The sequence below is a fragment of the Anolis sagrei genome, chromosome 3 (genome assembly GCF_037176765.1).
Source record: "Anolis sagrei isolate rAnoSag1 chromosome 3, rAnoSag1.mat, whole genome shotgun sequence".
NCBI lineage: Eukaryota > Metazoa > Chordata > Lepidosauria > Squamata > Dactyloidae > Anolis > Anolis sagrei.
Window position 1 is genome coordinate 263,953,971 of NC_090023.1, and position 144,179 is coordinate 264,098,149.

Sequence of the window (144,179 nt, forward strand, 5' to 3'; positions counted from 1 at the left end):
GCTTTGCTTACATATATTCTTCAATAAACTGCTGATTATGCAAAGCTGGTGTGGTGTCTAAGGTCAGATGTGTTCAGCTATAGAAATATCCTTATCCTTATGGCTGGACATAAAACAATGATGCCATTGCCTGGGACCTTCACAGTACACTTGAAGGTTCTAGAGCAGTGGTTCTCAACCTGGGGTCCCCAGATGTTTTTGGCCTACAACTCCCAGAAATCCCAGCCAGTTTACCAGCTGTTAGGATTTCTGGGAGTTGAAGGCCAAAAACATCTGGGGATCCCAGGTTGAAAACCACTGTTCTAGATGATGCGTATATGGGTCCAGCTATAGCAGGGATTGACACATCTTCCTCTTGTGTTTTTGCAATCTTCTGCATCAAATCCTCTCACATCCTTTTTATAGTCCTTTTTATAGTCACAAGGTCTCCAGACTCCCATTTTAAAAAATTGTGTGTTTTTTATTGGACCATTTGTGCCCCAAAACATGAGACAAAAGTTGGCTATTGTAATTACTAATTTTGTATTTTTTAAAAAAAACTGGATCAGTAATGTCAGAACTGTATATTCTTTCTTTCAGTTTATATTTTTCCCCATTACAACTATTAATGGTGGGATCAGACTTCCTTAGACCCCTTCTACACAGCTGTATAAAATTCACATTATTAGCTTTGAACTGGATAATATGGCAGTGTCAACTAAGATAATCTAGTTCAAATCAGATAATGTGGATTTTCTGCTTTGATAACCTGGATTATCTGGCAGTGTAGAAGGGGCCTTAGTGTGTTCATATTGTATTGCGTTATTGTTCAGTGTTTTAGAATGGGGCTTTCATAGTTGCTTTTAACTTTCGTTTAGTTAATTTAGTTTATAGCTGTCTCTTTCCGTGTAATTTTATATAGGTATATTTTCTTCATATGTGTTTTGTGTATGTTTCTTTGTTTCTTTTCTATTTGGGTTGTAAAAGATGAGTCCTGCAGAACGTGAAAGAGGAAGCAGAATGGAATTCCACTTGGGTGGACTTTTATTCTTGCTTCCCTTCACAGGATCTTGGCCTAATATCAAGGGTCATAATGATAAAATACAAGGAGGCCGCAGCAAAACACCTGTATTGTTTTAGATGTAAAAGTACATAAAAATAATGAATGTGATCAATCCTTTGGTTCGGATGTCAATGTTAGAAACCAATGTGCCCCCGCAATGTGTTTTGGCAAATATAACCTACATGTGTGCTGAGTGAGTACTAACCATTGGCATTCTTTGTGGTTCTGAGGAAATGAAATAATCACATCACATGGTTCTAATTATAACTCAAGGTGCAATCTTATCATCAGTTGAAATGAGTTCAGACCACGTCCAAGATCATTAGATCTTATTAATATGATTATTTTAAAATTAATTATTATTTACCAATAGGGTTGCCAATCCAAGGGCATGCCCAAGAGGATCCAGTTTTTGTGGGTCATCTCCAAGTGGGAGACAAGGATGCAAATCCTCTAGTTTAAGAGGACTATGTGCAAATCTCCAACTCAGGACAGCAGAAGCTTGCCACAATTCCCAAGTCTTAATTGATTGGTTGCTGCAACTTGGAAAAACTCTCCAGCTCAGATGGAGTGGGGTGGGTGGGTCTGTGTAGTTAGCTTCCTCATAATTTTAGTGCCAGGGTTTACCCTCATCTTCTTAGGAAGACATCATTGCTATGCTAAGTTCTACTTTTACAAAAAAAAAAGTACATTCTCTTTACATACATTTGTTTGTTGTTCATGTTTCTGTTCCATTCATAGTTGGAGGAAGGGGCTTACCAATTTTTTTTTTTGAGGGACAATAAACCATAGATATGGATTGCATAAGGCAGACTCATCGGTTTTCTCTACGTGCCTATATTCTTTTCATCATTTTGATAAATAGGGATGCCACTTTAGGTTTAGACCAAGCCCTGAGACCAAAACTGAAGGTCTCTGGTGATATAATTGTTATGCAATAATAATCATCATGATGAGGATAATGATGATGATGATGATGATGATGATGATAAACTAACATGAGGTCAACATGAGGTCAACCCCAAAATTAAAACAAAATACAGTACAAGTACAGCAAAATAAAATACAAAAAGCAAAAATACCATCAAAATAAATACATAACACAACAAAATAAAATAAAACAGTTCCAAAAAGACATGACAGAAAAATGGAACTGGAAGTGGGTGGGCCAAGTGTACTAGAAGTAAAATAGATAGAATTGATAAAACCCTGGATGAGATAGGTAGAATGTGTTTCTAAGGGGGGAACTCAAAGGGCTGAACAGGATTAAACTTTCAATTAAGGGAGGGGGGAAAGTGCATCATGAGGATGGAGCTGTAAATGTTTGTTTTTTTCCAAATAATCTTTATTGAGGTTTTCTTAAAATATGCATATAGGTAAAAGTGATAAAAGAGAAGAGGGGGGAAAGAGAAAAAGAAAAAAGAAAAACAAGAGAAAAAGAAAAGATAAAGAAAAAATAAAATAAAATAGGAGTATCTCGACCTCCTGATGTCTTCTGAGAATCTTCTGTTCACTCTTGTTCTGGAAAAAATAAAACTCTTTATTTTCTTTCTGTTCTCTTAATCTTTCCCTTCTTTTATTGAGTTTCCATCTTCATTTCTCTTCTTCAATTTAAATCAATGTCTCTTTTTTTTTCTTCCTTAAGTATTTGGTGACATCTTTCCAGTCTGTTTCTTTTCTTCCAATTTCTTTATTTTTCAATAATAGAAAGGTAAGTCTATCTAAATTGCTGATATCTAACATCTTTATTATCCAATCGTCTTCTTCTGGTGTTTCTGTTTGTCTCCATTTTTAGCATAACACATCCTTGCGGCTGTTAGTGCTAAAAATAATATTTTGTCTTTGTCTTTTTCCAAATTTTTGTTGTACATTCCTAGCAAGAACAGCTCTGGTTTCATTGGTATTTTTATTTTTAACATATTTTGAATTTCCTTTTGTATCTTCTTCCAGTAATCTTTCGCTTTATCACAGGTCCACCACATGTGGAAATAGGAGCCTTCTTTCTTCTTACATTTCCAACAAGTCGAGCTTGTATTATTATATATTTTTCCTAGTTTTTTGGGGGTCAGATACCACCTTAATGACATTTTAACCCAATTTTCCCTAAGATCGGAGGCGTATGTGTATTTTAATCTCTTTTTCCAAACTTCCTTCCATTCTGTTTGTCTGATATTTCTTCTTAAATTTTAGTTCCATCTTCTCATGTAATTTTTTCTTCTTTAGATTCTAAGTGTCATTCTAATAGTTTTTAATATAATTTTGTTATTAATTTCTTATCTAGTTCCAAAACTTTATCCCAAAATTCTTTGCCCTTTGAAAACCCTAATCCTTTATCTAATTTATATTTCTCTTTGATTTGCCAATATTGTAACCATGATTTTTTTTATCAATGGTATTTAATTCATGTTGTTCTTTTAGTACTAATTCTCCTTATTGATTTTTCAGAATTTCTTTATATTTTGGCCATTTGTTCCACCCCATACATTTCCTTTGACTTGCCTCTAGTGGTGATATCCATGATGGTGTTTTTGTATAAAATTTCCTTTTATATTTTTCCCATACTTTTAGAATTGCAGATCTCACGAAGTGATTTCCATTTTTTTCCCTTTTTCTTTCCCTTTGTACCAAATTTAAAGATGCCACCCTCCCCTAAGATCTATTCCTTCTAAGGTCAATAATTTCTTCTTTTTTAACAGTGCCCAGTCTCTTGCCCAAACTAATGTGCTTGACTCATAATATAATTTTAGGTCTGGGACTGCTAGTCCTCCTTTATCTTTTTGTTCTATTCTTGGCTTTTTATTGTTCCAGATAAATTTCGTTATATCCCTATTCCATTCTTTAAATAATTTCATATTTCTTATTATGGGAAGATTTTGAAAAATAAATATCATTTTCAGTAATATCTTCATTTTAATTGTTGCTACCCTCCCTAATAATGATAAATTTTTATTTTTCCAATTTTCCATATCTTTTTTGATTTCTTTCCACTTGTTGAGATAGTTGTTTTGTAACAAATGTAAGTTCTTAGCTGTCAGATTAATTCCTAGATATTTTAATTTTGTTACTATTTGTACATTCCATTTTCCCTATTTCTTCTTGTTCTTTCTTATCTATATTTTTGTTATTGCTTTTGTTTTTTCTAGATTAATTTTGAATCCTGCCACTTCTCCAAAACTTTTTATTTCTCCTAGCCATTTGTCTAATTTATTTTTGGGTTTTCTATTATACATATTATGTCGTCCGCAAAGGCTTTATACTTAAAGTCTTGTCCCTATATTCTCGCCCCTACTAGATCTTTTTCCTCTCTTATTTTTCTCAACAACACTTCCAATGTTAATATAAATATTAGGGGGGATAGGGGACACCCCTGTCTTGTTCCTTTCTCTATTTTTATTTTTTCTGTTTCCTGTCCGTTTACTATAACTTTTGCCTTCTGATTTTCATATATCGCTTCCAACGCATTTTGAAAATAAAAACCCATATCTATTTCTCTAATTAAACATTTGAAAAAGTTCCAATTAACATTGTCAAATGCTTTTTCAGCGTCTACTGCCATAAACATTACTCTTTTTTTGATAGCTGTAAATGTTTCTTATCCTGAAGGAAGGAGAATCAAAATGCCCCTGAACACTGTTTCAGGGCCATGTTTTTTGTGTTTGTGATCATCCACTGAAATTTAGTTTGCAGCTTGCCCTCTGTGCCAGTGATGTGTCTTTCAAGGTATATTTTGGGATGGTTTTTTTATCTGACTTGATTCTCCTTTGCTGGAACAGTTGGCAATACACTTTTGATGACAGTCAGAGAAAGACCACAAGTAAAGCCATGAATGCTTTCTGCTTTATTATTATTTACTTTTATTCCGTTGTTCTCCCATGAATGGAACTCAAAGTGGCTAACAAAATAGAAAACAACTACTTAATACAGAAAACCATAATCCAATCCTCAATGCACAAGACAGACATGAATGCACCTGCATCCACCATGTCATGTGACCCCAGAGAAAGGACTTCAACAAGCAGATGGACAAAGATAAACAGTAAAAACTGCTAAACTGTGCGATTCAAGGAGCTGTCAGAGCAACCACACAAGTGGCAATAAATAAAAGGATAAGCAACCTTAATACATTATTTGAGTAAACAAGGGTGAGAATTAGATTCTAGAGTCTACAAACATGACATATGCCTTGTGTTTTACTTTGGGTCTTCAATATATAACTTTCACACTTTCCATGTTTGCAGCTCCCATCACAACAATCTACATATTAGAAGTAAAATGCCCAGAGGTTTCTTTGTTCCTCTTCTCTCCACTTTTGTCATGATGCAATGCTTTGGTAATGTATGTCCAAAAGGAAATGCTAAGTGTGATTCCATAGACAGGGATACTAAAAGAGAAAGTAGTTAATGATGGATGGAAATGAGATGCTGAAGACACAATTGCAAACCGTGCCAGCAAGGAGAAAAAATAGAACTGTAAAACAACCAGAATGGGTATCCAAAGAACTGTTAACTGAAGTAAGATTTAAAAGAGACATGCATAAAAAATGGAAAATGGAAAAAAAACCCCAAAGAGGAATTCAAACAATTAACCAACCAAGGTTTGTAAGGCTAAGTTGCAAAATAAGCTCAGGCTTGCCAGAGAGATTAAAAACATGGCAGTGTACACCGCATGCTCTCCCCTTTTGCAACAGAGCCCCGCCAGAAGTGAATATACATCATGTAATGGACTCTGTAGCAAAAGGGGAGATCAAGTGGTGTACAACAGCAAATAAGCCCGAATGATGAAGCTGTTAGTAGATCACAAACTAAACATGATTTAGCAGTATGATGTGGCAACTAAAAGAGCCAGTGTAATTCTAGGCTGTATCAATAGGAGCATAGTGTCTAGATCAAGGAAAGTAATACTACAATTCTGTTCTGCTTTGCTCAGACCTTAACTAGAATCATATTCTATAACTCACAGCTGAGTATGATTGTCTTCCAAGTGTATAATCTTAGCGGAGGGTCCATAGGTGACTGTAGAAATGTATTCTGGATTCACTAGTTCTTTCACAGTGAGGACATTGATTTCCAGATGGAAGGTGCTCCCAACAAGGGTTGGCTTGATGCACCTTCCTCTTGACACATTTATCCTTTTTGCCCTCCATTCAGGCCTCTTTGAATTCCACAGCACTGTTGACTTCCAGTTTGAACGCTCGAAGCCATGGACTTCCCTGTTCTCTGTGTTTATGCCACAGTTTTTAAGTTTAGCTTTAAGCCAACCTTTAAATCTGATAGTAGAGTAACTGTTGGATTTTGGTGAGGCATTCAGACAATGTGGCCAGTCCAGCAAAGTTGATGGCAGAGAACTATTGCTTTAATGCCAGTGGCCATTGCATCTTCCAGAATGCTGACATTTGTCCACCTGTCTTCTCAAGGGATTTGCAGGATTTTTTGGAGGCAAAAAAGAAGTAGACACACAGACTCCAGTATTAGTTTTATAATTGCTATAATGATTACACAGACAAAAGGGAAACATCACATTTACTCAGCATTCACTCACATGCATTCAACATTCATACTCTCCATCCTTTCCCTAGTCTGACCTACTGCTGGAGAAGAGGGGCAGGTAGACAAACACTGCATTCCCCACAGATCTGACACATAGTCGAATAGAAAAAGGTCTACTTATGTAACAAATTTTTGGTTATCCATTATTTGTTTGTTTAGAAAACCTCTGTTATTCAGCTCAGACATGTTGGAGTTTCATCAGTTATGGAACAGATTGGTTGTTTAACTTCTTTCTTAATGTAACATTGTATATGACTATGTAAACATGTAGTGTTTACAACCAGAGTTATTAGGTCAGTTCAGCAGTTTTCCAGGTTCCATTTTTAGGATGGTGTCTTCAGCCTTCCCAGTCTTTAATATGTCCCAGTGAGAAGGGTTAAATATAACTGCCTTAAATAAATAAATAAATAAATAAAGGTATATTCTCTCTTTTTGTGTTTTGTCTTTGTTTCTTTTACACTTTATTTTTTAAAAAAATGGCAGAAAGAAGTAATGACATTTCTTCCAGTCTCCATTTAGTTGGGAACGTTGTCAAGGAAGGGGTTCTTGAGAAAAATTGATTCAGTTGCCAATCTGTTATTGAAACCCCAGGACCCCAAAGAGAACCCTAAAACCTGATACCACAGGAAGATCTTGATAGCAGATGACCTTCCACCCAGAAACCTAATTTGAGCTAACCTTTATAGATAACATTTAATCAAAACATAAAATTTTCACAAGCACTCACCAGGAGGAAACCTAATCTCCCCTTCAGGCAGTAGGCATAATCCCTTAATAATACCTCCACATACAAAACAATGGAGTCAAAGCAAAGGTCACAGAAGTTGCCTAACACCTCACCTCCTGGGCATCCATTTAGAATCATAGAATATTAGAGTTGGAAGAGACCACATGGGCCATCTAGTCCAACCCCCTGCCATGCAGGAAAAGCACAATCAAAGTATTTCATGTTGGCTAATACCAATTGTTATCCCTTGCACATTGTTTCAACAGCGCAGACCATTATCCTTATCCAGGCTGGGTAAACTATCATCATTAGCACCTATTACCGCAAACCTACTCTCATTCATTCCTTTCTCACACCCATGAGAGATGGAACAAGTAACAGCCACAAAACCTCAAACTGAGCAATGGCAATTTATGAAAACCCTGAGAACAATATTGTGGGCACCACAATTCAAGAGAGATATTGACAAGCTGGAATGTGTCCAGAGGAGGGCGACTAAAATGATCAAGGGTCTGGAGAACAAGCCCTATGAGGAGTGGCTTAAGGAGCTGGGCATGTTTAGCCTGAAGTCTATGTGAAGGCTGAGAGGAGACATGATAGCCATGGATAAATATGTGAGAGTAAGTCACAGGGAGGAGGGAGCAAGCTTGTTTTCTGCTTCCCTGGAGACTAGGACGCAATGGAACAATGGCTTCAAACTACAAGAGAGGAGACTCCATCTGAACATGAGGAAGAACTTCCTGACTGTGAGAGGCATTCAGCAGTGGAACTCTCTGCCCCGGAGTGTGGTGGAGGCTCCTTCTTTGGAAGCTTTTAAACAGGGGCTGGATGGCCATCTGTCAGGGGTGATTTGAGTGCAATGTTCCTGCTTCTTGGCAGGGGGTTGGTCTGGATGGCCCATGAGGTCTCTTCCAACTCTTTGATTCTATGATTCTATGATTAACAATCAGCAACAATGGCAGACAGCACATCACAGTCAACCAATCTTCAGATCTTAGCCAGCCACAATCTAGACCAATCAGCAACTAGGGTTGCAAAATCCTTTGTTTCTAATTGATGCCAGAATGCTATAAATATTTCTGTATGTTTGCATTGAGTTATGTTGGTTTTTGGAGAGCAGACTCTTTTGACATACACTTTAGCCAAAGTGAATAAATGCTTCTCTTCTTTGCCTTCATCTAGTGTGTGTCTTATTCAGTCCTTTGAGATCTTGACACAATGGGCCCCCAATCCGTGATTTTACCTGAGCTGAAATTACTCAACACATCCCCGAAATAAAGTGACACTGCCAGCCATTTCTTAGCTGACTTCAGTGATTACATAGCTCTGTTATGGGGCACAAGAGGATAATGAGTCCTGCAGAGGGGAGAAGGAAGGCAAAATGGACTTCCACTTGGGTGGAATCATTTGCTCTGCCACCCTGCACAGGATCTTGGCCTAGTATAATAAATTACTCATAATGAAAATATACAAGGAGGGCAGAGCAAAACACCTATATTGATTTACATGTAAGAATAAAGGAAAGCAATATGACTGATAAATACTTTGGTTCTGATGTAATGTGCAACACAGAAGTGTTTTGGCAAACATAACCTACATGTGCCCAGTGTAAGTACTAACAGCTGGCACCTTTTATTGTTCTGAGGAAATGGAGTAATCACATCATGACGGTTCTAATTATAACTAAACATGCAAGCTTATCACATGAAATGGGTTCAGATAGTTCATCTACCTCTTAGCTGGGAGCAAGCAGACCAGATTAAATGCTCCCTATCCTTGTTTCACCCCGATTTGGAAACACTCCCTGTAGAAAAGATTTTTTTTTGTTTAAATTTCCAAACAGGTGAAAATGTTGTGGGTAGGTGTGGGGTGTGTGTTCGTTTGCATATCAAGCTCTTACCCTCTGTGGTTGGTAATTAATTGGCCCCCAGCTACAACTTACTATCAACTCCCACACTTTATCACTGTCCCCTGTCTTACAGAACTGGCATTCTAAATGACATTGATCTTCTAGCACTAATTTATTATCGGCTCTTGCATTTCCACCAGCCCTTATCTTGAAGCTATATTGCACAAGCTCCTACCCACAAGTCCAGTATTTATTACTGCTTCAGGCTATTGATTGTTTTATGTTGTTGTTTGATGTTATTATGATGTTTTATTTTATTCCATTGTGTTTTAATCTATATCTGTTATGGCTTGTCCCCATGTAAGCCGCCCCAAGTCCTTTTGGGGAAATTGTGGTGGGGTACAAAACTAAAGTTGTTGTTGTTGTTGTTATTGTTGTTGTTATTGCATAACAATACTATCACAAGAGACCTTCAGTTTTGATCTCAGGGATTGGTCTGAACCTAATGTGGCATCCCTCTTTACCGATATGATGAAACAAATATAGGCACATAGACAAAACTGATTATGAGCCTGCCTCATGCAATCCATTTCTAAGGTTTGTTGTCCCTCAGAGAAAAAAAATTGGTCAGCCCCTTCCTCCAACTATGAATAGAACAGAGACATGAACAACAAACAAATGTATGTAAAGAGAATATACTTATTTCTTTTTTTTCTTTTTGCTGGTGGAAAGTAAAATTGTATTACCTTCACTCTATTTGCTCTTACTTTGCTTGTTTATGAAAAACACTGGAAGATGTCAGAACTCCATATGTTTTGTCAAAGGCTTTCATGGCTGGAATCACTGGGTTGTTGTAGGTTTTTTCGGGCTATATGGCCATGGTCTAGAGGCATTCTCTCCTGACGTTTCACCTGCATCTATGGCAGGCATCCTCAGAGGTTGGGAGGTCTGTTGGAAACTAGGAAAATTGGATTTATATCTGTGGAATGTTCAGGGTGGAAGAAAGAACTCTTGTCTGTTGGAACTGGGTGAGGAATGTTGAAACATTAAGGAGAGAATGCCTCTAGACCATGGCCATATAACCTGAAAAACCTACAACAACCCAACTCTATATGTTGTCATTTGTTGCAATTTAGGAACAAGACAATTAAAACTAAAAACAAAATTAAACAGAGTTTTAAGGGTGCTTCCAGACAGTGTCAAAATGTGGGACAAATAAGTGGGGCAAAAAAATTGCAGGAGCTGACAGCAAATCCAAACACAGATCTGTCAGTCCCTGTTAATGCTCCTCCACCATCTTGACACCTTCACTTGTTGTGGATTTTAGAAACCTGTACGATGGATGGAGATATCTAGTGGAAGTTTACTTTTTAAAAGTTTTCAAAAAGGAAGAGTTTATATAACAAGAAGGCAATGGGTTGGTGTGAGTTTTGCGGGCTGTATGGCTATGTTCCAGAAGCATTCTCTCCTGACGTTTCACCTGCATCCATGACAGATGTCCTCAGGGGTTGTGAGGTCTGTTGGAAACTAGGAAAATGGGGTATATATCTGCGGAATGTCCAGGGAGGGCAAAAGGACTCTTGTCTGTTGGAGGTAGCTGTGAATATTTCAATTGGCCACCTTGATTAGCATTTAATGGCCCAACAGTTTTAAGGGCTGACTTATTCAAGGCAATGGCTTATTCATTAGCACCATCTACTGTTCTCATAGATTATATTTTTGAGTATTATTTTGATTCCATGAACTGAGAAAATACAGTTATATTAGTTTATGCCAGATTGAAAGTAGTATTCCTGGATTATGAATCGTGATTTCACAATAAATCAATTTGTACCCACTCCCTTGGAGTCTGTGACTTTATGAAACCATGCAAACTGGGTGGAGTGTTTGTTCTATAGAAGATAATCTATGGTTTCACCCACATTGCTGTTGCAGCATCTTCCTAACCCCATCTACATTGCCATATAATGCAGATAGGGGCCTTGAATTCTTCATCCTTCTGTCCCTTTTATCTTCGGGTTATTTCAATGGTTTTTTGTTCCAGGTTGTCTGTATTCTCCCATCTGTATGTTTGATTCCACCCAACATCTGGGTTCTTATGAAAACATCAGCAGACATTGATATATACTGTGGTCTGGACACAGCTCCTACTACAGCTGAGAAACATGGGATGTTTCAGGGTGTTCTGCTCTTCTCTAAATGTATGAGTGCTGTGCCTTTCAGATCTAGGGGAATTTCCATGGCAAAGTGAGAATATGAAAACAGATCTCCCATGACAGAGAAATAGACCAACCCACAACACACAATACTACTTTAGCTCCACTACATCCATACATAGCAAAAATTCTTTAGACTGAAAACTGTGTGGAAAGAAGCACAACAAAATGAGACAAAATATCTTTATGACTGAGTTATATCACAGGTGTGCTTCAGATTCTAAGCACAGGAAAGAAATTTAGAAAATGAAATGGAATGTGGATTTGTTTTAAATTTACAGCAATAAAGTATATGCTGTTGTAATTATTTTTGTATGTCCTATGATGAACTACAGCGAGGAAGAGCACACACTTTATAAGGATGGGGTGGTGTTATGAATCCTACTTCAGGATCTTCATTGAGTTCTTTGACTCCTGGAGGCAACTGGAAATGGAAGGCCCTCAGCAGGTTGACCAAGAAGATGAAGAACTCCATCCTTGCCAGATGCTCCCCCAAACACACCCGAGCCCCTGCAGGGGAAACAAAGGCAAAAAGTGAGTATCTATCCCATTAAGCAAACAGGGATGGATTGAAAACTGGACTATGGATTGGTAAACCATGGTCTACTCCACCCTCTTAAAATAACCCATCAGATTCAAATTACAAAAGAAGCATTGGAAATAACTTTTTGTTTGAAAATGTGAACTAAATTGGAATGGACCACATTGAAAGTTGGTGAACTCCTCATCACTGGGCAATTGCAAACAAAGGTTGCAAGGGCGTCTTTCAGGAGTGTATGCCTTGCAATCATTTCTACCTCTTTCTTTTGTTTTCTTCCTGGATTGAATAAGAAATAAGTGCTTTAAATGGAAATAAATAAACAGTTTTCATTAAGAAGAGAACAGCAGAAACATTTTGGTATTACTACCTACCAGAAAGAAAATAGTGAGGAACAAAAGTGGGAAGGGTAACTTTTCATAATTATCAAAGAAAAAGAAAGCAAACTGAAATGGTAGAATAACCTCTTCAGCCATACCAACATCAATCACCCATGTCTTTCCATTTTTTTTCCTATTGCCTCTCATGGATTTCATTAGGAGTTATTGGCAGAAAATCCCTGGTCTCCCACAACTGCACATTGTGTATCAGTTTATAGTTCTTAATTGCACCATAATTACAACAAATATGTTGTTGCCTTGATGGATATGTGGCTCCAGAGCAGCAACTGCACTGACTCATGAAGGTCGGAGGCTGAAGCAGATCTTATCATGGAAACTCCTCAGAAGAAAACACCAATAAATCACAAGCTGCTATGAACTACTTTTACCTGCACCAAATGCCAGATACTCTTCTCTAGCAACAAAATATCCATCCTGGTCCAAAAAATGTTTTGGATTGAACTCTTTAGGAGACTCCCAGTGCTTAGAATCAAGAAGAGCAGAGCGTACATCTGGAATAATGGTTGTCCCCTGAAAGACAGAAACAAATATCAGACAAACAAGCACATATGTGTCTCTCTTAGAAATTAAGATTTCATGAGAATGGGCTGTCTGATCACTTATCTTAACCCAACTAAGGTTTGTTTTTGTTTTGTTTCTTGCAATCGCTAATATCCTTCATCATGCATGGATAGCAAATACCCATCTAATTATAAGATTGTTGTTCAACACCACACTTCAAATAAAGACTGAGATTGTGCACCCACATGCCTACTCTCCCAATATGCCTGCTTGACGCCTTAATGTGCAATAAATAGCACAAAATTATGGATGACTCTAAACCTGGTCACCCCTTTGAAGCTTCCAGCTTATTGTCTTAAAGAGATAACTCTTTGTGAACAATAAAACTTATTTTGAGTTATCTACAATGTTTTGGGTCTTTGAGAGTTCCAGTTTCCTAAAGGAGGGCAAGAAGCAATCCCCTGGGGGAAAGATGTCATGTCCATGGCTCTTTCACTAAGAGTTATAGCCCCCAGGCGCGACGGCACACCACTGTGTGCGTGCAGAGCACGTGGTTAACACCCACATGTGCAGAAATGCTTTATGAGGCCTATTTTGGAAAATCCCACTATTTTGCTTAACCCTATTTAAGGCTTCAAAGGGCATTGTTATTCACTCTTGGATACCACATTTTTAGTTGCCTTCAATCCACATTGAGTGATCAATTTAGATGAGCCCCAAATCCAGTGTCCAAACCACTACTCCATGCTGGCTATGTCTTATGTGGGTAAATCTCTCAAAATCTTCAATAAGGCATCCTTGTCATTGGGAAATAGACATGCATATCTACATCCTACCTTAGGGATGAGAAAACCTCTTATCTTCACATCTGTGGCAGTTTGTCTTGGGACTCCAAATAGGGAGGGATATTTTGAACGCAGGATCTCATGAAGCACAGCATTTGTATATGGGAGCTTCTTTAGATCTTGATAGCAGAAAAAAGAGGAACTCAAAACATCTTCTATTTCCTTGTAGACTTTATCTGTAGGAAAATATGGAAATAAAAGGAGGCCAGTGAGGATGGGGGCATCCTGGTCAGTCTCTCTTGGTAGGAAGTTCCATGTTCTGGGAGTAGCTACATAAAAGGCCCTCATGTTCCTATCAAATGTGCTTGAGCGTGTGGGTGGGACAGAGAGAAGGCCCTCCTGAGTTTATCATAAATATCTACCAATTTATAGAAAGAATAGAAATCGGACTGATTTTCTTTCTTCTTTGATTTAGCACATTGTTAAAAAGATGGGGCCGCAATGGTGCAGTGGGTTGAACTTGCTGACCGAAAGGTCGATGGTTCAAATCAGCAGAGCGGAATGAGCTCCCTTTGTTAGCCCCAGCTTCTGCCAGCCAAGCAGTTCGAAAACATGCAAATGTGAATAGATCAATATGTACTGCTTCAGCGGGAAAGTAACACTGCTCCATGCAGTCATGCTGGCCGCATAATTTAGGAGGCATCTACAGAAAATGCCGACTTCAGCATAAAAATGGAGATGAGCACCTGCCCCCAGAGTCAGACTTCAGTAGACTTAATGTAAAGGGGAAACCTTTACCTTTACTTAAAAAGTTACTGCTGACACAGCAGGATTTTGTTCTTGCTGCACAGAGATCTCTCTTACCTTGAATATCTGGATGATTTGCCAGAAGGAGGATTGCCCATTTCAGAGAAATTGTAGTTGCTTCTGTTCCAGCAAAAAACAAGTCACGGATATCCTGAACCAGGTTCTCTTCATCATATGTTGAAGTAGGGTCATTCCTCCTCTGATGGTGACAATATGAAAGATGAAGTATGAGTTATTATTAACTACAAAGCTTCTCTTCAAGGCTGCCTTTGTTATGTGTGTGCATGTGCCTTCAAGTTGCCTATTGATTTATGGCAACCTCATGAATTTCACAGGATTTTAAAAGGCAAGGAGTACTGAAAGGTGGTTTGGCTAATTTCTTCCTCTGAAATAAGGAACAAGAGTGAAAAAAGAGAGATGATGACTGGAGGCAGTCCGTGATACTACAGCTTGGGGCTCTGATTTGTGTAGTGTTAAGAAAGAGAAAGAATGATAGTGTTAAGTTATAGTGATACACAGTGATACGTTTTGTCTATACAATACTAACTTACTAAGAGATTAAATTGTTTTTTTTAGATTTCTTAGACAATAATTAAAATTAGAGGAGGAAGGAGAGAAAGAGAGAAGACTCAGAGGAGACATGATAACCATGTATAAATATGTTAGAGGAAGCCACAGGGAGGAGGGAGCAAGCTTGTTTTCTGCTACCCTGGAGACTAGGGTGCAATGGAACAATGGCTTCAAAATACAAGAGAGGAGATTCCATCTGAACATGAGGAAGAACTTCCTGACTGTGAGAGCCGTTCAGCAGTGGAACTCTCTGCCCCGGAGTGTGGTGGAGGCTCCTTCTTTGGAAGCTTTTAAACAGAGGCTGGATGGCCATCTGTCAGGGGTGATTTGAATGCAATATTGCTGCTTCTTGGCAGGGGGTTGGACTGGATGGCCCATGAGGCCTCTTCCAACTCTATGATTCTATGATTCTGTTGAGGTCACCTTCCCTTCTCTCCTATGAGTTCATGTAGCTCACTGTTTGCCTCTCCCTCCCCTCTCTTTCCCCTGCATGCACACATGCCTCTCTTCCCTTCACCCAAACCTCCTTCCTTTAGATGCTTGGGGTCACAAAAGAATGTCTCAGGTAAAACAGGGTTGCATATTGAAAAAAGAAAGGTTAAGAAGCCCTGATCCGTATCACAGAATTGCTATAAGGACAACATAATATTTTTAAAAATCATAAGATAATTAAGTATCCTTTACATTTAATGTGGGTAATATATGGGAAAGGTGTTTAAAAAATATAGTATAGATGACAACTGGAGGGCAAAAGAATCCTCTGGAAGCATGGCCGGTTGCCTCCCTGGGCCCCCTCTCCCAGTGATATTCACAGCTGTGCCATTTCCCACCACAAAAGTGGAGGACGGACTGTGTTCAGAAAGAGCAGGGAATCATAGTATCATTGAGTTGAAAGAAACCATATGGGACATCTAATCCAACCCCCTGCCATATGCAGGAAAAAGCACAAAGAGGAGAGAATGTAATTTCAGTTGGCTCTCCATATCCATAGAATCTTTTTTTTTGCTATTAATTTATATTGATAGAAAAGAGAAAAAAACATAATACAACTGTAATAAAGTTGGCAAACACATTATAAAGTTATACATTTTTGTTTTAAAAAACAAACCCTACCAATCTATTTTAAACTTACCAAAAATTACACCCAACAAAACAAAAATAGAAAAAATAAATATATGGACATAAATACTTAGCATATATACTAAAACTAGATGAACTAACAAAAATACAGATTAATCTGTAGATCTCTCACTCTTTTTGCTGTTTTTTTATTTGAACTAGTCCACTCCTTTTAAGAAACATTGTATAGTCACGCTTCTACCTTTAATAACATACTACTACAAACTCATACATCCCAAAATAGTGGTTCTCCCCAAATGTTGGAAAATATTATTCAGTAAATTCCCAAGCTCTCCTAAATTACAAATAATAATAATAAACAACAACAACAACAACACTTTATTTATATTCCGCCCTTCTCACTCCAAAGGTGACTTAGGGTGGATCACAATACACATACACGGCAAACATTCATGGCGGATCAAAATACACATACATGCAACAGAAGGACGTGTGTTGTTTTGACTCAATCCAGCTGTTTTGGTGCTGTGGGCTCGAGTCCAGCCACAGGGGGTGCTGTTGCTTCATCCTCTATTCCTTCTCTATCAGACTAATCAATTTCTCAATCTCGGTAAGTTGGCAAATGTTTGTTAGGCATTATCAAAGACTTTTCTGTGTGACAGATGGATTGTCATCCGGAAGCGGTTCATCCCGAAGGTCCTCCTCTTCTTATTCTCTTCACTTTTTATGTATACCACTGTTTCCACAAGCAGGCCCCCGCAAAATAGCTCAGTCATGAATTTGCTATCTTACAAATTTAGCCACTGCTTTTCTTTGAACGTTTTTGTATGTGACCTCAAAGCAGACCTGTTAATAAATCTTGTCAACCTATTTGCTGAAGCTTCATGAAGGGTTTTCTCCAACCTTGCTGCCTGTTTCTGAATTCTGAATTTTGGTTTCACCAAGTTCTGGTTTGCCTGAATTGTCTCCCAGGCAGCTTTACCAAAGTGATACAGTGGAACCTCAACTTAAGAGCATCCCAACTTAAGAGTGTTTTGTGTTAAGAGGCATCACTTGGCCCGGGTTTTGCTTTCACTTATGAACAGCATCTTGAGTTAAAAGCTAGCCCTAGAGGAAACACTAGCACCAGAGGGAGCACTAGCAAACGCCTTAGCAAGCTATCAGAGGAAAAAACTGGATCTTCACAAAAAAAAAATCCCCTCTTCTTCCCTATCTGAAAGAAGGCCACCACTAGAACAAAATATGTCAGAACAGGTGATGAGTTCCTTCCCTATGAGCTTATCAGAGGAGAACTGTGCAGTCAACCATCTTTGCCAGGCAGGCCCGTAGCCAGGATTTCGTTTCGGGGGGGGGGGGGGGGGGCTAAAAAAATTTCAGGGGGGGTTTCGGGGGGGCTGAGTTTCGGGGGGGGGGCTGAGTCTGAGTGAAAGAGGGTCTAGCCTAGCAAACCTTTTGTATCATTACCCCAATACCCCCATGCATATGGGATATATTGAGTATGGTGATCAAATCATGATATTAATAAACATAACAGTTTAAATAATGCACCAGTAAGGCCTTTTCGCGAACCACCATGAGAATTTCGGGGGGGGGGGGCTGAAGCCCCCCAAGCCCTCCCCCAGCTACATGCCTGTTGCCAGGTCTCCATATCCACAGATTCTGCATCCATGAATTCAGCCATCCACAGCTTGAAAATAATAAAGAACATCTAAAAAGCAGATCCTGATTTTACCTATACACACATACAGAATGGAATTTGGAAATTCACAGATTTTGGTATCCATGGGGATCCTGTAATCATACCACAGCCGATACCAAGGTGCCATTGCATTTCTTGAAATTGATATAATTGGATACAAAGCAGCTACTTACTTTCTCTGTTTCAAGCAGGTAGAAATCGATGAAATCCCGTGGCTCCTGAAATGACTTTTGCTCCTTATGTTTCTCTATTTCTTTCTTTACTAATGAAAATACCGTCTCCATGGCACGAAATGCCTCGTTGTGAGGCCCTGGAAGATGCCTCATGAGCCATGGGAACATTTCATATAGCTACAACAAAGACAAAAGCAAAAGCCTACCATTACTAGAGCAGAGGCAATACAATTCAGTCCATCAGCTAAAGCATCTTCGAAACACACAAGTTGCTTCAGGGTAAGAAAATTTATTGGCTATATAGGGGCTGCATAGGTCAGTGGTGGTAAAATATGTTCGCTGCCACTCAAGCCATTACTCAAATCTTGTCCCTCTCTAATTGACAGCAGTGTCAGAGGAATCCCTCTGTCCTCTTTCCTCTCCAATCTCCCTGGTGTGCTGGATTTCACCATTCCAGGTGCGGAGGATTGTCAGGTGCCATTTTGGTGTCTTTCAAGCACTGCTAAGGACAGTTAAGGGAGGCAAGGCAAATGCCATCTCAGTTTATCTGTTTTCAAAGTGGAAGTGGTTCAGTTGATTAGCTGGTGCAAAAGCCACTGGATAATCCAGATCTTCTGGATTATCCAGAGACTTCAAGTAGTGTGGGTCAAGGCCAGGTGAGCTTGGTGCATCTGGTTCCCTTGTAAGGAAAACCACAGTTCAAGGTATGTCCTAAGACTCGGGAAGGCAGTTACGGAAGAACTATACAAGATCCTGAATTTTTATGAGATTATATAATTGAACAACAAGGTTAGGATTGTCCATACCAGTTTCTAATTTCTAGGTTTCTTTGTGAACGTTGCTTCATATCATGTCAATAATGTAGTTTTGTCATTCTTAGATTAGATAATGCAGCTTATGATTTTTCCTTGACCAAATCCTACACTCAAAACACTATTGTAATTGTTATTTCAAATGTTCCTAGTTACTTAGAAGTGTTGGAAAAATCTATCTGGTTGAATGGAAATGAAAGAAAAAATACTTACGAAATAAAAGAGACTTCCTATAAATTTTAAACAATGTGTAATGGCATCAATCAGTTTCTTGAAAGTTTCATCTTCAAGGGAAAACCGGTATCCAAAAGTCATGGCACATATCACATTGGAGACTGAATTCATGATGGGCAATGCAGGATCAAATGGCTGCCCTGCAAATCAAATTCTATTAATGTCGGGCAAACGCTTAATACCCTGAATTAAATTTTCCATTGAAGGAAGGATCAATTGGGATTTTGTTCACTTATGTTTATATTAGAAATCAACAAACATATGACAAATTCTACATCAAAGAACAATAGAGACCACATAAACTCTATTGTTCTTTGACACATGGTAGCATCATTTCCTAATATAGGAGTCCCTGGTGGTGCAATGAATTAAACCCTTGTGCCAGCAGGACTGAAGATTGAGAGGTCAGAGGTTCAAATCTGGAGAGAGTGCGGATGAGCTCGCTCTGCCAGCTCCAGCTCCCCGTGCGGGGACATGAGAGAAGCATCCCACAAGAATGGTAAAATATCAAAACATCCGAGCATCCCCTGGGCAACGTCCTTGCAGACGGCCAGTTCTCTCACACTAGAAGTGACTTGCAGTTTTTCTAGTTGCCCCTGACATGAAAAAAATCTCCTAATATGACTTACCTTTTTCACATGCAAAAACCTCTACAAGCTGTCGAGATTCCTCTTCTATTTGGCCCTCCATGCTTTTTTTCCCCACTCCCAGTTTCCGCAGCGTAACTAGGCCAAACCGCCTCTGCTGCTCCCAGGTGTGTCCATTTGAAAATGCAATACCTGAGGGTGGAAGGAATCAATATGCAATTATTACAAAATTCAGGTCAAATAAGGCTAGGCTGCCACCCTAGAATACCCAAACTACTACTACACACACACACACACCCCACACACATGCAGCCTTGAACCATCATCTCCACCAATGTATATTTTTCCCAAAACAACTGTAATGAGATAATACAGAATGTGAATTGGATATATTTGATGTCCTAGATAATTTGAGAAATAGCTTTGATCTTTTGGGATGCTGAGAAAGCTTTCGATAATAGGTAGTGGTTAGTAATGTTGGAATTTTGTTAAAAGACAACTTTTAGTAAGTACTTCGCAGAGTCAGATGATATACAATATGCAAAAACAACCCCTCATATTTTAATTAAAAATAAAATAATCAGTGTTTTTTAAATTCCTTCTTTCTCATAGCCTGGAAGGAGTTTGCTCCTCTCTTCCCAACTCCAGTAGCATCCAGGAAAAGAGAGATAATAAAGGCAGAGGATTTTCTTCCAGGATCTTTTACCACAGACCCCTGTTTCTGGGAAACTCAGAGGCCAGAGTCCCCTACAGCAGCTATGTCCCTTGCCTCCTCTCCCCCTACAAACTCAATGGAGCCTGTGGAGGAGCAGGGGGAGAAAATAAAGGCAAGCTGTTTCTTGAGATTGGAGAGCAAAGGCAGGTTGCGTTGTTGTTGGGTTTTTTTGGGGGGGGGAGGGGTTGGGGGAACCTAGAATTTCTTTTTCTAAGATTTATGTACCCAGACAGGAAGGTCTGACACATGACCTCATCAAACAGTGGTGTAAAGCGGTTCCTATATCATTTTACAATGGAACCTGCCAACTCCCATTCCATGACTACTTCTTGTGGGACTCCATTGTAAAACAATAGAGGATCCGGTGCATGCCGCTGTGGTAAAAACATGGGAAGCTTCCCGTGTTCAATTGGAGTCAACAAGGGGAAGCCAGATGCTTCCCGCAGCAGATGCTTCCCCCTGTGGGATGAGGTGGGGGAAAGCCAGACTAAAGTTTCCCCATTCAGCTTCCAAAGGGAAAGTGTTTTACAGCCACTCATCTGACTTAAAAAGTCTACATACAAATTTGTAAGTACAAAGTAAAGTGTAGATCTCATATTCAACATGAAGAAATTTTCTTATCTCAGTTTGCAACACCAACATGGCATGGCATGCAACACCAACGTAGCATGGTATGGCCTAGCTGTGACTGTGCTATGGATTTATCTTTGCTTTATTTCCTGCTTAGTGCTTTTGACTTGTATGTTTGCCATTGCCTTCTTCTGGGGTTCCAAGACTGTTTCAGAATGCAGCCTCATAATCCAGTTTAATGCAGTTAAATCTGCATTATATGAGTCTACACTGACCATATAAGGCAGTTCAAATTGCATTATATAACAGTGTAGATGATGATGATGATGATGATGATGATTATTATTATTTCAAACATCTGTACCCCTCCTTTTCAACCCTCGAAGGGGGACTCAAGGTGGCTTACAATTGGCAAGAATTCAATGCCAACAGAACACAACATCACAAAATAACACAAGTTAAACATTGATTAAAACATTACATTATAAAATATCCATGGGACCTGTGACTATCTCAAGGTAACTCAATGAGTTTCTGTGGCTGAATGGGGATGTGAACCCTGGTCTCCAGAGTCATAGTTCAATGCTCAAAAGCTATACCACTGAAAGACACAATATAGTTGCTATTTTCATAAGTGACTTTCTGAGTGTAATTTCCAACCAACAACAACTTTCCCCAAAGGATCATTTGTCCTCATATTGTTTCTCTGGAGAAAGATCTAGTACAGCATTTCACAACTTACCTTTTCCTTTTCCTACAGTTACAAGAAACGGAGTCTGTGGCCGCTCTGATAATTCTTCCGAATGATCGATCAACACTTCTTTCACAGCTTCGAATCCAGACAAAAACACAACTGGCATATGTCCCATCCACAAAGTAAAAATGTCTCCATGTTGTTCTGCCAGCTGCCGTTTGGATCAATGCAAGAAGAAAAAGAACAGTTACAATCAAATGAAGCAATGATTTCAGGCCAATATAGTGATAGTAACCATATTCAGATCCATCACTTCCGATGTTCCTGGCTGGAAGAAGTCAGATCAGCTCCTACCCTGGTGTCATTCAGAAAAGGTGCGAAGACTTTCTTGTTTGAAATAGCTTTTAACTAAGCACTTTATGATCATTTGGGGAATTTTAAACTGTTTTTAACTTTGCTGTTTATAATATGGATGATGCTATGGAACATTCTTGAAACTTTTATTATTTGTTTTTAGTTCTGGTTTTATGTTATGATGTATGTATATATATGTGTGTGTGTGTGTGTGTTAAATAATATTTATTTAATATATAGCTTTCTTATACATAAAAATGATGTATATTTTAAGATGATGTGAGCCACCTTAAGTGCACCTGGAGAAAGGCTGCACAGAAATCTGCTAAATAAATAAATAGTATCTCCCCCGCTCCCTATTTCTGTTTAGATTTTGTTGAAAACTGGCCTTCTCCCATTCTCTTTAGTCTCATGAAACCATCTCTACTTCTACTTACATCATAAACGTAGTGCCTTCAGTTGGGGTTGATCACATAGCGTCACTACTCTTTTGCAATGCATCTGTGGCAGGCTTTTTGAAAAGTGTTTCTTTTTATCAACACTAAAATTGTACTACAATTTCCTCAGCAAAAGCTCAGTTGTGCTTTTCTGCCAATCCCCATTGAGTGGTCATTAGATGTGCTTTGGGTCATTTCCTAAAATTGGCAAAGTTATTTTTAGAAACCTTATCAAGTCATTTTCTTCACAAGTGTACCTGAAGAAGTAGTATGATGCCCATGAAAAGCCATCCATATATATAAGTCAAAACATGTCTCTCTGTCTGGACCAAACATGGCACGCATATACATCACAACCAACTTTAAGTGTTGGTGTGGTTTGAGGGAAGTGGCAGAGAATGATGAAAGTTATAATTCATCCATAATCAAGAGTACAGTTGTAGGGGCTCAGCTTGTGATTGTCTCTTTGCCTCAGGCTTCTAAGGAGAATGATCACGAGTCTGCAGAGGTTCCAATGTCTGAGTTAAATGATCAGGTTTCTGCTGACTCTCAGGGGTTTGTGAATGGAGTTGATGGTCAAGAGAGTACAGTTAGCCAGAGTGAACCTGAGGATTTTGGAATAGTTAGTTCACAAGGCAAAGATGCTTCAGTGTAGGCAGAGAAAGAGGCCGAAGTTGAACAGTCAAGGCCAAATAGTGATAGTGAAAGGAATGTACCCTTCTATTCTTGATTACATCCTACTCCTCACCTACATTCCTAATTTTATCACATGTGGTGTTTATGAAATAATTTTTGTTAATGAAGTTTTTTCACCCTGGTTCCTTTCATGTCATCAGTTACACTGAACATTGAAGACTATATGTAGCTGAGGAAGAGAAGACATCTCACTGCATGCACAAAAGTACTCTGTTCCTTTTACATTTATGCACTGTTGGTACCACTGGGGAAATCTTTGGAACAAAAATGAGAACTGAGAAAAGTTACATTTTGGACTTAGTGATAACACACAATGTCTCTACTGCCTACAAGATTCTGAGAGTTATAATAATAATAATGATAATAATACTAATAATAATTATTTATTTATTTATTTATTTACTTTGCTTATATACCGCTGTATCTCAAGCCCGAAGGCGACTCACGGCGGTTCACAAACAGTAAAAACAGTAGAAACAGCAGTGGTTCCATACAACATATAACAATTGACTTAACACATTATCCATAAATTACCAATAAGCAATTACAATGCACAATTATTACAAAAAACAACCGTACCCAATCTTCTCATCATCCAAGCGTAGTCCAGGTTCGTCGTCCATTGTTCCATTCCTATGTTCCATTACCAGATTGCACTAAATTACTCAAACGCCTGCACAAACATCCAGGTCTTCACCTTTTTGCGGAATACCATTAGAGATGGTGCTAGTCTAATGTCCGTAGGAAGGGCGTTCCACAGCCGAGGAGCCACCACCGAGAAGGCCCTATCTCTCGTCCCTGCCAGCCGAGCTTGAGAAGCAGGCGGGATCGAGAGCAGGGTCTCCCCGGAAGATCTCAAAGTCCTGGTGGGTTCATAGGCAGAGATGCGGTCGGATAGGTAGCTAGGGCCGGAACCGTTTAGGGCTTTAAAGGCCAACGCCAGCACTTTGAATTCAGCCCGGTAGCAGATTGGTAGCCAGTGGAGTTGGCGCAACAGGGGGGTTGTATGCTCCCTGTGCTCCGCTCCTGTTAAAACCATGGCTGCCGAGCGTTGGACTAGTAATAATCATCATCATCATCTTTATTTATACCCCACCACCATCTCCCCCAACGGGGACTCAGGGCGGCTTACATGAGGCCAAGCCCAGACAACAAATTACAATAAAATAAGATACAAATTACAATACAATAAACAACATCACAATAAAGTACAAAACATATGAATACAATAAACAATATTTTAAAAAGCAGTAAACCAAACATAATGACAGTGAGCGGGCCGCATGCACATAAAATAATTTAAAAACTCAGGCTGAGATAAAGGAGCAGAATTATTTGTGAGTGAGATATCTCCAATAAGCAATTATTTGTGAATGAGATATCTCCAATAAGCAATAAAGGCAATTTATGACCAGCAGGAGGCCAAATTGTAATAAATAACCAAGAAGCAAAAAGCTTCAAAACAAAGAAAGGAACAAGAAAAGCATGTCCTCTATCCCCCTTATTATTCATAATGACTTTGGAAATTTTACTAAACAGTATAAGAAAAGACAAATAATTAATTGGCACTAAGATTAGAAAATAATCATATAAAATACGAGCATTTGCAGATGATTTCATAAGTATGATAGAAGAACCATTGGAAAATATACAAAAATTGATTTTAAAAATTGAAGAATTTGGTAATTTATCAGGCTTACAAATCAACAAGAAGAAAACAGTGATCTTGGCAAAGAATGTTGCAAAGAGACAAGAAGAACTTAAATAACAGGATTGAAAATCACAAATAAAATAAAATATCTAGGAATAACTATTATGGCAAAAATCCCAACTTTTGAAAAATAACTATGAAGAAAAATGGAAAGAAATAAAAAAAGAGAATTGACCCATGTGTTTTTGTTTCACTGGAAGTCTTATTGCTCGCACAAAAAGTTATTTTCATTGTACATTCATGCACTGTTTATACTACTGGGGAAATCCTTGGAACAAAAGGCAGACCTACAAAAAGTAATTTTTTGAGCTATAGCTACAACATGGCATGCCCACATTCTAAATCTATATTTTGAGAAAGCAATATTTCCATGTTAGCAAAAAGGGATAGACAAACTTGAATATTATTACAATAACAAAACAGGATTTTTAAAATCAAATAATACATAATAAATAAAACTTTATATCTCACCAACTCCTGAGGGACTCGGGGTGACTCACAAAGCACTCGATGGTGCAAACGCACAAAATACAACAATTTCATGAACAATAACACAAAAGCAATGACAACAACACAACATCATAAAAGCCCCATTGGTTAAAATCAATAAAATGCAACAGTAGCTGTAGATATAAAACAACTGCAATCAATATCAATCATTTTCCTATATATGTTTTATAACTCAGTTCTTTTGTCCACAACCACCACTGAAAAAAAAATCACAATGTTCTTCATAAATTTTATTCAAATTAATATTATTGCTTATTGATTTAGAAAAAAGTACCTTTATTGGTGTATCTAAATTATATCCAATTCCAAAGTTAAATTTCCATATGCTTCCAATGAGAGGAAGCGCAAGAGGCCCAGGTGGAAAATGTCGGCGTGACCACTGCTGTTTCAGAAAATAGAGAATCAGAAGAATCACAAGCAGAATAATCAAAAATATCTGGATCCCCTCCATTCTCTTGCCTTCTTTCTCTATGATGATTTCCAACCAACTATAGGAGAAGTTGAAAGATCTTGGTACAATGTTCTTTCCTACTAACTATACACACACACACACACGGTATTTAAAAAACAAACAAGTCATCTTCTGATGACCTTTGGGCATATGTCATAACAAGCCATTGCAGTTTGCAATATGTTTAATTGATTATGATATGCCATGAGTGGCTCATACTTATTAGAAGAAAGGCAGCCTGAACATAGGACGAATTTGTGCAACATATGTACAGATAAAAAAATCAAATTGAGTAAGCATGAATATGAGAACTCCCATGTTTAATGAGACTATGGGCCTTAACACATGACAGAGTCCAACTGGCATTCAAGCAGGACTTCATGCAATAGGAATACCATGTGCATCTTCTTGTCAGTTTCTCTCCTCTCTGCGTTTAACTCAGGGAGTAAACGGTTTCTCTGTGTATGTGCCTTCACACTGTGTGTTCAGTTGTGGCAACTTCATTGGCTCCATAGAGTTTCTTTAGGCAAGGAATACTAGAGGCAGTTCATTGGCAGTCTCCCCTTCCCAAAACTAGCCAGACTAACCATGCTTAGCTTCCAAGATCAAACAGGATCTGGTGCCTTTGGGATATTGAGGACTCTCTGCCCTGGAGTGTGGTGGAGGCTCCTTCTTTGGAAGCTTTTAAATAGGGGCTGGATGGCCATCTGTCAGGGGTGCTTTGAATGCAATATTCCTGCTTCTTGGCAGGGGGTTGGACTAGATGGCCCATGAGGTCTCTTCCAACTCTAACTCTATGATTCTATGATTCCTTCACAGTTCCTGTATGGTCCCTGAACTAGAGACTACAAAAGTCATCAGCATGATTAAACAAGAAAAGTGCCAAAACAGCAAGAAATTTCCTTTGGGAGCTTGACACACTGGGCCCCCAAACCCATAATTTTAATGGAGCTGAAATCACTCAACACATCCCTGAAATAAAGAGACACAGCCAGGCATTTCTTGGCTGAATGCAGTCATTACATAGCTTTGTCATGGGGCAGCAGAGTATGACGAGTCCAGCAGAGCGGAGAAGGAAGACAAAATGGACCTCTACTTGGAAGGAATCTTTTGCTCTGCCATCCTGCACTGGTTCTTGGCCTAGTATCATTACGCATCATAAAAATATATAAGGAAGGACAGAGCAAAACACCTATATTGGTTTAAACACAACAGTAAATGAAAATAATACGTCTAATAAATACTTTGGTTCTGATGTTACTCTAAGACCCGTCGCAAACTAGGTTCCTGCGGGAGAAAACCTTGCTAGCACGTCCCTGACGTCACGAGACTCCGCCTCTCTCTCTGCCCCTTTCTCCGCCCCTTTCTCCATGCACGAGTGGTTTTTCCTTTGCTAGGACAGCATTGCCAGCGTACTCTCTCAGTTGGCAGAATTCAACTGAGAGAAAATGCGGGCAATGCTGCCCTAGCAAAGGAAAAACCACGCTGGCAAAGAGAAAGGGGCAGAGAAAGGGGCGGGGAGAGAGGCGCAGGCTCATGACGTCAGGGACGTGCTAGCAAGGTTTTCTCCCGCAGGAACCTAGTTTGCGGCGGCTCTTAGAAACGAATGTGCAACCACAAAGTGTTTTGACAAACATAACCTACATGTGTCCAGTAACACCGTTTATTGTTCTGAGGTAATGCAATGATCACATCATGTACTTCTTATTATAACTAAACACGCAAGCTTATAATCACATGAAATGAGTTCAGATAGTTCATCTACCTCTTAGCTGGGAACAAGCGGACCAGATTAAATGCTCCCCACCCTTGTTTCACGCCGATTTGGAAACACTCCCTGTAGAAAAAAAAATATCTAAATTTTCAAACAGGTGAAAATGCTGTGGGTAGGTGTGTGTTCATGTTTGTTTGAGTATCAAGCTCTTACCTTTGTGGTTCATCATCATCATCATCATCATCATCATTTAATTACTTATTAATCACCCTCCATCCAAGATGCTCCAGGCGATTTACAAGCTAAAATTGTAAAGGATAAAAATACATACATACAGATATTGATAAAATTAACAAAGATCAAAAGCTCTAGTAAAAAGCCAAGTCTTAAGTGCTAGGGTAAAAGGCCCCAACTACGCATGGCTCTCATGTAGGGCGGCAAGGAATTCCACAAGGCAACACTGGTGTTATATAGCATTTCATGGGTGTTCTTGTGAGTAGCCTAGCTGCCACATTCTGAACAATACGGAGCTTTCGGGTCGTAGACATTGGAAGACCAACATAAAGGGCGTTGCAATAGTCCAGGCTAGATGTGACCGTGGCATGGATGACTGTTGCCAGAGCCTCATCAGATAGGTAGGGTGTCAATTGCCTTGCTTGTCGTAGGTGGAAAAAGGCCTGTTTGCTGGCAGCAGCGACCTGAGCTTCCATTGTCAGCTGCGAATCCAAAACGACACCCAAGCTCTTAACGGTAGGCGAAGGAGATAGGGCAGCACCATTGAAGGTGGGTAGCAAATGGGTTAGACCAATCGAGTGGCCATGCCAGAGAATCTCAGTCTTCACCGGGTTCACCTTCAGTCTACTAGCACATAGCCAGTTGGTAATTAATTGGCCCCAACTACAATTTACAATTAGCTTAATTAGTTGGTAATTAATTGTCCCCCAACTACAATTTACAATTAGCTCCCACACTTGATCATGGTCCCCTGCCCTACAGAACTGGCATTCTAAATGACATTGACCTTCTGGCCCTAATTTATTATTGGCTCTTGCATTTTTCCACCAGCCCCTATCTTGAAACTATATTGCACAAGCTCCTACCACCCAAGTTCAGTATTTATCACTGCTTCAAGCTATTGGTTGTTTTATGTTGCTGTTTGATGTTATTATAATGTTTTATTTTATTCCATTGTGTTTTTAATCTATGTCTGTTATGGCTTGTCCCCATGTAAGCCGCCCCAAGACCTTTCAGGGAGATGGAGGCGGGGTACAAAAATAAAGTTGTTGTTGTTGTTATTGCATAACAATGATATCAGTAGATCTTATTAATAAAAATCAGGACATGAATATTTTCAAATTATTTCTTATCAATAGGCTTGCCAATCCAAAGGCCTGGCTCAGAACATCAACTCTTTGTGGGACATCTCACAAAAAAAATCCTGTTTTCTTTGATTTGATTGCCATAAGCAGAGGCACTGGGGGCAGGACTAGGTGAGCTGGGTGGAAGACTGAGAGAACACAGCATTCTTAGAAATGCAATTTGGGAGGCAAGCCCCCCCCCCCCCCCGAAGCTAAGAATACAAAAGGCCCTGCCCTAAATTACATTTCCCAGAACACAGTGCTCAGTAGGCTTGTGCATAGATTTGGAATGTTTGGTTCCCTTCAGCCAATCTGGCTTGTTTGGCTTGGCCAGATGGCCATAACAGCAAGGGCCCAGCCATTACATTTTCCCGTCCATAACAGGACCACATGGCAGGCAATCACGGCTCCTCCTCCCCTATTTGGCTTCACAGTTGCATCCTGGCCTCAGTGTATTTTTTGGCTTGGCTTTTGGCTTGGCCTCTCTCTTGAAAGCTTTTAGATTTTGCTTTATTTTCTTAATTATTTTTATTTAGTGGGACTGACTGGGAGTTGGGAATGTGTGGGACGGGTGAATGGGGTGCGCGCGTGTACATTTGGGGGCTTGGAGAGCCTCCCCTTTAGCTTCTTTTGATCCTCCCCTCCTCTCCTTCAGAAAATACTTCTAAAAAGTAATATTTATTATTATTAATAGTAATCCCAGCCTCAGTCTCAGAAAACTACTACCACCTAGTTATCTTTCCTCTAGAGTAGAAAGTAGAAACAGCTTTAAGGAAGCATTAAACCCAAAGCAGAAATGCATGAAGGAGGAAGAGGCAACACTCCAGGCAGGGCCTGCAGTGCAAATCAAGAGAAAAGAAAGAAAGAGCTTTTTAAAGGAAGTCCAGGGTAGGATAGTTCCAGGTCATCGCTCTTCCTCCAGCAGCACCTGGAACTTGTCCCAGATGGTAGACCTAGGCCTCCCAGGCACAAGGAGTTAGGTGCAGCCTCATCACCTGCACATCCCTCATTCCACCCACTGCCACTGTGGACACACACCAACATGCAGAAGACCTTTGAGGAGACTCCATCTGAAAATCCCCCTCAGACTCCTCTTCCAAATACTGAAGAAGTTCCTCAATTGTCTGGAGGGACAAATCGAGCTCTGCATCCACCTTAGCCTTTAACTATTCATGGGTACTACCATCCCAGATTGAGGGGCTCCCAGTTGTGTCATTACCTCAACAGCAGCAGTAGCAGCACCAAGAGAGGTGCAGTTTATTTTTATTGGGGTAGCAGGATCAAAAACAATACCTCTTACTCTCTCTCCCCCTCTCACTCTGAAACCTTGGTGGCCACTGGAGCCAGGACACACACACCCCATGCCTCATTATGTATATATAATAATATTTTATGTATTTGTATGTGTGCTTGTCTGCACTAGCTAGCTCATGTGTGGTGCTTATGTGGGTTTTCAAATGCACAAGCCAGAAAAAATAGCAAGGAAAATCAGGAAACAAACACACAGAACAAGACACAGAGCTACAAACATGAAGAAAGGGCTTTTTGTTATTTTTTATACTTGGGGAAATAGGACAACTGCACAAAATACACACACTAATCTCAGAAGGATTTAAGAACTGGGAGGAATGTAAGGGCTGTTGAGGAAGAAGTATGGGAATTTGGAAAAATAAAAATTTGAGGTTGGATAATTTCAACAGAGGAAGGTTATAGATTGGATATGAAGAGATGGAAAGAAACAGAAATATCAAAAAGCTACTACACAAAATAAGGAACACAGAATTAAGGCCTGAAGCCTCTGAGGATGAAAACAAGGCTTTTCTGTTTGAGCTTGGTGCTTCTGTGGGGTGAAAGTGAAAGTGTTTGTCGAGATGATTAGAATGTTTGGGGTAGATCTACTGTCAGGGAAACAGGCAGTGATTCTCATGAGAATCGGTCAGGGATTCACTCTGAAAGGAATGTGGGGAAGAAAGGCGGGATACCAATAACCCAGCGTTTACAGCTCAGAAGGGATAGTATGAAACAGACAAATTTGTTGTTCTCAGAGACTGAAAGATAAACAAAGTAAACCCAGGTGTTAGAAAGATTGATGTCATGGGCAAGAGGAAGTAGTCTTAAGGAATTGGAGTCAATGTTTGGCAGGGAGATCAATGTTGGATTTCCATGGGTCAAGTTGCCTGTCTTGGGAGCTTTGAGTTAAGAGTTCTGTTCTTGGGTCTGTATCTTGTTTACCTGTTTAGGTTCCATGCCTTCTGTTTGGATTGCAAATTATGTTTCAAGTTTCAAGCCTCTGGGATTGTCGTCAAGTTCAAGTATCAGGACTTTGGATTATGGTCATGTTTGTAGCTTTTGGATATTAGGCCTGGGTAACAACGGAAACATTTGTTTCTAAAATCGATTCGTTTTTTGGGGTTTTTTGCGTTTCGATATTTAAAAGAATTCCGAAATTTTCCTTTTAAAAAGTTTGATATTTACGAAATTTCGTTAATATTAACGAATCAATTCGTTAAAGTGGCGGACGCGGTTGCGCAACGTGAAAATAATAGTTTTAAATAATAGTTTTAACCTCGGAGAAGGAAAGAGGGGGGAAAGAGAGAGAGAGAAGAGGGGTGAAATCTCTATTCTGGTTTGACAATGCTTCTCAATAATAATAATAATAATAACAAATCACTTTCTGCCTTCGTGCATGTAAGGCACAGTGAAAGCACTACTGAAAGATGGCCATCCATTCTTAATAATAATAATAGTAATAATAATAATAATAAATATAATAGTTTTAACCTGGAGAAGGAAAGAGGGGGGAAAGAGAGAGAGAGAGGAGGGGTGAAATCTCTATTCTGGTTTGACAATGCTTCTCAATAATAATAATAATAATAATAATAATAATAATAATAATAACAATAAACCACTTTCTGCCTTCGTGCATGTAAGGCACAGTGAAAGCACTACTGAAAGATGGCCATCCATTCTTAATAATAATAATAATAAATATAATAGTTTTAACCTGGAGAAGGAAAGAGGGGGGAAAGAGAGAGAGAGAGGAGGGGTGAAATCTCTATTCCGGTTTGACAATGCTTCTCAATAATAATAATAATAATAATAATAATAACAAACCACTTTCTGCCTTCGTGCATGTAAGGCACAGTGAAAGCACTACTGAAAGATGGCCATCCATTCTTAATAATAATAATAATAATAATAATAATAATAATAAATATAATAGTTTTAACCTGGAGAAGGAAAGAGGGGGGAAAGAGAGAGAGAGAGGAGGGGTGAAATCTCTATTCTGGTTTGACAATGCTTCTCAATAATAATAATAATAATAATAATAATAACAAACCACTTTCTGCCTTCGTGCATGTAAGGCACAGTGAAAGCACTACTGAAAGATGGCCATCCATTCTTAATAAATAAATAAATAATAATAATAATAATAATAATAATAATAATAATAATAGTTTTAACCTCGGAGAAGGAAAGAGGGGGGAAAGAGAGAGAGAGAGAGGAGGTGGGAAATCTCTATTCTGCTTTGACAATGCTTCTCAATAATAATAATAATAATAATAATAATAATAATAATAATAACAGACCCCCTTCTGCCTTCATGCATGTAAGGCACAGTGAAAGCACTACTGAAAGATGGCCATCCATTCTTAATAATAATAATAATAATAGTTTTAACCTCGGAGAAGGAAAGAGGGGGGGGGAGAGAGAGAGAGAGAGAGAGGAGGGGGAAAATCTTTATTCTGGTTTGACAATGCTTCTCAATAATAATAATAATAATAATAATAATAACAGTTTTAACCCCTGCCCAGGAAGACAGGAGGTTAGGCAGGCAACAGCCAGGTCTCTGAGTGCTGCACTGCTGTGTCTCTTTGCCCAATGCACGCAGGCCAGAGTGAGGAACGAGGTGAGGTGACGACAGGAGGAGAGGAGAATTTGATCCACTTAAGCAGAGGCCAGGGACCCGGAAGTGGGGTAAATGCCGACCGCTTGCAACCAGGGAGAGGGGAGGGAAACAACTATAAAACTTGCACCAGACATACGGAAATAATAACGAAACAATTACAAAACAATTACGAAATAGCTTTAAAAATTCATTTCGTTTTGTAGTTGCTCCTGAATGGTTTGTTATCGCTTCGTTATCAAGAAAAATAATGAATTATTAACTAATTACGAAATTAACGAACGAAACCGCCAGGCCCTATTGCCTTCATCTAGTGTGTGTCTTATTCAGTCCTTTGGGATCTTGATAAGCTGGGTACCCAAACCTGTGATTTTACCTGAGCTGAAATTACTCAACACATCCTGAAACTACCAGGCATTTCTTAGTTGACTTCAGTGATTACATAGCTGTTATGGGGCACAAGAGGATAACGAGTCCTGCAGAGGGGAGAAGGAAGACAAAATGGACTTCCACTTGGGTGGAATCATTTGCTCTGCCACCCTGCACAGGATCTTGGCCTAGTATAATTAATTACTCATAATGAAAATATACAAGGAGGGCAGAGCAAAACACCTATATTGATTTACATGTAAGAATAAAGGAAAGCAATATGTCTGATAAATACTTTGGTTCTGATGTAATGTGCAACACAGAAGTGTTTTGACAAACATAACCTACATGTGCCCAGTGTAAGTACTAACAGCTGGCACCTTTTATTGTTCTGAGGAAATGGAGTAATCACTAGGGCTGGGCGGTTTCGTTTCGTTAATTCGTAATTCGTTAATAATTCGTTAATTTTTTCAATTACAAAACGATAACGAACCATTCTGGAGCAATTATTAAAAAAACCGAATTTTCAAAAACGTTTTGTAAATGCTTCATATTTTGATATTGTATTCGTTTCGTTATTGTTTTGAGGTCGTTTTATTATTATTTCCGCATGTCTGGGCCAGTTTTATGGTTTAATTAGTGAAAAAAAATTATAATATCACACCAACAGTCAACAACAGAGGGAGAGGGAAGCTTCAGAAGGTTTTGGAGGTTTTTTAGCGTATTTCGCGGTTGCGTCCGCCATTAACGAATCGATTCGTTATTGTTTCGGAAATCGATTCGTTAATTTTTTACCATTTACGAAATTTCGTAAATATCGAACTTTTTAAAAGGAAAATTTTGTAATTATTTTAAATATCGAAACAAAAAAAACCCCAAATACAAATCGATTTTAGAAACAAATTTTTCCGTTGTTACCCAGGCCTAGTAATCACATCTAATTATAACTAAACATGCAAGCTTATCATATGAAATGGGTTCAGATAGTTCATCTACTTCTTAGCTGGGAGCAAGCAGACCAGATTAAATGCTTCCCACCCAACCAGAAAAAAAAACCCAAATACTCTTGCTTTGTTTCCTTGTTTCACCCCGATTTGGAAACACTCCCTGTAGAAAGGATTTTTTTGTGTGTAAATTTCCAAACAGGTGTAAATGTTTTGGGTGGGTGTGGGGTGTGTGTTCATTTGAATATCAAGCTCTTACCCTCTGTGGTTGGTAATTAATTGGCCCCCAGCTACAACTTACTATCAACTCCCACACTTTATCACTGTTCCCTGTCTTACAGAACTGGCATTCTAAATGACATTGATCTTCTAGCACTAATTTATTATCGGCTCTTGCATTTCCACCAGCCCTTATCTTGAAGCTATATTGCACAAGCTCCTACCCCCCAAGTCCAGTATTTATCACTGCTTCAGGCTATTGATTGTTTTATGTTGTTGTTTGATGTTATTATGATGTTTTATTTTATTCCATTGTGTTTTAATCTATATCTGTTATGGCTTGTCCCCGTGTAAGCTGCCCCAAGTCCTTTTGGGGAAATTGTGGTGGGGTACAAAACTAAAGTTGTTATTGTTGTTGTTATTGTTGTTGTTATTGCATAACAATACTATCACAAGAGACCTTCAGTTTTGATCTCAGGGATTGGTCTGAACCTAATGTGGCATCCCTCTTTACCGATATGATGAAACAAATATAGGCACATAGACAAAACTGATTATGAGCCTGCCTCATGCAATCCATTTCTATGGTTTGTTGTCCCTCAGAAAAAAAAATTGGTCAGCCCCTTCCTCCAACTATGAATAGAACAGAAACATGAACAACAAACAAATGTGTGTAAAGAGAATATACTTTTTTCTTTTTTTCTTTTTTCTTTTTGCTGGTGGAAAGTAAAATTGTATTACCTTCACTCTATTTGCTCTTACTTTGCTATTTATGAAAAACACTGAAAGATGTCAGAACTCCATATGTTTTGTCAAAGGCTTTCATGGCCGGAATCACTGGGTTGTTGTAGGTTTTTTCGGGCTATATGGCCATGGTCTAGAGGCATTCTCTCCTTACGTTTCACCTTCATCTATGGCAGGCATCCTCGGAGGTTGGGAGATCTGTTGAAAACTAGGAAAATTGGATTTATATCTGTGGAATGTTCAGGGTGGAAGAAAGAACTCTTGTCTGTTGGAACTGGGTGAGGAATGTTGAAACATTAAGGAGAGAATGCCTCTAGACCATGGCCATATAGCCTGAAAAACCTACAACAACCCAACTCTATATGTTGTCATTTGTTGCAATTTAGGAACAAGACAATTAAAACTAAAAACAAAATTAATCAGAGTTTTAAGGGTGCTTCCAGACAGTGTCAAAATGCGGGACAAATAAGTGGGGCAAAAAAAATTGCAGGAGCTGACAGCAAATCCAAATACAGATCTGTCAGTCCCTGTTAATGCTCTTCCACCATCTTGACACCTTCACTTGTTGTGGATTTTAGAAACCCGTACAATGGATGGGGATATCTAGTGGAAGTTTACTTTTTTAAAGTTTTCAAAAATGAGGAGTTTATATAACAAGAAGGCAATGGGATGGTGTGAGTTTTGCGGGCTGTATGGCTATGTTCCAGAAGCATTCTCTCCTGACGTTTCACCTGCATCTATGACAGACATGCTCAGGGGTTGCAAGGTCTGTTGAAAACTAGGAAAATGGGGTATATATCTGTGGAATGTCCAGGGAGGGAGAAATGGCTCTTGTCTGTTGGAGGTAGCTGTGAATGTTTCAGTTGGCCACCTTGATTAGCATGTAATGGCCAAGCAGTTTTAAGGGCTGTCTTATTCAAGGCAATGGCTTATTCATTAGCACCACCTAGTGTTCTCATAGCTTATATTTTTTAGTATTATGTTTATTCCAAGAACTGAGAAAATACAGCTATATTAATTTATGCCAGATTGAAAGTAGTATTCCTGGATTATGAATCGTGATTTCACAATAAATCAATTTGTACCCACTCCCTTGGAGTCTATGACTTTATGAAGCCATGCAAACTGGGTGGAGTGTTTGTTTTATAGAAGATAATCTATTGCTTCACCGACATTGCTGCTGCAGCATCTTTCTAACCCCAACTATATTGCCATATAATGCAGATGGGGGCCTTGAATTCTACATCCTTCTGTCCCTTTTATCTTCGGGTTACTTCAATCGTTTTTTGTTCCAGATTGTCTGTATTCTCCCACCTGTATGTTTGATTCCACCCAACATCTGGATTCTTATGAAACCATCAGCAGACACTGATACATACTGTGGTCTGGAAACAGCTCCTACTACAGCTGAGAAACATGGGATGTTTCAGGGTGTTCTGCCACTTCTCTAAATGTATGGGTGCTGCGCCTTTCAGATCCAGGGGAACACCTAGGGATTTCCATGGCAAAGTGAGGATATGAAAACTGATCTCCCATGACAGAGAAATAGATCAACCCACAACACACAATACTACTTTAGCTCCACTACATCCATACATAGCAAAAATTCTTTAGACTGAAACATGTGTGGAAAGAAGCAAAACAGAATGAGACAAAATCTCTTTATGACTGAGTTATATCACAGGTGTGCTTCAGATTCTAGGACAGGAAAGAAATTTAGAAATGAAATGGAATGTGGATTTGTTTAAAATTTACAGCAATAAAGTATATGCTGTTGTAATTATTTTTGTATGTTTTATGATGAACTACAGCGAGGAACAGCACACAATTTATAAGGGTGGGGTGGTGTTATGAATCCTACTTCAGGATCTTCATTGAGTTCTTTGACTCCTGGAGGCAGCTGGAAACGGAAGGCCCTCAGCAGGTTGACCAAGACGATGAAGATCTCCATCCTTGCCAGATGCTCCCCCAAACACACCCGAGCCCCTGAAGGGGAAACAAAGGCAAAAAGTGAGTATCTATCCCATTCAGCAAACAGGGATGGATTGAAAACTGGACTATGGATTGGTAAACCATGGTCTACTCCACCCTCTTAAAATAACCCATCAGATTCAAATTACAAGAGAAGCATTGGAAAGAACTTTTTGTTTGAAAATGTGAACTAAATTGGAATGGACCACATTGAAAGTTGGTGAACTCCTCATCACCGGGCAATTGCAAATAAAGGTTGCAAGGGCGTCTTTCAGGAGTGTATGCCTTGCAATCCCTTCTACCTCTTTCTTTTGTTTTCTCCCTGGATTGAATAAGAAATAAGTGCTTTAAATGGAAATAAATAAACAGTTTACATTAAGAAGAGAACAGCAGAAACATTTGGGTATTACTACCTACCAGAGAGAAAATAGTGAGGAACAAAAGCTTTCATAACTATCAAAGAAAAAAAGCAAATTGAAATGGTAGAATAACCTCTTCAGCCATACCAACATCAATCACCCATGTCTTTCCATTTTTTTTCTATTGCCTCTCATGGATTTCATTAGGAGTTATTGGCAGAAAATCCCTGGTCTCCCATAACTGCACATTGTGTATCAGTTTTTAGTTCTTAATTGCATCATAATTGCAACAAATATTTTGTTGCCTTGATGAATATATGGCTCCAGAGCAGCAACTGCACTGAATCATGAAGGACAGAGGCTGAAGCAGATCTTATCATGGAAACTCCTCAGAAGAAAACACCAATAAATCACAAGCTGCTATGAACTTTTACCTGCACCAAATGCCAGATACTCTTCTCTAGCAACAAAATATCCATCCTGGTCCAAAAAATGTTTTGGATTGAACTCTTTAGGAGACTCCCAGTGCTTAGAATCAAGAAGAGCAGAGCGTACATCTGGAATAATGGTTGTCCCCTGAAAGGCAGAAACAAATATCAGACAAACGAGCACATACATATCTCTCTTAGAAATTAAGATTTTGTGGGAATGGGTTGTCTGATCACTTATCTAGATGTTATACCCATCTAATTATAAGATGGTTGTTCAACACCACACTTCAAGTAAAGACTGACATTGTGCACCCACATGTCTACTCTCCCAATATGCCTGCTTGATGCCTTACTGTGCAATAAATAACACAAAATTATGGATGACTCTAACCCTGGTCTGCAGAGTGTTGTGGCCCATCTACAAGGACATTGTTATACGAGATGAAAGGGGAACATCCACATGCGAAGAAACCAGATCACAGGTCAAATTCAGGAAGCGGGTTGAGGCCTGGGCAGTCAACTTGAATATTTGTGGCTCCACAGCTATGGAGGATTTGGGTCCACCCCCCCCCCATGCCTGCTATTCCACTGTGATGGCGCAAGTGGCACCACCTATGTGTAGAACTGTTAGTTGCAAGATTTAAACTGTTGTATCATGCTTAATCCTGCCTTTTTACCCTGCCTATGTATAGTTGGATTGATTGGTTATTCATAGCTGTCAATCAGTGTTGTTTGCACCAGTTGAATTGCTTTCTCAGATCAATTGTTTGGCTCTGCCTCTTCCTGGAGGAGGGAGTGCTTCCCTTTTTTATTCCACCATCATTTTTTCTACCAGATGGATGTGAGTAAGAGACTTGGCTCTAAAAGCCACTGATTAAGTTACCTCTCAGCACCAATTCTGAGGTTCTTACCCTGAGACTTATGCTTCATGTTCAGATCAACCTGAACGACGTTGGGAAGTCTCAAGTGCCTTCAAATCAGTTCTTTTGGCACCAGAGGAAGGCCCTGCATCTTCAAACATAGGCCATTTGGACTGGGGTTGTGATTATTCCGCTATTCACAGCCATTGAGGAAAGAGGAAACTTGGAAAAGCTTCTCAGCTGCAAACTCTTTGGTCCCAAGACAAACAGAAACTATGATGTATATTTTCCTTCACCCCTTTGAAACTTCCAACTTATTGCCTTAAAGAGATGACTCTTTGTGAACAATAAAACTTATTTTGAGTTATCTACAATGTTTTGGGTCTTTGAGAGTTTCAGTTTCCTAAAGGAGGGCAAAAAGCAATCCCCTGGGGGAAAGATGTCACATCCATGCCTCTTTCACTAAAAGCTATAGCCCCCAGGCGTGACGGCACACCACTGTGTGCATGCAGAGCACGTGGTTTACACCTACATGTGCAGAAATGCTTTATGAGGCCTATTTTGGAAAATCTCACTATTTTGTTTAACCAATTTAAGGCTTCAAAGGGTATTGTTATTCAGTCTTGGATACCACATTTTTAGTTGCCTTCAATCCACATTGAGTGATCAATTTAGATGAGCCCCAAATCCAGTGTCCAAACCACTACTCCATGCTGGCTATGTCCTATGTGGGTAAATCTCTCAAAATCTTCAATAAGGCATCCTTGTCATTGGGAAATAGACATGCATATCTACATCCTACCTTAGGGATGAGAAAACCTCTTATCTTCACATCTGTGGCAGTTTGTCTTGGGACTCCAAATAGGGAGGGATATTTTGAACGCATGATCTCATGAAGCACAGCATTTGTATATGGGAGCTTCTTTAGATCTTGATAGCAGAAAAAAGAGGAACTCAAAACATCTTCTATTTCCTTGTAGACTTTATCTGTAGGAAAATATGGAAATAGAAGGAAGCCAGTGAGGATGGGGGCATCCTGGTTAGTCTCTCTTGGTAGGAAGTTCCACATTTTGGGGGTAGCTACATAAAAGGCCCTCATGTTCCTTTCAAATGTGCTTGAGTGTGTGGGTGGGGCAGAGAGAAGGCCCTCCTGAGTTGATCATAAATATCTATCAATTTATAGAAAGAATAGAAATCGGATCTAATTTTCTTTCTTCTTTGATTTAGCACATTGTTAAAAAGATGGGACCACAGTGGTGCAGTGGGTTGAACTTGCTGACTGAAAGGTTGATGGTTCAAATCAGCAGAGCAGGATGAGCTCCCTTTGTTAGCCCCAGCTTCTGCCAGCCAAGCAGTTTGAAAACATGCAATTGTGAACAGATCAATATGTACTGCTCCAGCGGGAAGGTAACGGTGCTCCATGCAGTCATGCTGTCCGCATAATTTAGGAGGCATCTATGGACAATGCTGGCTCTTCGGCATAGAAATGGAGATGAGCACCTACCCCCAAAGTCAGACTTCAGTAGACTTAATGTAAAGGGGAAACCTTTACCTTTACTTAAAAAGTTACTGCTGACACAGCAGGATTTTGTTCTTGCTGCACAGAGATCTCTCTTACCTTGAATATCTGGATGATTTGCCAGAACGAGGATTGCCCATTTCAGAGAAATTGTAGTTGTTTCTGTTCCAGCAAAAAACAAGTCACTGATATTCTGAATCAGATTCTCTTCGTCATATGTTGAAGTAGGGTCATTCCTCCTCTGATGGTGACAATATGAAAGATGAAGTATGAGTTATTATTAACTACAAAGCTTCTCTTCAAAGCTGTCTTTGTATGTGTGTGCATGTGCCTTCAAGTTGCCTATTGATTTATGGCAACCTCATGAATTTCACAGGATTTTTTAAGGCAAGGAGTACTGAAAGGTGGTTTTGCTAATTTCTTCCTCTGAAATAAGGAACAAGAGTGAAAAAAGAGAGAGGATGACTGGAGGCAGTCCGTGATGCTACAGCTTGGGGCTCTGATTGAATCTGTGGATAGAACTAATCAAAGACTGGATGGTATCATGAACAACTCAAAAGAGTTGTTACCAATTTGGAATATCTAATTTATAAATTGGATCAATTGAAGCTAATTCAAAGGGAGGTTATGAAGGAATTGAATGAAATTGAGATATGGGTTGATTAAATTGAAGACACATAGGACCAGCATAAAAAAAAGGGATCAATTGCAACAACAACAGCTTCCAACAAAAGTATGATCATGGCCCTAGATATAAATTCTGCATTACCTATCTAACCCACATGTAAGAAACTTTGGACAATAGATGGAACGTCCCTACCTGGGTATCACATTTCCAGCATTTATTGTGAGCTTTCTTATACATTAATCCTAATTTCTGCAGTGCTATATACTAGGCCTGGGTAACAACGGAAAAAATTGTTTCTAAAATCGATTTGTATTTGGGGGTTTTTTTTTGTTTCAATATTTAAAATAATTACAAAATTTTCCTTTTAAAAAGTTCGATATTTACGAAATTTCGTAAATGGTAAAAAAATTAACGAATCGATTTCCGAAACAATAACGAATCGATTCGTTAATGGCGGACGCGACCGCGAAATACGCTAAAAAACCTCCAAAACCTTCTGAAGCTTCCCTCTCCCTCTGTTGTTGACTGTTGGTGTGATATTATAATTTTTTTTCAATAATTAAACCATAAAACTGGCCCAGACATGCGGAAATAATAACGAAACGACCTCAAAACAATAACGAAACGAATACAATATCGAAATACGAAGCATTTACAAAACGTTTTTGAAAATTCGTTTTTTTTAATAATTGCTCCAGAATCGTTCATTATCGTTTTGTAATTGAAAAAATTAACGAATTATTAACGAATTCCGAATTAACGAAACGAAACCGCCCAGCCCTAATATTCACAGCTGTGCCATTTCCCACCACGAAAGTGGAGGACGGACTGTGTTCAGACAGAGCAGGGAATCATAGTATCATTGAGTTGAAAGAGACCATATGGGACATCTAATCCAACCCCCTGCCATATGCAGGAAAAAACACAAAGAGGAGAGAATGTAATTTCAGTTGGCTCTCCATATCCATAGAATCTTTTTTTTTTTTGCTATTAATTTATATTGATAGAAAAGAGAAAAAACATAATACAACTATAATAAAGTTAGCAAACACATTATAAAGTTATACATTTCTGCTAAAAGAAACCAAACCCTACCAATCTATTTTAAACTATTACCAAAAATTACACCCAACAAAACAAAAATAGAAAAAATAAAACACGCAAATATACAGACATACATACTTAGCATATATACTAAAACTAGCTGAACTAACAAAAATGCAGATCAGCCTGCACATCTCTTACTCTTTCTGCTGTTTTTTTTTATTTGAACTAGTCCACTCCCTTTAAGAAATATTGTATGGTCACACTTCTACCTTTAATAACATGCTACTACAAACTCATACATCCTAAAATAGTGGTTCTCCCCAAATGTTGGAAAATATTATTCAGTAAATCCCTAAGCTCTCCTAAATTACAAATAATAATAAACAACAACAACAACAACAACAACAACAACACTTTATTTATATTCCACCCTTCTCACTCCAAAGGTGACAGAGTGGATCACAATACACATACACGGCAAACTTTCAGGGCGGATCACAATACACATACATGCAACAGAAGGACCTATGTTGTTTTGACTCAATCCAGCTGTTTTGGTGCCATGGGCTCGAGTCCAGCCACAGGGGGTGCTGTTGCTTCACCCTCTATTCCGTCTCTATCAGAGTAATCAATTTCTCAATTTCGGTAAGTTGGCAAATCTTTGTTAGGCGTTATCAAAGACTTTTCTGTGTGACAGATGGATTGTCATCTGGAAGCGGTTCATGCTGAAGGTCCACCTCTTCTTATTCTCTTCACTTTTTATGTATATCACTGTTTCCACAAGCAGGCCCCCGCAAAATAGCTCAGTCATTAATTTGCTATCTTACAAAGTTAGCCACTGCTTTTCTTCAAACGTTTTTCTATGTGACCTCAAGGCAGACCTGTTGATATATCTTGTCAACCTTCTTGCTGAAGCTTCATGAAGGGTTTTCTCCAGCCTTGCTGCCTGTTTCTGAATTCTGAATTTTGGTTTCACCAAGTTCTGTTTTGCCTGAATTGTCTCCCAGGCAGCTTTACCAAAGTGATACAGTGGAACCTCGACTTAAGAGCATCCCAACTTAAGAGTGTTTTGTGTTAAGAGGCATCACTTGGCTTGGGTTTCGCTTTCACTTATGAACAGCATCTTGAGTTAAAAGCTAGCCCTAGAGGAAACACTAGCATCAGAGGGAGCACTAGGAAATGCCTTAGCAAGCTATCAGAGGAAGAAACTGGATCTTCACCAAAAAAATCCCCACTTCTTCCCTATCTGAAAGAATGCCACCACTAGACCAAGATATCTCAGAACAGGTGATGAGTTCCTTCCCTATGAGCTTATCAGAGGAGAACTGTGCAGTCAACCATCTTTGCCAGGTCTCCATATCCACAGATTCTGTATCCATGAATTCAGCCATCCACAGCTTGAAAACAATAAAGGACATCTAAAAAGCAGATCTTGTGTGTGTGTGTGTGTGTGTGTGTATATATATATATATATATATATATATATATATATATATATATATATATCCACACACACCCATACACAGAATGGAATTTGGACATTCACAGATTTTGTTATCCATGGGAATCCTGTAATCATACCACAGCCGATACCAAGGTCCCATTGCATTTCTTGGAATTGATATAATTGGATACAAAGCAGCTACTTACTTTCTCCATTTCAAGCAGGTAGAAATCAATGAAATCCCGTGGCTCCTGAAAAGACTTTTGCTCCTTATGTTTCTCTATTTCTTTCTTTACTAATGAAAATACCGTCTCCATGGCACGAAATCCCTCATTGTGAGGCCCTGGAAGATGCTTCATGAGCCACGGGAACATTTCATATAGCTACAAAGACAAAAGGAAAAGCCTACTGTTACTAGAGCAGAGGCAATACAATTCAGTCCATCAACTAAAGCATCTTCAACACACACAAGTTGCTTCAGGGTAAGAACATTTCTTGGCTATATAGGGGCTGCATAGGTCAGTGGTGGTAAAACATGTTTGTTGCCACTCAAACCATTACTCAAATCTTGCCCCTCTCTAATTGACCTTAGCAGTGTCAGAGGAATCCATCTGTCCTCTTTCCTCTCCAATCTCCCTGGTGTGCTGGATTTCACCATTCCAGGTGCTGAGAATTGTCAAATACCATTTTGGTGTCTTTCAAGCACTGCTAAGGACAGTTAACGGAGGCAAGACAGAAGCCATCTCAGTTTACCTGTTTTCAAAGTGGAAGTGGTTCAGTTGATTAGCTGGTGCAAAAGCCATTGGATAATCCAGATCTTCTGGGTTATCCAGAGATTTCAGGTAGTGTGGGTAAAAGCCATGTTAATGCCAGGTGAGCTCGGTGCATCCTATAATGACCATGAAGCTGATGTGGTTCCCTTGTAGGGAAAACAGCAGTTCAAGGTATGCCCCAAGACTTGGGAAGGCAGCTATGGAAGAACTATACAAAAGGTTGTTGTAGGTTTTTTCAGGCTATATGGCCATGTTCTAGAGGCATTCTCTCCTGACGTTTCGCCTGCATCTATGGCAAGCTACCTCTGAGGATGCTTGCCATAGATGCAGGTGAAATGTCAGGAGAGAATGCCTCTAGAACAGGGGTCCTCAAACTTTTTCAACAAAGGGCCAGGTCACAGTCCCTCTAACTGTTGGAGGGCCGAATTATAAATTGAAAAAAACATGAATAAATTTCTATGCATACTGCACATATATTATTTGTAGTGCAAAAAAACACTTTAAAACAATACAATAATTAAAATGAAGAACAATTTTAACAAATATAAACTCCTTAGTATTTCAATGGGAAGTGTGGGCCTGCTTTTGGCTGATGGGACAGGATTGTTGTAGTTGTTGTTGTGTGCTTTCAAGTCGTTTCAGACTTGGGTTGACCCTGAGTTTGGGCTGGGTAAATGACCTTGGAGGGCCGTATCTGGCCCCTGGGCCTTTGTTTGAGGACCTTTAGTCTAGAACATGGCCATATAGCCTGAAAAGACCTACAACAACCCAGTGATTCCGGCCATGAAAACCTTTGACAATAAACTATACAAGATCTTGAATTTTTATGAGATTATGTAATTGAACAACAAGGTTAGGATTGGCCATACCAGTTTCTAATTTCTAGGTTTCTTTGTGAAAGCTGAACAGTGAAGAAAGGCGATAGGAACAAAATCAACTCATTGGAAATGGGTTACTAGAAGAGAGTTCTACAGACACCATTGACTGTAAAAAAGACAAATAAATCAATCCTCAAGCAAATCTAATTTTCTTTAGAAGCCATTTCAACAATTTAAAGTAGTCTCCTGGTTTCAATACCTACAACTAAAGGAGTGCTATAACAAGGACATAGATTTAGGCTTTGTGAAGAAGGAGAATTTCTGGGATGCAATAATACAAAAGGACAGAAAAAAACATAACTGATACATATACTAAATTATTAGAATGGGCCACTGAAGTTGACCTAGTGAAGGAATGAATGATCAAATGGGCCACAAACTTAGGCAGACCAATAAATTTATTTATTTATTTATTTATTTACGACATTTATATGCCGCCCTTCTCACCCCGAAGGGGACTCAGAGCGGCTTACAAGTTACATATACATACAATATAATATATTATTAGCATAGTACAATATCAGTTTTAAATATTGCTATATTATACTATACCAATTATATTGTAATATTATTAGTAATATTACATGTAATATAAATATATAATTTTATTTTTCCAACCTACATTCCTCCCCTTTCCCTCTCCCCTATCTCCCCTTAGTCACCATCCCATCATCCTGAAGCCATTTAGACTCAACAGACTGTTGTTGTCTAATATTGTTTCATATCATATCAATAATGTAGTTTTGTCATTCTTAGGTTCGATAATGCAGCTTATGATTTTTCCTTGACCAAATCCAACATTCAAAACACTATTGTAATTGTTATTTCAAATGTTCCTAGGGACTTAGAAGTGTTGGAAAATATATCTGGTTGAATGGAAATGAAAGGAAAAAAATACTTACGAAATAAAAGAGACTTCCTGTAAATTTTAAACAATGTGTAATGGCATCAATCAGTTTCTTGAAAGTTTCATCTTCAAGGGGAAACCGGTATCCAAAAGTCATGGCACATATCACATTGGAGACTGAATTCATGATGGGCAATGCAGGATCAAATGGCTGCCCTGCAAATCAAATTCTATTAATGTCAGGCAAACGCTTAATACCCTGAATTAAATTTTCCATTGGAGGAAGGATCTTTTTGGATTTTGTCCACTTATGTTTATATTAGAAATCAACAAACACATGACAAATTCTACATCAAAGAACAATAGAAGTCACATAAACTTCTGATGGTTGACACATGGTAGAATCATTTCCTAATATAGGAGTTCCTGGTGTTGCAATGGGTTAAACCCTTGTGCCAGAAGGACTGAAGACCGACAAGTCAGAGTTCGAATCTGGGGAGAGTGCGGATGAGCTTGCTCCATCAGCTCCAGCTCCCCATGCGGGGACATGAGAGAAGCATCCCACAAGAATGGTAAAATATCAAAACATCCAAGCGTAACCTGGGCAACATCCTTACAGACGACCAATTTTCTCACACTAGAAGTGACTTGCCGTTTTTCAAGTCGCTCCTGACATGAAATAAAACTCCTAATATGACTTACCTTTTTCACGTGCAAAAACCTCTACAAGCTGTTGAGACTCCTCTTCTATTTGGGCCTCCATGCTTTTTTTCCCCACGCCCAGTTTCCTCAGTGTAACTAGGCCAAACCGCCTCTGCTGCTCCCAGGTGTGTCCATTTGAAAATGCAATACCTAAGGGTGGAAGGAATGAATATGCAATTATTACAAAATTCAGGTCAAATAAGGCTAGGCTGCCACCCTAGAATACCCAAACTTTACATACACATGCAGCCATGGACCATCACCTTCACCGATGTATATTTTTCCCAAAACAACTGTAATGAGATAATACAGAATGTGTATTGGGTATATTTGATGTCCTAGATAATTTGAGAAATAGTTAGCTTTGATCTTTTGGGATGCTGAGAAAGCTTTTGATAATATGAAGTGGTTATCCATGTTGGAAGTTTATGAAAAGACAATTTTTAGTAAGTACTTCACAGAGTCAAATGATATATAATATTTAAAAAACCCTCAAATTTTAATTAATAATGAAATAATCAGGGTTTTTTATTCCTTCCTCCATCAGGTGTTTGCATGTGAGGGTGGAAGGAAACAATATGCAATATTACTTACAAAATTCAGGTGAAATATGAATAGGTTGCTATCCTACATGCCAATTATCCAGATATTAAAAATCTCAAATCCTCAAATCTCAAATATAATTTTACATTGTTTGCTGTATTTTTATGTTTTATGTAATTTATTATGTTATTGTTTGTGTTTCTGACTTCTTTTATTGTATTGTGTTGTAGGGCTTGGCCTCATGTAAGTCGTCCTGAGTCCCCATCGGGGAGATGGTAGCGAGGTATAAATAAAGATGATGATGATGATTATTATTATTATTATTATTATTATTATTAAAACCAGAGTTTATCAATCAAGATCTCCACAACCACTATTTTGAAGGCAGAAGGTGGATGGGGGCAAAAGGTTTTGGTTTCCCACCATGCTCAAAAGCTACACCACTGAAAGACACAGTATAGTTGCTATTTTCACAAGTGACTTTCAATCAATGACAACTTTCCCCAAAGGACCATTTGTCCTCATATTGTTTCTCTGGAGAGAGATCTAGTGCAGCATTTCACAACTTACCCTTTCCTTTTCCTACATTTATAATAATCGGAGTCTGTGGCCGCTCTGAGAATTCTTCCGAATGATCAATCAATACTTCTTTCACAGCTTCAAAGCCAGACAAAAACACAACTGGCATATGTCCCATCCATAAAGTAAAAATGTCTCCATATTGTTCTGCCCACTGCCGTTTGGATCAACGCAAGAAAAAAAGAACAGTTACAATCAAATGAAGCAATATTTCAGGCTAATATAGCAATAGTAACCATATTCAGCTCCATCGCTTCTGATGTTTCTGGATTGAAGAAATCAGATCAGCTTCTATCCTGGTGTCATTCAGAAAATGTGTGAAGGCTTCCCTATTTGAAAAAGCCTTTAACTAAGCACTTTATGGTCATTCGAAGAATTTACAACTGATTTTAACTTAGTTGTTTATAATATGGATGATGCTATGGAGCATTATTGAAACTTTTATCATTTGTTTTTAGCTTTGGTTTTATGTTATGATGTGTATTTTGAGTCCACCTGGAGAAAGGCTGCATAGAGATCTCCTAAATAAATAGTATCACCCCCATTTCCTATTTCAGTTTAGATTTTAGTTGAGAGCTGAACTTCTACCATTCTCTAAAGAAAATATCTCTCTCAAACTACTTACATAATAAATGTAGTGCCTTCAGTTGAGGCTGGTCACATAATGTCACTGCTCTTTTGCAATGCCTCTATGGCAGACTTTTTGAAAAGTGTTTCTTTTTATCAACATTAAAATTGTACTACAATTTCCTCAGCAAAAGCTCAGTTGTGCTTTTCTGCCAGTGACCATTGAGTGGTCATTAGATGTGCTTTGGGTCATTTCCTAAAATTGACAAAGTTACTTTTAGAAACCTTATCAAGTCATTTTCTTCACTAGTGCACCTGAAGAAGTAGCATGATGCCCATGAAAAGCCATCTATATATATAAGTCGAAACATGTCTCTCTGTCTGGACCAAACATGGCACGCATATACATCACAACCAACTTTAAGTGTTGGTGGGGTTTGTGGGGAAATGGCAGAGAATGATGGAAATTGTAGTTCATCCATAATCAAGAGTGGCGGGGACGAGAGTGGCGGGGACGAGAGATAGGGCCTTCTTGGTGGTGGCTCCTCAGCTGTGGAACACCCTTCCCGTGGACATCAGGCTAGCCCCCTCCCTGTTGATATTCCGCAGGAAGTTAAAGACCTGGCTGTTTAAGAAGGCATTTGATCAAGAAGTGCAACGACTGGTAATTTGACCATAGGAATGGAACAACGGAAATGATATCGGATTTTGGGTTTGACGATGAGACGACTCGGAATGGCTTTTATAGTAATGTTGATGTTTTGATAAGATGTTTTTCTGATAATGATGAATTGTGGATTATTTTACACTATGTGTTATAATTTGCACTTGTTTTTCCATGTTGTACACCGCAATGAGTCGCCCTTGGGCTGAGAATTGCGGTATATAAGCGCAGTAAATAAATAAAATAAATAAATACTCTTACTCTAGCTCACAATGGATCTGGACCAGACTTGGCACACATTTATCCATCATAATCAAATTTAAATACTGGCAGGGCTTGGGGGCCATAAAAGAAGATGATGGGAGTTGCAGTACCACATCCAGAGAGCACTGTGAACCCCACTCACAATAGATCTGAACAAAACCTGGAACATGTTTCCGTCATAACCAACTTTAAATACTTATAGAGTTTGTGGGGCAATGACAGAGGGAATTATGCATTTTCGAATGGGATCAATGACTTTTTCTAATGTTCATCCTTACCAAATACCTAACCCCGACACCACTAGGTCACTAAGCTAGTGCAAAAATAAATGTGTTTGTCTGAAAGGTGCTGCTGGATTTCTTCACCCCTGCAACCCATATTTTCTATTAATGCTGGAATAGACTGCCACAACCATATCTTTATGGTTTCCTAAGCATGAGCAGTGTGCATTTCCACTATATACAAAATACTTTGTTGAGCTTTAAATCCCAATGCTTGTACATTCCATGGGATTTTTTTGCCATCCACCTTACCATTCTGTTCTTGATAACATCCTACCCCTCATCTACATTCCTATTTTTTATCACATGTGGTGTTTATGAAATAATTTTTGTTAATGAAGTTTTTTCACCCTGATTCCTTTCATGTCATCAGTTGTACTGAACACTGAAGACTGTGTGGAGATGAGGAAAAGAAGACATCTTATTGCATGCACAGAAGTATTCTGTTCCTTTTACATTTATGCACTATTGGTACCACTGGGGGAATCTTTGAAACAAAAGGCACAGCTGGGAAAAGTTACATTTTGGACTGTAGCGATAACGCACAATGTCTATACTGCCTAGAAGATTCTGAGAGTTATATCTCAAGTAAGCAAAAAGGTCAAATTGTAATAAACAATAAAGAAGCAAAAAGCTACAAAATAAAGGAACAAGACAAGGATGTCCTCTATCCCCCTTATTATTCATAATAACTATGGAAATTTTACTAAACTGTATAAGAGAAGACAAAGAATTAATTGGCAACTAAGATTAGAAAATCATATAAAATAAGAGCATTTGCAAATGATTTAATATGTATGATAGAAGAACCATTGGAAAATAAACAAAAATGGATTTTAAAAATTGAAGAATTTGGTAATTTATCAGGCTTAAAAATCAACAAGAAGAAAACAGTGATCTTGGCAAAAAAATATTACAAAGAAGAGACAAGAAGAACTTAAAGAAATAACAGGAATGAAAATCACAAATAAAGTAAAATATCTAGGAATAAATGTTATGGCAAAATTTCCCAACTTTTGAAATATAATTATGAAGAAAAATGGAAAGAAATAAAAGATCTAAAGAATTTACCTATGTGTTTTTGTTTCACTGAAAGTTTCATGGCTTGCATAAAAAGTATTATTTTCATTGTACATTCATGTACTGTTTATACTACTGGGAAAATCCTTGGACCAAAAAGCAGACCTACAAAAAGTAATTTTTTTGAGCCATAGCTACAACACAGCATGCCCATATTGTCTAAGACATTCTAAGAGCTATATTTTGAGAAAGCAATATTTCCATGTTAGCAAAAAGGGATAGACAAACTTGAATATTATTACAACAACAAAACATATTAATAATAAGATTTTTTATCAAATACATAATAAATAAACTTTGTTTATATCTCATCATCTCCCGAGGGACTCGGGGTTACTCACAAAGCACTCAAAGGTGCAAACGCACAAAATACTACTTCATAAACAATAACACAAAAGCAATGACAACAACACAACATCATAAAAAACCCATTGGTTAAAATCAATAAAATGCAACAGTAGCTGTAGATATAAAACAACTGCAATCAATATCAAACATTTACCTATATACGTTTTATAACTCATAGTTCTTTTGTGCACAGCCACCATTGAAAAAAATTCACAATGTTCTTCATAAATTTTATTCAAATTAATACTATTGCTGAATAATTTAGAAAAAAGTACCTTTATTGGTGTGTCTAAATTATATCCAATTCCAAAGTTAAATTTCCATATGCTTCCAATGAGAGGAAGCGCAAGAGGCCCAGGCGGAAAATGTCGGCGTGACCACTGCTGTTTCAGAAAGTAGAGAATCAGAAGAATCACAAGCAGAACAATCAAAAATATCTGGATCCCTTCCATTCTCTTGCTTTCTTTCTCTATGATGATTTCCAACCAACTATAGGAGAAGTTGAAAGATCTTGGTGCAATGTTCTTTCCTACTAACGATATATATATATATACACACACACACACACAGTATTTAAAAAAACAAGCAAGTAATCTTCTGATGACCTTTGGGCATCTGTCATAACAAGCCATTGCAGTTTGCAATATGTTTAATTGATTATGATATGCCATGAGTGGCTCATACTAATTAGAAGAAAGGCAGCCTGAACATAGGACCAATTTGTGCAACATATGTACAGAAAAAATATATCAAATTGAATAAGCATTCAATACATCCGTATATGAGAACTCCCATGTTTAATGAGACTATGGGGCTTAAAACATGACAGAGTCCAACTAGCATTCAAGCAGGACTTCATGCAATAGGAATACCATGTGCATCTTCTTGTCAGTTTCTCTCCCTCCTGCATTTAACTCGGGGAGTAAATGGTTTCTCTGTGTATGTGCCTTCATGCTGTGTGTTCAGTTGTGGCAACTTCATTGGCTCCATAGAGTTTTTTAGGCAAGGAATACTAGAGGTGGTTTTGCCACTTCCTTTCTCTCAAATTCATTGGCAGTCTCCCCTTCCCAAAACTAGCCAGGGCTAACCATGCTTAGCTTCCAAGATCAAACAGGATCTGGTGCCTTTGGGATATTGAGGACTCTCTGCCCCGGAGTGTGGTGGAGGCCCCTTCTTTGGAAGCTTTTAAATAGGGGCTGGATGGCCATCTGTCAGGGGTACTTTGAATGTAATATTCCTGCTTCTTGGCAGGGGGTTGGACTGGATGGCCCATGAGGTCTCTTCCAACTCTATAATTCTATGATTCTATGATTCCTTCACAGTTCCTATATGGTCCCTGAACTAGAGACTACAAAAGTCATCAGCATGATTAAACAAGAAAAGTGCCAAAACAGCAAGAAATTTCCTTTGGGAGCTTGACACACTGGGCCCCCAAACCCATAATTTTAATGGAGCTGAAATCACTCAACACATCCCTGAAATAAAGAGACACAGCCAGGCATTTCTTGGCTGAATGCAGTCATTACATAGCTTTGTCATGGGGCACCAGAGTATGACGAGTCCAGCAGAGCGGAGAAGGAAGACAAAATGGACCTCTACTTGGAAGGAATCTTTTGCTCTGCCATCCTGCACTGGTTCTTGGCCTAGTATCATTACGCATCATAAAAATATATAAGGAAGGACAGAGCAAAACACCTATATTGGTTTAGACACAACAATAAATGAAAATAATACGTCGAATAAATACTTTGGTTCGGATGTTACTCTTAGAAACGAATGTGCAACCACAAAGTGTTTTGACAAACATAACCTACATGTGCCCAGTAAGATCTGAGGTAATGAAATTATCACATCATGTACTTCTTATTATAACTAAACACGCAAGCTTATAATCACATGAAATGAGTTCAGATATTTCATCTACCTCTTAGCTGGGAACAAGCAGACCAGATTAAATGCTCCCTACCCTTGTTTCACGCCGATTTGGAAACACTCCCTGTAGAATTTTTTTTTAATCTAAATTTCCGAACAGGTAAAAATGTTGTGGGTAGGTGTGTGTTCATGTTTGTTTGAGTATCAAGCTCTTACCCTATGTTGTTGGTAATTAATTGGCCCCCAACTGCAATTTACAATTAGCTCCCACACTTTATCACAGTCATTCTAAATGACATTGACCTTCTGGCCCTAATTTATTATTGGCTCTTGCATTTTTCCACCAGCCCCTATCTTGAAACTATATTGCACAAGCTCCTACCATCCAAGTTCAGTATTTATTACTGCTCCAGGCTATTGGTTGTTTTATGTTGCTGTTTGATGTTATTATAATGTTTTATTTTATTCCATTGTGTTTTTAATCTGCCATAGGTCAAGTTTTGCAATGTATGGCCTACTTGAAGACAGCCTACTTTGTCCCCCCTGCCAAAGTTATCGTTTGATCCTTTGTCGTTACACCTGCACATCCCTCATTCCACCCACTGCCACTGTGGACACACACCAACGTGCAGAAGACCTTTGAGAAGACTCCATCTGAAAATCCCACTCAGACTCCTCTTCCAACTACTGAAGAAGTTCCTCAATTGTCTGGAGGGACAAATCGAGCTCTGCCTCCTCCTTAGCCTCTAACCGTCCATGGGTACTACCATCCCAGATTGAGAGGCTCCCAGTTGTGCCATTACTTCAACAGCAGCAGTTGCAGCACCAAGAGAGGTGCAGTTTATTTTTATTGGGGTAGCAGGATCAGAAACAATGCCTCTTACTCTCCCTCCCCCTCTCACTCTGAAACTTTGGTGGCCACTGGAGCCAGGACACACACCCCCCATGCCTCATTATGTATATATATATAATAATATTTTATGTATTTGTATGTGTGCTTGTTTGCACTAGCTAGCTCATGTGTGGTGCTTATGTGTGTTTTCAAATGCACAAGCCAGAAAAAAAGCAAGGAAAATCAGTAAACAAACACACAGAACAAGACACAGAGCTACAACATGTTATTTTTTATACTTGAGGAAATAGGACAACTGCACACAATACATACATTAATCTCAGAAGGATTTAAGAACTGGGAGGAAGGTAAGGGCTGTTGAGGAAGAGGTATGGAAATTTAGAAAAATATAAATTTGGGGTTGGATAATTTCAACAGAGGAAGGTTATAGATTGGATATGAAGAGATGGAAGGAAACAGAAATATCAAAAAGCTACTACACAAAATGAGGAACGCAGTATTAAGGCCTGAAGCCTCTATGGATGAGAACAGGGCTTTTCTGTTTGAGCCTGGTGTTTCCGTGGGGTAAAAGTGAAAGTGTTTTTCAAGATGATTAGAATGTTTTGGCTAGATCTATTGTCAGGGAAACAGGCAGTGATTCTCATGAGAATCAGTCAGGGATTCACTCTGAAAAGGAATGTGGGGAAGAAAGGAGGGTTACCGATAACCCAGCGTTTACAGCTCAGAAGGGATAGTATGAAACAGACAAATTTGTTGTTCTCAGAGACTGAAAGATAAACAAAGTAAACCCAGGTGTTAGAAAGATTGATGTCATGGGCAAGAGGAAGTAGTCTTAAGGAATTGGAGTCAATGTTTGGCAGGGATATCAATGTTGGATTTCCATGGGTCAAGTTGCCTGTCTTGGGAGCTTTGAGTTAAGAGTTCTGTTCTTGGGTCTGTATTTTGTTTACCTGTTTAGGTTCCATGCCTTCTGTTTGGATTACAAATCATATTTCAAGTTTCAAGCCTCTGGGATTATAGTCAAGTTCAAGTATCAGGACTTTGGATTGTGGTCATGTTTGTAGCTTTTGGATATAATTCTAGTTTAAGTGCAACAAACCTTGGATTATAGTTTCTTGCTTTTGCCTCTGGTGATGTTTGTAATTCATATTCAGAGTTGGTCATTGCTTTTTGTTAAGCTCCTGAAAATCTAACTTTGAAATTGCTTTTGCATACTGGATTTTGCTGGTATTTTAGTGAATGTTCAGTCTGCTTATTTTGAACACTATTTCAAACTGTTTTTATATTAGATACTCTTTTCTTAATAAGCTTATTATTGTTGATCTATGTAGTGTTTGGGAGAGGTGGCTGGGTTGAAAAACACACATCTTTCTCTCTCCTCCTAGTTCCACTAAAAGACAGATGCTTCAGGGAGGAGACTAGCTTTGCAGAAAGTGTATGATTGGCTTTCTTCTTGGCTCTTCTCCTGATTGGCTGACAAGGGAAAAAAATACCACATGCAGCTGCCATTGTCAATCACCTCAGCCCCTCAGCCCATCCCACCCCAGTCAATAATGGAGTATGTTACACTGGAAATAAAACAAAGATTGAAACATTTTTGTCACAAACCAATTAGTAATTCAGAGATTTGTATCAATGAATCACACACATTTCTGACTTAAGAAACAGTGCTGCCAAGCTTTGCACACTGCTATGACATAATGCAGAGGGGGCTTTCATCCTTCTGTCCTTAATGCCTATTTTGTTAAAGTTTTCTCAAATAAACAACATTGTTCTTTGTTCACAATCACTGCCTCAGTGTGCCTCTGTCTGAGAAGTTCCAAAGCACTTTATAGAAGTCAAAGTCTAATGGTGGCAGTGTGTATTTTAAAAGTAATCTCTTCAGTGTTACTTCAGAGTACAAAGCCTGAGTGCAAATCCAGCACATCCTAGCCTGAAGATACCTCAAGTCAAGCCAAGGGCTTAACATTTCTTTTAAGTATGGTGGTAGCCAGTGTTCTTTTAAAACATTTTTTGACTAGAAGACTGTTTTAGCTATTCAGCTTTTGATTTTTAATTAAAGAAGCCACATTCCATTACAAGTGGTTGGGATTTTGTTAATAATCCATTACAAGTGGTGTCAGCTGGTGGGATTAGCTAATAACTAATCCCCTATCCATTATAATTGGTGGTACAGCTTGTGGGATTTTTCAACAAATAATCCCCCTAATTCCTTTACAACTAGCTTTTCAGAAAGCCGTGTGATTTGGTCTTCCTTTTCTGGTTGGCTGACAAGGGGGGAAAAAAACAGCATGCTGCTGCCTGGCCCTCTCCAACACCAGCCCCACTTCCTCCCAACCCAGACAATTATGAATAATGAAGTATGTTACAATGAAAAAAAGCTTTGAAACAGCAAATCTTTATTAACCTCTCTGAATGTTTTGGAGGCTTGTGTTTCAATTCATGAATGCTTTGGAGGAGATTTTTCCTATTAGTAACTCAGAGATTCATATTTACGAATCATCCAAATCTCCAAATTACGAAAAGGAGGTCCAAACCTTTGTTTGCCCCTAATGGTTTCCCAAGATCACCCAGGGGTTTCTATGGCAAAGCGAGGATTTGAAAACAGATCTCCCAAAGGTTGCAGACCATCCTGCAACACACTATGCTACATTAGCACCACTACATCCATACATAGCAAGAATTCTTTAAACTGAACTGTTCATGGACAAAGCAAAAACAGAATTAGACAGAATCTCTTTATGACTAAGTTATATCACAGGTATGCTTCAGGTCCTAAGCATAGGAAAGAAATATGAGGAAATGAAATGAGGCATGGATTTAGTTTAAAATTACAGCAATAAAGTATATGCCCTTGTATATTTTATTATGAACTACTGCGAGGGACTGCACACACTTTATAAGGATGGGGTGGCGTTGACAGTGCTACTGCAGGTTCTTCATTGAGCTCTTTGACTCCTGGAGGCAGCTGGAAACGGAAGGCTCTCAGCAGGTTGACAAAGAAGATAAAGATCTCCATCCTTGCCAGATGCTCCCCGAAACACACCCGAGCCCCTGCAGGGGAAACAAAGATAGAAAGTGAGTATCTATTCCATGCAGTAAACAGGGATGGATCTGAAAATTGGACTATGAATTGGTAAGCCATAGTCTATTCCATCTTCTTAAAGTAACCCATCAGATATAACTTACAAGAGAAGCTATTCTGCCTAAGCATTGGAAAGAATTTGTTATTTGAAAATGCGGACTAAATTGGAATAGAATGTGTTGAAGTTTGGTTAACTTTCCATTATTACAAAAAGGTTGAAAGGGCATCTTTCAGGAGTGCTTTCATTGTGTATCCTTTGCAATCATTTCTCTCTCTTTGATATGTTTTCTCCCAGGCATGAATAAGATAGAGATGTATTTTTTTTAAAAAAATCATCAAAGAAACAGTTTTAATTAAGAAGAAAGCAGCAGAGACTTTTCAGTATTACTACCTAGTAGCAAGAAAATAGTGAGGAACAAAAGCGAGAATGGCAACTAATGTGGAAGCTAAGGACACATACAGCCACGTCACTGGTAAACATTTTTTCCTAAAAGCATTTTTATAATGTTATGAACCACCAAAGAAAAACAAAGCAAAGTGAAATGGTAGAATAACCTCTTCACCCATACCTACATCCATCATCCATGTCTTTCTCTCCATTTTCCCCTCTCATGAATGTTAGTATGATTTATTGGCAGAAAATCCCTGATCTCCCATAACTGCACCCAGTGGGGCAATGGGTTAAACCCCTGTGCTGGCATGACTGAAGACCGACAGGTCGGAGGTTCGAATCCGGGGAGAGCGCAGATAAGCTCCCTCTGACAGCTCCAGCTCCCCATGTGGGGACATGAGAAAAGCCTCCCACAAGGATGGTAAAGCATCAAATTATCCGAGCACCACCTGGGCAATGTCCTTGCAGGTGGCCAATGTTCTCATACCAGAAGTGACTTGCAGTTTCTCAAGTTGCTTTTGACATGAAAAAAGCCCATTGTGTCTTGGTTTATGGTTCTTAATTGCACCATAATTGCAACAAATGTTTTGCTGCCTTGATGAATATGTGCTACAGACCTCACAAGGGGCAGATCTTATCATGGAAACTCCCCAGAAGGCACACTAATAAATCACAAGCTACTTTGAACTACCTTTACCTGCACCAAATGCCAGAAACGCTTCGTTAGCAACAAAATGTCCATCCTGGTCCAAAAAATGTTTTGGATTGAACTCTTTAGGAGACTCCCAGTACTTTGGATCAAGAAGAGCAGAGCGTACATTTGGCACAATAGATGTCCCCTGAAAACCAGAAAGAAATGTCAGACAAACAGGCACATACACATCTCTCTTAGAAATTAAGATTTCATGGGAATTGAATGGGCTGTCTGATTGCTTATCTTAACCCAACTAAGATCCAGGTATGTGATCTCCCAATATGCCCACTTGATGTTCCACTGTGCACTAAATAATGCAAAGTGGCTGCATCTGATATCCCAGTGAATTAAGTAATGCACCGAAGCAATTGACAAACAGTTCCATCTAAGCACATCCAAGAATGTGCAAATCCTAGCAGAACTCCTTCTTGGTTAAATGTAATTACATTAAAATAATTCATTCAATTGTTGAATAGTAACTCAGCACATAGGTAAAGTCAAAGCACTTCTACACAGGCCCCCAAACAAGGAGGAACTGGGTTTTTTAAAAAACCAGTTTCTCCCAGCTTTCTGTCCTCACTCCCAATCCAAACCCTTGGCTTTCCCTCAGAGAGTGGCAAGATCCCATCTCCGGTCAACCAAAGGATTATCTGGGATGGCATCCAGCCTCCCTCCAGTCCTCATTTCCCATCAAAAATTTACCCGAGGGGCCTGGAGGCAGTGCAGACCCCTCTAGAGAGTTCCCCAAACATGTAAAAATGATATCCAAAAGGGAGAGAAATCCCTCCCCCCCCCCACTTCCTGATGAGTCATTTTTGCACACCCGGAGTACTATTGGGGGGGGGGGCACCCTAATTGTCTTTGTGCTCCAGGAGCCCTAAGAACTGGGATTGTTGTGGAGATTGGCCCCTAGATCTTTCCAAGTGTTTTATTAATCTGAAGAAAACTGGGAAGTCCCAGTTTTGTCTGGATTAATTGAGTTTACCTGAGCGTGTAGGAGCCGCGGTGACACAATGGGTTAAACCCTTGTGCCAGCTGAGCTGCTGACCTGAAGGTCAGTGGTTTGAATGTGTGAGATGGGGTGAGCTCCCATCTATCAGCCTCAGACTTGACTACTGTAACGCCCTCTACATTGGCCTTCCTTTGTCAGTGATCCGGAAACTGAAGCTGGTGCAAAATGCGGTAGCTCGTCTTGATGTGCCAGTAGAGGGAGGGGGAGGAAAATAGCTCCCCTTCCCTGCTCTCCTGGCACATCATTTCTACATTCCCGGAAGAGCTCCGGCTACAGTCTATTGGAGGCCGGGTAAGTTTTCCTTACTTTTCAAAGGGGTTTGGGGGCTTTGGGGGAGGGTGGTAGGGCCTCCAGATGTTCTCGCAGGCCAGTTCTGTGAGAGCATCTGGACGCCCACCTCCGAAAGCGCACGTGGATGGTTCTGGGATAAAGGCCTCTCTGGAACAGCCCCTAGTCTACTATTACTCAATACCATGACACGTGCATGGCATTGAGCAATAGTATCAATCCAATGATGTCCTACCTACTGAAATAAATGCAAACTCCAAAATCACATATTTTTTTCATTAGGTCTCATTATGGTGTTTTGTCTTTATATCAGAAAATAAAATGTATATGTGAATGTTAATGTGATCAAGACATTCTAGTTATTTAAAAACTTTTAAAATCTATTTTGTCTGAGTGGTAGCGTGAGGAGTTGATTAAACCTGATAGTCCATGATGTATCATTTTTTTTGTCTCAGTGGTCCATGGTCTCTTAAATGTTTGGAACCACTTATGTAGATGAACCTCAAATCCAATGTTTTATGTGGGTAAATCTTTCAAAATCTTCAGTCAACATTAAGTGATTAGCATAGATATTCATACATGTGCCCCTAATCCAATGTTCAAACCACTACTCCAAGCTATCTCTGACCTATGTGATTACATCTCCCAAAATCTGTATCCTGTACCTTAGGGATGAGAAAACCTCTCATCTTCACATCTTTGGAAGTTTGTCTTGGGAGCCCAAATAAGAGGGGATATTTTAAACGCAAAATCTCATGAAGCACAGCGTTTGTATAAGGGAGCTTCTTTAGGTCTTGGTAGCTGAAGGAAGAGGAGCACAACACATCTTCTATTTCCTTATAGGCTTTATCTGTGTAAAAAGATGGAAATAGATGCAAGTTTTGTTATGGGTACTAAAGTTTATTTCAGAATTTCTTTTTTTGTCTTGTTGCTGATTCAACAGATTCTACTCAGCCTTTTTTTCTGATCAAATAATAGACTGAAAGCACTCTCACTCAAGAAAAGGAGCATCACAAAAGTTGGATGTTCTTATGGGGGCCCTATACTGATTGAAATTGATATTTTATTGCCGTTGTTTATTCATTCTGTCACTTCTGACTCTTCGTGACTTCATGGACACCAGAGCTCTCTGTCTGCCGTTGCCACCCCCAGCTCCTTCAAGTCAATCCAGTCACTTCAAGGATACCATCCATCTAAATGTGTCCCAATTGTTCTATTTGCATATTTAAATTTCTAATTTGTTATTTTTGAGTTGTTTTATAAGTATGGTATGATTTTATGTGTTTTGTTGTGTTTTTCCTGGCATTGAATGTTTGCCAACTCTTGTTGTAAACCACCCTGAGTCCCTTCCAGGAGATTGGGTGGGATATAAATAAAGATTATTATTATTATTATTATTATTATTATTATTATTATTATTGTCATTGTCATTATTGATTTAGCGCATTGTTTAAAAGTTACTACTGACACAGCAGGATGTTGTTCTTAATACACACAGATCTCTCTTACCTTGAATATCTGGATAATTTGCCAAAAGGAGGATTGCCCATTTCAAAGACGTTGCAGATGTTTCGGTTCCAGCAACAAAAAAATCATGAATAATCTGAGCCAGGTTCTCTTCATCATATGTAGAGGTAGGATCATTTTTCCTCTGATGGTGACAATATAAAATATGAAGTATGACTTATGATTGATTACAAGGCTTCTCTTCAAGACTGTCTTTCTATGTGCGTGCATGTACCTTCACATTTCCTATTGATTTATAGCACCCCCAAGAATTTTGAAGGATTTAAGGCAAGGAACACTCAGAAGTGGGTTTTGCCAATTTTGTCCTCTGAAATATGGACTGCAGCACCTGGTAGTCATTCATGGGCTCTATCCAAGTAGGAACCAGGACTGACGCTGCTTAGTTTCCAAGATCAGATGAGATCTGTTGCGTTTAGAGTATTTAGGTCCTATTCCTGTAGCACTATATTCTACTTGTGAAACGGGTTTTGTAAGTGTGTGAATTTGGATGCTGTTTCTTGGAAGGACTGGGGTGTTGATAACAACAACAACAACAACAACAACAACTTTATTCTTGTGTCCCGCCACCATCTCCCCAAAGGGACTAATTGATCCAGGAGATGTGTCTATAGAGGTCTGCTGTCTGGTCTGGGATTTAATGAGAATGTCATAGGACTAGGGCTTTCCCTTAACTGGGGGTTGTTCCTTTGTGACATCCACTTCAAGGGCACAGGCAGCTGAAAGTCAGTCCTGCTTTTAATTTCTGCTTATTGGCATGGTGTGCGGGGGGAGGGGGGGCTTCTTTGGAAGCTTTTAAACAGAGGCTGGATGGCCATCTGTCAGGGTTAATTTGAATGCAATATTCCTGCTTCTTGGAAGGGAGTTGGACTGGATGGCCCATGAGGTCTCTTCCAACTCTTTGATTCTATGATTTCATGATCTACTTCTTATCTGTATGTCCTGGATAATTCATGAAATCCAGGAGAGGATTTACTGGTGTTACTTCTTTATCTAACAGACATCTCGTTTCTTCTGACAACCTTCTCGTGACATGGCAAGAGGCATGGGTTGTGGCTGTTCGTTTGATTCCAGCAAGCATTTCCACAAGTGTTCATAGACCTCATCAATGTAACGCGAAAAGCAAAAAACTGTCAAAGCTACTACTGTTGATGCTGCATCAGCGTCTAGTAGTTGTCGTGGGGGTTTTCCGTTCAACAGTTGTCCAACTTAATGCTATTCTAGCTGAGATGAACTTTCAATCGAAGCATCCCATAGTCGCTTCCAGTCACGAAAGATGGTACTACTGCTATATCTGTTCTGTAATAATGATTGCAGAGAAAGTGATCAAGTTCGTGGTCATGAATGATGGAGAGACAAATAAAATGTTTTTCGAATAATATTAACGGTATGAATTCCCCCCAAAAACGGAAGAGAGTATGGAGGAGTCTGAAGAAACAGAATTTTGATGTAATAATGTTACAGGAAACGCACATCTGTGATAAACATGTGGCACACCTTCCGAATAAAAAATTAGGAAAGGAATATTATTCGGCCTACGAAAAAAAGAAAAGAGGAGTGGTTACGTATGTAAAGGACTCAATAGATTCAGAATTGGCATTTAGAGATACAGAAGGGAGATGTGTGGCAGTGAAAATAATAATTGGAGATTCCAAAATATTGGTTTGTAATATATATGCTCCCAATGGACCGAAGAGAAAATTTGCTGAATTCTTAAATACTAAGTTAAAAAAAACAGAATTTGATGAACTGATTTTGGCAGGAGACTTTAATGGGGTCGTCGATTGTCAGATAGATAAAAGTTTGAAGAAAAAGAAGTTTAAGGGAGGGAAACTCCCCCAGAAATTCATGGACTTACAAAAAGACTTCGATCTTGAAGATGCATGGAGAATTAGAAATAAAGATAAAAGAGACTTTACCTTCTTCTCGAATAGACATCAATCCTGGTCAAGAATTGATATGGTTTGGATTACTAAGAATCTCTCTACTAAAGTGAAAGAGATTAATATTCTGCCACGAGACTTATCAGATCACTGCCCTCTGGAAATTGTCGTAAATCAAAAAAATTATTATAGAAAATGGAGATTAAATGAGAACTTAATAAAAACGGAAGATGACAAAGAATATTTCAAGAAGTTAATTCAGGACTACCTACAAACAAATAGACTAGATTCAATGGAGCCACGAGTGGTTTGGGATGCCTTTAAGGCAGTCATGAGAGGGCACTTTATTCAACAAGGAGCAAGAAGGAATAGAGAGAGAAATAAAAGAATAAACGAGTTGAGGGCAGAAATAGCAGTAAAAGAAATGGAGTTAAAGAAAAACCCATCTAAACGAACAGAGAAACAATTGGCGACACTGAAACAGGAAAAAAATTACGTGGAGCTGGAATTCCAATCAAGACAGATGAAATTTCTAAAGCAACAGGCTTTTGAAAATGCTAACAAACCGGGTAAATGGTTGGCAAACCAGGTTAGAAAAAAGAGGCAAATCAACCATATTGCTAAAATAAGTACCAAGGACAAGGACTTGAAAACGGACAAAGAAATTTTGGAGGAGTTTCGGACTTTTTATACACAACTATATACAAAGGAGGATATAAAGAAAGAGGATATTATGGAATATATTGGACAAATGAAACTGGATAAAATAACAGATGAAGATAGAGAAGAACTGAACAAAGAAATAACAGAAGAGGAAATAGAGAAAGCCATTAGTAAAATGAATGCAGATAAAGCTCCGGGACCGGATGGGTTTACGGCAGGATTTTATAAAACGTTTAAACAGCAGTTGATACCTATTTTTAAAGTTATAGCGAATGAAGCTTTAAAATCCCGAAAGGTCCCAGACTCCTGGAAGGAGGCAGAAATAACTGTGATACATAAAGAAGGATCACCGGAGAATGATATTAAAAATTATAGGCCGATCTCCTTGTTAAATACGGATTATAAACTGTTTGCAAATATCATGGCCACAAGATTAAAATTTTTTTTAAGTAAGTGGATTGGAGAAGAACAAACAGGTTTTCTTCCAAATAGACATATGAAAGAAAATATACGCAACGTTCTAGATCTTTTGGAATATTATGAGACTAATCATCAAAAAGAATTTGCCCTTTTGTCAATAGACGCCGAGAAAGCATTTGATAATTTGAATTGGGATTTCTTCAAGATTTTGATACAAGAGTTAGATATGGGAGAGAAATTTAATAATGCAATTAATGCTATTTATGAATTTCAAAAAGCTAAGGTTAAAGTGAATGGGCAAGTGACTCAAGAATTTGAAATTACGAAAGGCACGAGACAAGGTTGTCCACTCTCCCCATTAATTTTTGTTATGGCAGTGGAGATCCTGATGAAGAAAATCAGAGAAGATGAAAAGATCAAAGGAGCAAAAATTGGTAAATTTGAATATAAAATACGAGCGTTTGCAGATGATTTAATAGGTACAATTGAAAACCCGGAGAAAAATTTACAAAGTTGGATAAACAAAATAGAAGATTTTGGAAAGGTGGCAGGTTTTAAGATGAACATGAAGAAAACTAAACTTTTATTTAAGAATGTGAATAAGGAGAAACAAATAAAGATTCAACAACAGGTTGGAATTGAAGGTGTCAAGAAAATTAGATATCTAGGAGTCTGGATCACAGCCAGAAATGGACAACTTTTAAAGAATAACTATGAATTAGTATGGAAGAAGGTCCAAAGGGATTTGCAGAACTGGGACCGGCTGAAACTATCTCTCCTGGGTAGAATATCCTTGATAAAAATGAATGTATTACCAAAACTTATGTTCTTGTTCCAGAATATACCGATAATAAGAAGTCAAACTCTGTTCAAACAGTGGAAGAAAGATTTAATGAAATTTGTTTGGAAAGGAAAAAGACCAAGAATTAATTATATGAATTTAATAGATAAGAAAACAAGAGGAGGATTGGGATTTCCCGATCTGAAGACCTATCATGAGGCCTGCGCACTGTCCTGGATTAGGGATTGGATGACTTTAGACAAAGAGAAGTGCCTAAATTTAGAAGGTCATGACTTAAGAGTGGGATGGCACGCGTATATATGGTATAATAGAGAGATGAAGGAGAAAAATTTCGGCAACCATTTCGTGCGAGCCTCCCTATTACGGACATGGATGAGGTATAAAGCTCTTTTCTATAAAACAACACCATTATGGATTTCAGCAATGGAGGCGCATCAAAGAAGACTACTAGGATGGAGGACATGGCCAAGATACAAGGATATATTGGTGAAGGGGACAATAGAGATGAAACCATTTGAACAATTAAAGACTTTATTTAGCAATATAACTTGGTTAAATTACCTACAAATTAAAGACTATTTTAAACAAGATCAAAAAACAGGTTTTGATTGGAACGAGAATATATGGGATAGAATACTAAAAACACAAAGGAAAACGGTTACAATATTATACAATAAATTGCTCCAGTGGATGACAGAAACAGAACAGGTGAAAACCTCTATGATTAAATGGGCGGAAAATATAAGAAGGCCCATCCACTTTGGGGAATGGGAAAGGATGTGGAATAAAAAATTGAAATACACATATGCTATGGACTTAAAAGAAAATTGGTATAAAATGTTTTATAGGTGGTATTTGACTCCGAGTAGACTGAGCCATATGTATCAAAATGTATCAGATAAGTGCTGGAAATGTAGTGAGCAAGTAGGCACCTTTTACCACATGTGGTGGACATGTAAAGAAACAACAAAGTTCTGGTCTATTATTCATGAGGAGTTACAAAAAATATTAAAGAAAAGCTTTAAGAAGAAACCTGAATATTATCTTCTGGGATTTACAGATGATGACTGTAAACTGGATGAGAATGAAGATAAATTATTTACCTATTGCACAACGGCGGCTAGGATGGTTTTTGCCAAATACTGGAAGAATGGCGAGGTTCCGAGTATTGAAGACTGGTGGAAGAAAATTAAAGAAATAAGAGACATGGACGAACTAACTTTTTTGTTGAGAAGAAATGAAGGAAGAGTTTTGAGGAGGACAGATTGGTCCCTGATATATGATTATGAAAAGAAAGCTGAAAAAACAATGGGATGAGAATAGATATTAAGGTGAAGAAATATCTTGAAAAGATCCTGAGGTTGGAGTGGAAGTCATTTTAGAATAGTTTGAGTAGTTGTATTGTATGTATTAGATGGTAGTTAGATATGGTGGGTTTTTGTGTTTTTTTGTGTGTACCTCTTCCTTTCCTACTGTTCTATCTTCTTGTTTTTTGTTCCCCCTCTTTCCTTGTGTGGATTGTGAAAAACTTAATAAAAATCATTTCAAAAAAAAAAAAAAAAAAAAAAAAGTTCGTGGTCATGAAGTCCATCTGGGCTCACATGCGGCCATCTTCAAGCTGGCGGCTTCTTGAAGCAGCTCTTGCTGTGCCAAAAAGGAAGATTACACAGAAATTAGCAGGTTGTTCTCCAGAGTTGTTCCTCTGCTTGTCACTGAATGGTCCTGTGCACACTTCTCCTTATTTTTGAGGGCCCATACGTGCATTGAAGTCACTCACCAAAAACTTGTAGTGGCTTCAACAAGCTTTTACAGCATAGAATCATAGAATCATAGAGTTGGAAGAGACCTCATGGGCCATCAAGTCCAACCCCTTTCTGCCAAGAAGCAGGAATATTGCATTCAAAGCACCCCTGACAGATGGCCATCCAGCCTCTGTTTAAAAGCCTCCAAAGAAGGAGCCTCCACCACACTCTGGGGCAGAGAGTTCCACTGCTGAATGGCTCTCACAGTGAGGAAGTTCTTCCTAATGTTCAGGTGGAATCTCCTTTCTTATAGTTTGAAGCCATTGTTCCTGTCTTGTTCTCCAGACCCTTGATCCTTTTAGTCGCCCTCTTCTGGACACATTCCAGTTTGTCAATATCTCTCTTCAATTTTGTTGCCCAGAATTGGACACAATATTCCAGGTGTGGTCTAACCAAGGCAGAATAGAGCATGGGGAGCATGACTTCCCTAGATCTAGACACTATGCTCCTATTGATGCAGGCCAAAATCCCATTGGCTTTTTTGGCTGCCACATGACATTGTTGGCTCATGTTTAATTTGCTGTCCACGAGGACTCCAAGATCTTTTTCACATGTACTGCTCTTGAGCCAGGCGTCCCCCATTCTGTATCTTTGCATTTCATTTTTCCTCATCAACTTGTCGTAGAAATCTGCATGTTCCTACTCGTTGGCATCTAAGGTTGGTGTATACTTGGAACAGACAGCCAACCTGTGACATTGGGGGACATTGAGAATTCCAAAGAAGCTAGATGGTGTGAGCAGATGTACATCAATGAAACAATGCTTGAATTGTGGGGCCATTACAAAACCTACTTCACTAGATATTGAGTTGGCCATTTGTCTCCTTAGGTATATGCTGGTACCATCGTTCCATACGCATTGCAAGGGATATTTCCTTTATGTTTCAATCAGTCCAATTATGTACTTAATTATATGCCTTCTTCCACTAGTAGATGGAGCTGTATTAATAACAATATAAATAAATCTTTCTTTATATCCTGCTTTCCTCCCTCATGGGACACAAAGCAGCTTACAACATATTAAAATCATGTAAAAAACAATCCATATACATTGATAATAAGTAGAAAACATCATAAATTAAGCAGTTTAAAAACACAATAATATACATTCACATTCTTGTGGCATCATGTAAGATTGTATTGGGCAATCAGCAATTCTACGTGCAAATCCATTCTTTTTGTTAGTGTTCTTGGTGCACTTTGTTAATTTTGATGGTATAAAAAAGGATGCCCTGAGATTGGATCACCTCTCTCTATATATGGCACCAATGCCAGCATTCTGATTAGCAATGAAAAAATGTGGAGTACTGAGACAGAGATTAATGTTGTATGGAGCCAGGAAAAAAACAAGAAAGAAAAAGCAAAAGGGAAAAATAAAAAAATAAAAAAGAAGAAAATAAGAGCTCTGGGTGAAGGGCCGGTTCTACCCAGAGCACCCTCTGTGTTAGCCGGATTGACCATTGTCACCCTTATGCCATGATGAGGCCATGGATAGGATACCAAGGCCCCATTGCAATTCTTGGAATGGATATAATTGGACACAAAGCAGATACTTACTTTCTCTATTTCAAGCAGGTAGAAATCAATTAAATCCCGTGGATCCTGAAAGGACTTTTGCTCCTTATGCTTCTGTGTTTCTTTCTTTGCTAATGAAAGCAGCATCTCGGTGACATGAGATGCCTTTTTGTGAGGCCCTGGAAGATGCTTCATGAGCCATGGGAATAGTTCATATAGCTTCAGAAAGACAAAAGCAAGGGCCTATCATTAGTAGGGCAGAGGCAAGGAAACACAGTCCATCAGCTAAAGCAGCTTTGACACAAACAAGTTGCTTTAGGATAAGAAAATTATTGGATGTAAACAAGAAATGGAGAGCTGGGTGCTTGTTCCCTTTCACCATGAATTTTTTTGCTTTAGTTAGGATGCCACTGCATATTCTCCACTGTTTCATTTGGCAGGGACACTTCTAATAAACTCTCTGTTCTTTCACTTTTTTCAGCTGCTTTCAAAATACCCCCACCACCTTTCTCTCTTCCTCCTATTTTACTTCTATGGCTCTAATTTAAACTGACCCTTTTCTCAAGCCTGATCTGGATGCTGGATAAGGTCCAAAAGAAACATATAAAAAGATTCTCTCAGCCACTGTAGAGCTGGGAGAGAGCTCTTACCCTCCAGTGGTTTCATGTATGGTTTGGTTAGGATATCAGCATTTAGCATAAGTAGCCTGCAAACTGACTTTAGCCCTTGTAACTTTATGTGTGATAACGTAACTCATAAAAGAAAAACACATGAGTCTTCAGCTTTAAGTAGAAAAGAAATAAAGTTGTATTCACTGCATACAAAACAAAACAGAAGAATTGCTCTCACCAGAAACATAACATAAAACAATATCTTCCGCGAGTCCTCTTCATTCCATGTTGATAAGCAGACTTGTAACAAGAACAATATACAGTCCCTCTTACTCAGTTGTCTGTAGAGCGACCTTGACTTGCTGCCTTCAGCTCTGGACGCTTGCAGTAACTTCTCCCAGCATCAGACAAACAAAGGTTTTCAGCTCAAACCGAGCCCCAAGCAAAGCATACAAACGCAGTGCTCTAACACTGAGAACACAACACTCCAACATGGAGAATGCAAAACTCCAACATAGAGAATGCAATACTCAAAGTATAAACACACAGTGACTTACTATATACATGAGATAGCATACACTCAATTATCCCATCAATTAACTGTGTCAGCTGCAACTGAAACAGCTCTGATCCTTTCCAAAACTTTGGGAAAGTACGTTGCAAACTTTTAGTAGCAACATAGGCTGCCATCATGGTGATCTCCAGCTGTGACACAGCATTTACCTTTTCCTTATCACTTGTCTTGACATCAGATGTGGCAACAGAATACCTCCCTACAACAGGACCCCCTACCATCCCAGAGGCTGCATAGAGCTGCATAGGTAAGTGATGGTAAAACACTCTCCCACTACTCAAATCTTGCCCTTCTCTAATTGACCTTAGCAGTGCCTGGAGAACACCAAAATCATACAATAAGAGAGTTGGAAGAGACCATATGGGCCATCAATTCCAAGCCCCTGCCATGCAGGAAAAGCACAATGAAAGTACTCTTGATAGATAGCCATCCAGCCTCTGTTTAAAAGCTTCTGGGGCTTTAAAAGCTTCCACCACATTCTGAAGCAAGAGTTCTGCTGTTGAATAGCTCAACCAGTCAGGAAGTTACATCTAATGTTCAGGTGAAATCTCCTTTGGAACTCATTGCTCTGAACCCATCCCCCTATTACTTCATCTACTCCATATTCCTCGGGTTGAAAAGTGATTTCTTTTTGTGAAAGACTTGAGGCAAAGAAAGGGGTTGAGTAGTTCTGCCTTTTCCCTATCCTCTGTCAGCATTCCACCATCTTCTCCATGCAGAGGTCCTACAACTTCCCAACTTCCTTTTTTATTTTTACAGACATAACCAAACAACCCCCTTTTAGTGTTTTTAATCTCTCTGTCATGCCCCAGATCATTTTGTGCCTTATGGACCTTTCCACTACATATGTTGGTTGTTTGAATTCCTCTTTGGTGATTGAATTGTGAAATTGCATAAGAATAAACAACAAGAGTGCTCAACATTCATCAACAATTATACTGTCCTGGCCGAGAACAGGACAGGGAGATGTCAAAACTATATATTATATATTATGTTATATTTTTCTTTGCTGCCACCAATTTACTATTAAGGATTCTTTTGCTGCCACCATTTATTAATCCATAAGCCACTTCCTTGTTATGATGTTCAAGAAGACACATCAACTCTTCAGGAGAGTTTTTTAAAAACAAAGAATATGCTGTTTATTTTGTTCTTGAACATCAAAGATGTGTTGAGGTTTCAGTAAACTGTCAGGTTTTACTTTTTACAGGGAATGGTTTTATAACATGAGTTTCTTGAAAATATGTTCCTTACACAAGAATACAAATAGGTTGTTTAAAGCTTTTGAATCCTCTTTCCCTGAAGTTTTAACACTAGCACTCTAAACCAGGGGTCCCCAAACTATGGCCCGCGGGCTGGATCCGCCCCCCCCCCCCCGAGGGCATCTATCTGGCCCGCGAGCTGTGGAGAAGGGTGAGAGGCGGGCAAAGGGGGAGGGAGGCGGCGGGCGAAGGGGGGAGGCGGCGGGCAAAGCGGCTTGGACCCGTTTTGCCCTCTGTCTCTGTGGGCCCAGCCTCTCCTGCCTTCGAGATGCAGCCTCGCCGCATCCCAGAGGCAGGAGAAGGGGGGAGGCAGCGGGCAAAGCGGCTTGGGCGCGCTTTGCCCTCCGCCTCCGTGGGCCCAAGCAGGAGAAGGGGGGGGGCTGGATAGTCATGTCTGACTCTGGGACTCTGCTGCTCATCTCCATTTCTAAGCCGAAGAGCTGGTGTTGTCCATAGACACCTCCAAGGTCATGTGGCCGGCATGACTGCATGGAGCGCCGTTACCTTCCTGCCGGAGCGGTATCTATTGATCTACTCACATTTGCATGTTTTCAAACTGCTAGGTTTATATTTATTCTAAACTGCTACGTTTATATTTGTTAAAATAGTTCTTCATTTTAATTATTGTATTATTTAAAGTGTTTTTTGCACTACAAATAAGATATGTGAGGTGTGGATAGGAATTCATTCTTTTTTTTCCAAATTATAATCCGGCTCTCCAACAGTTTGAGGGATTGTTACCTGGCCCTCTGTTGAAAAAGTTTGGGGACCCCTGCTCTAAACTATAGAGGCTCAGTATATATTTTAACGCTTCTTCCCTGAAGGCTTTTAACTATTTTCCCCAAAGAGCTATCTTTCTTACTAACAACAGTTCCTAAAACACTTCCTTCCTTCCTTCCACTTCAAATCTCGCAAAACTAACTCCCTCCTCAAACTCCAGACACTATCTGACTGAACTCTAACTGCATAGCCCTTACTTTTACTCTAGCTCCATCCATCTCTGGTCGCTAAGCAACTCCCTCAAACTTCATCAGCCAATCAGACTGCCCTTCCAGCTATGAATCTGCCTGATCACTCCTGCCCCCTGCTCTCCTTAGCTTTTCCAAGCCAGGCGTGTTATTGCCTGTACACCAACCTTGTAAGGTAGGCTAATCTGTTACATATATCAACTCCAATGCATATCCTATCTGTTCCATTCTGCATCAGTCTCCTTCTGCATCAATCACTTTGTAGGCTTTGGTTTATAGTAATATAATAACAGCCCTTTATTGGATGCAGACACGATAGACCAGGCATGGGCAAACTTCAGCTCTTCAGGTGTTTTGGACTTCAACTTCCACAAATCCTAATGTAAATTGTGAGGATTTACTTCTGCAGAATTTACTCCATTTTGCCATGACCAAATCCAACACTCAAAACATTATTGCAATTGTTTTCAAAATACTCCTTACCCCAAGAAAAATGCTTCCTCCAAATTTTAATGTAAATCTAAGAGCATCAATCAGTTTCTTGAAAGTTTCATCTTCAAGGGGGAAACGGTGTCCAAAAGACAAGGCACATATCAGGTTGGAGACTGAATTCGTGAGAGGTAATGCAGGATCAAATGGCTGCCCTGCAAATCAAGTTCAGTTAATATCAGTCAACCATCTAATATTCTCAATTAGATTTTTCTTTGGAGAAAGAACTATTGGAATTTATGTCCACTTATGTTTATATTAGAAATCAACAAAAATATGACAAATTCAAAATCAAAGACCAGACTACAGACTACACAAAAACTTCTGCAGGTTGTCACACAATTGCATCATATCCTGATATGGCATACCTTTTTCACGTGTAAAAACCTCTACAAGCTGTTGGGATTCCTCTTCTATTTGGCCCTCCAGGCTTCTTTTCCCCACTCCCAGTTTCCGCAGTGTGACTACGCCAAACCGCCTCTGCTGCTTCCAGGTATGTCCATTTGAAAGTGCAACACCTGGGGGTTGAATGAATCAATATACAATTATTATTTACAAAATTCAGGTGAAATATAGCAAGGTTACTACCCTAAATACAAATTGAGCCTCCATTATTCAGATATTCAAAATCTCAAATCCTTCAAAACCAGATTTTCTTTTGCTACCAGCCTCTGAGGAGCAGAGTCTATCAAGCACGAGCACCACAACCACCACCTTGGAAACTGAAGCAGGCAGCTGAGTACAAAAAGTTTTGGTTTCCCACCATGTTACAGGTCCTCATTCTCCCTCCAGCCTTGCATTCCATACACAATATAGGTAACCAAAAAAATTAGACACAAAGCTATTTTAAAAATATAATCTATGGCACTTTTTGGTTAAACTGGCACCAGGCAGCCACATCCCTAAGCAACTCCACCGAGGGCCTTTCCAGACAGCCTCTTAATCTGGAAAAAGGGATTAAAAATACAGAACCTGAAGGAAACTCCAAACACTGAACTATTAGTCCCGATAAATGGTTCCCTGGCATCCTAAAAAGCTTAGTTATAGCAGATTTTGCAAAATAAACACAGGACATTGACCCTTAGAGATGTGCTGCATGTCATAAACATGGATGGGAATATAAGAAAATGCACATCATCTACCCTCTTGAACCTCATTTCCATTTGGGCTTACTTGCCTGCCATGCTGGTGCCCATTGTGAAATTTCAAACATGTCTATTACACAATAGATGTGCGCAAAACGCCAAAAATCTGTTTTGCCTCAAAATATGAATTTACTGTGCCCCCTGTTTCGTTTTGTAAGTGTTTCTAAGACATCTTGAGGGGTCCATTTTGTTTCGAATTTGAAACACCAAAATTTCATTAATATTTTGTTTTGTTGATCTGACAATTTGCACCAATGGGAACACTTATAAGGCTCATTTCTCTGTTATTTTTGATTACCAGGATGAAACTTGCCACACTTGTAGGACACATTTATCACAGTAAGCCCCTTCTCCCCAGTTTCTGAAAGTTTCGTTCATACACTGATTTGGGGGAAATTTTAAAAAACTACAAGACCTATTCCCTCGAATTTTTCTACAATAGTACAACATAACCAGGGCATAATTTGTCCAAAGTTTTAGAAAGATTTGCACATCCACTGATTTTTAGGAATTTATTTTCAATTTCAGCACTTTGGCTGAGTCACTCTCTATGAATCCTTAGTAAATGACCCTACCCCCAATGAATCCTAGTAAATGGGAAAATACCACAAAACAAGACCCTAAAGGGCTTCTAAACTGTGCATCCAATGCCTGATTGCTAGCTGGCTGGCTGCTATGACTGCTGGCTAGCAGCTAGGTGAACAAAATGATCCTAAAGGCATCCTAAGCTGTGGTGAGTTAGCTGCTGCTGGCTGGCTGTGGCTGCTAGACTGCTAGGCTAAAAAGCTGGTGGCCGCATGCAAAAGCATTAAAGAACAGACCAAAAATGAATTTCTAATACCCAAATTGACTCCCTCTCAGAATGACTACAGAGGAGTCAACATGACTGCTGACTGGTTGACTTCTGCTGCAATTTAGGAGAAATGCCAGCAGCTGGGGCTCTCCCTCCTGTCTTCCTCTCTCCCTGTGCATGTGATGGAGAAAGTTTGGCTGCACCTTCCAGGAGAGTTTGCTTGAACTCCAAAACAAGCTGAATCATAGAGACATACAAAAACAAATTCTTACATAATTTTCAGCAACTGATATTTTGATTTGTCTGTGTTCAGCCGGGGGGGGGGGGGGGGGCGGGAGGTAGTTGGGGACAGCTGTGTGTTCATAAGTCACATCAGAAGCATTGCCAGCAGGAAGGTGCCTGTCCCCATGGCTGGCAGGTGGCAAAATCAAAGGGAGGGGTTCTTTGCCAGGCCTTGACAAAAATAGTTGGGCCCCAGTACATCCAGCCATGAAGGACAGACTTGGTGGAAGTTTCCATAAATCAGTACCTGGATGAGTCAGTACAGTAGAGGGTCTGTCCTGTGACCACTTGACCTACTGTGCATCCCAAAGCCAGATGAGGCCAGATCTGGCAATGGTTGCCTGGTAATACTGATCATCATAGCAAATGAGAGAGTGTTCAGAATGGCTGGAAATGTTGTCACCCCTCACAGACCACACTGGACCCTGCCTATGTGGAACAGCTAGTGTTCCTCAAGGCCAGCCTCCCCCTCCTGGGCTTCCCAGAGCTGGACCCCCAGCAGAAGTGAATGCGACAGGCACTCATTTCATTTCATTTCAATGGCAGAACACTCTGTCGGAAACACTTTATCAAGTCACTCAGCCAGGCACTCACTAGATCACTGCACTAATGCCAGAGAATCATCTTCTCCCACTTCACCAACATCAGTGGTTTTGAACCATTTCTGATAAATCTACCTCATTCACTATGGTCACTTGGATTTGCACAATGCTCTGTTAGACAAACTTTATCAAGTCACCCAGCCAGGCACTCACTAGCTGCTTTGTTTCTACTGATGGAGAATTGTCTTCTCCCATTCCACCAATGTGATTTTGGACCATAATTTGCCATAAATTCTCAACATTGTATTGTTTGCCAAAACAGCCTCTCTTTTTTGAAACGTATAGTCCCTGTGATTGGCATCATCATCATCATCATCATCATCATCATCATCATCATCATCTTTATTTATAGACTGCCCTATCTCCCCAAAGGGACTCAGTTCAGTTTCGAACAAATATGGCAAACATTCAGTGTCAAAAGAAAACTGTGCCAAGAGTTTATGTCAGGACAAGGCATATTAGACAATATAAACAACCCAACAGTAACTTAATAAACAAAATAGCAAAAAATAAAAATTAAATATAAAATAAAAACATCATAAATTACAAAAACCCTGATAGAACATACTAAAATATAATATAATCGGGATTGTGGCACCGGGATTGTGGCACAGCTGGCTGAGTGTCAACTGCATTAAGATCACTCTGACCAAAAGGTCATGAGTTCGAAACCAGCCCGGGTTGGAGTGGGTTTCCAAGCAATTGTGTAGCCTGTTGTCGACCTTTGCAACCTGAAAGACAGTTGCATCTGTCAAGTAGGAAAATTAGGTACCACCTTAAAGTGTGGGGAGGCTAAATTAACTAATTTATGAGGCCATTAAAAAAAAGACTCCAGTAAGCACTCCAGCAAAAAGCATGCGGAGAATGCAGAAGTACTTCATCAGTGTCGGAGATGGACAATGAAAGCGACAGCTCCCCTGGCGGCCAGAAAAAGTTAAATAGCCTCTGTCTATGTCTGTATATGTTGTAAGTCAAAATTGGCATTGAATGTTTGCCATATATGTGTACACTGTAATCCGCCCCGAGTCCCCTGCAGCGTGAAAAGGGCAGAATATAAAAGCTGTAAATAAATAAATAAACAAATATAATAAAAATCAGAGCTCCATCAAGCGAGGTTCAACAATACCCATGGCCAGGAGTACTAAAATGGACCTAATCAACTATAAAAGGGCTGGGTGAGTGATAGTGCAAACAATGTGTCATAGGGCAGGGGAAGTTGATGAAGTGCAGAACACTCTGTCACAAATCTTATGCAGTGCAGCCAGGTACTTTTCAGGATTGATGCCCTGCAACATTCTGAAACTTTGCAGAATTGATGCCCTGTTTATGTTGTCCCATTGTGCAGAATTTCAAGGAGATAAACCTTTTAGGTTTTGAAAAAAATGATTTGTAAATATTTTTAAAATTCCTAAAAATCAGTAGATGACTGAAGCATTCTGGAACTTGGCAGGCTTAAAGTAGAAAATGGTGTATACAAGTATGTCAATCATGATAGCCATATAAATAATAATAATAATAATAATAATAATAATAACGATAATAATAACAACAATACTTTATTTGTACCCCGCTACCATCTCCCCAAGGGACTCGGTGTGGCTTACATGAGGCCGAGCCCACAATACAACAATAAAAACGAAAGCAACAGTAATACAACAATGAATAAAGCTCATAAACAGAAAATAGCAATAAACATTAACAATAACACACGACGTTTAAAAACCCATGACAGAGAAGCTAGCTTCACAATTTCCCCCATGGCCGCTAATGGAATAACTCTTTACAAAGCAATTATAAAGCTTCAGAGATTCAGATTACAAATGAAAATGGGACAACACCCCCCTTCCAAATTACGAATCAAAGCATGGGCCATCCAAATTTCCGAAATGAATTACTAATTGGATTTTAGCCATTTCAAACACCTCTACTTGATTATATGACAGTGTAGACTCATATAATCCAATATCAGATCTTCCCCCTCCCTCCTGACTTTCAGAAAGATGGTAAAATCTTGGCTCTGGTACTTAGCATTCTCAGATTGATGATTGAATCAATAACTGTTGACCACAAGGCGGATGGTGTTGAATTTGTGATTTACCTTGACGAATTGGCTTCATGTAATTCTTGATCTGTATTTTAATGTGCTTTAATGTATTAATGTACTATGATGTTATTATGCTTTAGTTTATTTGTATATTGATTCTCTGTTGTTAGCCGGCCTGAGTCCCTCCTCAGAAGTTGAGAAGACCGGGTTATAAAAGCTCTAAATAAATAAATAAATAAAAAGATAATTTGGATCGTCTGATTTGATAATCTGGATCATATGGTAATGTAGATCCAACATGAGTGTAATTTCCAAATGATAATAATTATCCCCAAAGGATCATTTGTCCTCATATTGTTTCTCTGGAGAAAGGTCTGGTACAACTCTTCATAACTTACCCTTTCCTCTTGCTATAAGTGTAGTAAATCCAGTTTGAGGCCGGTCTGAAAAGTCTTCCAAATGATCGATCAGTCCTTCTTTCACAGCTTCAAATCCAGACAACACTACAACTGGTATATTTCCTCCCCACACAGTAAAAATGTCTCCATATTGTTCTGCCAACTGCCATTTGGATCAATGCAAGAAGAAGAAGAACAGTTATAATCAAATGAAGAAATATTTCAGGCCAATATAGGAATAGTAACCATATTCATATCCTCACTTCTGATGTTTCTGCCCCACTCCCTATTTCATTTTAGATTTTAGTTGAGAACTACCCTTCTCCCATTCTCTCAAATCACTTTGAATGCAATTTTCCTGCTTTTTGTTGGGGGGGGGGGGGTTGGACTGGGTTGCCCACAAGGTCTTTTTCAACTCTATGATTCTATCCTGTCTCATGAAACCATCTCTCTCAAATAATTTATATCGTAAATGTACCACCATCAGTTGGGGTTGATCACATAATGTAACTGGTGTTTTGGGAGACTTTTTGAAAAGTGCTTATTTTTATCAATACTAAATATAAATTAATAATCCCTTTTCTCATGTCTGTTGTTCTCTCAATTGCGCTTTTTTGCCAGTCACCTCTGAGTCAGTAAATGTGCTTTGGGTCCAAGGTCAATCACCCCCAAACCCTGCCAGTATTAAAATTTGACCATGTTGGGTTTTGTGTACCATATTTAGTCCAGATCTGTCATCAGCTGGGTGCAGTGCTCTCTGGGTGTGGGTGAACTACAACTCCCGCATTCCCAGGTCAACCCTCCCCCCTAAACTTGGCCATTCAAAGTTGGCCATGCTGGGTCTATACACCAAGTTTGATCCAAATTCATCATTGTTTGTGTTCACTGTGCTTTCTGGATATGGGCGGACTATAACTTCCAAAATCTAAGTCCAATCACCCCCAAACCCCACCTGTATTCAAAGTTGTCAATGTCGGGTCTGTCTGGCAGGTCTGATCCAGATCAGTCCTTGACTAGGTCCAGGGCTCTCTGGTTGTGAGTGCACTACAACTCCCAGAATCCAAGGTCAATCACCTCTAAAACCTGCCAGTATTCAAAGTTGCCCATGTTATGTCTGTGTGCCAAGTTTGGTCCAGATCCACCATTATTTGTGTTCACAGTACTCTCTGGGAGCACATCAACAACAACTTATTGATTCTAAGGTCAATCACTCCAAACCATGCTAGTATTCAAAGTTGCCCACATTGAGTCTGTGTGCCAATTTTGGTCCAGATCCATCATGAGCTGGGTTCAGTGTTCCCTGGACACGGGTGAACAACTTCCACATTGCAAGGCCAATCACCTCCAAACCCCACCATTATTCAAAGTTGGCTACATTGGGTCTATATCCCAAGTTTGGTCCAGATCTGTCATCAGCTGGGTCCAGTGCTCCCTGGACGCAGGTGAACTACAACTCCTAGAATCCAAGGTCAATCACCCACCCACCCCCAAACCCTGTTAATATTTAAAATTGGCCTTGTCGAGTCTGTGTGTCAAGTTTGCTCCTAATCCATCTTTGGCTAGGTTCATTGATGTGGGTGAACAACAAATCTGAGATTCCAAGGTCAATCACTCCTAAACCCTGCCAGTAATCAAAGTTGACTATGTTGGGTCTGTGTGCCAAGTTTGGTTCATATCTGTCATTGGTGGGAATCACTGGGCTCTCTGGATGCAGGGAGCACTACTACTTCCAGATTCCAAGATCAATCCCCCCAACTTCTATCAGTATTCAAAGTTTATCATATTGGGTATTTGTGCCAGGTTTGGTCAAAAAACTATCATCAGTTGGATGCAGAGTGCTTTGTGGATGTAGGTGAACTCTAAGTCCCAACCTCTAAGATCAGTCCCTTTGAAACCCCACCGGTATTCAAAGTTCAGCATGTTGGGTATGTGTGCAAAATTTGGCGCAGTTCCATTGTCAGTTGGGTTCAGCGTGTTATTTGAGTATAAGTAAATTACATTTTCCAGAATTCAAGTTCACACACACCCGCCCCTCAAACCCCAACAGTATTGAAAGTTGGTCATGTAGGGTGTATGTGCAAAGTTTGGTCCAGATCCATCATCGGCTGGATTCAGAATGGTCTCTGGATGTTGGTGAACTATAACTCTCAGAATGTAGGGTCCATCTGCACCAAACCCCTTCAGTATGTTTTGTTGGTCATGGGGCATCTGTGTGCCAAGTTTTGTCCAGATTCGTTGTTGGCAGGAGTTACAATGCTCTCTGAAAATTGGGGCCATCTTGGAAAATACATGCATACAAACACAGACTTTCATTAGACAAACAGACAGATAGAGATAGTTGTCAAAATATTTTTGCCTATGTCAGGGGTCCTCCAACTTTTTAAACAGGGGGCGGGTTCACTGTCCCTCAGACCGTTGGAGGGACAGTGAAATTCCTATGCACACTGCACATACGTTATTTTGAAGTAAAACACCAAAACAAATAACAAATTATGACCAACTTTAAATACTTTAGTTACCAAATACCTAACCCAGCATTGTGAGGTGACTAAGCTAGTGCTAAAATAAAGGTGATTCTCTATTCTTGCACCCCATGCTTTCCATTTAATGTTGAAACAGATTGCTACAACCATCTCTTTGATATCTATTCAGTAGGGCTGGGCGGTTTCGTTCGTTAATTTCGTAATTCGTTATTAATTTATATTTAAATTCGCTTACGATCCGATATTGAGTCATGCAGGAATAGTATGAGGAGTAAATTAGATTTGAAACAATTTTTTCAATTTATTTCGTTATTGTTTCGTTATTATTTCGAAATTTTTTCGTAATTTTTTCGTAATTATTTTGTAATTATTTTCGCATGTCTGGTGCAAGTTTTATAGTTGTTGTTTGTTTTATCACACCAACAGTCAACAACAGAGGGAGAGAGAAGCTTCAGAAGTTTCCCCTGTCCCATTTGAAGGTTTTTTTTAGCATATTGCGCAATCGCGTCCGCCATTAACGAATCGATTCGAAATTAACGAAATTTCGTAAATAACGAAATTTTGAAATCTCAAAATTTTGGAAGTATTTAGAATTTGGAAACGCTACCGCCCCCTTGAAACGAATCGAGTTTAGAAACAATTTTTTCCGTGGTTACCCAGCTCTACTATTCAGTATTTTTCTAAGCGTGACCAGTGTGCATTTCCACTACATGCCAAAGATTTTGCAGAGCTTTACATCCCAACACTCTTAAATTCCATGGGATTTCTTGCCATCCACCTTCCCCTTCTGTTCTATTTAATATCCTACACCTCATCTATATTATAGGCCTGGGTAACAACGCCACACACAGAATCAAAGAGGTGGGAAAACCCCCAAGGGTGTGGAGTTACCCATACCTCCCATAAAACCAGCTCAAAGAGTTGGAAGAGGCCCCAATGCCACTCATAGAATCAAAGAGTTGGAAGAGACCTCCTGTCATAAATAAATCTGTAGGTACCACTAATTCCATAACCCTGGTCCCAAGGAGGCATCCCACTTACAACCATTGCAACCCCCTTAGCCAAGGCAGGCCCTTGGCCTTGCCATGAAAATTCCCTCTTGTCTGCAAAAGAAAAATTGACCAACATAAAACACCAGCCAGCACAAACACCCAGGCCATGGCCTAGCAGCCACCCCCATTGCTCAAGGGCAAAGGCCCTGCCTCCGGCCTAGCCCCTTGCTGAGTGTACAGTTCGTCACAATGATGATGAACAAATAAGGGAGGGAATACCCTAAACAAATTCCCTGGTCATCCAGCCCTGCCGCCAGCTGCAGGCCTTACTATGAATCTCCTTTAAAGACACCCCGGCCTAAGCATTTACAAAACGTTTTTGAAAATTCGTTTTTTTTAATAATTGCTCCAGAATGGTTCGTTATCGTTTTGTAATTGAAAAAATTAACGAATAATTAACGAATTACGAATTAACGAAACGAAACTGCCCAGCCCTACTATATTATTATATATACCAGATGTAGTTTCTATGAAGCTATTCTGTTGATGGAACTGATTTTGTGAAGGAGGACGTTTTTTCACCCTGGTTCCCTTACGACATCAAAATTGCTCTGAGGCCTTGAAGGAAAATATGTGGGAAACACTCAAAACTGCATGCACAGAGGTATTCTGTTCATTGCCTATTCATGCACTATTGGTACCACTGGGGGAATTTTTGGAATAAAAAGCAGAGCTGGGAAAAGTTACGTTTTGGACTGTAGTAATAACACACAATGTCTAGACTGCCTAGAAGAGTCTGCGAGTTATATCTCGAGTAAGCAAAATCTCCAAACTCTGGCAAAACTTTAGTGAGATTACTACAACAACCAAATATATTAAAAAATAGGTAACTCACAAATCTTTTGTCCACAGCCACCATAGAAAAAATGCACAAAGATTTTCACTAATTTTGAGTCAGATTCATAAGTTATTACTTAATTATTTAGGAGGAAAAGTACCTTCATTGGTGTCTCCACAGTACATCCAATTCCAAAGTTAATTCTCCATACACCTCCGATAAGAGGAAGGGAAAGAGGCCCCGGGGGGAAATGTCGGCGTGACCACTGCTGTTTCAGATAGTTGAGAAGCAGAAGAATCGCAAGCAGAACAGTAAAAAGTATTCCAGTCCCTTCCATTCTCCTGTAGCCTTTCTCTTTGGTTATTTCCAACTAGCTATAGAAAAGGATGCAAGATTATGATTCAATGTTCTTTCCTCTCTTTCCTGATAACATCCTCATATATATATTCCTGCAATCATCCTCAACTTAGGAACAGTTTTGTGCCACACTGAATCTGCAATCAATATATCTTGCACATGTATAATTAGGCTAAGGATCTTATCACATGAAGGAATGACATAGGCCCTACTTGAATGTTCAACCTCTTATAAGTCGACCTCCTCCCTGAGTGTGTTAATAGTTCCTCTGGCTGTGCATATGTGCCTTTAAATTGTGTGTTGACTTGTGGCAATTTCATGAATTTAATTGTGCTTTCTTAGATTTATTTTTTTGTCGTGTCAGGAGAGACTGCAAGTCGCTCCTGGTATGAAAGAATTGGCCGTCTGCAAGGACGTTGCCCAGGAGACGCCTGGATGATTTGATGTTTTTATCATCCTTGTGGGAGGCTTCTCTCATGTCCCCGAATGAAGAGCTGGAGCTGATAGAGGGAGCTCATCTGCCTCTCCCCGGATTTGAACCTGCGACCTATCCTGCCGGCACAGGGGTTTAACCCACTGCGCCACCGGGAGCTCCTTGCTTTCTTAGATAAGGAATACTAAAGCTGGTTTTTCCAGTTCCTTCTTCTGGTATTCATTAGCAGTCTCCCACTTCCAAGAACTTACCAGGGCTGACCCTGCTTAGTTTTGGAGATCAGACAGGGTCCGGTGCCTTTAGGATGTTTAGGCCCTTCACAGTTCCTATATGGTTCTTAAACTTGAGGCTACATAGGTAACATGAAGGCCAAAAGTGCACAACTCTATGTTACATAGTTGTTACTGCCATAAAGTCACTTCTGGTCAACTTTATGGCAGTTACAACTATGTAACATAGAGTTGTGCACTTGTGACTATCATGTTACCTATGTAGCCTCTAGTTTAGGGACCATATGGGATCTGTGGAGGTACTTACTTTACTTACTTACTTAGGCGATCCCTGGTAGTCCGAGGATGATAGTCCTCCAAGTGTGGTATCCAGGCGGTGGGTCCGTAGGTGACTGTGGAGCCCTATTCTTGATCTGCAGCTTCTCCCACAGTGAGGGCATCGGTTTCCAGGTGGAAGACAGTCCCAGTCAGTGCCTTCCTCTTGGCACGTTTCTCTCTTTTCCCCTCCATTTGTGCCTCTTCAAATTCTGCAGCACTGTTGGTCACAGCTGACCTCCAGCTGGAGTGCTCAAGGGCCAGGGCTTCCCAGTGCTCAGTGTCTATGCCAGAGTTTTTAAGGCTGGCTTTGAGCCCGTCTTTAAATTTCTTTTCCTGTCCTCCAACATTCCACTTTCCGTTCTTGAGTTCAGAATCTGTGAAGGTACACAACACGCAAGTGTGGAGAGCACCACCTACTAGAATGCAGTCTGAGCCCTGCAACATGCACAGTGGAGGACCTTGTTATAGCAACACAGAAGCACTCCAAGTGGCTTGCTACTGGTCAAAGGACATTTAGTATAATGCCAAGTTTTAAAAACGTTGTGTTTTTTAAATACATTACAACTGTACCCTTGGTTCTCTTCTGATATGATAAATAAATTTAAAAAACTGCCAAGAAAGAATGCAAGCCTATGACTTTCTTAGAAATAAACAACATGTTGAAAGGGAAATCAAGAAGGTCATCTGTCTTCAAAATACTTGGGACAAGCAAGTTAACAGAAGTTCAGGTAACAGCAAATGGCACAAGTTAGGAAAGACAGCAAAAAAAAACCCAAACAACTATCAAGATTAGACCCCTCAACCTCTGAGGATGCTTGACATAGATGTGGGCAAAACATCAGGAGAGAATCCTTCTGGAACATGGCCAGACAGCCCAGAAAACTCACAGCAAGCCAACTATCAAGTTAATCAGCATGGTTAAACAACAGTGTCAAAGAAGCAAGAAACGAAAGACTTGTGCAGAACATGAGAATGCAAGGAAGGAAATGCACTAATGCAAAAGAACTACCAGGAGCCATATCCTTGATAGTAGTGGTTCTCAAAAAACAATTAAGACATATCCATTAAAATCAAAATTCAAAAACCAGTCCAGGTCAATTCATTGCCATAAGGATCTTCTTCCACTTGCTGCTCACTGATCCCATAACCAGATCTTGATTTTCCTTCTAAAAGACAAGAGGGAGGTGATCAATCTGATATCTCTAGAGAGGGTGTTTCACAGACGAGGGCGTTCCACAGATGCTGAGAAGGCCCTGTCTCCCGTCCCCATCAATCGTGTTGGCAATATTGGTGGGATCGAGAGCAGGGCCTCTCCTGAAGATCTTAAACTTCATGATGAGTTGTGGCAGGAGCTATGTTCGGACAGGTACTTAATATCCACTGGAGTTCAATTCAGAGAACTAATGTGGATACCAAAATCCATGGATGCTGAAATTCCAATACGCACGAAGCCTCATTCAAAGGAGGTCTTGCATTATATACATAATAAAATAGCAAAATCAAGCTTTACTTACATAGGTGATCCCTTGTAGCCTGGGGATGATGGTCCTCCAAGTTTAGTGTCTTGGCGGTGAGTCTGTAGGTGTCTATGGAGCCCTCTTCTTGATCCGCATGTTTTTTTGCAGTGAAGGTGTCAGTTTCCAGGTGGAAGGCGGTCTCCGTCAGGTTTAGCTTGATATGCTTTCATCTTGGCACGCCTGTCTTCCCAAGAGATATGCAGGATTTTTTGGAATTTTTTATTTACATACATTAACAGCTTCCAGTGTGAACAAAAACATGAAACAATAACCATTTTACAAACCATTTTACAAACCATTTTACAAACACATAACTCCACCACCAAGGCCTGAACATGTATCCTTTCCTTTGCTATAAATGAGTCAACCATTAACCAAATGTCAAATCCAAAATTCCTGATCAACAAGGTTGTGTTGTTTTCCTTTTTCACTCTCTAAAACGTGTCCATTTGTCAGTGACATTAATTCACTCTCAATATTGCACTGCTTCAATTATTGCTCAAATGCTTGGTCCCACACCTACGTCTTTTAAGTTTTTTCCTGAAGGTCTGAAGAGGTGGGGCTCACCTAAATTCACTGAGGAGAGAGTTCACTACCTCTTGCAAATTAGAATGTTCACCCTTCAAGAGTCAACTTCCTCCTGCTACCTGTTCGAGGAAAACGCTGAGGCCCCATCTATACAGCTGTATAATACAGTTTGAAGCTCATATAATTGAGTTTAATGAAATTTATATGTGTCTACACTGACCATATAACCAAGTTTCAAACTGTATTGTATGGCAATGTGGATGGGGCCCAAGAAAGGCTATGGGATGCCAGGAAGCATCCAGCTATCTATCTATCTATCTATCTATCTATCTATCTATCTATCTAAAAGCTCTGTTCATTTTGAATGACATCATAACTCAAAAACCGCTGGACTAATTCCCTCCAAATTTGGCCACAACTAACCCAAGGAGTGGCCATCACTAAAAAAATTGATTTTGTCATTTGGGAGCTGTAGTTGCTGGGATTTATAGTTAGCCTACAATCAAAGAGTGTTCTGAACTCCTCTAACGATGGAATTGAACCAAACTTGGTACACGGGACTCCCATGACCAACAGAAAATACTGGAAATGTTTGGTGGATATTGACCTTGAGTTTTTGAGTTGTAGTTCACCTACATCCAGAGAGCACTTCCCTCACAGAACCCCTATGACCAACAGAAAATACCGTGGTTTTTGTGGTCTTTGGTGACTCTTCTGACCCCCCCCCCCCGGGTCCTGACCCCCAGGTTGAGAAATGCTGCCTTAAGGCAGTCCAGTCCAACTCCCTTCACAGGGGCAAGAAAACATAATCAAAGCCCTCCTGAAAATGTGCCATCCAGCCATATAGATAGATAGATATGATTCACACACACACATATGTATGTATATGACAGATATAGTATCACAGATTTGAAAGGGACCCCTAAAGAAGGACAATTATATGTTGCATGTTCCAGAGTAGGTGAACCAGACAATCTCTACATAAACACTGACAAAGAAACAACAAAGAAATACTGTTTATCCACAAACATAAAGAAATTATATATTAGAAACCAACACTTTCTCATTACATTATTTTCCAGATCACCAGACTGGGCCACAGCAACGTGCGGCAGGGGACGGCTAATAAGGTACACAGGGATATAGAGCACTTCCAGACAGCACCAAATCCTTGCCAAATAGGGTTTAAAAACCCACTTTGGCGAAGATTTTAGTAACCCATTTTGGTGTGAATTCCCATCCCCACTTCTCCCAAAAAACCCTGAATTTTACCAGGGTGCCAACAACATAGAATTAAAAACTAAAGAGCTACAATTAAAACCAGGCAATAAAAACATCAAGTATTAAAACATGTTAAAATCATGCAAATTCAGGCCCATCCATTTGTCGGTCACATTAATTCACTCTCATTCTTGCACTGCTTCAATTATTGCTAGAATGCTTGGTCCCACAGCCAAGTCTTAAGTTTTTCCCCCCTGAAGATCAGGATGGGCAGGGCTGACCTGATTTCCTTGAGGAAAGAGTTCACTACCTCTTGCAAATAATGATGTTCACCCTTCAAGAGTCAACTCCTTCCTGCTACTTGCACGGCATGGTGAGGAAATGCCTGAGGCCCCATCTACACAGCTATTTAATGCAGTTTGAAGCTCATATAATTCAGTCTAATGATATTTAGCTGCATTATATGTATCTACACTGACCATATAACCAAGTTTCAAACTGCATTATATGGCAGTGTGGATGGGACCCAAGAAAAACTATAGGATACTTGGAAGAATCCAGTTATGGGGTATATAGAGATATAGAGCACTTCCAAAAGCACCAAAATCCTCGCCAAATCGGGTTTTAAAAACCCACTTTGGCACAGATTTTAATAACCCATTTTGGCGTGAATTCCCATCCCCACTCCCCGCCCCAAAACTGGACTTTCCCGAGGTGCCAACAACATACAATTAAAAAATAAACAGTTAAAATTACAATCAGGCAATGAAAACATCAATTATTAAAACATCAGTTAAAATCATGCAAATTCAAATCATTGTCCAAGGCTCATCCATTTGTCATCCATTAATTCACTCTCATTATTTCACTGCTTCCATTATTGCTTGAATGGTTGGTCCACAGCCACGTCTTAAGTTTTTTCCTGTCGTTCAGGAGGGGGGGGGGGCTGACCTGTTTTCACTGGGGAGGGAGTTCACTACCTCTTGCAAATAATGGGATGGCATGAAGACACCCCTAAGCCCCCCAGTTTATCTCTAAATAATAAGGAAAATATACATGTCCTCATAACTTTTCTCCTCACCCCCACCCCATCTGTCTGTCCATCTCTTGGCATGTCATGGTGGCCAGATAGGTTTTCCTTATTTTTTAGGCGTAAATTGGGGGATGGGTGAGAGGGGTGGGTACCATCCTCGACCTCTGGGTTCCAGGAATCCTAAAGGTTTGGGATGACAATAGGGACTCACCCCTCAGGTAGTCCCAGGACTACCTGGAACTGAGTCCCCATAGGCCCATTACATTATTACACCCAGGCCTTTCAGAAAGGTCCAGATCTAATGGGGTATCAAATTTATTTGGAATAATTTAGTTTATTCCAAATGAATTTGTTTTTACCGCAGGCATCATTTGGATGCCTTTGGTAAAAATCCAGATAGGTCCTGAGATATGGCCTATTTGGATTAGCCCATAGTTATAACAATATCATTTGTAGTTTTATATAGACATATTATCTCTTTTTGTTTTTGTTTATTTCCTTTACATTTTGTTTTCTAAAAATTGCAAGAATAAATAACGGCATCTCTTCCAGTCTCCATTTTGCGAGGGATTATAGGAGAAAATTGAGGCATCAAGCTTTACTACTGAGTTGTGACCTTTGCAGGGGAAGAAAGATTGACTTGGACTCTCTTGCAGTTGCCCATCTGTTATTGAAACTCTGGGACCCTGAGGAGGACACCAAAACTTGATGCCACAGAAGGGTTTTGATAGCAAAGTCCAAGGTGAACTCTCACTGAGAAAACCGATTTGTGCCAACATCCACAGATGACTTTTAGGCAAGACATACAGATTTCACAAGCATTCACCAGGCAATACGCATAAAGTTGCCCAACACATTATTTCTGTCCTTTGATTGGGAACCTATTTTAGGTTGGTTAACATCCATTGATACCCATTGCTTCATCAGCACGGATCATTTTCCTCACCCAGACTGGGTAAACTACCATCATTAGCACCCATAACCTCAAACCAACTCACGTTCTTTTCTTTGCCACACCCATGCGAAATGGAATAAACAACAGGCACAAAACCTCAAGCTGAGCAATGACAATTTATGAAAATTCCCTCCAGACATAGAGACTAATGGGCAACAGCAGTAGGCAGCACATCACAGTCAACCAGCCTACAGATCCTAGCTTGCAACAATCTGGACCAATCAGTAACTAGGATTACACTGTCATTTGTTTCTAATTGCTGACAGGATGCTATAAATATTTCTATATTTTTTGTATTGCATTATGTTAGTTTTTTGAGAGCAGATTCTATTTACATGCATTTTAGCCAAAGTAAATAAACACTTTTCTTCTTGCCTTCATCCAGTGTGTGTCTTATTTGGTCCTTTGGGTTTTTGACACACTGGGCTCCCAAACCCACGATTTTAGCTGAGCTGAAATCACTCAACACATCCCTGAAATAAAGGGACACAGCTAGGCTGACTGCAGCGATTACATAACTCTGTTATGGGGCACAAGAGGATGGGGCACAAGAAGGAAGACAAAATTGACTTCCACTTGGGTGGGATTCTTTGCTCTCTCACCTGCACAGGGTCTTGGCCTAATGGAAAATATACAAAGAGGACAGAGCATAACACCTATATTGGTTTACACATAGGCAGGGGCGGCTCAACCCATTACGCAAAGTAAGCATTTGCAGTATAGTTGATTTTGCCCAGGGGCGCTCTTGGGGGAAAATAGACCTTGACATATGCGAGTTGTAGTTACTGGGATGTATAGTTCACCTACAATCAAAGAGCATTCTGAACTCCACCAAGGATGGAATTGAACCAAATATGACACACAGAACTCCCATGATGAACAGAAAATATATATCAGTGATTGGTTGGGGGGGGGGCAAAAATACTGTTTGCTTACCGTTGAAAATTACCTAGGGTCGCCTCTGCACATAAAGGAAGATAATACATCTGATAGAAACTTTGGTTCTGATGTTACTCTTAGAAACTAATGTGCAACCACAAAGCATTTTGTCAAACATAACCTACATGTGCCCTGTGTGAGTACTAACAGTTAGTGCCCTTTCTTGTTCTGAGGAAATTAAGTAATCACAACATATGGTTCTCATTATAACTCAGTGTGCAAGCTTATCATCAATCAAAATGAGTTCAGATGTTCCCAAGATCAGTAGACCTTATTAATTAATATTAGGACATGATTATGTTCAAATAATTCTCATTTACTGATCGGGTTGCCAATCCAAGGAGCTGGCCTAGAAATCCAGTGTTTGCCCATCATCTCCACGTTGAAAGCAAGGATGCAAATTTTCATATTCAGGAGGACAATATGGAAAACTCCAACCCAGGAGAGCAAAAAGCTTGCTATAGCTCCCAAAGATTAATTGATTGTTGCAACTTATAATAAATAATAAAACTTTATTTATATACCGCTCTATCTCCCCGAGGGGACTCAAAGCAGTTTCCAAGTAACATCATCAAAACATACAAAGTAAACAACATAACCATAAGATTAACAAAACAATATAAGCATAAAAATTGTTGCCATTTGTTGTTCATTCGTTCAGTCGTCTCCGACTCTTCGTGACCTCATGGACCAGCCCACGCCAGAGCTCCCTGTCGGCCGTTACCACCCCCAGCTCCCTCAAGGTCAGTCCAGTCACTTCAAGGATGCCATCCATCCATCTTGCCCTTGGTCGGCCCCTCTTCCTTTTGCCTTCCACTTTCCCCAGCATCATTGTCTTCTCTAGGCTTTGCTGTCTCCTCATGATGTGGCCAAAGTACTTCAACTTTGTCTCTAGTATCTTTCCCTCCAGTGAGCAGTCGGGCTTTATTTCCTGGAGGATGGACTGGTTGGATCTTCTCGCAGTCCAAGGCACTCTCAGAACTTTCCTCCAACACCACAGCTCAAAAGCACTCCAGTATCCTTGCCAAGAAAACTAAATGGACCAGTACAACCAGAGATATGTCGGTATGCCATTGGAAGATGGGACTCCCAGGTCGGAAGATGACCAAAATGCTACTGGGGAGGAGCAGAGGATAAGTTCAACTAGCCCCAGATGTGATGACGCAGCTAGCTCAAAGCCGAAAGGAAGGCTAGCGGCCGACGGTACTGGAGGTGAACGACGAATCCGATGCTCTAAAGATCAACACACCATAGGAACCTGGAATGTAAGATCTATGAGCCAGGGCAAATTGGATGTTGTTATTGGTGAGATGTCAAGACTAAAGATAGACATATGTTGTTGCCATAACACATATATATTAAAAGCAATTCTGACTGTTCAAGACAATTTAAAAGGCCGGGCCGAGATTAGTGCAAACTCAAAAATTCTAGGGGGCTGGGGAATTAAATTCAGTGCTATAGCAGGGTCATTTCTGGGGTCTATTAGAGGAAGTGACCTGGGTAATTGGTAGGAAGAATAAGGCCATATTCAACAATGTCTAGGGCTGAGCTAGAACTAGTCATTCTCAAAGGCTTGTTGAAACTACCAGGTCTTCAAGCTCTTACGAAAGGAGGGGAGAGATTAGACATGTCTAATTTCCCTGGGGAGGGCATTCCAGAGGTGGGGGCCACCACTGAGAAGGCCCTCCCTCTCGTCCCCACCAACCGTACTTGTGACGGTGGTGAGAGTGAAAGCAGGGCCTCCCCAGAAGATCTTAGAGTTCATGCCGGTTCATAGAAGGAGATGCAATCGCTGAGATTATCCAGGTGCAGTGAGTCCCTGCAGTTAGTTAGCTTCCCAGTTGTTGTAGTGCCAATGCTCTCCCTCAACTTTGTTCTTCGACTATCTCTTGGCTAAGAGCAAGCAGGCCAAATGAAATGTTCCTTAACCTTAAGGCAGTGAGAATAAAAATTCTCCTTGTTTCACCATGATGTGGATACACTCCCTGTAGATAAGACGTATGTCTAAATTTCTCAACACACAAAAATGTTGTGGGGGTGCATGCGGGTGTGTGTTCATGTATGTTTGAACATCAAGCTGCTTCCTTCTGTGGTTGGTAATTAATGCGTAACACTTAATGATATCACCTAACCTAAACCGGCAACCCTATTTACCAATATGATGAAAAGAATATGGGCAAATAGAAAAAAACTGATAATACAAGCAGAACTTCTGTTCATTAATTTAAATACATCAGTCTGCCTTATGCAATGTATATCTATGGTTTGTTGAAAAAATGTGCACACGAGCAGATTTCTTATTATCTCTCCTCGGTTTAATTTCATAAAGATCAGCCCAAAGGAATGTTACAGAGTGTTCTCATTGTAATTGCTTCCATTTGGCTCCATTTATTTACAGCCCAGATCAGCTGTTTCAGGATTTTGAAATGTGCACATGTGCTGGAGCAGTCCATACCAGGGTATATCACGTGTTTTCCTTGACTGTAGGGATATACTGTCATGCAAATATGCACATTTTGACCAAAATTGGACATTTTTAACATGTATTCTTCAGCTGTTAATTTGAATCAGTGCTTATTTTCATGAAATATCATTTAGCCACCCCTACTTTTATCCCAGTTTCTTCCAAGTTTTAGGGCATGTGTAGAAGGGCTCCAATAATGTAATAATAGACTCTAAGCCTCCTACTACACTGCCATATAAAATCTAGATTATCTGATTTGTACTTAATTATATGGCAGTGTAGAATGGGATTATATGGCAATGTAGACTCATATAATCAAGATCAAAGAAAATCTGGATTATCTGATTTGTTATTTTGTTGTTATTGCGGGGGGGGGGGGGCGGGGATTGGAAGCTGCCTTCTTAGAGAGCTTTGTTCCCAAGACAGATGCCTGATAGCACTTTGAATGTGGTTATCTTCTTTGATCTGGACTATATGATAGGGCTGGGCGGTTTTGTTTGTTAATTTCGTAATTCGTTATTAATTCGTATTTAAATTAGCTTACGATCCGATATTGAGCCATGCAGGAATAGTGTGAGGAGTAAATTAGATTCGAAACATTTTTTCAATTTATTTAGTTATTGTTTCGTTATTATTTCGAAATTGTTTCGTAATTATTTCATAATTATTTTCGCATGTCTGGTGCAAGTTTTATAGTTGTTGTTTGTTTTATCACACCAACAGTCAACAACAGAGGGAGAGGGAAGCTTCAGAAGTTCCCCCTGTCCCATTTGGAGGTTTTTTTAGCATGTTGCACAATCGCGTCCACCATTAACGAATCGATTCAAAATTAACAAAATTTCGTAAATAACGAAATTTTGAAATCTCTAAATTTCGGAAGTATTTAGAATTTGGAAACGCTAGCGCCCCCTGGAAACGAATCGAGTTTAGAAACAATTTTTTCCGTGGTTACCCAGCCCTACTATGAGTCTACACTGCCAGATAATCTGGAATAATCAGATATCAAAGAGAAATATCAAATGGGATCTTTTTAAGATGAGAGATATTCTCTCTCTCTCTCTCCTTTTATATCTTGACCTGTTTCAAAAACATAATTCTGTCCAAGAGATATTGGTGGTGGTAATGTATTTTATATTGTTTCAATGTAACCAATAATACTGAAATTTTCCATGTTTATTAATGGAATGAAAATAACAAGGTGAAGAACAAGAAATGGGGCCACAGGTTGGAGAGTTAGAACTGATCCTAGAATAAGTCACCCAGGCAAGAGCCTTGGGAGAGGCATATCCACTCCACATTTTTCCCAGTATGTTGGGGTAGACCGCCCTAGCATATCATCAAACAGTGAGACTTCCAGGAAAATAGTATATACAATGCAGTCCTGGCAGAGTGTGAACACAGAGATTGAAATCACAAAAAGAATAACCTTGCAACAATTGGATCTAACTTATACGAACAACTATAGAAGCTGCCTCCAGGTGAAACAACTGTTTTTCAACAAGGAAGAGTTTATATAACAAGGCAACTGCTTATTCACTATGACCATCTTGAGGTCTCATGGCTTATATTTTTTAGTATTATTTTTATTCCAAGAACTAGGAAAATGCAACTATATTGTCTTATGCCAGATTGCCAGTAGTATTCCTGGATTTTGAATGGTGATTTCACAATAAATCAACTTGTACACACTCCCATGGACGGAGTGTTTGTTCTATAATCTCCTCTCAATAGAAGATAATCTGTTGCCTCACTGAAATTGTTTCCTCAGCATCTTCCTGACTCCACCTACACTGCCATATAATGCAGATGGTTCTGTGGTCTTCATCCTTTTGTCTCTTTTATCTTCATGTCAGTTCAATGGCACTTTGTTCCAGGTTGTCTATATTCTCCCACCTGTCTGTTTGATTCTGCCCAACATATGGGTTCTTCTGAAAACATTATCAGCAGATGCTAATACATACTGTGGTCTGGACACAGCTCCTATTGCAGCTGATTGTTGTAGTATGCCTTTCAGATCCAGGGAAACGCTAAGTTGAACCTATCACAGGGTTTTCTCAGGGCACATCCACACAGCCGCTTTATTGTGATAACTCCTGAAAACCAGGGAAAACCCTGGTTTGTAGCAAATTAATTAGATAGTGGACTTATTCCACACCTTCTTAGAAGGCAAGGAATAAACCCACTACTTTCGGTGCCTGGACTACAGTCCAGACATCATTCCCACAGTCCAGAAAACTGTGAGAATACTCACCCTCTCCCCCACAACCCACAAATCCCTTTGAAAAGTATGGAAAACTTACCTGGCCTCCAGGGTCAATTGTAGCCAGAGCTCTCCAGGCATGTAGAAATTATGTGCCAGGAGAGCAGGAGGGAGGAGGAAAATCGCCTCCCCCCTACTCTCTTGGTGTGTCATTTCTACATGCCGGGAGAGCTCTGACTATAGTCTACTGGAGGCCGCGTAAGTTTTCCTTACTTTTCAAAGGAGTTTGGGGACTTTGGGGAAGGGTGGTAGGGCCTCCAGATGTTCTTGTGTGTGCTTTCTGGAGTGTGTGTAGACAGGCCCCCAGGAACATCTGTGTTTTTTAAACGTGGATGGTTCTGGGATAAAGGCCTGCCTGGAACTGCCCTCAGTAACGTTTGTTCATAGCGATTTGCCATGATCTTCCTCTGAGACTTAGAGTGTATGGTTTCCCAAGTTTGCTCAGGGTTTCCATGGCAAAGTGGGGATTGAAAACTGATTTCGCAGAGAAGTAGGCCAACTCACAACACACTATACTTCAATTGTTTTAATTTGCCTTGGGTTTTGTATTGTTATGTTGTGTGTTGAGGCCTTGGCCTTTGTATGCTGCATCGAGTCCTTTGGGAGATGCTAGCGGGGTACAAATAAAATTTAATAATAATAATAATAATAATAATAATAATAATAATAATACTTTAGCCCCACTACATCCATACAATACTTTTTAACTGAACAATTCATGGGCAAAAAAACAAAGCAGAATGAGACAGAATCTCTTTATGACTGAGTTGTATCACAGGCGTGTTTCAAGGTTCTAAGCATAGGAACAAAATTTAGGAAAATGAAATGAAGTTTAGATTTGGGTTAAAATTACAGCAATAAAGCATATGCCGTTGTAATTATTTTTGCATGTTTTATGATTAACTACAACGAGGAACAGCACACACTTTATAAGGATGGGGTGGTGCTGTCAGTCCTGCTTCAGGTTCTTCATTGAGTTCTTTGACTCCTGGAGGCAGCTGGAAACGGAAGGCTCTCAGAAGGTTGACCAAGAAGATGAAGAACTCCATCCTTGCCAGATGTTCCCCCAAACATACCCGTGCCCCTGCAGCGGATAAAGGCAGAAAGTGTGTATGTATCCCATTCAGCAAACAAGGATGGATTGAAACTGGACAAGGGATTGGAAAGTCATGGTCCACTCCACCTTGTGGAGTCCCACAGGGTTCAGTACTGTCCCCGATATTGTTTAACATCTACATGAATCTGCTGGGGGAGATCATCCAGAGTATTGGAATACGGTGTTATCTCTATGCAGATGACATCAAAACCTGTCACTCCTTTACACCTGTCACCAAGGAAGCTGTTCAGACCTTGAACTGGTGCTTGACAGCAGTGTCGGACTGGATGAGAGCTAACAAATTGAAACTGAATCCAGACAAGACAGAGGACCTCTGGGTCAGTTGAAAGGCTGAACAGGGCATAGGGTTACAGACTGTGTTGGATGGGGTTACACCCCCCTGAAAACTCAGGTTTGCAGCTTGGGAGTGATCCTGTATTCATCACTGAGCCTGGAACCCCAAGTCTCAGTGGTGCCCAGGAGAGCTTTTGCACAGTTAAAACTTGTGCGCCAGCTGCACCCGTACCTTGGGAAGTCTGTTCTGGCCACAGTGGTTCATGCTCTTGTTACATCCTGAATAGATTACTGCAACACACGCTATGTGGGGCTGCCTTTGAAGATTGTTGAGAAACTCCAACTAGTCTAACTGGCAGCAGCCAGATTACTAACTGGAGCAACATACAGGGAACATACTATCCCTCTGTTATGAAAACGTGTCTGTTTCAGTGTGCCTTCCCAGAATAAGGAAACTCCCAGCAATATGTCCTCAAACGCACTTTAATAATGATTTTGGATTGTCTGCACATTCCTTCCCTCTCCAAAACCTTTATTTCAATTACATGTTACCTGTTCATGCCCAGCATTATTTTTTAAAAAAATTAATTATTACATTTGGCCCAGCAATTGGTTTTTAAATGCATCATGTTATTGTTATTGATTTTGCTTATTTTGCTATGAGTTTTGTATTGTTTTTGTATTATTGCTGTTATTGTTATTGTTGTATTGTGGACTCGGCCTCATGTAAGCCACACCGAGTCCCTCGGGAGATGGTAGCGGGATACAAATAAAATATTATTATTATTATTATTATTATTATTATTATTATTATTATTATTATATCAGCTCCACTGGTTGCCGGTCCACCTCCAAGCACAATTCAAAGTGCTGGTCTTGGCCTATAAAGCTCTATAAGGTTCCCAGCTTACCTGTCCGAATGTATCTCCTTCTATGTCCTGCCTTGAAAGTTAAGATTGTCAGTGGTGGCCCTGCTCTTGGTCCCACCTTCCTCACAAGCGCGTTTAGCGAGGACGAGGGACAGAGCCTTCTTAGTAGTGCCCCCCCCCCCACTTGTGGAATGCTCTCCCTAGCAAAATTAGGTCGGCCCCATCCCTCCTTTCTTTTAGAAATAAGCTTAAAACATGGTTCTGGGACCAGACATTCAGACAGTAGGTTTGGCAGTAATCACTGCCAAATCCGACAACTCAGTCACAATGACAGGCTCTGGATTGAGTTGTCGGATGCAAAATCAGATTTGGATAAGGCTATTTGATGAATAATAATGTTTTAAATGTATTTTATCTAATGTTTTTATCTTTGTATAATGTTGTTTGCAATGTGGTTTTGTATGTTGTCGGCAGCAACTTGCTGCCCTTGTAAGCTGCCCTGAGTCCCCCTTCAGGGGTTGAGAAGGACGGGGTAGAAATGTTGGAAATAAATAAATAAACTTGTTTGAAAATGTGGACTAAATTGGAATTGACTGCATTGAAAGATGGTGATCTCTCCATCATTGCACAATTGTAAACAAAGATTAAAAGGACATCTTTAAGGAGTGCTTTAGCTGTGTATCCCTTGCAATCCCTTCTATCTCTTTGTTTTGTTTTCTCGCTGGCATGAATATGAGTTACTTCATTGGTAAACACTTCCTAAAAGCATTTTCATAATGCTATGAACTACCAATAAAAAAGGAAACTGAAATGGTAGAATAACCTCTTCACCCATTCCAACATTCATCACTCTTCTGTTTTTGCCTTTCATGGATTTTAATGAGATTTCTTGGCAGAATATCTCTGCAGCATTTTTGTGTTAGTTTATGGTTCCAATTATGGTTACACCATACTTGCAACAAATGAATATGTGCTGCAGAGCAGAAACTGCACTGACTCACGAAAGACAGAGACTGCAGCAGATCTTACCATGGAAACCCCCCAGAAAACACACCGATAAATCATAAGCTACTTTGAACTACTTTTACCTGCCCCAAATGCCAGATACTCTTCTCTAGCAACAAAATGTCCATTCTGATCCAAAAAATGGTTTGGATTGAATTCTTTAGGAGAGTCCCAGTGCTCAGGATCAAGAAGAACAGAGCGTACATTTGGCATAACGGCTGTCCCCTGAAAGGCAGAAACAAGTGTCAGACAAACAGGCACATATACATCTCTTAGGGCCTTACTTCACAGGCCCTAAAATCCAGAAGGAACTGGAATAAAAGGGGGGATGGCTAAATGACATTGGCCGAAAATGTGCACTGGATTGCATTAACAGCCAAAACACGTGTGTTAAAAAGGTGTGCTTAAAATTTAATTTTGGCTGAAAAATGTGCACATTATCATGGCTGTTTCAAGGAAAACAGGGATATACTGTGTGGACTGCTCCAGTCTTGAAACAGCTTCTGAGGGCTGTAAACAAATGGAGCCACAGACACACAGGTGGCTCAATGGAAGCACAATTGGAAAGCAGGTACCATGATAAATCTTTAAGAATTCCTTTGTTCTGATGTTTATGAAATTAGAGATTGAATTTATAAAGTGGACACCAGCATGGCAGGCAAGTGACCCCAAAGGGAATCAGAGTTAACAAGGGAAAATGTAAAGGCAGCAGGAGGATGAGGAGAGATAATGAGTGACAAAAAGCCTGTTTGTATGCACATTCAGATATCTGGATCAGCGCATATGAGGTCCAGCGTATCTTCAACTGTCAATCAAAAAAATTACAAGTAAAATTCCACTGGATGCCTCACATTTATCTTGCAGATTTCAAAAATCTGCTACAAACAAACATGTCAGGACCCTAACCCTAACTCTCTTCCCGCCTCTCAAACAAAGCAAACACTCAGCAACTAATTTTAAAATCACACTCAGATTCCTAGTGCCCCCTAAGACAAGGCTTACCTGAAGCAGAAAGGAACAAAATGGCTTCTTGCTTCCTCAACTTCTGTGGGAGCACAACTGCCACTTGAGTTTAGGCCCTGGCTTTTATAGGGTAAACAGGAAGCAGCAACGACTCGCTCTGAGTTACTCTGAGAACAATGTGCATTCAGTGGTCTATTTTGGAGAATAACAGTTTGCTTAGGACCTCTTCACATGGGGTATTATAGCCCGTTTTGCTGCTTTTATTCATGGCAAGGACAGGGCCTGCTGTGCACCATCACACAAAGTACAGCAGGCCTTGGCCACATTCCTCCCAAAGTGGAGGGGAAGTGCCTCCACCACTATAGGGAGGAAAGTATGTTTTGGGTAGCTCTTATGGAGCTCCCTGAATTTTCCTCCCCTTTCCCCTCATATGATTGGAGGGAGAGGGCGGCGGCGCAACATGTGTTGCCACGTGTTGCTGCCCTTTCTCCCATTTGATAGGGACAGGGTATCAACACATCCTGTCCTTTCCCAACCATATGATGGGGAAGGAGGGAGGGCACAAGGGACCCCTGTGTGTTTTCCCTTTTACTAATGACTGCCAGCAAAATGGCACAGCCCAAAGGGGCCATGTGAAAAGGTCCTTGTTCTAATTTAAGGCCTCAAAATTGAATTGTTATGCATGCTAAGACACCACATTTTTTAGTTGCCTTCAGTCCATGCTGAGTGGTCAATGTAGATGAGCCCCAAATCCAGTGTTCAAACCACTACTCCACGCTGGTGCCATCTACGTGGGTAAATCTCTCAAAATCTTCTATCTCCCAACCTTGTTCTGGAGATACAGAAGTGCATATCTACATTCTCTACCTTAGGAATGAGGCAACCTCTCATCTTCACATCTTTGGTAGTTTGTCTTGGGAGCCCAAATAAGAGGGGATGTTTTGAACGCTGAATCTCATGAAGCACGGCATTTGTATAAGGGAGCTTCTTCAGATCTTGATAGCTGAAGGAAGAGGAGCACAAAACATCTTCCATTTCCTTGTAAGCTTTATCTGTGGAAAAAGATGGAGATGGGTGAAAGTTTTCTTATGCATACTAAAATTTAATAATATCCAATATAAATTCATACAGGTTACTATAAGTTAATAAATAGTATCTCCAAAATCGCAATTAATTTATTATATTGATGTCCCACTTTTCCTCCGAACAGTTCATGTCAAACACTCTATGGGAATTTGAGCCTGGTTTCCCCCAATCCAACAGTCTCATCCCATTTTAATTGTGCTTCTTTTTTGACCAGAGTGATAATTGGAGTTTTTATATAGGTACCTATCCATGTTTTCTGTAAACTGTGTGGCACAATTGAAAATGTCTACCATTCATAGAAAGAATAGAAGCAGGATCTGATTTTTTTCTTCTTTGATTTAGCATGTTGTTAAAAAATTACTGCTGACACAGTAGCATGTTGTTCTTGCTGCATAGCATTTTCTCTTACCTTGAATATCTGGATGATTTGCCAAAAGGAGGATTGCCCATTTCAGAGAAGTGGCAGTCGTTTCCGTTCCAGCAACAAATAAGTCATGAATATCCTGAGCCAGGTTCTCTTCATCATATGTAGAGGTAGGATCATTTTTCCTCTGATGGTGACAATATGAAATATGACTAAAGCTTCTCTCCAAGGCTGTCTTTGTATGTATGTGCATGTGCCTTCATGTTGCCTATTGATTTATGGCACAACATCTGAGGATGCCTGCCATAGATGCAGGCAGAATGTCAGGAGTGAATGCTTATAGAACATGGTAATATAGCCTGAAAAACCTACAACCCAATGTTATTACCTCTAGACTGGATTACTGTAATGCTCTCTACGTGGGGCTACCCTTGAAGACGGCCCGGAAATTACAACTTGTCCAAAGTTTGGTAGCCAGATTAATAACTGGGGTGACTTATAGGGAGCAGTCAACCCCCCTGTTTAAAGAGCTCCACTGGCTGCCGTTTATTTTCCGGTCCCAATTCAAGGTGCAGGTTATCACCTACAAAGCCCTAAATGGTTTGGGACCCGCCTATCTTCGTGACCATATCTCCCTCCATGAACCATCTCGGGCCCTCCAATCCTCTGGGGAGGCCCCACTCTCCCCACTGCCAGTGGCACAAGCTTGCCTGGCAAGTACAAGGGAGAGAGCTTTTTCCGCTGTGGCCCCCGGCTCTGGAACTCGTTGCCTGGAGAAATTAGGAACGCCTCTTCTCTAGAAGTTTTTAAGAAGAACCTTAAAACCTGGCTCTTCCACTGTGCCTTTGATGAGTAGGTATACAATTTCACATGACTGTTTGGCTTAAAGTTCTGTCATTGGAGTAGATGTCCCCCTCTTGTGGTGAAAGCTTGACTCCACAACCCGCGCCATAATGAGTACTACTCTACACATTATCTGCTTCTCTCGTTTATCTTGTCTGAGTTTTTAATTAGTTTTAATTAGTTTGGTTTTTTAATCATTACATGTGGCCCGCCCATTGTCTCTGTGCCTGTGTCTATTGTAATTCATATATTGTTATGTATTCATATGTTTTATGTAATTACGATGCTGTTTATTGTTTGCGTTTTCGGTTGTGTTTTGGTTTTCTTTATTGTAATTGTTGTTAAGGCCTGGCGCCATGTAAGCCACTCCGAGTCCCCATTAGGGAGATGGTGGTGGGGTATAAATAAAGTTTATTGTTGTTGTTGTTGTTGTTGTTGTTTCCACAAGCAGTCTCCCACAAAATAACCCAGTCACAAATTTGCCATCTTACAAAGTTAGGCACTGCTTTTCTATAAACATTTTTCTATTTGACTTCAAGGACGAGCTGTTGATAAATCTTGTTAACCTCCTTGCTGAAGCCTTCTTTAAACCTTCAATAAGGGTTTTCTCCAACCTTGCTGTCTGTTTCTGAATTCTGAATTTCTTTTCATCAGGTTCTGGCTTGCCTGAACTGGCTCCCCGGTCAGCTTTACCAAAGAGATATGCATTTCTTTGATTTCTGCTATTAATTTTTTCTCAGCAATTTCAATTCAAAATTTGGGTTAATCCCATTAAATCCAATTCCAATAAAGTTGCGATTCTTCTGAATTTGAATTAAGTTATTTCAGCTAAACACCAGGTGGCAGTTCACTTCCTTTCTTCCATTGTGTTTTGTTTTGTTTTTGTTTGTTTTTGACTTATTGCTAAGTACAAATAACTTCCCCCAGAGAGGGAAGAAGTTCAAATATTTACATCTGATATCTTTTGTCCTGGGAAATTCTTTTGTTTTGGCTTCAAAGACAAGCAATACTTTAACCTTTTGATAGGTATATATACACTATTCGCTATTCAGCCGGAAGCAAGAACTGTGCCAAGAGGAAAACGCATCAAACAAATCCTTCTTGTGACTGGCTTCCATTTAGAAATATGCCCTCATTGTGACAGAAAATGAAGATCTAGAATAGGTTTCTACAGACACTTATGGAACCACCACCAAGACTCTAACCCACAAAATGTATGAGGCTTGGCATGTCTTCACAACCAAATTTAAAATATGTACACAATTAGGGGAAGTTAGCAGTGTCTGTATGTAGTTGCTTTCCATTTCCAGATAGCAAATTCAGAATACTCATGTCTTCTGACAAGAGAAGTTACTGCTGAAAGAAGTAATTTTCCAAAATTCAGGATTAAATCACAAAGGGTTAAATCTTCTTTCTTCCTTAAAAAATTGCAATTAATATATTTCTTTTTGCTGTGGGATTAGCACAACTGGCATATTGTGGTGTATTTTTTTTCCTAACTCCTCGCTCCTTTGCTCAAAGCAGAAACAAAGACTTTAACAAGCTATCAGAGGAAGAAACTGGATATTCACATTAAAAAAAAACTCCTTCCTTATTTGGAAGAATGCCACCACCAGAACAAGATATCTCAAAACAGCAGGTAGTGAGTTCTTTCCATTGGTGCTTATCCATGGAATATTGTGCAGTCAACCATTTTTGCCAGGTCTCCATATCCACAGATTCTACATCCATGGATTCAACCATGCACAGCTAGATAAAGAACAACCCAATCTTGATTTTACCATAATATATAAGGGATATATAAGTTGTGTGCGCGTGCACACACATATTTACAACTTCGTACAGACTGGAATTTGGACATTCACAGATTTTGGTATCCATGGGGATCCTGTAATCATACCATAGTGGATACCAAAGTCCCATTGCATTTCCTGGAATTGATATAATTGGATACAAAGCAGATACTTACTTTCTCTATTTCAAGCAAATAGAAATCAATGAAATCCTGTGGCTCCTGAAAGGACTTTTGCTCCTTATGTTTCTGTATTTCTTTCTTTATTAATGAAAGCAGCATCTCTGTAGCACGAAATGCCTTTTTGTGAGGCCCAGGAAGATGCTTCATGAGCCACGGGAACATTTCATATAGCTACAACAAAGAAAAAAGCAAAGGCCTACCATTAGTAGGGTAGAGGCAAGGAAACACAGTTCATGAGCTAAAGCAGCTTTGACACACACAAGTTGCTTTAGGATAAGAACATTTATATAAACAAGAAATGAAGACAGTAATTTTGTGTGTCCTCTTTTTTCCCTTCTTGAAGATAAGGACAACATTTGTCCTTCTCCAGTCTGCTGGGACTTCTCCTGTTCTCCAAGAATTCTCAAAGATGATTGCCAATGGTTCTGAAATTACTTCTGCTACTTTTTTCAATACTATTGGATATAGTTCATCTGGAAACTTAGTCAGGTGTTCCCTATAGTACTTCTTGTAGGACCTTTGAGCAAGATGAGGATGGTGTGGAGAAGGGTTTCCCCCAGCAGCAGAATCTCAGCCCATGGTGGATGAGAAGCCTGACACTGTAGAGATTGCTACTGGTGAGCAGGAGCAAACCTCCAAGAATAGAGGCACCTGAGTCTGGGCAGGATGAGGCTCTTTACTTGAAAGAGCAGGAGTTAACTCTCCTTGCCTGGCTTAAGCTTAGGGTTGATGCCATCCAGCTGCGAAGGTCCAATCAGCTGATTCAAAAGAGGAGCTCACAGCTGAAAGTGTTGGCCCCAATTTAGGAGGCAACCCCTGGCAGTGAGACCAGAAAGAAGCCTGTAGGCAGAAACCCAGAGAAGTGATAAGTCTCAGTTACCACTTTTCTGTGAGTCCCTGCTGTGGCAAGCATACAGATCAGTATAATATAAATGGGTTCCTGAATATGTAAATACAACACAAGTACCACTTATGCAGAAAGTAAGCAATAATAGAATTCAGCATGCAGTTATATAAACATGTTATACTGTTCAATTTCACGGTCAAACAATATTGTGTAAATTTTGGTACAGTCTCTTTAATTTATTTATTTATTTATTTCTTGCATTTGTTGACCGCCGTTCTCAGCCCTAGGGCGACTCACGGCGGTGTACAACATATAAAAAACAATTTACAATAAAGCACGACGAAAATCAACATATCACTAATACATACTAATATAATTACACTAAAATAATCCGCTCCATCTTATCATAGAATCGTAACCAAACTTGTAATCCGTATTCCGTTCCAGTTGTCATTACCAGTTGATGTACACTTAGTTGAATGCTTGCTCAAATAGCCATGTCTTTAAGCTTTTACCAAAAGACATAAGGGAGGGCGCCTGCCTGATGTCAACAGGGAGGGTGTTCCACAGCCGGGGGGCCACCACCGAGAAGGCCCTCTCTCTCATCCCCGCCAGACGTGCCTGTGAAGCAGGCGGGATCGAGAGAAGGGCCTCCCCGGACGATCTCAAGGCCCTCGTGGGCTCATAGGCCGAGATGCGGTCCGAAAGGTATTTTGGGCCAGAACCGTTTAGGGCTTTGTAGGATAACACCAGCACCTTAAATTGGGCCCGGTAGCAGATCGGCAGCCAGTGGAGCTGGAACAGCAAGGACGTTGTATGCTCCCTGCATCCCGCTCCTGTTAGTAGCATGGCTGCCGCGCGCTGGACTAGCTGAAGCTTCCGGGCCGTCTTCAAGGGCAGCCCCACGTAGAGAGCGTTGCAGTAGTCAAGGCGGGATGTGACCAGAGCGTGTACCACCGTGGCCAAGTCAGACTTCCCGAGGTACGGGCGCAGCTGGCGCACGAGCCTAAGCTGTGCAAATGCTCCCCTGGTCACCGCTGAAACCTGGGGGTCCAGGCTCAAAGATGAATCCAGGGTCACACCCAAGCTGCGAACCTGCGCCTTCAAGGGGAGTGTGACCCCATCCAGCACAGGCTGTAACCCTATACCCAGTTCGGCCTTGCGACTGACCAGGAGTACCTCTGTCTTGTCTGGATTTAATTTCAGTTTGTTCGCCCTCATCCAGACCATTACAGCGGCCAGGCACCGGTTCAGGACCTCGACAGCCTCCTTAGTAGCAGGTGGGAATGTCGTATCTTCTTTATGTTGGGTTGCATATGGATCAGCTGCCCGTGACCGGTTTCGGCCTTACTTCAGGCCTTCTTCTGGTGGACTGAAATTAATGTATAGGATATAGGTTACAGCCTGTGTTAGACGGGGTTACACTCCCCCTGAAGACGCAGGTTTGCAGCTTGGGAGTGATCCTGGACTCATCGCTGAGCCTGGAGCCCCAGGTCTCGGCGGTGGCCTGGATGTGGGACCAGGCTTTTGGACAGTCTGGCAGCTAAAGGAAAGACCTTGATGATGGGCAGGAATTGATGGAACGGAATAGATTTATGGAACTCTGAACACTGAGCATGAGATTGTTTACTATTGTGTTATGTACTGATGTTTTTAACCTGTTAACTGTTTAATTGCTTTTATGTATGTATGTATTTTTGACATAGGCATCAAATTGTGCCTTCTTTTGTAAGCCGCCCTGAGTCCCCCTCGGGGGTGAGAAGGGCGGGATAGAAGTAACTGAAATAAAATAAATAAATAAATAAATGTATAAATCAATATGTATAAATCATATTAAATATGTTATACTAGAATGTATTCAAAGAAACTTGCTAAGTCTTCACACTTGTTATTACAACAATATTTGTTGAACATATCCATTAAACACCATGTGTTACAACACATTTAAGTTACTTACAAAGTTATACACTTGAGAATTTGTTCTCCTTGGGAGATACAGGTTTTTGGCTCAGTGGTATCTAAATCAAAAGAACAAAATGTGGCTATGAGTGTCTATGAGTGGCTATGAAAATTACTATGTTAAAAATGATTATTTTGTAAAAATATTAAGGTGTTTTACAAATTAGGAGGGTACTCACATGATACTCTGCTCTATGTTGAGTTCTGGCTGTGAGTATGGAAGCAATCTATGGGTTCCCTCTACTTAAAGGGAAAAGAACTACTTCAGGTAAAAAGGCGAAGCTCAGTTGGGGCCATAGGAGCAAAGATTGTGAACAGCAACCACCAAATGGCGCTGTGGATGCTCTCCATGTATTCAAGTAGGAATATATAGTATAATTGATTGCGGTCCAGAGATTATATGTAACAGTTGCACACATTTAGTTCATTCAAACCATGTGGGTATTCCGTCCTTAATCTGAAAATCCAGTATGCTTCTCTCCATAGAAGTTTGTTGTTGAACCCCATTTGTTTGGAATGAGTAACCACTTCAAGGATATGAAACTTAAATGATTCTGGGCTATGTTGTAAATCATCAAAGTGTTTGTAAAGTATAGACTCCCTGGAATGATTTCTGATTTTACTCCTGTGTTCAATTATCCTAGATCTTATCTCTCTGCGAGTTTGACCCACATAAGAAAGATTGTAACTACAATTAAGTAAATAAACTAATCCCTTCGAGGTGCAGGTCGCAAAATGGGAAAATTTGAACTCAAATAATAAGTGTGGGTATGGGTGTATGAGAATTTTAGTTTCCACCAGTTGGGGACACTCTGAACAGTGATGACAACGATAATTGCCCACCAAATTGCGCTTGGTGGTCTGAGTCTTGTGGGTTACATCTGAGTGTACCAATATATCGCTAATATTTTGAGTCCTTTTGTGTGCTATCAATGGGGGTCTCTCGCATTCCGGGATGTCTCTTATAAGATTCCAGTATTTTCTGACTGTTCTAATGGCCAAATTAGACATATTTGTGAGAATAAGTGGCCATATCAATCTATCAACTGCCGGTCTAATTCCTCAACCCCACAAGACTTCAATGATGAGATTGAAGTGACTGAACATCAGTTTAGAAACAGAGGATATCCTGAACACATTTATACAGTCATCCTTTTCGAAGGTTGCCAGTACTCCCAGATCTAAACTTTTAGAAGACACAATTAGACCGGCAGCCCAGAATCCTTGAAGTGGTTACTCATTCCAAACAAATGGATTTCAACAACAAACTTCTACAGAGAGAAGCATACTGGATTTTCAGATTAAGGAAGGAATACCCACATGGTCTGAATGAACTAAATTTGTACAACTGTTACATATACTCTCTGGACCTCAATCAATTATACTATATATCCCTACTTGAATACATGGAGAGCATCCACAGCGCCATCTGGTGGTTGCTGTTCACAACCCTTGTTCCTATGGCTCCAACTGACCTTCTCCTTTTTACCTGAAGTAGTCATTTTCCCTTTAAATAGAGGGAACCCACAGACCTCTTCCATACTCGCAGCCAGAACTCAACATAGAGCAGAGTATCACGTGAGTACCCTCCTAATTTGTAAAACACCTTAATATTTTTACAAAATAATCATTTTTAACATAGTAATTTTCAAACACTCATAGCCACATTTTGTTCCTTTGATTTAGATACTACTGAGCCAAAAACCTGTATCTCCCAAGGAGAACAAATTCTCAAGTGTATAACTTTGTAAGTAACTTAAATGTGTTATAACACATGGTGTTTAATGGATATGTTCAACAAATATTGTTGTAATAACAAGTGTGAAGACTTAGCAAGTTTCTTTGAATGCATTCTAGTATAAGATATTTAATATGTATGTAACTGTAGCAAAATATTGATTTATGCATTAATATCAGTCCACCAGAAGAAGGCCTGAAGTAAGGTCGAAACCAGTCGTGGGCGGCTGATCCATATGCAACCCAACATAAAGAAGATACGACATTGATATTATTTTAAAGAGACTGTACCAAAATTTACACAATATCGTTTGACTGTGAAATTGAACGGTATAACATGTTTATAAAACTGCATGCAGAATTCTATTATTGTTTACTTTCTGCATAAGTGGTACTTGTGTTGTATAAGCATACAGATCAGTCCCAATTAAAATAATCCAGCAGCAAGGTGAGAAGGTGATTCCAGCCAAGGAAGATTTTATTGTCTGCAGATAAGATCCTAGCTTGTGATACATTCACAAAGAAGCTAGAATAACACATATGGACACAGTCTCCTTATATACACAATAATTTCAAATTTCCCTCTGCAAGCAACATCAGCTGTAGCAAAGCCCATTGGACGAGTCTCCCAATTCTGACCAATCGCAGAAAGGGGGCTTTGCTGAGCAGTTGGCTTGTGAAAAGACAGAGGGCATTGAGTGGCAGCGAATGGGTTTCCTTTTATTCAACAGAAAAAATAATAAAAATGATTGAGGCCACTTGGCCCTATCCAGGAAAAGTTTATTGTGTGCAGGATGATCATGGCAGAGCCTCACAAGGGGGCCAACCCAGTGGCTCTGGGTCATGGCTCAAAACTGGACATATTGGCACAATCATGCAAATGGCAGAGGAGATTAATGAAAAATGGCATTTCAAACCTGACATGGCTATTATGGATATACTATAATCCCGTTCATCTTGTGTAATGCTTCATACCATGTTTCAACATTTTGTTAATTAAATTTTCCAAGACTTTTTGGGCCACTATGTCATCATTTATTTGGATGACTTCATGATTTATTCACCTCATCAGAAGGTGCACAACAGACCTGATACTTCTTTACCTATTTTGGGTTGCATTGGTCATATTACCTCATCCGCACCATATTGATCAATCTTTTGGAAGAATACTGAGGCAAAGAAAGTGTTCAGCAACTCTGAATTTTTCCTCACCCCCCCCCCCCCCCCCCCGGTTATCATTTCATCACCTTTTCCACACAGAGGTCCTACTGTTTCCTTTTCTTTATCTACTGACACAACCAAAGAATCAATTTTATTGTTATAATCTCTCTGGCAAGCCTGAGATTATTTTGCACTTTAGCTTTACAAAACTTTTCCCTATGTATGTTGGTTATTTATTTGAATACCTCTTTAGTGATCCCCCCCGCCCAACTATATGTAGGAACTATACAATAATATATCTTTACATTTCAGGATCTTGTATTGTCCATTCCAATTTCTAATTTTTAGATATTTTTGTGAAAGCTGAATAGTGAAGACAAACAATAGGAACAAAATAAACTCGTTTGAAATGTGCTACTAGAGGGGTATTTGACAGACATCATGGGCTGCAAAAATGACAAATCAATCCACAAGCAAATCCAACTGTTCCATTCTGCACCAACCCCCTCCTGCATCAATCACTTTGTTGCTTCTGGTTGATAGTAATGTAGCAGCCCATTATTTGATGCAGACATGATAAACCAAGCATGGGCAAATTTAGGCCCTCCAGTGTTTTGGACTTCAACTTCCACAATTCCTAAATGCCAGTCAGCTGGTTGGGATTTTCTGGGAGTTTAAGTCCAAAACGCCAAAGTTTACCCATGCCTGGAATAGACTTTCTCAATTTAAATTCCTGCAAACCTAAATCCACTTACAAATATGTGACTCCCTAAGAGGATTCCAGCCTTCATTTTCTCCATCAACTGAGAGAAAACTGCACAAAGCATTGATCCTCATACATGAGAATGGAATGGTCAAATATTTACTTTCCTAGTGTAGACTGTGGGAATTTAACTCTGCAGGATTTACTCCATTTTGCCATGACCAAATCCAACACTTAAAACGTTACTGCAATTGTTTTCAAATTTCTCCTTACCCCATAAAAAAGACTTCTTGCAAATTTTAAGGTAAATGCCACGGCATCAATCAATTCCTTGAAGGTTTCATCTTCAAGGGGGAAGCGGTATCCAAAGGTCATGGCACATATCACATTGGAGATTGAATTTGTGATGGGCAATGCAGGATCAAATGGCTGCCCTGCAAATCAAGTTCAGTTAATATCAGTCTACCATTTCATAGTCTCAATTGAAATTTTCTTTGGAGAAAGAACTGTTAGGATTTATGTCTACATATGTTTATATTAGAAATCAACAAATTCCACAACAAAGACCAGTGCTGACAACACACACATTTCTGCAGGTTGGCACATACCTTTTTCATGTGCAAAAACTTCTGCAAGCTGTCGGGATTCCTCTTCTATTTGGCCCTCCACACTTTTTTTCCCCACTCCCAGTTTTCTCAGTGTAACTAGGCCAAACCGCCTCTGCTGCTTCCAGGTATGACCATTTGAAAATGCAACACCTGGGTGTGGAAGGAATCAATATGCAATTCTTATTTTAAAAATTGAGATGAAATATGGCTACTGGCTAGGTTGCTAATCTAAATACAAGTTGACCCTTCCTTATCCAGTTATTCAAAATCTCAATTTTTATTTATTTATTTTTTTGCTATCAGCCCCTGAGAAAGTTGAGAATCTATCAACCACAAGCACCACAACCACCATGTGGCTGGGAGCAAATAGTCCCACCATTTTACAAATCCTCATTCTCTCTCCAGCCTTGCATCCCATATGCAACACAGGTAACCAACAAATGAAACGTAAAGCTATTCCAAAAAGAGCCTGAAAAGGAGTCTGAGCACAGTGCTTTCAGTCTCAGTAAATGGTTCCCTGGCATCCTGAAAGGCTTGGTTACTGTGGATTTTGCAAAATGGATGGGTGACATCCTCCATAACTTTTTTTCTTTTTTTTCTTATTGAACCTCAGAGATGTGCTGCACCACATAGGCGCAGATGCAGATATAAGAAAATGCACAGAAACAGATTTCTTGTCATCATCTCCCCTCACCCTCCTTGTGCCTTTAAGTTTGCACTCTTGAACCTCGTGTAGCTTTCGAGTCACTTGCCTACCGTGCTGGTGCCCACTGTAATATCAAGCTCTGTTTAATTTGAAAAATATGAGAAGAAAGGAATGATTGGAGAGAGTTCTTGTGAGAATTGCTGTCCTCTCGTGCTTCCGTTTAGCCTCCTGTGTGTCTGTGACTCCATCTGGTTACATCTCTTATCAATTGTTTCAGGATTATAAAATGAGGATAAGAGCAGTCCACATCAGTGTATCACAACTAACTCTTATGATTCTTTTGACTGCAGGGATATATCATCCTCCAAAGCAATATATTTTTCAGTCAATCACAACTTTTAAGAGAACTTTTTGAACAAATTATTTCCATCTGATTCTGGATTCCAGCATGCATTTTGGTGTGTGCCCCCCCCCCCTTTTTCAGATTTTTAAGGTCATTTCACACATCTCTACCAGATAATATGGCAGCGTAGACACATGTAATCCAATATAAAGTAGATAATGTGGATTATCCGATTTGGTAATCTGGATTATATGGCAGTGTAGATCCAGCAGGAGTGTAATTTCCAACTGATAACAACTTTCCTCAAAAGGATCATTTGTTCTCATATTGTTTCTCTGAAGAAAGATCTAATACAGTTCTCCACAACTTACCCTTTCCTCTTGCTAAAGTAGTAAAAAATGGAGTCAGTGGCCGCTCAGAGAAGTCTTCCGAATGATCAATCAGTCCTTCTTTCACAGCTTGAAAGCCAGACAAAACTACAACTGGTATATGTCCCGCCCACACAGTAAAAATGTCTCCATATTGTTCTGCCAACTGCCATTTGGATCAATGCAAGAAGAAGAAGAAGAAGAGTTACAATCAATATTTCAGGTCAATATAGAAATAGTAACCATGTTCAGATCCTCGCTTCTGATGTTTCTGGGCATAGTAACATCCCCACTCCCTATTTCTGCCCTTCTCCTCTTCTCTCCAGTCTCATAAAACCATCTCCTTCTAGCCACTTACATCAGAAATGTAGTGCTGTTGCTGAACATAACTACCCCCCCCCCCAAATAAAAGATAGTTTGTAATCAGGTAATTTATAGTTTTGCCAAGGACACCAGGCTGGAATGCAATGACTCTCAAACAAAGGGATACCAAGGCCTTTTTCTGAGGCTAGTTAAAAGGGAAATGCCAGGTAAATAATATTCTATAACCTTGCCCTTATTTCTGAAATCCCATCTTTCCTGCCCATTCTTGCTTTTCTGAATAATCTATGAGTCACTTTTGCCGATACTGGATAAAAACATATCCTACCAAAATACACACACATATAATCTTTTCACATCTCAAGCCCTGTTCTGTTCCCTTTTTTCCATTCCTTTCCACTTTCTCTCCCTTAACTACCAGCCCATAATCCCCCATCTCTCATCCCATGTAGTAACCTAAGACTTTTTCCATGGTCCCATGGCTTCACATGGCAATGATGTTCATGTTCCCTTTCTTTCTTGTGCATGTCACCTCAAAATGGTGCCCCATTGTGCCTACTGGCCCCAGAAAGCTCCTCATGTGTCACCCCTGTGACCCAGACCAGCATAAGGCCATTAAGGTTATTTTTATGAATTGGACTCCTTCTGTATCAACCTTCTGGGTGGCAAAGACAGATCTTTCCCCCAACCCTGCATGTTCCCTCTTTCCCATATGAACTCTGTATATGCCCCATATTCCCATTTATTATATGTATGTATGTCTATATAAAATACTAGCCGTCCCCTGCTGTGGCCCACATTGGGGTTCTGTGTGGGAGGTTTGGCCCAATTCTATGATTGGTGTGGTTCAGAATGCTCTGTGATTGTAGGTGAACTATAAATCCCAGCAACTACAACTCCCAAATGTCAAGATTATATTTTCCCCAAGCTCCACCAGTGTTCATTTTGGGGCATATTGAGTATTTGTGTAGAGTTTGGTCCAGATCCATCATTGTTTGAGTGATCTCTGGATGTAGGTGAACTACAACTCCAAAACCAAAGGACACTGCCCACTAAATCCTTTCAGTATTTTCTGTTGGTTATGGGAGAACTGTGTGCCAAGCTTGGTTCAATTCCATCATTGGTGGAGTTCCGAATGCTCTTTGATTGTAGGTGAACTATAAATCCCAGCAACTACAACTCCCAAATGACAAAATAAATTTTTTGAGTGAAGGACATACATTGGGTTGTTAGGTGTCTTTTGTCCAAATTTGGTGTCAATTCGTCCAGTGGTTTTTGAGTTCTGTTAATCCCACAAACGAACATTACATTTTTATTTATATAGATTGTACAAGGTGACCTTTTCGTGAGCTGTGCCCAGCATCTCAGAATCCAGGTGTTGCAAGACTTCCTGGGTCATCATTCCTAAACAATGGACTTGGCAGAACCCCATCAGCATGGACAATAAATAAATAGCCCCTTTCCTTGGACTTCGGAGGGCCTTTTTGACTAGACCACCTAAGGTATGGGGCTCATGGACATAGTAATCACTTGACACAAAGGACATTTCCCCACTGTTGCCTGCCCCCTCTCTCATCATTGCTGAGTGGCCGAAGTGTGGCTCTGACTCTCATTGAATGAGCTACATCGGCCCCCAGCTGGTTCTCCCGGCTCGCTGATATCACAGCCAATCACAGTGAAGCCGGCTCAGGGGATGGGCGCAGGAAAATTTGAATGGAAAACTCTATATATTCTGTATTTGCCTGCCTAGCCAGCATGTCGACTTGTCAGGCAAATTACTGCCTTTCAAGCTGTAACAGAAAATAAACTTTGGTGGCCTTGCTTCAACATGATGAGATATAGTGGGAAAATACGGAAAATCTTTACTGGTGCTTATTGTCTCACCAGGCATTACGGATCCTCTTTTTGGGTCTTGGTGGCCTCTGCCTTGGCAGGGCCTCTGAAATTCATGTTCGACATTAGTGCCTTTAGTTGGGGCTGATCACATAATGTCACTGCTCTTTTGCTATGACTCTGTGGGGGACTTTTTGAAAAGTGTTTCTTTTTTATCAACATTAAAATATCATTTAGTGTCTGTTGTACTACAATCTTCTCAGCAAAAGCTCAATAGTGCTTTTCTGCCAGTCACCATTGGGTGGTCAGTAGATGTGCTTTGGGTGATTTCTTTGCAATTGGCAAAGTAACTAAGAAACTTTTATCAACCAATTTTCTTCATCAGTGCATCTGAAGAAGTGGAATGAGGCCCATGAAAGACTACATGGATGTATGTGTGTGGATAGATATATAGATAGATGGATGTCGAAATATGCTTGCCTGTCTGTCTGTGTGTCTCTCTTTTCCAGAGACCACTGTGAACTTGCCAGCATTGGAGCTAGACCAAACTTGGCACACACTCCCCCCATGACCAACAGAAAATACTGGAGGAGGTTTGGGGCAGGTGGGAGGGGGGAGATTGATCCTGAGTGAGGGGAATTTGCAGGGAGAAAGCACCGTGAACCCCATTGACAATTGCTCTGGACAAAACTTGGCACAAATATCCATCAAGACCAACTTTAAGTATTGGTGGGGTTTGTGACAGGCAATGACAGTAAAAGTTCATCCATTATCAAGACTACTCTGAACCTAAACCTAATGCACAATAGATCTGGACAGACTTGACACATATTTACACATCATTGCCAAATTAAAATACTGGCAGGGCTTTCGGGGGGGGGGGGGTGAGCAATGAAAGAGGATGCTGAGAGTTGCAGTCCACCCACATCCAGAAAGCACTGTGAACCCCGCTGAAAATGCATCTGAACCAAATTTGGCCACATTCCCATCAAGACCAACTTTAAATACTTGTGCAATTTGGAGGGCAATCACACTTTACGGAGCTTTAAATCCCAACACTGTTGAATTCCATGTGATTTCTTGCCATCCACCTCCCCGTTCTGTTCTATATACCATACTACACCTCATCTGTATACCTCTATTTATCAAGTGTAGTTTCTATTAAGATATTCTAGTAATAGAACTGACTCTGTGAAGGAGGAAGTTTCTTCACCCTGGTTCCCTTAATGTCATCAAAATTGCACTGGGGCCTTGAAGGAAGATATGTGGGAAACTCAGAAATCTGCACAGAGCAGAGGGTGGGAAGATGTTTCATTGCACTCATTGCAAGAACAGAAGTATTCTGTTGATTACCCACTCAACAGAGACACTCGCTGGAACACCTCAGCAAGCGAGAGTCCAAAAGTGGCAGACTCAAACCCAGAACCTCAATCAATGGCTGATACCAAACGAGAGACTCCCCCCTGGGCACACAGAGGACTGGGCGACTTGGAAGGCGTTGAACAGACTGTGCTCTGGCACCATGAGATGCAGAGCCAACCTCAAGAAATGGGGCTACAAAGTGGAATCCATGACATGCGAGTGTGGAGAAGAGCAAACCACAGACCACCTGCTGCAATGCAACCTGAGCCCTGCCACATGCACAATGGAAGACCTTCTTGCGGCAACACCAGAAGCACTCCAAATGGCCAGATACTCATCAAAGGACATTTAATCAACTACCAAGCTTGCAAACCCTTTGTTAAAAACTTGTTAAAAATGTAATACAGTTGTCAGGTTGATACTGACACAATAAATAAATACTCGTGCACTGTTGGTACTGGGAGAATCTTTGGAACAAAAAGCAAAGCTGGGGAAAGTTACCTTTTGGACTGAAGCAATAACATACAATGTCTATACTGCGTAGAAGATTCTTAGAGTTATAGCTCGAGTAAGCAATATTGCCAAACTCTGACAAAACATTAATAAAATTACTACAACAACCAAACATATTAATAATAAGTTTTCATGTCAAACATTTAACTATGTATTTTTGTAACTCACACTTCTTTTATCCACAGTTACCATAGAAAAAAATGCACACTGATTTTCACTTATTTTGAGTCAGATTCAAAGTTATTACTTAATTATTTAGGGAAAAAAGTACCTTTATTAGTGTCTCTACATTCCATCCAATTCCAAATTTAATTCTCCATACGCCTCCAATAAGAGGAAGGGAAAGAGGCCCAGGGGGGAAATGTCGGCGTGACCACTGCTGTTTCAGATAGTTGAGAAGCAGAAGAATTGCAAGCAGAACAATAAAAACTATTCCAGTCCCTTCCATTCTCATGCCACCTTTCTCTTTGGTTATTTCCAACCAGCTATGGAAGAGGATGAAAGATTACGATTCAATGTTCTTTCCGCTATTTCTTGCCACCATCCTCATACATACATTCCTGCTACCATTCTCAACATAGGACCAGTTATGTACAACATTGACTCAGCAGCCTATATATCTTGCACATGCTTAATTAGGCTAAAGATCTTATCACATGAAGGAATGCCATAGGTCCTACTTGAATCTGTCTGCCTCCTCCCTGAGATTAACCCAGTGTGTTAATAGTTCCTCTGACTGTGCATATGTGCCTTTATATTGTGTGTTGACTTGTGGCAATTTCATGAATTTCATTGTGCTTTCTTAGGGTAAGGAATCCTAAAGGTGGTTTTCCCAGTTCCTTCTTCTGGTATTCATTAGCAGTCTCCCCCTTTCAAGAACTAACCAGGGCTGACCCTGCTTAGTTTTGGAGGTCAGACAGGGTCTGGTGCCTTTGGGATGTTTAAGCCCTTCACGGTTCCTATATGGTACCTAAACTAGAGGTTACATAGGTAACATGATAGTCAAAAGTGCACAACTCTATGTTACATGGTTGTAACTGCCATAAAAAACCCCAGCCTATGACTTTCTCAGAAATAAAAACGTTGAAAGGGAAATCAAGAAGGTCATCTGTCTTCAAAATAAAAGTTCAGGAAATAGTAAATGGCACAAGTTAGGAAAGATACCCCCCCCCCCAAAAAAAACCTATCAAAGTTAGACTCCTCAACCTCTCAGGATGCCTTCCATAGATGTGAGCAAAACATCAGGAGGGAATGCTTCTGGAACATGGCTATACAGACCGGGAAACTCACAGCAACTCAACTATCATGCAATCATAGAATCAAAGAGTTGGAAGAGACCTCAGTCCAACCCCCTGCCAAGAAGCAGGAATATTGCATTCAAATCACCCCTAACAGATGGCCATCCAGCCTCTGTTTAAAAGCTTACAAAGAAAGAGCCTCCACCACACTCCAGGGCAGAGAGTTCCACTGCTGAACGGCTCTCTCATGTTCAGATGGAATCTCCTTTCTTGTAGTTTGAAGGCATTGTTTCGTGTCCTAGTCTCCAGGGAAGCAGAAAACAAGCTCCTCCCTGTGACTTCCTCTCACATATTTATACATGGCTATCATATCTCCTCTCAGCCTTCTCTTCTTCAGGCTAAACATGCCCAGCTCCTTAAACCGCTCCTCATAGGGCCTGTTCTTCAGACCCTTGATCATTTTAGTAGCCCTCCTCTGGACACATTCCAGCTTGTCAATATCTCTCTTGAATTGTGGTGCCCAGAATTGGACACAATATTCCAGGTGTGGTCTAACCAAAGCAGAATAGAGAGGTAGCATTACTTTCCTAGATCTAGACACTCTGTCGAAAAAAGAGATCAGATTAGTCTGGCATGACTTGTTTTTGATAAATCCATGTTGACTATTAGCAATGACCTCATTTGTTTCTAAGTGTTTGCAGACCACTTCCTTAATTTTCCAGAATCTTGCCTGGTATTGACATGAGGCTGACCGGACGGTAATTGTTTGGGTCATCCTTTTTTCCCTTCTTGAAGATTGGGACCACATTGGCCCTCCCCCAATCTGCTGGAACTTCTCTCATTCTCCAAGAACTCTCAAAGATGATTGCCAATGGTTCCGAAATGACTTCTGCTAATTCCTTCAATACGCTTGGGTGTAATTGATCTGGCCCTGGTGACTTGAACTCATTTAGAGCGGCCAGTTATTCCTGGATGACTTGTTTCCCAATTTGGGGTTGGATGTCCTCTAATCCCTCATCCACTCCGTCTTGCTGAGGTTGAAGATGACTTTCTTTTTGTGAGAAGACCGAAGCAAAGAAGGCATTAAGTAGTTCTGCCTTTTCCCTATCCCCTGTCAGCATTGCCCCATCTTCTCCTCGAAGAGGCCCTATCACCTTGTTTTTCCTTTTTCTACTGACATAAGAAAAGAAGCCCTTTTTATTGTTTTTAATGTCCCTGACAAGCCTGAGCTCATTTTGTGCTTTAGCTTTGTGGACCTTTTCCCTACCGGTGTTGGCTATTTCTTTGAATTCTTCTTTGGTGATTTCTCCCTTTTTCCACTTCTTGTGCATGTCTCTTTTGTGTTTTAGTACAGTTAGAAGTTCTTTGGACATCCATTCTGGCTTCTTTGCATTTGTCCTATTTTTTTCTCTTTGTTGGCACGGTTTGCAATTGTGCCTTGAGTATTTCACTCTTGAGAAATTCCCATCCATCCGTAACTCCCTTGTCTTTGAGTATCTGTGACAAGGTCATCATGACCATGTCAGAGAAGCAAGTAATGAAAGGTTTGTGCAGAACAGGAGAACAAAAGGAGCATTAACAGGGTTAAACAACAATGTCAAAGAAGCAAGAAGAGAAAAGCTTGTGCAGACAAAAAGAACAAAAAGAGGGAAATGCACTAACACAGAAGAATTGCCAAGAGTCCATAAAGGATATGGCAAAAAAGGATTACTAAGGGGGAAAAATTTCATGTCAGAAGCAACTTGAGAAACTGCAAGTTGCTTCTGGTGTGAGAAAATTGGCCGTCTGCAGAGATGTTGTCCAGGGAAGCTCAGGTGTGTTACCATCCTGTGGGTGGCTTCTCTCATGTCCCCACATGGGAAGCTGGAGCTGACAGACTCATCCCATCTTGCAGATTTGAACTGCTGAACTTCAGGTCAGCAATTCAGCCAGCACAAGGGTTTAACCCATTGTGCCACCATGGCTCCACTAAGAGAAGATAAGGAGATTGTAGTGAAGCTGATGATCGAGATGGTTTTAAACAGTGGATTTTAGTGTTGAGATAGATGATTTTAATGTTTATGCATGTGTATCATCTATTTATGTCTTGGCATTGAATATTTGCCATTTGTATGTTGTACTCCACCCTTAGTCCAGACATAGAAAAGACACCCACATCTGAATTGGTGTTTGTGGGAAAGAAATCTGAGAAACGGAAGCAAATATTGCTGTGAGGAAAGGAAATTCTAGAGTTTGCTAACAAATTTTAAATCAATTTTAAATCAACAACTTTATTTTACTTATTTACAGGAGGCCATGGTATCCAATGTGGTTCATTTCAAGGAACCATGAGGATACCAAAATCCATGGATGCTGAAATTCCAATATATACAAAGCTGCATTCAAATAAGGTTTTGCATTTTATATATATAATAAAATAGCAAAGTCAAGCTTTATCCTTGTGTGTGTGTGTGTGTGTGTGTGTGTGTGTGTGTGTGTGTGTGTATTTTCAAGCCATGAGTGGCTGAATTCATGGCTGGTTAATCCATGGATACAGAGGGTTGGTTATATTCATTTTTTCTTACCGTGAGGGAAAACAACCAATTTAAACAAAATACAACAAAAATACCACATTACCATTAAAATCAATTAAATAAACAATTCTGTTAGCAACACTAAAGACTCATCATGTCCGGTTGAAAAGTTCCAGATTTTTTTTCCTGTTCTTTCTGATTTCATACTGATTTCATTTCCACCAGGAGAGCTGATATAAAACGTCTCTGATGATATGGCAAGTGGACAAAACATATTCTCCTTTGAGTCTCATTTTTAAGAGAGGAAAGCAGGATATACATAAATATAATGATAATATTCTGGGTTTCGAAAAAAATCCACAAGAGGGGTTTCTGCAAGGCTCTTTCAATGCCTGTGCCATGTGAACTGCTGGGAAAGTAAGTTCCCAGTAGAGCCCTCCTCATGTAGACTGCCGCTTGGGCCCATCACCCCCATTAGCTGAAAGTTCTGGCTACTTGTGATCCGGTTCAGGCTTCGGCTGGGTTCTACCTGCTCCATTTTTGGTGATCCAGGAATCAAATTTTCCTGAGTCCCAAATTGCGAAACAGAATTGTGCACACCCCAAATCTTTAACATTACACTATTATAGACTCACTGGGATGGGGCTCAGGGGCATGGTTCTTCTGTGGCTCCGGTCCTTCCTGGAGGGTCGTTCCCAGTTGGTGAAGCAGGGGGACTCTTGTTCGGAACCCTGGCCATTGACCTGTGGGGTCTCACAAGGTTCTATTCTGTCCCCCGTGCTATTTAATATCTACATGAAACCACTGGGAGAGGTCATCCGGAGTTTTGGGAGAGGTCATCCGGAGTGCCACCTCTATGCAGATGACACCCAACTCAACTACTCTTTTCCACCAGACTCCAAGGAAGCCCTGAGGATACTGGACCAGTGCCTGGCCGCTGTGACGATTTGGATGAGGACAAACAAGCTAAGGATCAATCCTGACAAGACAGAGGTCCTCCATGTCAGTCGCTCATCTGACCGGGGCATTGGGTGGCAACCTGTGCTGGACAGGGTTACACTCCCCCTGAAGTCACAGGTCCGCAGTTTGGTGGTCCTCCTGGATTCAGAGCTGACGCTTGATGCGCAGGTGTCGGTGGTGGCCGGCAGGGCCTTCGCACAATTAAAACTTGTGCGCCACCTGCGACCATACCTCATGAAGTCTGACTTGACCTTGTTGGTCCATCCCTTAGTTATCTCTAGACTGGACTACTGTAATACTCTCTACGAGGGGCTACCCTTGAAGACAGCCCGGAAACTACAACTTGTCAGATTAATAACTGGGGCAACCTACAGGGAGCGGTCAACCCCCCTGTTTAAGGAGCTCCGCTGGCTGCCGTTTATTTTCCAGTCCCAATTCAAGGTACAGATTATCACCTACAAAACCCTAAACGGTTTGGGACCCGCCTACCTTCGTGACTGTATCTCTCTCCACGTACCAACCCGGGCCCTTCATTCCTTGGGGGAGGTCCTCTTTTCGCCTTTACCAATCTCACAAGCTTGTCTTGTGGGCACAAGGAAGAGAGCCTTCTCTTCTGTGACCCCCCGACTTTGGAATTCCTTACCTGCGGAGATTAGGAAAGCCCCTTCACTAGAAATGTTTAAAAAGAACCTCAAAACCTGGCTTTTCCTCTGTGCCTTTGGTGAGTAGGTGCACAGCATGATATTTTGCACCCCCAACGTTTTCTGCTAATTGAGTTCATGCCCTCCTAATAGGATGTTTAGCCTCACAACTCTGTGTGTTTTATGAGTTCCATATAAACATCCTGCTCCTATTTTATCTCATCATAGTTTGTAACTGTTTTTATCCTGAATATGTGGCCTGCCCATTGTCATCCCTACCATGATTTTGTTTATTGGAATGTTTATTTTATATATTTTTTTTCTTTTAATGTCATTTTGATAATGTTGTTGTTGTTTGTTGTAAATGCTTTGATTTTATTGCCGTATTATGTTGTCCGGGCTTGGCCCCATGTAAGCTGCTCTGAGTCCCCATTGGGGAGATGGTGGCGGGGTAGAAATAAAGTATTATTATTATTATTATTATTATTATTACTATTTTTCTGCTTTAACTGCCCTGCCAACTTTCTGCAAAATTCTAGGGCGTGTAACTGAGATTCAAGAACGCTATGGCTGAACTGCTAATGTCCCTTCCTAAACTGCAAATTCCAGGATTCCGTACAAAGTTGCCATGGTAGTTAAAACAGAATCACTGCACTTTAACAATGTAGTAAGGAGCCCTTGTGCCAGCAGGACTGAAGACCAACAGGTTCGCATCCTTATTTCCCACACTTGTACCTTATTTCGCATCCTTATTTCCCAACTCTTCTTATCCCAAAGGGGACTCAGAGTGGCCTTACAACAGGTAACAATTCGATGTCAACAACATACAATTCAAAAATAAGCAGTTACAAATACTTTGGTTCTGATGTTACTCTTAGAAACTAATGTGCAACCACAAAGCGTTTTGTCAAACATAACCTACACGTGCCCTGTGTGAGTACTAACAATTGGTACCCTTTCTTGTTCTGAGGAAATTAAATAATCACAACATATGGTTCTCATTATAACTCAGTGTGCAAGCTTATCATCAATCGAAATGAGTTCAGATACTGTCAAAGGCTTTCATGGTCATAATCACTGAGTTGTTGTAGGTTTTTTCGGGCTATATGGCCATGGTCTAGAGGCATTCTCTCCTGACGTTTCACCTGCATCTATGGCAAGCATCCTCAGAAGTAGTGAGGACCTCACTACCTCCGAGGATGCTTGCCATAGATGCTAAGAGCAAGCAGGCCAAATTAAATGTTCATTGACCTTAAGGCAGTGAGAATAAAAATGCTCCTTGTTTCACCATGATGTGGATACACTCCCTGTAGATAAGACTATGTTTAAATTTCCAAACAGGCAAAAATGTTGTGGGTGTGCATGCAGGTGTGTGTTCACGTATGCTTGAATGTCAAGCTGTTCCCCTCTGTGGTTGGTAATTAATGCATAATACTTAATGCCCTGCTTACCTGTCCGAACCTATCTCTCCTTACGAACTCTCTAGGAATTTAAGATCTTCTGGGGAGGCCCTGCTCTCGGTCCTGCCATCTTCACAGGCGTGATTGGTGGGGACGATAGGGCCTTCTCAGCAGTGGCCCCTTGGTTGTGGCCCGTGGCTCCATTTATTTACAGCTCAGATCAGCTGTTATAGGATTTTAAAATGTGCACATGTGCTGTTGCAGTCCACACTAGGGTATATCACACGTTTTCCTTGACTGTAGGGATATATAGTCATGCAAATATGCACATTTTTTTGTCTAAGATTGGACCTTTTTAACATGTGTTTTTCCACTGTGTTCATTTTTGTGAAATGTCATTTAGTCACCCCTACTTTTATCCAAGTTTATTCCAAGTTTTAGGGCATGTGTAGAAGGGCTCCAAGAATGTAATAAAAGAATCCTACTACACTGCCATATAATATCCAGATTATCTGCTTTAAATTGGATTATATGGCAGTATAGACTCATATAATCCAGATCAAAGAAAATCTGGAGTATCTGATTTGTTTTTTTTATGGGGGGGATTTGGAAGTTGGCTTTGTTCAGAGCTTTGCTACCAAAACAGATGCCTGATAGCACTTTGAATGTGGTTTATCTTCTATGGACTGGATTATATGAGCCTACACTGCCAGATAATCTGGAATAATCAAATATCAAAGAGAAATAACAAATGGGATCTTTTTGAGGTGAGAGATCCCCACCCTCTCTTCTTCCATATCTTGGCCTGTTTCAAAAACATAATTCTGCCCAAGAGATATTGATGGAGGTAATGTATTTTATATTGTTTCAATGTAACTAGTAATACTGATATTTTCCATGTTTATTAATGGGATGAAAATAACAAGGTGTCATATTTGCTGGTGAAGAACAAGATATGGGGCCACCGGTTGGAGATTTAGAACAGATCCTAGAATAAGTCACCCAGAAAAGAGCCTTGGAGATGCATATCCACTCCAGATTTTTCCCAGTATGTTGGGGTAGACCTCCCTAGTATATCATCAAATAGTGAGACTTTCAGGAAAATAGTATACACAATACAGTTCTGGCAGAGTATGAACAGAGATATTGAAAATCGCAGTAACAATCACCTTGCAACCTTCATTTGGGGGAAGTTGTAGCCAATGCCAAGACAGATACATCGGGTAGGACTCTGCAACTAGGGGACATTGCGATCCAGGGCTCCTCCATGTCTATTAGTATTCGGAGGTCCAAGACAGACCAGGGGGGGAAAGGGGTCTCCCTCGCCATCAAGGGATCTAAGGTAGGGCAACTATGCCCAGTTCGGACCCTCGCCAAGTTCCTGGGTGTACGGGGCACCACCCCAGGCCTACTGTTTGTACACCAAAATGGGAACCCCCTCACTAGGTATCAGTTTATGGATTTTTTCCCGGGGTCACTCAAGCAGCTGGGCCTCCCACAGGGTGAGTTTGGGGGACATTCTTTCAGGATAGGAGCAGCTACTGCAGCTGCCGGGAGTGGCATCCCAGTGGACAGCATCAAGGCCATGGGGCGCTGGAGGTCTTCAGCATATACTTCATACATCAGACCGGGCCTCCTCCTCGAGAGACCCGGGACTGGTGGCTGCTCTGTTTCCTATTCCCGCAGGACTGCTGGTGCAGGCGAGAGGAAGAGAGGCAGTGGAGGAAGAACCCAAGGGGAGCAGAGCATCAGCCAGGCGATGAGCCGCTAAGGCAAAGCTTGACAGGAATGCACCCAGGGGACTAGCCAAGATCTGAACATTCTGCAGGCTCAGAACTCAGAACTTTGGGCCCCAATAGCATTGGCTAGATACCGCGGCTCTTCGTGCTCGAGTGTCCGGGAATCAGGCGTTTTTATTGATTGCAGGCAACCAGGGTTGGCAGCAAGGGGCGTGGTGGCCCACCACCACCCTTTTTGTGGCATGTGGCATGGGCCCTGGATCTGGTTCTGCCCCTCCCCTATTGGCAAGGAGGGAGCATCCGGCGGTTTCCAGGGGTGCCGTGTCTTGTGGCCCGGTATTGTGCCGGTGGGCCCCTGTTGGACTCATCAGGTATCGGTCAGCAGTGGGCTGATTGGTCTTGATCCAGAACCCATGCCTAGCAGCCAACCCTGTGTTCCTGTAATTAATAAATTAAGTTGTGGCCATTTTTACTCCATCTATGTGTCCGTGTCATCTATGGTTCTGCGGGCGGGAGGAGTGTCGCCCATCCATACGCAACAATCACCTTGCAACAATTGGATCTATCTTGCAGGAAGAACTATAGAAGCTGTCTCCAAGTGAAATAACCGTTTTTCAACAAGGAAGAGTTTATATAACACTAGCCGTCCCCTGCTACGCATTGCTGTGGCTCAGTCTGTGTCTACATGTTTTGTGTGTGTGTATATGTGTGTATATATTTATGTATATGTTTATATATGTGGCTCTGAACATTCATTGTAATGTATTTTTATATCTATATTTTGGTTTTTTACATCTCTTCCGCTGTGTTTTTCAGTGTTTTTATGATAATTTTTAACTGAACAAAACATGGGTAAAAAAAGCAAAACAGAATGAGACAGAATCTCTTTATAACTGAGTTGTATCACAGGTGTGCTTCAGTATTCTAAGCATAGGAACAAAATTTAGGAAAATGAAATAAAGGGTGGGTTTGCTTTAAAATTACAGCAATTAAAATATATGCCATTGTAATTATTTTTGTTTATTTTATGATGAACTACAGCGAGGAACAGCACACACTTTATAAGGATGAGGTGGTGTTGTCAGTCCTACTTCGGGTTCTTCATTGAGTTCTTTGACTCCTGGAGGCAGCTGGAAACGGAAGGCTCTCAGAAGGCTAACTAAGAAGATGAAGAACTCCATCCTTGACAGCTGCTCCCCCAAACACGCCCGTGCCCCTGCAGGAGAAACAAAGACAGAAAGCAAATATCTATCCCATTCAGTAAACAGAGATGGATTGAAAAGCATCAAGAGAAGCCATTCTGCCTAAGCACTGGAAAGAACTTGTTTGAAAGTGTGGACTAAATTGGAATGGACTGCATTGAAAGATGGTGAACTCTCCATCATGGCACAATTGGAAACAAATTTAAAAGGGCATCTTTCAGGAGTGCTTTAGTTGTGTATCTCTTCCAATCCCTTCTATCCCTTTCTTTTGTTTTCTCCCTGGGACGAATAAAATAGAGGTATAACAAGGAAAGGTGGGTCTGTCAGTGGTTGGAGGTGGGGGTGGGGAGACAACTTGGTTTCAATTAAGACAAAAATGTTGATATTATTACCTGCCAGAAACAAAATAGCGAGGAATAAAAAGAGGGACGAGTTACTGAAGTGCAAGCTAAGGATACCAACAGCCACTTCATTGGTAAACATTTCCTAAAAGCATTTTCATAATGCTATGAACTACCAAATAAAAACAAAGTAAACTGAAATGGCAGAATAACCTCTTCACCCATACCAGCATCCGTCACCCATGTCGTTCTATTCATTTTTGCCTCCCCTGGATTTTAATAGGATTTCTTGGCAGAATGTCCCTGCACCATTGTGTGTTAATTTATGGTTCCAATTATGGTTGCACCATGTTGTTGTTGTTCATTCGTTCAGTTGTTTCCAACTCTTCATGACGTCATGGACCAGTCCACACCAGAGCTCCCTGTCAGTCGTCACCACCCCCAGCTCCTTCAAGGTCAATCCAGTGACTTCAAGGATACCGCCCATCCATCTTGCCCTTGGTCAGCCCCTCTTCCTTTTTCCTTCCATTTTCCCCGGTATAATTGTCTTCTCTAAGCTTTCCTGTCTTCTCATGGTGTGGCCGAAGTACTTCATCTTGGCCTCTACTATTCTTCCCTCCACCATACTTGCAACGAATGAATATGTGCTCCGGAGCAACAACTGCACTGACTCACAAAGGCCAGAGGCTGCAGCAGATCTTATCATGGAATCTCCCAGAAGGCACACCGACAAATCAGAAGCCACTTTGAATCAGTTTTACCTGCACCAAATGCCAGATACTCTTCTCTAGCAACAAAATGTCCATCTTGATCCAAAAAATGTTTTGGATTGAACTCTTTAGGAAACTCCCAATGCTCAGGATCAAGAAGAACAGAGCGTAAATTTGGTACAATGACTGTTCCCTGAAAGACAGAAACAAATGTCAGACAAATAGGCACATACACATCTCTCTTAGGGCCCTTCTACATAGGCACTAAAAATGTGGAAGGGACTGGGATAAAAGGGTGCATGGCTAAGTGACATTGGCCAAAAATATACACTGGATTGCATTAACAGCCAAAACACACATGTTAAAAAGGTGTACTTAAAATCCAGTTTTGGCTGAAAAATGTGCATATTCTCATGATTGCATATCCCTGCACTCAAGGAAAACATGTGACTTCATTCCTATACACTGGTGTGCCTGCTCCAGTCCTGAAACAGCTGCTGAGGGCTGTAAACAAATGGAGCCACAGACACAGATGGCTCAATGGAAGCACATTTGGAAAGCAATTCCCATGAGAACTCTTTAAGAATTCCTGTGTTCTGATGTTTATGAAATTAGAGATTGAATTTATAAAGTGGGCACCCGCATAGCAGGCAAGTGACCCCCAAAGGGTAACAGAGTTCATAAGGGAAAAAGTAAAGGCAGCAGGAGGGTGAGGACTGATGAGTGACAAGAAGTCTGTTTGTATGTACATTCAGATATCCAGATCAGCACAATATGCCTGCTTGATGTCCAACTGTGAAATAAATAATGCAAAGTGCCCATTTCTATTGGCCCAGTGAATCAAGCAGTTCACTGAAGAAATTGACAAACAGTTCCATCCAAGCACACCATCCAAGAATGTGCAAATCATGGCAAAATTCCTTCTTGGTAAAATTTAATTACAGATAATTCAATGGCTTTGCTGTAGTCGGAACTAACAATGGGACTTGTCCCATGTGAAATAAACAGAATATAGCTAGCATCCTGTTGCTTAAATATAACTAGAGTATGTTGTTGTTCATTCGTTCAGTCGTCTCCGACTCTTCGTGACCTCATGGACCAGCCCACGCCAGAGCTCCCTGTCGGCCGTTACCACCCCCAGCTCCCTCAAGGTCAGTCCAGTCACTTCAAGGATGCCATCCATCCATCTTGCCCTTGGTCGGCCCCTCTTCCTTTTGCCTTCCACTTTCCCCAGCATAATTGTCTTCTCTAGGCTTTCCTGTCTCCTCATGATGTGGCCAAAGTACTTCAACTTTGTCTCTAGTATCTTTCCCTCCAGTGAGCAGTCAGGCTTTATTTCCTGGAGGATGGACTGGTTGGATCTTCTCGCAGTCCAAGGCACTCTCAGAACTTTCCTCCAACACCACAGCTCAAAAGCATCGATCTTCCTTCGCTCAGCCTTCCCTAAGGTCCAGCTCTCACATCCGTAGGTTACTACAGGGAATACCATGGCTTTGACTAGGCGGATCTTTGTTGCCAGTCTGATGTCTCTACTCTTTACTATTTTATCAAGACTGGACATTGCTCTCCTCCCAAGAAGTAAGCGTCTTCTGATTTCTTGGCTACAGTCTGCATCTGCAGTAATCTTTGCACCTAGAAATACAAAGTCTGTCACGGCCTCCACGGTTTCTCCCTCTATTTTCCAGTTGTCAATCATTCTTGTTGCCATAATCTTGGTTTTTTTGACGTTTAGCTGCAACCCGGCTTTTGCGCTTTCTTCTTTCACCTTGATTAGAAGGCTCCTCAGCTCCTCCTCGCTTTCGGCCATCAGAGTGGCGTCATCTGCATATCTGAGGTTGTTAATGTTTCTTCCAGCAATTTTCACCCCAGCTTTGCATTCATCCAGCCCCGCACATCGCATGATGTGTTCTGCATACAAGTTAAAAAGGTTGGGTGAGAGGATGCAGCCTTGCCGTACGCCTTTCCCAATCTTGAACCAGTCTGTTGTTCCGTGGTCAGTTCTGACTGTTGCTACTTGGTCCTTGTACAGATTCCTCAGGAGAGAGACAAGGTGGCTTGGGATGCCCATCCCACTAAGAACTTGCCACAATTTATTATGATCCACACAGTCAAAGGCTTTAGAATAGTCAATGAAGCAGAAGTAGATGTTTTTCTGAAACTCCCTGCCTTTCTCCATTATCCAGCATCAGGATATTGGCAATCTGGTCTCTTGTTCCTCTGCCTTTTCTAAACCCAGCTTGAACATCTGGCAACTCTCGCTCCATGTATTGCTGGAGTCTTCCTTGCAGGATCTTGAGCATTACCTTACTGGCATGAGAAATAAGGGCCACTGTACGGAAGTTGGAGCAGTCTTTCGCATTTCCCTTTTTTGGTATGGGGATATAAGTTGATTTTTTCCAGTCTGATGGCCATTCTTGTGTTTTCCATATTTGCTGGCATATGGCATGCATCACCTTGACAGCATCATCTTTTAAGATTTTAAACAGTTCAGCTGGGATCCCGTCGTCTCCTGCTGCCTTGTTGTTAGCAATGCTTCTTAAGGCCCATTCAACCTCACAGAGTATATCTACATTAAAATCATTGCTAAAAGGTGAGTTTGACATAAATAATCCAAAGGTTATAGGTCTACTCTAGTCAGAGCAAAAAGTAGTATTTACACCCCTGCCGGGTGTGTGTGTGTGTTTGCATGCACATGTGCTTTCAAATCACCTATCACCTTATGGACACACAGAATTCCACAGGTTTGTTTAAGGTGAGGAACACTTTTAATAGTCCTTGGCAATCTGAAGCTATAAAGGACTGACCCTGGATAGTTTCCAAGATCACAGAGATATTGGAATCTTTTGGGTAGTCTTGGTAGGACTATTTCCTCATAAGCTAAAGCACAAGCATATGTTTAAAGGATGCCATTACTTGTATCACACAAACAATCCACCCAATTGATTTTCTAAGTCTGTTTAATTGCAGAATATCTGATGACAGATAGACAAGCTAGCTGCCTTATTTGCCCTCCACCACTCCATCAAAACAAAACCCTCATATGAAGAGTTGCATTCGCATCCAGATGTTTTCATGCCCCTTAAAATAGAATTGTTATGCATGCTTAGACACCACATTTTTAAGTTGCCTTCAATCCATGCTGAGTGACCAGTGTAGATGAGCTCCAAATCCACACTGGCACCATCTATGTGGGTAAATATCTCAAAATCTTCTCTCTCCCAGCCTTGTTCTTGGGATACAGAAGTGCATATCTACATTCTCTACCTTAGGAATGAGGCAACCTCTCATCTTCACATCTTTGGCAGTTTGTCTTTGGATCCCGAATAAGAGGGGATATTTTGAACGCTGAATCTCATGAAGCACAGCATTTGTATAAGGGAGCTTCTTCAGATCTTGATAGCTGAAGAAAGAGGAGCACAAAACATCTTCTATTTCCTTGTAGGCTTTATCTGTAGAAAAAGATGGACATGGATGAAAGTTTTATTACGAATACTAAAGTTTATTCGGGATAATTATTCAAGGATTTTAATAATATCCAATATAAATTCATACAGGTCTATCCATTATCTATATAAATAAAAATGTAATGTTCTTTTGTGGGATTAACATAACTCAAAAACCATTGGACGAATTGACACAAAATTTGGACACTATACCCCTAACAGACCAACGAGTGACCATCACTCATAAAAAAAACCCAAAACAGTAGAAAGAACTTAAAAAACCAAATATGATAAATGACAAAAAGCTAAATAACAAAACAGAAAGAAGGAAGGAAGGAAGGAAGGAAGGAAGGAAGGAAGGAAGGAAGGAAGGAAGGAAAAAAGGAAAGAAGGAAAGAAGGAAAGAAGAGAAAGAAGGAGGGAAAGAAAGAAGGAAGGAAAGGGAGAAGGAAGCAAAGAGCAAAATAAGGAAGGAAAGAGGTAGAGAAGGAAGGAAGAAATAAAAAAAGAAAGAAAGAAAGAAAGAAAGGGAGGGAAGGAAAGAGGGAGTGAAGGAAAGAGTTGAAAAGAAGGAGAGAAAGAGGGAGGGAAGGAAAGGAGGAAAGAGAGAAGGAAAGATAGAACCAAAAAGTGAAGGAAGGAAGGAAAGATGTAGAGAGGGAAGAAAGGAGAGAGAAAGGAAGGAAAAGAAAAAGGGAGCAAGGAAGGAAAGAGGTAGAGAAGGAAGGAAGGAGAGAAGGAAGGAAGGAGAGAAGGAAGGAAGGAAGGAAGGAAGGAAGGAAGGAAGGAAGGAAGGAAAGAGGGAGCAAAGGAAGGAGGGAAAGAAGGAGAGAAAGAGGGAGGGGAGGTTGGCCACAGCAACGCGTGGTGGGTAGAGCTAATAATTTAATAAATAGTATCTCCCAAATCACAATTAGTTTATCGTATTGATGTCCCACTTTTCCTCCAAAAAGTTCATGTCATTTTCATGGCTCAATGGGAATTTGAACCTGGTTTTCCCCAATCCAACAGTCTCATTCGATTTTAATGATGTATTTTTCAATTTCTTTAATTGTGTTTTAATTGAGTGATGAATGGAGTTTTTATATATGTATTTATCAGTTTACGTAGGCTTTCTGTAAACTGTATGGCCCAATTGTAAATGTCTACCACATTCATAGAAAGACTAAAAGCTGGATCTGATTTTCTTTCTTCATTGACACAGCAGGGTGTTTTTCTTGCTGCATAGCGTTCTCTCTTACCTTGAATATCTACAGACACCATTATAAAGGCCTGCAATGACTAACAACTTGCTTGCTAGACTGTAATTAAAAGTTGCTAATGACAACTGAAATAGTAAACTTTGCTAAGATCTGTGACACCGATAAGATAAATGTTTACAATGTTAAGAAGGAAGTCAATACAAGGCTAACACCAATCAAGAAGAATCAAGAAGAATCAACATCCAGACAGGAAGAATCAAGAAGAATCAACATCCAGACAGGAAGAATCAAGAAGAATCAACATCCAGACAGGAAACTGAGATGGAGCCAGGATAGAAGATGTCTATCACTAATTTACTACTTGCTTTGGGACTACATCAGCAGAATATTTCTATAAAGACTCATTCTAATAATTCTCATTTGTGACACAGAGATATGATCTTCACCCACTATGTTCTGGTCCATTGGAAGGACCAAGATGGTGTATTTGGAGAGTGTCAGATCTGCTTTGGGAAAGCAGGATTCTGGTCATTTTAGGGCCTCGTTTTCTCAAGTGAAGAGGAAGGAGTGCATTTTGGAGTCAGGATACATTGCAGGGAGCCAGGTTCTGCTGTATGGAAAACGGATCTGATCCTTGGCATTTTGGCATTATGGAAGTTTTGAAACTATGTGTTGCCGGCTGGAAGGAAGCAGGTTCTGGCCTAACAGGTGCTTCTCCAAGGAGGGAGAAAAAAGATATCATAATATTTGTATTCATGGTAATGAATGCATGTACATGTGAGTGACTATGGAGTAAAAAATGTAATTCCCTTTTGTTTGTTAGCCAATATAACTCTAAGTTGTTTGTGAATCCAATGTAATTATATAGAATCTGTATCTCTGTATGTCTAAAAGTTTTTCTGTAAAAGTTCTGATACCCCTTTTCTCACTGGAAAATTGCAAAAAACTGCAAAATTGCAATTTTCTCACTGGAAAATTGGAAAAAGGCCTGTTTGCTGCTGCCAGCAAACAGGCCTTTTTCCATCTACGACAAGCGAGGCAACTGGCACCTTACCTGTCGGATGAGGCTCTGGCAACAGTCATCCATGTCATGGTCACATCTAGGCTAGACTATTGTAACACCTTGTATGTTGGCCTTCCTATTTATACGGCCCGAAAGCTCCGTATTGTCCAGAATGCTGCAGCCAGGTTACTCACAAAATGCCCATGAAATGCCATATAACAACAGTGCTGCGGCATCTACACTGGCTCCCAATTGAGTATCGTGGTTTGTATGAGATCCTGGTCCTGACCTTTAAAACTTCGTATGGCCAGGGTCCATTGTATCTTAGAGACCGTCTCTCCTTCTACCATCATCGGAGGTCGCCACGACCATCCCAACGCGATTTGCTCTATATACCGGGTCGTAGGGAAGTGCACTTGGAAAGCATCAGATGCAGGGCCTTCTCTATTTCTGCCCCTGCCTTATGGAATTCCTTGCCTCCCTATTTGAGAGCCATGCGTGACTTAGGGCATTTTATCCTAGCACTTAAGACCTGGCTTTTTACTAGAGCATTCGACCCATGTTAATTTTAATATTTGTATGCATGTGTTTTATCCTGTATAATTTTTGCTATGTAAACCGCCTGGAGCATCTCAGATGGAGGGCGATTAATAAGTAATTAAAGATGATGATGAGATGATGATGATAAAAGAACCTGTGCTTTAAAGTTATTGAAAGGTTATTCATAACACTTCCTCTGGTATTCATTGGCAATCTCCTCCTTCCAAGAACTAACAAGGGCTGACCCTGTTAATTTCAGAGATCAGACAGACCCTGGTGCTTTTTGGGATGTTTAGGCCCTTCACAGTTCCTAGATGGTCCTTAAACTAGAGGATACATAGACAACATGATAGTCACAAGTGCACAACTCTGTGTTATTGTAACTGCCATAAAAACATGTTACATACTTATAACTGCCATTATAAAACCCCAGCCTATGATGTTTTCAGAAACAAGGAAATATTTAGATACACCTGTACAGGAGTTGATTATAAATTGTATGATATGTGTTTAGATTGGCTGCAGTAATGCTGGAGCAGCCTAAGTCAGAGGAGTCCTCCATGTACGTTGCCATGGAGACCGATGCAGGAGAGAGGGAAGTGGGAGGAGCTTAGAGGGGAGAGTTTGGAAAAAACGACAGTTATAAATTAGTTAGGGTTTAGGCTTAGAGTAGTGAGCAGTCAGGAGTTAGGTTTAGAGGAGTGAGCAGTCAGGAGTTATGTTAGAGGAGTGAGCAGTCAGTAGTTAGGTTCAGAGGAGTGAGGAGTTAGGAGTTGGGAGAGAAGGAAAGGAAAGGTGGCGGAGTGACTTGTGAAGCAAAGCTTTGAGGCTTTGAAAAGCTGGGTTTGGCTATTGGAAGTTTCTCAGGCTAGTGCAGCCGAATGGTGAAGCAAAGCCGGTATTCTTTTAGTCTAAGGAGAGGCTAAAGAATAGTTTACTTAGTATTTGATCTAGGGAGGACCAAATAAGGGAAATATCCCTGTGTAGAAACTTTGTCTGAAACAAGTGCTCTATGTCAGAAAGATACTGTGTTACTTGAAAGAATGAACTGTTAAAGTTACAAGTATTATTCCAAGTGCAACAAGGAAAAGTTACGTCTTGCAACCACACGCTGTGTACTTAATAAAATTGTTAACTTTTATTTGAAGATTGCCTCAGCTCCGTCTATTCTGTGTCCAAAGTGCCATTTCTCACAATATTACAACTTCCCTCACGTGGTGGCAGAAACGCAGGGAAAAGTAACCAAATAAATCTACATTCTTCTCTCCAGTCACGCTACAGTATATACAGTGTAATTACTACTAAGTTATTACTTTCTGAATAAAGGAGGAGGTGCAATTGAACAGCCTCCCTTCCAACTTGATGGTAAATTTGGTTCCTAATCAGCAACCTCCATTGCAAATCGGCCAGTTCTTTTTAAAAATTGGGAACTGGGGTAAAATCTCCTGAATACTGGTTCCTTTCAAATTGGTGGCAACAATAAATCATCCCTCAGCTCCCTTGCTTCTTTTCAACACCCAATTAGGAATTTCAATGCAGTCACATTTGCTTACTAAAGAGGAAACTGCTCGTGAAATGAATAGGTCAATAAACAACAAGTTGAAAGGGAAATCAAGAAGGTCATTTGTCTCCAAAATATTGGGGACGTACTGATAAGCAAGTAATAGAAGCTCAGCTAAAAAGCTAATGGCTCAAGTCAGAAAAGATAGCCAAAAAAAACTACCAACATCATCAGCATGGTTAAACAACAGTTTCAAAGAAGCAAGATATGAAATGCTTGTGCAGAACAAGAGAACACAATGAAGGAAATGCACTAACACAGAGGAATTGCCAGATGTCTATAAAGGATACAGCAAAGAAAGGATTATTATTTAAGCTTTAAACAGTTCAGGACCTGCCTATTTGCGCGACTGCCTCCTCCCCTGTGAGCCCATACGATCCTTAAGATCTTCCAGGGATTCTCTTCGCTCACTCCCGCCCCCGCCGCAGGTGCAGTTGGTGGGGACGAGAGGGGGGGCATTTTTGGTGGTGGCCCATCTCTGGAACTCCCTCCCCAAGTAGATTAGGCTGGCACCCTCCCTAGCCACAATCTTCAAGAAATTAAAGCCGTGGATGTTTCGTCGTGCCTTCGACTGACGACTCCTATGACATACAACCTGTATCATGATCTGAATTATCATTCAATCTGAATTCCTATATTACATTACTAGATATCCTTAAGTTGAGTTGAATCAAGCCTGTTAAATTGCTCAGTTTCCATGTTATTTCCTATGCCATTATACATTGCTATCCTCCTTATTGAACCACCTTATCTTTTAATCCAGCTTGCATAGTGGTCCTTGTCCGGGGGGGAGGGGGGGATAAGGACCACTAAGGTAGACTCATTTTGGAGGGGGGCTCCAAAATTAGTCTGCTGTTACTCTTGATGTTTGCTATTATTGTTACGCTGTTTTATGCTGTTTTGATTTGTTACTGCGTTTCTACTGGGGCAGACTTTCCTTGCATAGTGGCCACTTTCAGGAAAATGGTATACACAATACAGTCCTGGCAGAGTCACTAACACAAAGGTTGAAAATTGCAATAAGAATTTCATTTGGAATGATAGGAAGGCTAATTTTCAGTGAGTCGAATGAAGTTTATTATTTAAACTGACGAGTTCTCACAACAATTGTATCTGTTAAATTATTTTAAAATGTGTATTTACATTTTATTTCATAGTTGGTTTTATTGTTATATGTATGGTTGATTTGTATGGTTTTTAAAATGTTTTGAGCCACTTTGGGTCCCATTTAGGAAGAAAGTGGGATATAAATAAAATATATTATTATTATTATTATTATTATTATTATTATTATTATTAACACAACAAGATGAGTCCACAGCAGATACTCTGCTGGCTGTTAAATTGGATCACACGTCGGACACTTCCCAATTATCTAGAACTGTGTGATGTATCGGTGAATAATGCGTGCAGATCCCTGTAAGGTGGTCTTCTGCAGCTGGCAGATGGTAATTTTGTCAGTGCCGATTGTGTTTAAGTGCAGGCCAAGGTCTTTAGGCACTGCACCCACTGTGCCGATCACTGCTGGGACCACCTTTACTGGCTTGTGCCAGAGTCTTTACAGTTTGATCCTTAAATCCTCATATCGTGTCACCTTTTCCAGTTGTTTCTCTGCAATCCTGCTGTCACCTGGGATTGCGACATTGACGATCCATACTTTCTTTTTTAACACAATTGTGAGGTCAGGAGTATTGTGCTCCAAACCTCTGTTTGAATTTGGAAGTCCCAGAGTAGCTTGACGTGTTCATTCTCTGTAATTTTTTCTGGCTTGTGATCTCACCTGTTCTTAGTTGCAGGCAGATGGTCTTTGTGGCACAAGTTCCAATGAATCATGTGAGCAATGGTGTTATGCCTCTGCTTGTAGTCTGTCTGCGCAAATTTCTTGCAGCAGCTGAGGATGTGATCTATTGTTTCATCCGCTTCCTTGCAGAGTCTACATTTGGGGTCTGTTGTCAACTTTTCAATTCTGGCTTTGATGGCATTATTATTATTATTATTATTATTATTATTATTATTATTATTAGATACACAACACGATTAGTACACAGCAAACAAGATCGCTTTGCTGGCTTTTATATTCGATCACACATTGGACACATCCCACATATCTAGGACTGTGTGATGTATCGGCAACATTGCTGCTAGAGCATCTTCCTGACCTATGTACACTGCCATATAATGCAGATAGGGCCCTTGTCTTCATCCTTCTGTACACATTGTGGAAGGACACATCTCCTACTGCAACTGAGAAACATGGAATGTTTAAGAGAGCTCTGCCACTTTTCTAAATGCATGGGTTGCTGTAGTGATCTAGGGGAACCTATCACAGGGTTTTCTCAGAAACATTTCTTCAAAATGGTTTGCCATGACCTTCCTCTGAGAGTGTATAATTTTCCAAGATCACCCATGGGTTTCCATGGCAAAGTGAGGATATAAAAACAGATCTGCCAGAGAAGTAGACCAACCCACAACACACTATACTACTTTAGCTGCACTACATCCATACATAGCGAGAATTCTTTAAACTGAAAAATTTGTGGAAAAATAAAGCAAAACAGAATGAGACAAATTCTCTTTATGATTGAGTTATATTACAGGTGTGCTTCAGGTTCTAAGCATAGGAAAGAAATTTGGAAAATGAAATGGGGTGTGGATTTGGTTCAAAAGTACTTCAATGAAATATATGTTATTGCATTTATTTTTGTATGTTTTATGATGAAATACAGCGAGGAACAGCACACACTTTATAAGGATGGGGTGGTGTTGTCAGTCCTGCTGTAGGATCTTCATTGAGTTCTTTGACTCCTGGAGGCAGCTGGAAACGGAAGGCCCTCAGCAGATTGACAACGAAGATGAAGAACTCCATCCTTGCCAGATGTTCCCCCAAACACGCCCGAGCCCCTGCAGTGGAAACAAAGGCAGAAAGTGTGCTTGTATCCCGTTCAGCAAACAGGGATGGATTGAAAACTGGACTATGGATTGGAAAACCATGATCCACTCCACCCTCTTAAAGTAACCAATCCGTTTCAAACTACAAGAGAAGCCATTCTGCCTAAGCATTGGAAAGAACTTATTTGAAAGTGTGGAGTAAATTGGAATAGATTACACTGAAAGATGGTGACCACTCCAACATTGGGCAATGGTAAACAAAGGTTGAAAGGGTATCTTTCAGGAGTGCTTTAGTTGTGTATGCCTTGCAATCCTTTCTGTTTCTTTCATGTGTTTTCTCCCTGGCATGAATAAGATAGAGGTATAACAAGGGAAGGGGGAGGCAATTTGTTTTCAATTAAGATTAAAGCAGCAACAATTTTGGTGTTATTACCTGTCAGAAAGAACATAGTGAGGAATGAAGAGAGGGAAGAGTAACTGATGTGCAAGCTAAGGGCACCTAAAGCCACTTCACTGTAAACACTTCAACTTTATGGTTCTTAATTGCTCCATAATTGCAATAAATTTTTTGCTGCCTTGATGAATAAGTGCTGCAGAGCAGCAACTGCACAGACTCACAAAGGACAGAGGCTGCAGCAGATCTTATCATGAAACTCCCCAGAAGACACATTGATAAATCAGAAGCCACTTTGAATTACTTTTACCTGCACCAAATGCCAGATACTCTTCTCTAGCAACAAAATGTCCATTCTGATCCAAAAAATGGTTTGGATTGAACTCTTTAGGAGACTCCCAGTGCTCAGGATCAAGAAGAACAGAGCGTATATTTGGTATAATAGCTGTTCCCTGAAAGGCAGAAACAAATGTCAAACAGGCACATACACATCTCTCTTAAGGCCTTTCTACACAGGCTCTAAAATGCAGAAGGAACTGGGATGAAAGGGGGGATGGCTAAATGACATTTGCCTAAAATGTGGGTTGGATTGCATTAAAGTCCAAGACATACGTGTTAAAATGGTAAGCTAAAATCCAAAAACTGTGCATATCCTCATGACTGTTTATTCTTGCACTCAGGAAAACACATGGCTTCCTTCTTATATACTGGTGTGGACTGCTCCAGTCCTGAAAGAGCTGATGAGGGCTGTAAACAAATGGACACGCAGGTGGCTAAATGGAAGCACAATTGGAAAGCAATTCCCATGAGAACACTTTGGGAATTCCTTTGTTCTGATGTTTATAAAATTAGAAATTGAATGTATACAGTGGGCACCAGGATGGCAGGCAAGTGACCCCAAAGGGAAACAGAGTTCACAAAAGAAAAAGTAAAGGAAGCAGGAGTGTGGGGAGAAATAAAGAGTGACAGGAAATCTGCTTGTGTGCACATTCAGATATCTCCATTAGTACATATGAGGTCCAGCACACCTCAATGTGTCAATTTGAAAAAATAAAAGTAAACTTCCACTGGATGTCTCCTGCCCATCTTGCAGATTTCTAAAATCTGCTACAAACATGTCAGGACAGCTGTCATTTACCAGAACTGACAGCTCCATGCCTGGACTTGCTATCAGATACCATGATTTTTCGCCCCACTTATTTATTGATTTATTTATTTATTTAGAAGTTTTATATACTCTAAGGAGGGACTCAGGCCGATTCACAACATGTGTTCATATACAATAATATACAAAAACAACACAATGCATCAACATTACACTTATTTCTCCTGGATTATGAGGTTATCTGGAAGTACACTTAGAAATGAGGATTTCATGGGAATGGGCTGTCTGATTACTTGTCTTAAAACGTGAAGCACACTACTAGCAATAAAATCTTGGCTTTTGAACAGTAAAAAAAAACTTCCAAGGAAAGAGCTTCCACCACACTCGTACTTGTTGAACAGCTCTTCCTAATGTTCATGTGGAACCTCCTTTTCTGTAATTTGAACCCATTTCTCCGAGACCTAGATTCCAGGGAAGCAGAAAGCAAGTCTGCTCCCTCTTATTTATGGCATCATTTCACATAAAGGGTAAACCTTTTCAACCTTCTCTTGTGCAGGCTAAACTTGCACAGTTCTTTAAGATGATTCTCATAAGGCATGGTCTCCAGACCTTTGATTATTTTAGTTGCCCTCTTCTGGACACCTTCCAGCTTGTCAATATCTCTTTTGAACTGTGTTGACCACAATTGGACACAGTATTCTGTGAGGCCTAACCAAAGCAGAATAGGGAGGCACCATAACTTCCCTCGATTGAGACACTATACTCCTTTTGATGTAGCCCAAAATCCCACTGGCTTTTTTAGCTGCTGCTTTACAGAGCTGGCTCATGTTCAACTTGCTGTCCACAAAGATTCCAAGATTTTTTTCACATTTACTGCTGTCGAGCCAGGCATACCCATCCTGTAGCATTGCATTTCTTTCTTTTTTTTCTGTGTAAGTGTTGCATCTCTTGATGTCCTAACAAGGCACTATGTGGTCAGCAAGAAGGATGAGGTTGCTTTACTCCCTCCACGTTAATTGCATATAATGACCTCTGCAGTGGTGGCTGTTGTGGCTAGATGCTCGCAGGGAGCTCCATGGCTGAGAAGGAGCAACAGTGGAGACACATAGGACAAGGGATGGGCCAACAGGGCAGATGCAGTTTGGCTCCACTGGACCATCTAGACCCCAATACAGCATCAGAGAGCATTCAGCCCATTTAATGCAGTCATCATCACATGTGGTCACACTTGCATGCGCAGAAGTGTATTCAGTAGCCTATTTTGGAGACTAACACAAGTTTGCTTAGGACCTCTTCAGACAGGGCATTTTAGTCCCATTTTGCTGCTTTTATTCATGGCAGGGACAGGACCTGCCATGTGCCATCACACAGAGCATGACAGATCTCGCCCACATTCCTCCCAAAGTGGAGAGCTACCTGAATTTACCTCCCCTTTTCCCTGTCTGATGGGGGAAAGGATGGTGGAGCAATGTGACAACGCACACTGTCCCATCCCCACCATATGATGGGGAAGAGCACGCGGGGCACTATGAGTCACCCCAAGTGCCTTCCCTTTCGCCACTGACTGCCAGCAAAATGGCACATGAAGAGGTCTTTATTCCAATTTAAGGACTCAAAAATGAATTGCTATGCCTGTTTAGACACCACATTTTGAGTTAAATCCACACTAAGTGATCAATGTAGATGAGCCCCAAATCCATTGTTCAAACCACTACTGCACGCTGGCTCCATCTATGTGGGTAAATCTCTCAAAATCTTCTATCTCCCAGCCTTGTTTTTGGGATACAGAAGTGCATAACTACATTCTCTACCTTAGGGATGAGAAAACCTCTCATCTTCACATCTTTGGCAATTTGTCTTGTGACCCCAAATAAGAGGGGATATTTTGAACGCTGAATCTCATGAAGCACAGCATTTGTATAAGGGAGCTTCTTCAGATCTTGATAGCTGAAGGAAGAGGAGCACAAAACATCTTCTATTTCCTTGTAGGTTTTATCTGTGGAAAAAGAGGGAAATTGGTTTTTTTATTTATTGTGTCAGGAGCAACCAGACAATTGTATTACATTTTTAACAAACAAACAAAACAAAACAAACAAAACACAAAGTTTGCAAGCTTGGTAGTTGATTAAATGTCCTTTGACCAGTATCTGGCCACTTGGAGTGCCTCTGGTGTTGCCGCAAGAAGGTCCTCCATTGTGCATGTGGCAGGGCTCAGGGTACATTGCAGCAGGTGGTCAGTGGTTTGCTCTTCTCCACACTCCTATGTTGTGGACTCCTCTTTATAGCCCCATTTCTTGAGGTTGGCGCTGCATCTCGTGGTGCCAGAGCGCAGTCTGTTCAGCGCCTTCCAAGTCACCCAGTTTTCTGTGTGCCCAGGGGGGGAGTCTCTTATTTGGCATCAGCCATTGATTGAGGTTCTGGGTTTGAGCCTGCCACTTTTGGACTCTCGCTTGAGGGAAATGGATGAAAGCTTTATTATGAATATTAAGACCCACATGAATAATTATTCTGAAATCAGCTTTAGTATTCAGGGAAATGGATGAAAGCTTTATTATGACTACTAAAGCTGATTTCAGAATAATTATCCATGTGGCTCTTAATGAGACATGCCACATTACCACAGCATGTCTATGCCCTACACTACTGGAAAAATTATACTGTTTATCCAGTATTGCCCCACCTGACATCTGCCAGAAAGTAGCAGCCTGTAATGAAAGGACCAAGGCAGTGACATCTCTGGCCCATCCTCTGTTCAGATATTGGCCAGCAATAGCTTCCTAACATCTACAGAGATACTTGCAGGAACACATCAGCATGCGAGAGTCCAAAAGTGGCAGCTTAAAACTCGTAACCTCAATCAGTGGCTGATAACAGACGAACACCCCCCCCCACCCCCGATCATTAAAAAGTGGGCGACTTGGAAAGCACTGAACAGGCTGTGATCTGGCACCAGAAGATGCAGAGCCAATCTTAAGAAATGGGTCCATAAAGTGAAGTCCACAACATACAAGTATGGAGAAGAGCAAACCACAGGCCACCTACTAAATGCAACCTGAGCCCTGCCACATGCACAATGGAGGACCTTCTCACAGTGACACCAGAGGCACTCCAAGTAGCCAGCTTCTCATCAAAGGGTATTTAGTATAATGCCAAGTATTTAGATTCTCTTCTGACAAGATAATAAAGTGTATGTAGGTTTTCTGTAAACTCTGTGGACCAATTGTAAATGTCTACCACATTCATAGAAACAATAGAGCTAGATCTGATTTTCTTTCTTCTTTGATTGAGTACATTGTTAAAAAGTTACTGCTGACATCGCAGGTTGTTTTTCTTGCTGCACAGCGTTCTCTCTTACCTTGAATATCTGGATGATTTGCCAAAAGGAGGATTGCCCATTTCAGAGAAGTGGCAGTCGTTTCTGTTCCAGCAACAAATAAGTCATGAATATTCTGAGCCAGGTTCTCTTCATCATATGTAGAGGTAGGATCATTCTTCCTCTGATGGTGACAATGTGAAAGATGAAGTATGATTTATGATTTACTACAAAGCTTCTTTTCAAGGCTGTCTTTATATGTGTGTGCATGTGTCTTCATGTTGGCTATTGATTTATTGCAACCTCATGTATTTTGAAGGGTTTTTAAAGGCAAGGAACACTAAGGCTTGGAAGCACTATATTATTCTACTGGTGAAACAGGTTTTGTAACTGTGTGAATTTGGGTGCTGTTTCAACAGCAGGGCTCCTTGCCAAGGATTTCTTGGCAGGACTGAGGTGGTGATCCAGGAGATATGTCTATACTATGCAGCTTTGCTGTCTCTCTGGTCTGGAATGTAGTGAGAATGCTTTAGGGCTGGGGCTTTACATTAGCAGGGGGTTGTTCCTTTGTGACATCCACTTCTATCTCCCCCATCCCAGAGGTATTCACTGCTGTGCTTCTCCCCACCATGTGCTATTAACATGTTGATTGATAAGAAAAAAATTAATACAGCTATGATATTAGCAAACACATTCTAAATTTAGGTAAAGGTAAAGGTAAAGGCTTTCCTCTGACATTAAGTTCAGTCGTGTCTGACTCTGGGGTTGGTGCTCATCTCCATTTCTAAGCCGAAGAGCCAGTGTTGTCTGTAGATACCTCCGAGGTCATGTGGCTGGCATGACTGCATGGCACGCCATTACCTTCCCACTGGAGTGGTACCTATTGATCTACTCACATTTCCATGTTTTCGAATTGCTAGGTTGGCAGAAACTGGGGCTAACAGTGGGAGCTCATGCTGCTTCTCGGATTTGAACCTGAGACCTTTCAGTCAGTAAGTTCAGCAATTCGGTTTAACCCACTGTGCCACCAGGGGATCCTATTCTTTAAAAAAAAACACCCTACTAATCTACTTTAAACTAATAAGTCATAAATTACACCAAACAAAAACAAAATAGAAAAAATAAAACGTGACTATATACATACATACACACATAGCATATATATTAGGGCTGTGCAAAAATTTGCTTGTGTCTCGTTTGTGCCTTGTCTGTCATATCTATTTTGTAAGATCTATAACGGCGCTCCATGCAGTCATGCCGGCCACATGACCTTGGAGGTGTCTACGGACAACGCTGACTCTTTGGCTTAGAAATGGAGATGAGCACCACACCCCAGAGTCAGACATGACTGGACTTAATGTCAGGGGACTACCTTTACCTTTATACAGATGAGAGAATATTAAGAAACGCAGGGGGTGCCCATGCAAAAAACTTAATAAAACACCTATTCAGTAAACCTCATAAGTCTTCAAAAGTTAATTCTCATTTTCAGCACAAGCAGCAAACTGTACCAGTGGTGCAAAGCCAAAGAGACCATTCCTCTTTAAATGAAGAAGAGCCAGGTTTCCGGTCACCATTGGGAGAGCAAGCGAGCTGGGAGGGGAACTAAGAATTTTGGAAAATGTAAGTTTGGGAAGACAAAGACCTCAGTGGCAGGGAAGTCAAAAGGCCCTGCCCTAAATTACATTTCCCAGAATTCTGTTCACATCAAAAAGTCCCAATGAGATAGGAGAGAGCTATTGTCCATCCGTAGCAGCAGCCAGCCACACAGTTTAGAGCAGTGGTTCTCAACCTGGGGTCCCCAGATGTTTTTGGCCTTCAACTCCCAGAAATCCTAACAGCTGGTAAACTGGCTGGGGTTTCTGGGAGTTGTAGGCCAAAAACATCTGAGAACCCCAGGTTGAGAGCCACTGGTTCAGAATTTCAATACATTATTGAATCTGCAAAGAGGACTGATAGTAAATCTATGCTGGACTGGGAGGAGAATCCCTAAATTGACATTCTATGGTATGTATTGTGTGTGTCATATAGAGACATTCAAGGGGATGGCTGTTGTGGCTTTAAAAAGGGTTTTTGACAATTTTTTTTAAAATTTCCCCAAAATCAGTAGATGTGCGAATTTTCCTGAACTTTGGGGGGAATTATGCCCTGATTATCTTGTGTCTCTGTAGACAAAATCAAGGAGAACACTCTTGTAGTTTTTTTTTTAAAAAAAAATGCTGTTTGTAAAAAAAACTTTTAAAATTCCTCCCAACTTGGTGTGTGTGTGTGGGGGGGGGGGGGGGACTGTATTCTATAATTGTAGAAAGTTTCATGCCAATAGGGAGAAAGGAGTCTCTGAAGTTTCCCCATTGGTACAATTACAAAAAAGCAATGAAAAATTGTTATATCGTTATGGTTATGATAGTCCCCTACTTGGAATGCCACCACCAGACAAAGATATCTCAAAACAATCGGTGGTCAGTTCTTTCCCTACGGGCTTATTAGATGAGAATTTTTGCAGTCAACCATCTTTGCCAGGTCTGCATATCCACAGATTCTGACTCAATGGATTCAACCATCCAAAGTTGATAAAGAAAATACACACACACACACACACACACACACAATTGTAAAGCATGGAATTTGAACATTATAATATAATAGTAATAAAACTATTTGTACCCCGCTACCATCTCCCCAAGGGACTCGGTGCGGCTTACATGAGGCCGAGCCCACAATACATCAGCAAAAACAACAACAGCAATACAAAACAATAAAATGAAACTCATAAATAAAAAACAATCAGTAAACATTAACAATAGTACAACAACGCTTAAAAACCTATGGCTGGGCCAAATGTAATAATTAATTTTTAAAAAAAATAATGCTGAGCATAACCAGGTGAAATATATAACTGTAGGCCTGTTTGATCAAGAAAAAAATTGTTTCTAAAATCGATTTGTAATTGGGGTGTTTTTTTGTTTCGATATTTAAAATAATTACAAAATTTTCCAAAAAAAAAAGTTCGGTATTTACGAAATTTTGTAAATATTAACGAATTTTTAGAATATTTTTTGTATTTTTTAAGAATAATATTAAAATAATATTAAAAAAATATTTTAAAATGGAAATGCCCTCTGGAAATGCTCCCAAGCCTGCTGCCGCTGAGGGCGAGGAGGAGGCTACTGGCGAAGGGGGCCTCAGCGGCGGCAGCTTCCCCCTCGCCCCTTTGCTCCTCCATCCTCCTTCTTCCCCAAGCTGGGCGCCAGGCTTGGGAGCCCAGCCCGGGGAGGAAGGAAACTTTTAGCCACGGAGCAGCAGAAGGGCGAGGGGGAAGCTGCCGCCGCTGAGGCCCTCTTCGCCAGCAGCCTCCTCCTCGCCCTTCTGCTGCTCCGTGGCTAAAAATTCCCTTCCTTCCCGGGGCTGGGCTCCCAAGCCTGGTGCCCAGCCTGGGGAAGAAGGAGCACGGAGCACCAAAGGGGCGAGGGGGAAGCTGCTGCCGCTGAGGGGGAAGCTCCTGCCAAAGAGGGCCTCAGCCTAAGGGCGGGCGCGCGCGGGCCGGCCAATCGGGAGCCGCGCTCGCGCCCAACAGGCAGGCGCGGGGCTTGGCTCACTGGGTGCGCGCTCGCACCGCCCCTTCGCCCCTGCCCGCCCCATTTACGAAACGAGCGAAAGCTCGTTAAAACTGTGGGGGTTGCCGTTTCAATATTTAAAAACCCTTCCGGGTTTGAAAATATGTTTTGTTATCGTTTCGTATATGCAAAAATTAACGAATGTTTAACGAATTAACGAATTAACGAACGAAACCGCACAGGCCTAATAA

General features: G+C 40.4%; 4 protein-coding genes and 1 pseudogene across 6 annotated transcripts in view; all 5 read right to left on the bottom strand.

Annotated features, from left to right (window-relative positions):
• Positions 1–11,684: 11,684 nt before the first annotated feature.
• On the bottom strand, positions 11,685–36,135 carry LOC132770432 (cytochrome P450 2J4-like; annotated as a pseudogene).
• A 483-nt stretch (positions 36,136–36,618) lies between these two features.
• On the bottom strand, positions 36,619–51,269 carry LOC137096527 (cytochrome P450 2C21-like). The gene is made up of 9 exons (XM_067466088.1): positions 51,021–51,269; positions 47,533–47,695; positions 46,420–46,569; positions 45,773–45,933; positions 43,426–43,602; positions 40,200–40,341; positions 39,384–39,568; positions 37,725–37,866; positions 36,619–36,946 (listed from the first exon to the last, which is right to left on the bottom strand). The coding sequence occupies exons 1-9, from the start codon at positions 51,195–51,197 to the stop codon at positions 36,756–36,758; spliced, it is 1,488 nt and encodes a 495-aa protein (XP_067322189.1). The 5' UTR covers positions 51,198–51,269; the 3' UTR covers positions 36,619–36,755.
• A 5,041-nt stretch (positions 51,270–56,310) lies between these two features.
• On the bottom strand, positions 56,311–81,415 carry LOC132770431 (cytochrome P450 2B4-like). The gene is made up of 9 exons (XM_060767371.2): positions 81,190–81,415; positions 76,717–76,879; positions 71,821–71,970; positions 71,447–71,607; positions 67,591–67,767; positions 60,450–60,591; positions 59,606–59,790; positions 57,644–57,785; positions 56,311–56,524 (listed from the first exon to the last, which is right to left on the bottom strand). The coding sequence occupies exons 1-9, from the start codon at positions 81,364–81,366 to the stop codon at positions 56,337–56,339; spliced, it is 1,485 nt and encodes a 494-aa protein (XP_060623354.2). The 5' UTR covers positions 81,367–81,415; the 3' UTR covers positions 56,311–56,336.
• Positions 81,416–94,139: 12,724 nt separating this feature from the next.
• LOC132770434 (cytochrome P450 2J4-like) lies at positions 94,140–114,749 on the bottom strand. Its single transcript, XM_067466092.1, has 9 exons — positions 114,452–114,749; positions 110,155–110,317; positions 108,795–108,944; positions 108,460–108,620; positions 101,774–101,950; positions 99,007–99,148; positions 98,379–98,563; positions 96,632–96,773; positions 94,140–94,368 (listed from the first exon to the last, which is right to left on the bottom strand). Exons 1-9 carry the CDS (start codon positions 114,632–114,634, stop codon positions 94,184–94,186), a joined length of 1,488 nt encoding a protein of 495 aa, XP_067322193.1. The 5' UTR covers positions 114,635–114,749; the 3' UTR covers positions 94,140–94,183.
• An 8,750-nt stretch (positions 114,750–123,499) lies between these two features.
• LOC132770433 (cytochrome P450 2J2-like) overlaps positions 123,500–144,179 on the bottom strand; it is a 37,291-nt gene continuing 16,611 nt past the window's right edge. For 2 of the 3 annotated variants that reach the window (XM_067466089.1, XM_067466091.1), the window contains 4 exons: positions 140,417–140,558; positions 138,873–139,057; positions 136,267–136,408; positions 135,233–135,574 (listed from right to left, as the gene is read on the bottom strand). In XM_067466089.1, coding sequence (XP_067322190.1) covers positions 135,384–135,574; positions 136,267–136,408; positions 138,873–139,057; positions 140,417–140,558 — 660 coding nt within the window. In that variant the 3' untranslated portion in view covers positions 135,233–135,383. Of the gene's footprint in view, positions 123,888–124,975; positions 125,118–128,188; positions 128,374–135,232; positions 135,575–136,266; positions 136,409–138,872; positions 139,058–140,416; positions 140,559–144,179 lie in introns of those variants that run through there. The other variant, XM_067466090.1, reaches the window with a different exon arrangement.

Bases quoted from the DNA above. Each gene is read 5' to 3' on its own strand.
- LOC137096527 (XM_067466088.1), bottom strand. From the start codon at position 51,197: ATGGAAGGGATCCAGATATTTTTGATTGTTCTGCTTGTGATTCTTCTG. The intron at 46,570-47,532 runs GTAAGTTGTGAA...TTCCACCCTTAG, and splicing joins AAATGTAGGAAAAGGAAAGG to GTATTGCATTTTCAAATGGA. The intron at 43,603-45,772 runs GTAAGTATTTTT...TTGTCTTTGTAG, and splicing joins CAGGAAGTCTCTTTTATTTC to CTATATGAAATGTTCCCGTG.
- LOC132770431 (XM_060767371.2), bottom strand. From the start codon at position 81,366: ATGGAAGGGACTGGAATACTTTTTACTGTTCTGCTTGCGATTCTTCTG. The intron at 71,971-76,716 runs GTAAGTTATGAA...TTCAACCCCCAG, and splicing joins ACTTATAGCAAGAGGAAAGG to GTGTTGCACTTTCAAATGGA. The intron at 71,608-71,820 runs GTATGCCATATC...CTTGATTTGCAG, and splicing joins GGTTTTTACACGTGAAAAAG to GGCAGCCATTTGATCCTGCA.
- LOC132770434 (XM_067466092.1), bottom strand. From the start codon at position 114,634: ATGAGAATGGAAGGGACTGGAATAGTTTTTATTGTTCTGCTTGCAATT. The intron at 110,318-114,451 runs GTACTTTTTTCC...TCCAAATGGCAG, and splicing joins ATGTAGAGACACTAATAAAG to TTGGCAGAACAATATGGAGA. The intron at 108,621-108,794 runs GTATGTGCCAAC...CTTGATTTGCAG, and splicing joins AGTTTTTGCACATGAAAAAG to GGCAGCCATTTGATCCTGCA.